Here is a 144,179-nt window from a genome sequence, read left to right on the forward strand (position 1 = left end):
AGCATGAGTTTCTACAGCCTGAGCTAAAAAGCCAGGCTCTGTAGCTGAGACTCACATCCTATGTGAACTGGGAACATGGGTGGTGGTGGTGGGGCAACCTATTAATACCTTCCTCTTAATAGCTCTACACAAATTGGGGTATACTAGAACAGTGCCATGTTCCTCCCTTCAGGAGGCTATTAATTTTCTCAGACCTAATGTCGCCTTGTCCAATGGATAACGACACTGAAACATAAAGTTAATTCCAGGCCATAGTCAGCAGGCTTCCCAGAAGTTCTTGTGAGATTTTTGCCTCCAGTTATTGCAAGCAGCTGTAAACCAAAACACAAATATTTGAGAGGCTAACAAGAGCCATTACAGATAATGAGAAGCCAGTAATTGCTCAATTGAAAGTAATCTGCTTCTAAAATAACCTTTTTTCCTGAAAGTCAGCCAACTGTTATTTGAAGGGGGAAAAAAGATGACTTTGTTGGGGCTCCTGACTAGAAAGGTCCACAGTGTCTTGGTTCAGTCACATTTGGCTATTGGGGTTTGGCATTGGTGTTGTATGTAATGGAACTGGAATGCATGGGTGTACCAGAAGAGCAGTTGACAGTGGCAGTGGTAGTCACAACTCTTGAGTGCTAGTCTCAGCTCTAGCACTGACTCACCTTTTGAGGCCTTGAGCAAGTCACTTAACCTGTCTGTGCCTCAGTTTTTCCACCTGTATAATGGAGATTGTGTACAGACTTGTTTAATGTTTATAAAGTGCTTTGAGATACTCAAGTGAAAGGAGCTTATATAAAAGTACCAAGTATTGTGATTATTAGTGGCATAGTATATATGGACAATGTCAGAATACTAGCATGTGGGAGGCACCATGGTCTAAGGAACAGGGCCCTGGATTGGGATTCTGGAGATCTCTGACCTTGGGCAAGTCACTTCACCTCTGTTTGCCCTTCAATCCATTATCTATCTTGGCTTTTTTAGACTGCAAGCTCTTCAGGACAGAGACTGTATCCCATTATGTGCTTATATAGCACCCCGCACGATGGGCCTTAGCATATATGGGCAAGAGTAGACAGTGGCATCTCGAATGTAAATCCCTACCCAGTAGTGCCTGTTGAATTTGGGTTCATCTGACAGCAAGGAGGTGTCCTATAGCTCCTGCCCAGTGGGAATAGTCAAGCTTCAAGAGCTGCCCCTCTGCCATCAGATTGTTTGTGATGGGAGGGTTGGAGCAAGTGGCGTGGAGAGCAGAGGAACATCAGGCTGTAGGGATAGATGCCAGATTTCCTCCATCACTGTAGGAAGCTTCTGCTGCTGCCACAGTACACGGAAAAGCAGCTGCCAGCTTCTTGGGTGTCCCTGGTTCACCTATCACTCTATTGCTTCCAGCCACAGAATACAGACTGTGTTGGAGCACCAATGTATATCGACAGTAATTGGTAGCATGGGTGCTGGTATACAGGAACGTTTGTCCCAAATGGAAAATGGATTCTTTTGGGCTCCAGTAATATTGTTGCAAGTCCCAGACGTGTCAAATTTCCTGCACACTCATAACACCTGCCAGAGCTAGAAGCTTGGCACACCCTCTTCCTCTCTGCCTGCCCTCCCTCCCCCAGGGCCTGAAGTCTTTCACAGATGCTGGGAAATTTGAAAGACTCTCAATCTCAACAACTGACCAGCTCATAGGAATAAATTATTTGTCCCTGATTGCTTTAAGGCTCTAAATTTAGGGGAATATGCTAAACTTATATTTCAGTATAATTGTCCACACTAGGGATTTGCACCATTTTACCCATATCTATTTCTAAAGCAAGACAAGAACATGTTGGTCTCTCATGTGTAAATTTTTTTTTAAACCAGATCTCCTCCCGTGTGACTTCTGTCTCCATAAGGGAATATCCTCAAAGTGACTCCACCTCTGTTATAATATTTTCCTGTTTGAAAATTTCAGGGCAAGGTAGGGGGTATAATTCTGGTGAATGCCGGAGACTTGCCCCAGTTTCAGCCAGCGGTGTAGTTGCACTGGTTCAAATCTTTAGTACAGGCAGGGTAAGCTGTGATTTGCTTCAGGCTGGAATTGGAGTACGTACCCGGGACAGTTGTTAAAATGAATAGAAGATGTGTGGCTAAGTTTCCTGTGCTTGTTTGAAAACTGGTTTATCCTGAGGTTTCTTAATAGCAAGGATGTTGTGTGTGAGAGAGAAAGAGAGTGTGTGCGATACCTAATCTCATACTGATTGTTGGGACCATTTACACATTTGTACAGAGCAATTTACACTGGTAACATTTGAAGGAGAATGGTTCCCTTATGTGCTATTTTTAGGCTGGCACTTTATAACTACAGCTGCATTTTCTTCATTAAAAAACACCCAATACAGAGATGACAGGCAAATGTACATCATTTATGGCTCTAATATAGAATCAGATCTAAAGGTGCTAGTGTGCTCAGAGAGGTTTGCAAGGCTGAGCAAACACTGCACTGGGAAAGTGAGCTTTGCAACTTACTGTCACCGTATGTCTCCTGGGTGCCGCTGGCAGACGCAGTACTGCAGTGCTACACAGAAGCATCCCCTTGCCTTGCCTTGCGGACGGCAGATGGTCCAATATGACTGCTAGTTGTCGTCGTTGTCCCGTGGGTGCTCCTGGCCGACCTCGGTTAGGTTGGTCGGGGGGCACTTGGGAAGACATGGGTGCTCCTGGCCGGCCTCGGTCTGGACAAAAATGGGAATGATTCTAGGTCATTCTCGTTTTTAAGTTTCGTCTAATGGAGATTTAGTCCTGCCTGGAATATTATGCCAGCTGGAGGCTTCTGCCTCAGGCTGCTCTCCCAGTCGGCAGTACCGTGCGGTCGCACCTACCCCTTGCTCCCAGGGCTCATGAAGCCTGGACGGTAGTAAGGAGCAGTTCAACTATAGGCTGAGCAACTGCATAATGGTGGTAGAATGTGCCTTTGGACGTTTAAAAGCTCGCTGGCGCAGTTTACTGACTCTGTTAGACCTCAGCGAAACCAGTATTCCCATTGTTATTACTGCTTGCTGTGTGCTCCACAATCTCTGTGAGAGTAAGGGGGAGATGTTTATGGTGGGGTGGGAGGTTGAGGCACATCGCCTGGCCGCTGATCACGTGCAGCCAGACACCAGGGTGGTTAGAAGAGCACAACAGGGTGCGCTGTGCATCAGAGAAGCTTTGAAAACCAGTTTCATGACTGGCCAGGCTACGGTGTGAAAGTTCTGTTTGTTTCTCCTTGATGAAAATCCGCCCCCTTGGTTCACTCTACTTCCCTGTAAGCCAACCGCCCCCCCTTTGATCTCCGCTTGCAGAGACAATAAAGTCATTGTTGTTTCAAATTCATGCATTCTTTATTAATTCGTCACACAAATGGGGGGATAACTGCCAAGGTAGCCCGGGAGGGGTGGACGAGGAGGGAAGCACAGATTAGTTACCTGCAACTAACAAGAGAGTGTAAGAATACATGTGTTAGTCAGTTATTCTCTGCTTTACTTTACATCTTCCATCTCCTTGGCATGGAAATTACTCCCTTGTAGTCCTATAGCATTAGGTGAGTGTAACTACATCTGGGAAAGTCTGCATCTAGGAAAATTCAAGTCTATTGCAATAGAATTTACATCACTGTAAGCAACACGACTGAATTTGCCCCATTGTCGTTTCCCCCACCTCCCCACCCCCTTTTCCTTTACAAACAGTTCTAACAGTTTTGCTTGAATTTGGTGTTTGGGCTAGTGAAGGAATTGTAGCCTTGGCTAGAGCATGGTATATGAGAAACCAGGGCTGTGAAGGTTTCCTCTGTGCAGTCCTCCCATGGACATCACTCCTGATTTGAAGTATCCTCTGCTGTTCCTTGGCCCTTCCCTGTAACTCTGCTAACGTATATAATCTGAGCTGGATTCTCTTCTCGTGTATGCCATTTTTACCCCAGTGTGACTCCACTCGCTTAATTGAAGTTGATCCTGGCTTACATACATGTAAGTGAGAGAAGAATTAGAGCCGCCGTCTATGTCTGTGTCCATCATGGGTTTCTAGGCACTAAATAGAAAATTGAGAAGCAAATGAATATTTGCATCACACATTGATCATCTCTTAGTATCCACATCCCACTACTTCTTCCCTGTGTCCTGATATGTAACAACCCCCTGACATTTCAACCCTGTGTGCTCTCAGTGAACCTCAGTCTTGACCTGAAGGGTGGTGGACCACCCTACAACTCTGATAGTATACCTCATTTTTCTTTACCTGTATACCCCCAGCTGTATCCATTCTGGGTCTCTCCTGAGTAGAATCTTACACTCAAATCTGGCATCACTGAATTTTGTTATGTGGACCAGCATCATCAAGGAGGCAACTATCAAATACCTTTTCACTTCACGAATGGTGACTCCTTTAGCCACTTTCCACCCAATGTAGTAGGTGCTGTACAAACACAGAACAAAAAGATGGTCTCGGTCTCAAATTGCTCACACTCTAAGTATTTTATTTTAGTGCTCTCTATAAATGAGCGATGCCCGTGAATCACAGTGGTAAAAAGTTCCTTCAGTGAATATGCCTCACTCTCTGTATTATGCATTCAAGGAATGCAGCAGACATCACCACAGAGCTGGCTTGTAGCTGAGCTACATGTTAACATATGCCCATGCGCATAGCAGGAAAAAAACGTACAGAACAACCATTTAATAGTGTTCTTTCATAAAGTTGCTCCTGTCTGTTTATTTGACATTTAAAAAAAATGGCCCTTCTAACAAATGGAACTTGAATACAAAAATGTAATGACATTTATTCTCACAGCTGCCAGCAAACTCACATGCATCATGAGTCATTCCAGATGTGGATAAAAACGAAGTGTGCCTATGAAAGCAAGTTCGCTGATCCCTGGGAGAGTTGGTTTAAGGGAAGAGCTGCTACATTGACTTCAATAGCACTCAAGAGAACAGACAGGTTCTTCCTTTGGGGTGGGGAGGTAGTCGTCTCTTCCTGAAAAGGAAGCAAGGAAACAAATAGCTAATATACAGATATAGAGAGAGATTTTAAAGTAAAGGATGCACTGGAAGACTTTGCTACTGCTGCTTTTCTATTATAATGCTCACGCCACTGTGAGCCCGAGGTGGAACAGAGGTAAGATTTAAATATTACAAACAAAAACTATTTATAAGACAACTCTGAAATTGCAGAACGGCTTTGACATTATGATTTTTTTTTTCATTTGTCACTCTCAGCTCTTGAATTTTTTCCCATTCACAGCAGGTTAATTAAAAAACAAATCTTCTCACTTTCTTTCTTCTTCCCCCTCCTATTAAAATAAAATTAGAGGCAGCTTTTTCATGACATGAAATCCAGAAGAAAAACCTTGGCAGCCACAAGGGGCATAATTCTATCTTCTCTCCTGGGCAGGTGTTAGGGGTTTAAAAGAAGTAGCTACATAGGGCAAAAATTAAAATACCTGCAGGATACAGGGCACCTAAGCAATAGGAACTCTGAGTCTGGGGGACTAGCAGGTTTCATATACAGAAAGCTGTCAGTATGAAGCTACATGGCATTACCTATGTATATTTACACTTTTTTTTCAGTGACTTACAAAGTAAGTGTGTGTCCAGCCAATTCAGGAATTACCTTATGTGGCCCCATCCAGTATCTTTACTCATGATTTTTTTTTTTTTAACTTTCTCTTTTTCTTTATTCTCTCCACTGGAATTTGGCTGTGGTTCTGTGACTGCTTTGGTAGCACTGTCTGGAATGGGGAAAGGAAACACCTCCTAACAGAATTTTTTGGGACTGAACCTAAACCCACAGACTTTTCAAAGGAACTTTGGCACCAATGAAGTACAAGTTAAATTTATTATTCAGCCCACCCGCCTCCTCCTCCTTCTGTGGGCTTGATTCCTTTCTAACTGAGTCTGTGCTTTATAACAAGAGTTGGATTTTTGAAGGGGCATCAGTGAGTGAAGTTGGATGAGACTTTAACGCTTCTCTAGGAGGCAGTATTGCCTAGTGGCTAGCACACTGGGCTAAGACTCAGAAGACCTGGGCTCTATTCCCAGCTCTGTCACTGGCTGCGGGGCATTGAGCAAGTCTCTTCGGCTTTCTGTCTTAGTTTCCCCATCAGTAAAACAGGGATAGTGATACTGGCATCCTTTGTAAAAAGTGCTTAGAGATCTACCGATGAACAGCACTGAATAAGGCATTACCTCATCTCTGTGTCACTCTGATAAGGGGATAAAAAGGAAATAAGAATTATGCATTGCTTTGAAATAAATCCTACCTCTGGGTGGATCAGGGCATCTTGTCAGGACCAATGTCTTTGAAGTAGAGAGGACAAAAATTACTACTATACGTTTAATGCCCTTCTTTGTTTTTATGGATTCAATTACTTTAATTTATCGAATTCACATAATTACTGAAGTCCAAGGATCATGAACAAAATGTGGAGGGAAAAAGAAGAGGGCCCCATTCTCCCCCTAGTAGCTTTTAGAGAGTGGTAATGCTGAGAGTTTTAATTCCATTTTCTGGCACATTTTTGGGGCGAGCATAAGGGTGGCACTGCCTGGTGAGCCCTACAGAAAAGAGGTAGGAAATCCAACTCCCACCTGCTGGTGTAGGGGTATCAGCTGGAGGCAAGGGGCTTCAATGGGGATAACTCTTCACTGGCACCTGGCCCTCTCAGCTTCATGGCAGCTGCTGGAGCTGTTTCCAGGCGCTCTTGCTACCATAGCTGCCCCAGGAATTCCTGCCCCCCCCCACCCATGAAATACCAACATGGCAGCCCCTCCCTTAGTGGAAACCTGAAAATAGAGTGTTGAGCTTTACATCTTACCCTAAAGGTCAACAGACGTGGGCTCTGTCAGAGCAGTGGGGGAAGCCAGTTTCAGTCAGGGGCCTTCCATTGAAAATAACCTGTCCTCAGTCCTAGATGGTCAAACCTGGAGACTGCTAGCTTGAGCACCATCAGGTCTTAAATTCAACTGCCATGACTGTGAATAAGAGGGGGTGGGATGGAGTGGGAGGGGGAGGAGCTATCTCGGATGGCCAGGACCCGAACCATTCAGCAAAGCCAACAACCTGTATGGCATCTGGAAGTGAACAGAATGATGGAATATGTTCTTTGGGGTTCATACCTCTTCACAGAGAAGCAGGCACCTTCCCGCATCTCCTGTAGCTTTCTAGTAGTCATCCAGGGTGCCCCATGGTGGAGCCCATTACACAATCCAGTCTCAAAGGGACAAAGGCATGAATGACAGTAGCAAGATCATGAAGTGAGAGAAATATTTGCAACCAGATGTAGATAGGGGAGGAAAAAGCCCCCTTGGCCACCAATCTCTGTGAGTCTAGGAGCATCTGGGAGTCCAGATGAAAACATATTTGTATCAATAATGAAGACAGGACACATCATTAATATACACTCAGAATCCTTCCCTCGACCCACAAGCATCCCCTCCGTCTTTTCTGAGCAAAACCTCAGCCAGCTAACTCTCATCCAAGTCCTGATCTAGGCTTGGCACTGGGAATGCAAAGGCAGCACAGCATCTGGATCTGATGAAAACCTAGAGCTGCATATCATCTGCATACTGACCGGTAGCACAAATTGTTTAAAGCAAACACTCCCTCACAAAACAAAAAGTCTCTCGTTAGTTAATAGTTGGCCTTCACAGTAAAGATGAGCATTGGAGGTTTGGGTAAAACGGTACCTGGATCAGAATCCCACTGTCAAGGATTTGGCCTGTCTCTGCTCCGAGATAGCAATGGCCTATGATGAGAGACATTTAGTTAAATCTCTGAACTTTGAGAGCTCTTATAAATGGAACCTAGGGTCTGACTCACACTGTAACAGAGCACTGGGCCTTAGGTGCATGTGTACATCCAAATGAACCTATTACAGCCTCTAAGCTCTTTAAAACAGGGTGCTGTAGTCACAAGCACGTGGCTAGGAGTGAGCACATGACCTGCAGGAACCCAAATCTAAATCTTTCTGCCGCTGCAACAGGAGAGACTTAGGTCTGGTCTATACTACCCGTCTGAATCGGCGAGTAGAAATCGACCTCTCGGGGATCGATTTATCGCGTCCCATTGGGACGCGACAATCGATCCCCGAATCGGCGCTCTAACTCCACCAGCGGAGGTGGTAGTAAGCGCCGCCGACAAAAAGCCGCAGAAGTCGATTTTGCCGCCGTCCTCACAACGGGGTAAGTCGGCTGCGATACGTCGAATTCAGCTACGCTATTCACGTAGCTGAATTTGCGTATCTTAAATCGACTTCCCCCTGTAGTGTAGATGTACCCCTAGAGAAGCCGTAGGGTGGGTCTCTCCATAGTAGACAGGAATGGCTACCAAAGGGAGATAGCATCTCCTCTCCCCTCCCAGCTGTGGTGGAAGCTGGGTAAGCCTTGGGAGGTTAGTACTCAGTAGCTTGAATGTATTTGCTCTTGTTTTTGAGCGCTTGTTTGAAAATAAAGCCAGAACAGAGGAAAGGGTCTTGGACTGAATGGTGGTTGGGAGCTTTATTCTACTTCCCCCTCCTGGTGAGTTAGATCACTGGTTGGTGTGCACTATTCTTAGCCTGGGCTTTGCCAAAATTAAAAAGAAAAAAAGGCAAACATACATCTTTCTTTCTTCTTGCTCAACCCTATTCTACAGTAATGTTTGTAGTGCCATATGGAATATCACACCCACTCTGTCTCATGTACCTGCCCATATCCAAATGTGAGACGTATCAGGAGGTAGCCATGTTAGTCTGTATCCACAAAAACAACATGGAGTCTGGTGGCACCTTAAAGACTAACAGATTTATTTGGGCATAAGCTTTCATGGGTAAAAAACTTCACTTCTTCAGATGCATGGAGTGAAAATTACAGATGCAAGCATTATATAATGACACATGAAGAGAAGGGAGTTACCTCACAAGTGGAGAACCAGTGTTGACAGGGCCAATTCGATCAGGGTGCATGTAGTCCACTCCCAATAATAGATGAGGAGGTGTCAATTCCAGGAGAGGAAAAGCTGCTTTTGTAATGAGCCAGCCACTCCCAGTCCCTATTCAAGCCCAAATTAATGGTGTTAAATTTGCAATTGAATTTTAGTTCTGCTGTTTCTCTTTAAAGTCTGTTTCTGAAGTTATTTTTGTTCAAGAATAGTTACTTTTAAATCTGTTATAGTCTGTCCAGGGAGATTGAAGTGTTCATCTACTGGCTTTTGTATGTTACCATTCCTGATGTCCGATTTGTGTCCATTTATTCTTTTACGTAGGGACTGTCTGGTTTGGCCAATGTACATAGCAGAGGGGCATTGCTGGCACATGATGGCATATATCACATTAGTAGACGTGCAGGTGAATGAGCCCCTGATGGTGTGGCTCGTGTGGTTGGGTCCTCTGATTGTGTCGCCAGAGGAGATATGGGGACAGAGTAGGCAACGAGGTTTGCTACAGGGATTGGTTCCTGGGTTGGTGTTTCTGTGGTGTGGTGTGTAGTTGCTAGTGAGTATTTGCTTCAGGTTGGGGGGTTGTCTGTAAGCGAGGACTGGCCTGCCTCCTAAGGTTTGTGAGAGTGAGGGATCGTTTTCCAGGATAGGTTGTAGATCATTGATAATGCACTGAGAGAGGTTTAACTGGGGGCTTTACGTGATGGCCAGTGGTGTTCTGTTGTTTTCCTTGTTGGGCCTGTCCTGTAGTAGGTGATTTCTGGATACCTGTCTTGCTCTGTCAATCTGTTTCCTCACTTCCCCAAGTGGGTATTGTAGTTTTAAGAATGCTTGATAAAGATCTTGTAGGTGTTTGTTTCTGTCTGAGGGATCGGAGCAAATTTGGTTGTAGACAATGGATCGTGTGATGTGTCCCGGATGGAAGCTGGAGGCATGTAGGTAAGTATAGCGGTCAGTAGGTTTCCAGTATAGGGTGGTGTTTATGTGACCGTCGCTTATTTGCACTGTAGTGTCCAGGAAGTGGATCTCTTGTGTGGACTGGTCCAGGCTGAGGTTGATGGTGGGGTGGAAATTGTTGAAATCCAGGTGGAATTCTTCAAGGGCCTCCTTTCCATGGGTCCATATGATGAAGGGGGAGGGATAGCTCAGTGGTTTGAGCATTGGCCTGCTAAACCCAGGGTTGTGAGTTCAATCCTTGAGGGGGCCACTTAGGGATCTGGGGCAAAATCAGTACTTGGTCCTGCTAGTGAAGGCAGGGGGCTGGACTCGATGACCTTTCAGGGTCCCTTCCAGTTCTAGGAGATAGGTATATCTCCATATATTAAGATGTCATCAATGTAGCGCAAGTAAAGGAGGAGCGCTAGGGGATGATAGCTGAGGAAGCGTTGGTCTAAGTCAGCCATAAAAATGTTGGCATACTGTGGGGCCATGCGGGTACCCATAGCAATGCCACTGACTTGAAGGTATAAGTTGTCCCCAAATCTGAAGAGGACAAAGTGACAAAGTTCAGCCATCAGGCGTGCTGTGGCCTCATCAGAGATACTGTTCCTGACAGCTTGTAGTCCATCCTCATGTGGAATATTGGTGTAAAGTGCTTCTACCATCCATGGTGGACAGCATGGTATTTTCAGGAAGATCACCAATGGATTGTAGTTTCCTCAGGAAGTTGGTGGTATCTCAAAGATAGCTGGGAGTGCTGGTAGCATAGGGTCTGAGGAGAGAGTACAAATAGCCAGATAATCCTGCTGTAAGAGTGCCAATGCCTGAGATGATGGGGCATCCAGTGTTTCCAGGTTTATGGATCTTGGGTAGCAGATAGAATACCCCTGATCGGGGCTCTGGGGGTGTGTTCATGTAGATTTGTTCCCGTGCTATAGCAGGGAGTTTCCTGAGCAGATGGTGTAGTTTCTTTTGGTATTCCTCAGTGGGATCAGAGGATAGTGGCCTGTAGAATGTGGTGTTGGAGAATTGCCTGGCAGCCTCCTGTTCATAATCCGACCTGTTCATTATGACCACAGCACCTCCTTTGTTAGCCCCTTTGATTATAATGTCTGATTTGTTTTTGAGGCTGTGGATGGCATTGTGTTCTGTATGGCTGAGGTTAAACTTATGGGGCAAGTGATGCTGTTTGTTCACAATTTCAGCCTGTGCACGTCTGTGGAAACACTCTATGTAGAGGTCCAGTCTGTCATTTTGAGCATCAGGAGGAGTCCACGCAGAGTTCGTCTTCTTGTAGTGTTGGTAGGAGGGTTTCTGTGGGTCAGTACACTATTCAGTGGTGTGTTGAAAATATTCCTTGAATCGGAGATGACGAAAGTAGGCTTCCAGATCACTGCAGAACTGTATCATGTTCATGGGGATGGTGAGGCAGAAAGAGAGTTCCCAAGATAGGACAGACTCTTCAGCCGGGCTAAGTGTGTGGTTGGATAGATTAACAATATTGTTAGGTGAGCTGAGGGTATCACTGTTGTAGCCCCATATGAAATGGGGACATCTTACAATGCAGGACAAAGATTGACTAGGAGCAACATTCAGAACAGCTCAGTGAGGAGCTTGAATGGAGATGAGGCACATTTCTTTTACACATTTGAAGTTTTCTATAGCCTCAATTCCACTGCTTGGCATTCTGCTTTGACTAATTTACTCTGAGAAACAGCAAGATAATAACAGGTCTTTTGCAGCAAATGTAATTTTGGATCCGTAATGAGTGATTCCCCAGCCTCCCTGTAATAAGGTACAAATAAGAGGTGTGATTATTTCAGATGAGCTTGAACCAAAACTCTAGAGCTGCACAGATGTGCAAAGTGGCCAACTTCCGGTAACTATAGAAACCATGGGCCAAATTCTGTTTTTTTTTTCCATAAACCAGTATAAATCTGGATTAACTCCATTGACTTCAATGTAGCTGAGAGCAAAATTTAGCTCATTATCTGTATTCTTGGAATTGCTTGGTTTTATAGTAGAAACCCTAAAGCCAGGCTTGTTTACACATTTCAATTCACTTAGTTATATATTATTAGCTTTCAGAGCTTCCTGATCAGAATCAAATACCACACAGCCAATGAAGTGTGTTTGTAGTGTGGTTTCTCTGGGTGGTGAAGATGCAATATGATTTCTCAGGGGTGAGCTTCCTTGGACAGTGAGGAAGCAATTGTTTCTGTAATTTCACCCACCATTGAAGGCTGGGGGAAGGAGGAATGGAAAATGTAAGGTTGGAAGAAGGTCAAGGTTTTCTCACTTGGTCCATACACATTGCTATAAATCTCTCCTCCCATTCTCTGCAAAAGTGGATCATCTATAATTTCATAAAGCTATGGATGTATTTATTCCCTGGATACATTTCCTGTGTTTGCCACTGGGGAGAAAGGATGCCCATCTACCTTGATTTCCCCAGGACAGTCCTAATTCTTAGTGTTTCATCTAGTGCAGGGGTAGGCAACTTTTCAGAAGTGGTGTGCCGAGTCTTCATTTATTCACTTTAATTTAAGGTTTCGCGTGCCGGTAATACATGTTAATGTTTTTTAGAAGGTGTCTCTCTTTAAGTCTATATTATATAACTAAACTATTGTTGTATGTAAAGTAAACAAGGTTTTCAAAATGTTTAAGAAGCTTCATTTAAAATTAAATTAAAATTCTGATCTTATGCCGCCAACCTGCTCAGCCCGCTTCTAGCCTGGGGTTCTGTTCACCTAGGCCTGCAGCAGGCTGAGCGGGGCCTGTGGCCAGGACACCGTCGGGTAAGGGGCTGGCAGCTGGGACCCCAGACCTGGGGGGGGGAGGGGTGTTAAGGGGTCAGGGAAGAAAGTGCAGGGCAAAAGGCTGTGTGTGGGGGGGGGGAGGGGGTCAGGGCAAAGGGCAGTGGGGATGTGGGGGGTTCAGGGCAGAAGGCCGGGCATGTTGGGGGATTCAGGGGTCAGGGCAGAGGGGTGTGGGGGAGTTCAGGGGTCAGGGCAGAAGGCTGGTGGGTGTGGGGGTGCAGGGCAGAAGGCTGGGGTGCTCGGCTCATGGGGGTGCTCCCAGCCCCCTGCCCTGAGAGGCTCATGGCAGGGGGTTGGGAGGGATATGCCCTGTTCCACCCCCTTCTCCAAGGCCCATCCCTACCTCTCTCTGCCTGCTCTATGGAGCAGAGAAGCACGCTGCCGCTCGGCTCTGTTCCGCTCCGCTCCCCCTCCCCCTTGCAAGGGCCATCGCCGGCAGGGAGAGGGAGGGGGAGGGAGAGGAGGAGAAGGGGCCGAAATGCACCATGCTGTGGGAAGAAACGGGGGAGGGAGGAAGCTTGGCTGCCGCAGGACCAAGCTTCTGCCTCCTGCCCCCACAGGGGAGAGCAGTGGGCGGGGGGGGCTGAATGGGGAGGGGGGCCGGGACCTCCCCCTCACCACTCTCCCCTGCGGCGGCAGGAGGCAGAAGCTTGGTCCTGCGGCAGCCAAACTTCCCTCCTCCCCCGCTTCTTCCCCCAGTGTGGCACTTTTTGGCCCCTCTGCCCCTCCTCCTCCTCTCACCGGGCAGGCAGCGTGCCACTCAAAATCGGCTCGCGTGCCATCTTTGGCATGCATTCCGTAGGTTGCCGACTCCTGATAGTGTTCTGGCAATATAGGTATTGAACCTGAGTGAACCATTGTTCAAGTCACTACCATTTCTAGTTACATGCTGCTGCCTATAGTGCTGCCACAACTGCAGAAAACTGGTTGCTTTCTGGAGCCAAGTGGGAGAGGGACGTGTGTCCATGCCCAACCAGTGATTTCACACTCGAGGTAGGGTTTAATTCTTCATCTGATCCATGACCAGAGGTCCATGCCAGGTCCATGGTGATCCTGCCACATGCACTGTCTATGTATTCCATCCTGGCAAGGGAACAAGGTGACTCACCAAAACTTTTTATATTACTCTCCTCTTTCCCGCCCTGCTCCATATTGCAAATTAAACCTTGCCCACCTCCTTTCTGCAGCAGCCTCTAGGATTCCCTGCTGACAATAATACTCATCACTTCTGGCTTGGATGGCGCAAGCAAAGGGAATCTGGCTTGAATACCGCATGTAATTACTACACAAATGGACACAAACACCCAGTAGCCCCACGTGTACTGGGTCATGGTTTTGGCTTGTACAGAACACGATGATGATTGTAAAGGTCTGGCCCAAGAAGGAAAACAAATTACACCAGTTCGTCTTGGAACAAGAGCTTTTTAAATGCAGTGTCCTTTTCGCTTGCTCTGATTTCCATAGAGTATTTATTATCTGATTCATTAAAAAGGTATATACAACTATGAAGAATTTGAAATATTATGAAACTTGGCCAATTTTCTATGCTCGTATGTAAAATTTGCTCCTTCTTACACAGTAAAGCAGTGTTTCCCAAACTTGGGACGCCGCTTGTTTAGGGAAAGCCCCTGGCGGGTCGGGCTGATTTGTTTACCTGCCGTATATGCAGGTTCGGCCGATCGCGGCTCCCACTGGCCGCAGTTCACTGCTCCAGGCCAATGGGAGCTGCTGGAAGTGGCGGCCAGTAAGTCCCTCGGCCCGCGCCGCTTCCTGCAGCCCCCATTGGCCTGGAGCAGCGAACAGCGGCCAGTGGGAGCCGCGATCGGCCGAACCTGCAGATGCGGCAGGTAAACAAATGGGCCCAGCCCGCCAGGGGCTTTCCCTGAACAAGCGGCGGCCCTGGTTTGAGAACCACTGGGCTAGTGGCTAGAACATTGGACTGTGATTCAGGAGACCTGGATTCTACTCCCAGCTCTACCACTGGGCTGATGGGTGACTTTGGGCAAGTCACCTCACCTCTCTGTGGCTCAGTTTTCCCATCTGTAAAATGAGAATATTGATTCTTTTTCTCCTTTGAAAAGGGCTTTGAAATGTACTGATGAAAAGTGCTATATAAGAGCAAGTTTTTAAAATTTGATGTCATACAAACAGTGCCTCTACAAATACTTAATAGACTTAAATAATAGACTTGCAGAATCAAATAAAGAATAAATTTTAAAATAAAAAATGACCAAAAGGAGAGAGAGTGAGTATAGAAAAGAAAAATAATGGGGTGGGGAAGGTGGGGAATGTATTTTCAGATGGGCTCTGAAAACGGAGTGAGGGTTGCTGAGGTAAAGATCTACAGGGAGGCTGTCCCACATGGCAGATGGTTCAGAGGAGAAGGCTCTTGCACCAGCAGTGGTGAGAATGTGAGTTTGTAAAGAAAGAAGACTATTGCAGAGGGAGCAGGCAAGGGACTAGAGAGATCCTGAGGTAGGATAGAGCAAGCCCAGACAAGGTTAAAAAGGGGCCAGATCCTGATCCCCATTCAGGCTGCTTTGAATCACCCAAGCAGCAGAAAGTATTGGAAAGCCAGTGGACTTAATCCTTGGAGAGTTTTACCTACACAGGAAATCTCCTAGTGGTGTAGAACTGGCATAGCAGCTCTATACCAAACCCCATCTCAGCATGTTGCTGGCTCTGAAACAGCAGGGCCATGGGCAGCCAGATTTAAGTCAGAGAAGCCTTTGTTCCAGAAAGGTGGTAAAGGCTGCTTAAAAAAGAAAGCGAGTTGAGCATTCAGTGCAAGCTTGTTGCAGATTAATCAGATAATAACCATCAGCCTGGCATACATAGATGGGACACCGCTGCTAGAGACAGGCCAGCACTAAAACCCTGGAGCTACACACACAAACTTTAGGAGTGTTTTGGTCTGGGTCTGAAATTTGTGGATCAGTCTAATTTCTTGTTTAAAGTTCCATTTACTGAGTGCAAACCCAGCCTCACTGAAGTGAATGGGACTTTTGCCATTGATTTCAATGAAGCCAAGATTTAACCCATTATCTGTTACTCCATGTCCCAGAGTAGGCAAGAATGATCAAAGACTTCCAGCACATGCATGAGGAATTGCTGGGAATTTGCTAAAGGTGTCTTGATCAGAAGTGGCTTTAGCACTTTTGAATGCCACATGTGTAGGGTATATGGGTATCAGAAGGTAGTAGGGAAAGGAAGAATTGATTCCATGGAATCACAGAATAAAGGAAGGAATGTTTTCCCACTCAGCACTGAGTATACAGACCAGTGTTACCTGCAGACCTGCTTTGTGGAGAGGGGCACACGCCAAAGTCCAAAATGGTAAACTTCCATACAGGTTTCCGCCTCCCATCAAAAGGAAAGGCAGGAGCATTGGGCACACTTTCCACCCACCTTTCTCCATCCATTTCCCCTTCCCACCACTCTAAGGTAATAATAACTAATCATACTTTGTACTTATATATTGGTATAACAGCTGTTCCTTGGAGAGATCCTCCCCCTGGGTATTCTTGCCTTTCTGGCGGTTGTGTATCTGCTGGATCTGAGACATGGTCCCTTGAACCAGCCTCAGTCTGTTACATAACATGGGCTTATTAACCCATTAAGTGGCTTAACCTTTAAGAAGGAGCAGCTTTTATCCCCTCAGAGGTTCCGATGAGAGTTAGTGCTGTAATGATAGCCCGGTTGCTATTGTCTCATCATCAGTGTGGTGGTGATGGTGGGAGTTCAGTATTGGAATTGGGACCCGGAAGATGAATGTGTGAAAAAGAAAAAAGTAGACTAAAATAAGAACAATTGGTCACTTTCGTTCCCACAGAGGGTTCTTTCTTTCATTAAAGCGTATGCTGGGGCATTTCTCGGCCCAATTTGCTGGCTACAGTTGGCAGCTCAGCAACTCCCTTGAGATCAGCTCTCGTTCCTTTCATTGTTTTGAAATTCCTCACCAGCCACAGTGATTTAGGTCACCAGCCACAGTGACTCAACATTGCACAAGCATCTCCGCTTGGAGGAGTCATGTTGGCTGTTCCCCTCCCCTCCACCCCTCCTCACCCCCCAAAAAAGCTGGGTGAGGAAAAAGAAAGTTCCTGAAGGGACAGGGCATGCTTGCTAGGCTGGAGACTCAGATTGTATTCCCTGGGGAGTTCAAGTGGCAGGAAGATGCATTTCCAGGCCAGATACCCAAAGCTGCACTGTGGTGACACATATATTGCCCACACCCTCATAATACTTGAGGAGTAGAATGCTGGGATTACATGATGACACAAAGTATTTGCATAGCTATGAACTTGTAAAGCTGCACTGACTTTGACCTGGAAATCTGCCTGCATGGGTGAGAAATGGGTTAGAGTGGTGTGGTCTATTTTTGGGGTTTTAGGATAGCATGGACCAGTGCCCTGGTTTCTCCATTGTTTTGGAAACGGATATTGTCTTTCCAAACTGGCAGTGCTTATGTGAGCCAGAGGGGGGGTGGGAAACCACATACCTCTCTATAAAATGGACACGCTGGGCAAGGGGAGTTAGACACACAGAAAGACTAGAGGAGGGGCTGGAGGCAAAAAGAAAATGGAGCAGGTGAGAGGACAGAGGATAATGCATGAAAATAAAAGGGGAGGGAAAAGTAGAAGATGGAAGGAGAAACAAAGAATGTGTTAAGTATGGATGGCGGGAAAGATTAAAGCATACACAACTTTATAGTTATGGCAATTGTAACCCACTGGTCAGTGTGTTAGGTGTTCCCCTTTGACCCTAATCTACAGAGGATGTTGATCTGTTACAGCTGCACCCTGTTCCTTCCCATGGGAGCCTGCTTCTTTAGCTTAAGAGGTCTTAGGCTCTTAGGTCTGGAAGTCCCCCGTTCATCCCCTTGTGTTGGCCATGCGGGTAGATGTTGCACAACATTGTTTATTCCTACCCCTGGAGAGAAGAAAAATAGTTGTTTTCTTGAATTTTTCTTCATGAAATGCAGTTTGTATTCCTGTGGGTATTGTTTGTGTCTGTAACAGGGGTAAGCAACCTATGGCAGTGTGCCAAAGGCGGCATGTGAGCTGATTTTCACTCACACTGCCTGGGTCCTGGCCACCGATCCAGCGGGCTCTGCATTTTAATTTAATTTTAAATGAAGCTTCTTAAACATTTTAAAAACCTTATTTATTTTACATATAACAATAGCTTCGTTATATATTATAGACTTATAGAAAGAGACCTTCTAAAAACATTAAAATGTATTACTGGCACTCAAAACCTTAAATTAGAGTGAATAAATGAAGACTCGGCACACCACTTCTGAAAGGTTGCCGACTCCTGGTCTAACAACCAGCTAAAATAGAAAATTAATGTTAATATATGTAACTGTACTATTTATTGCCATTGTCCATGGTTTGGCACTGGACAAACACCATTTCCAGTTACTCATTACTTTTTAAAATTGCAATATCGATGTTTAGGACATCATGCCATAACTGGAACCGTACATTTCTCATAATTACGGGAACTTCTGCTTCTCCAGACCTGCATGCCAAGTTGCAGAAAGTTCTGGGAGCCAGAAAATGCAGTAATTATTAAAACACAAAGGTTTTTTTTTTCTCCCTACCAAGTTTATAAACAAACAGAACCATGAGTTACAGGGGACTGAGTTAGTATACCCTCTCCTTGGACTGGAAAGTTTAAGGCTCTGTCTGCACAGAAATGAAAGGGGAGAGAAAAGGGCACAAGATTTTTCTTTGCCCATGTCCCCCCGTGGAGAGGTTGGGTACAAATGGTGCTTGTGCTCAGGTAGCAAAAGGACTATGGAAATCCAGAGAGGACAGGAAATGGGTAATAATGTCATGGCCCTGCTTCTATACAGATCAGCAGAGCTAACCCAATGTGAAACAGAGGGCACGCTGCACCCTGTCAAAGGGAGTTTCAGTGGCCATGCCCCTGGTTTAGATGAGTGAACTGCAGAACTGTCAGTTGTCCTCCATCAAACCCACTAAGATCAGTGAACAACAGAGTCCTACTTCCTGGAAGTGTTTGAAGCTCACTTCTGCATGATCTAACTAACACAAAAACTACTCCCCATTCTCTCTCATCTATCTGTCCGCTCTCACTCATGCATTATTCTGTCTCCGCTCCAAACCATCTCAGCTGCACAGGGCCAGGCTGGGTTTTGCAGAACCTGAGCAAAGTATAATGTGTGTGGAATGAGGCGGTCTTCAGTAGCCCACGTAATGTAGTTGGAGGGAGTAGTTGGCCATTGAGGAGAGGATCATGGCATGTGGCACTAGGGGTCTAGAAAGGAAAATGTGTCAGTTGTTAGTAGGGCATGTTGACTAGGCTGCTTGTCTTTGTTAGGCCATAGGGTGTTGCATCTCCCATGCAGGAAGGCGAGACTGTAAGTGGGTGTTGCTAAGAGGTCATTAGTGTGTTGGCAAAAATGGAGTCTGCCACACAAGCAAGTGCCTCTCCACTCAAGTCTTTGCAAATCAATGCAGCTGATTGGACTTTTGCAGCCCTAACAGTGAGTTAGAACATAAGAACGGCCATACTGTGTCAGACCAAAGGTCCATTAAGCCCAGTATCCTGTCCTCTGACAGGTGCCCCAAAGGGAATGAACAGACAGGTTATCATCAAGTGATCCATGCCCTGTCACCCAATCCCAGCTTCTGGCAAACAGAGGCTAGGGACACCATTCCAGCCCATCCTGGCTAATAGCCATTAATGGACCTATCTTCCATGAATCTATCTAGCTCTCTTTTAAACCCCGTTATAGTATTGGCCTTCACAACACCCTCTGGCAAGGAGTTCCAGAGATTGACAGTGCATTGCGTGAAAAAATACTTTCTTGTGTTTGTTTTAAACCTGCTACCTATTAATTTCATTTGGTGGCCCCTTGTTCTTGTATTATGATAAGGAGTAAATAACACTTCCTTATTTACTTTCTCTATACCACTCATGATTTTATAGACCTCTATCATATCCCCCCTTAGTCGCCTCTTTTCCAAGCTGAAAAGTCCCAGTCTTATTAATCTCTCCTCATACAGAAGCCATTCTATACCCCTAATTATTTTTGTTGTCCTTTTCTGAACCTTTTCCAATTCCAATATATCTTTTTTGAGATGGCGAACACATCTGCACGCAATATTCAAGGTGTGGGCGTACCATGGATTTATATAGAGGCAATATGATATTTTCTGTCCTATTATCTATCTCTTTCTTGATGGATTCCCAACATTCTGTTCGCTTTTTTTGGCTGCTGCTGCACATTGAGTGGATGATTTCAGAGAACTATTCACAATGACTCCAAGATCTCTTTCTTGAGTGGTAACAGCTAATTTAGACCCCATCATTGTATATGTATAGTTAGGATTATGTTTTCCAATGTGCATTTCCAATATGCACTTATCAACATTAAATTTCATCTGCCATTTTGTTGTCCAGTCACCCAGTTTTGTGAGATCCTTTTGTAGCTCTTCACACTCTGCCAGGGACTTAACTATATTGAGAAGTTTTGTATCATCTGCAAATTTTGCCACCTCACTGTTTACCCCTTTTTCTAGATCATTTATGAATATATTAAATGGGACTGGACCCAGTACAGATCCTTGGGGGACACCACTATTTACCTCTCTCCATTCTGAAAATTGATAATTTATTCCTACCCTTTGTTTCCTATCTTTTAACCAGTTACTGATCCATGAGAGAACCTTCCCTCTTATCCCATGACTGCTAATTTTGCTTAAGAGCCTTTGGTGAGGGAACTTGTTAAAGACTTTCTGAAAATCTAAATACACTATATCCACTGGATCTCCTTTGTCCGCATGCTTGTTGACCCCCTCGAAGAAATCTAGTAGATTGGTGAGCCATGATTTCCCTTTACAAAAACCATGTTGACTATTTCCCAACAAATTATGTTAATCTATGTGTGACAATTTTGTTCTTTACGATAGTTTCAACCAATTTGCCCGGTACTGAAGTGAGGCTTACTGGCCTGTAGTTGCCAGGGTCACCTCTGGAGCCCTTTTTAAAAATTGGCATCACATTAGCTATCCTCCAGTCATTTGGTACAGAAGCTGATTTAAATGATAGGTTACAGATGACAGTTAGTAGTCCTGGAATTTCACATTTGAGTTCCTTCAGAACTCTTGGGTGAATACCATCAGGTCCTGGAGACTTATTACTGTTGAGTTTATCAATTTGTTCCAAAACTTCCTCTAATGACACCTCAATTTGGGGCAGTTCCTCAGATCTGTCACCCAAAAAAAAATGGCTCAGATTTGGGAATCTCCCTCACATCCGCAACAGTGAAGACAGATGCAAAGAATTCATTTAGTTTCTCCACAATGGCCTTATCGTCTTTTAGTGCTCCTTTAGCATCTCGATCGTCCAGTGGCCCCACTGGTTGTTAGCAGGCTTTCTGCTTCTGATGTATTTAAAATTATTTTTGCTATTTCTTTTGGAGTCTTTGGCTAGCTGTAATTCAAATTCTTTTTTGGTCTTTCTAATTATTTTGGTCTTTTCTAATTAGAAAAGTGTTGTGTTAGCTCTTCTAACCTCATCTTGGTTGGAAAGAGCTGTTTGCATTTTTTTAATCTATTTGCAAAATACAGTGCATTTTGTGTGTGTTTGCGTGTGGTGTTGATGTTAACAATTACTTCAAGGATCATTTTCTAAATACAAATAATAAAAATCATCCAGAAAACTACAAACCACTATCTGAGCAACCTCTCATTGACAAACTGGTATGCACTGCTCACTCTTCTTATATAAACATGCAGTATTAAAGCAGTGTGCATAGTCTGGGGCTCATGAGCAACTCAACAATAACCAATCAGGATCCATTGTTATTTTATTTCTTTATTTGCATTGCGGTAGTGCCTGGAAGCCCCAATCATAGACCAGACCCCCTTGTGCTAAATGCTGTATAAACACAGAACAAAATGATGGTCCCTGCTCCTAAGGGTTTACAATCTAAGTAATAATCCAGTGTTCGTGAGCTGCCCTATGTAAACAATCTAGTGAGCATTTGAGATGGTGGAAAAACAATCCTCTAAGGAAGCACATTTCAGCTGGAAGGATCTAGGCAGTTATCATTAATGAAAGGATAAATAACATTAATCAAAGTCTTTCCCCCCTAAAGAGGAACAATATGTTCTTTTAAATCCAAGCTATTTTATTCAAGGCTTTCTTCAGCCATTGTACAACTTCCCCAGCTCTAATAACCCCTAGAGGGTGGGTGGATATCAGGCTGCACTCAATCCGTAACGCCCCAGAGTCTGCCTCACATGGAAGGAGCAGTCTCCTGAATTTGGTCTTCCTAATTTTATGACATCATGCCATTATCATTTTGGCCTAAATATTTACTTGGGTCATTTTTCTAGAAGCCAAAATCCATTTTACAAGTTCAGATCAACAAACTCCAAGAGAGGAGTGACTGGAGAAAGGGGATGCCTATCGCTGAATCGAATACACATCGACAAAGGCGGCAAAATCCACTCAGGCTGAGAGAATGTGAGATGGCACCTGCAGAGTGAAGTCAGGGACTAGAGGTGTTGAGACCCTACAGTTTTCATTTGTTTCAATGGGAGCAGCAGGTGCTCAGCAGCTTTTAGGATTGGGCCCATAGATGGATAATTGAGAGAAGTTCTGGTTATATTGTTGAGCACAACACTTAGCGAACATAAACCTCAACTCCTCCTCTCTGTGCTACAGAGATGGCCCCTTGGATGCCAGGGCTCTTTGGGTGACCTTGTGTTATTCCAGATATGGCACAACATGATGAGATTTGGAGTGCAGTGTCTTTACATAAACTACACCAATGCTGACTTTAATGAGGCAATGCCAGTTTAGTTCATCTGAGGATCTATCCCAGAATGTCTAGCTGGCTTTAGCAATGCACCTTGTTTGAGCTGGCTTGGCTTTCTGCACTTGAAATCCTAATAGCAAGCCCAGTCTTACTTCAGACTTCAGCTTTCACTCATTGGGATATGAAACCAGAAGTATCTGAATATTCCAACTTCAGAGCAGTGTGAAATTTATTGTGGAGAAAGGACAGCCTTGTGGCTAAGGCACTCCACTGAGACGCAGGAGAGAGGGATTCAGTTCTTGGCTCTCCCACAGTCTTTGTATGTGACCTTAAGCATGTTACTTGGTCCAGTGTTTCCCAAACAGAGTGTCATGGGAAGGGTTCTAGATGGATTGCATGCCTAGTGCAGAGGGGAGGACCTGGGGTCAGGGGGACTGGAAAACCAGCCTGCCCAGCACTCAGCCCGCAATGGCAGGTTCTGTCCTGTGGGGCTGACTCCCAGCTCCAGACATTGTGACCAGGCACACAGGTTCGCAGCACCGCTCAGGTTGGGCCCAGCCACCACTTAGCACTGCAGTGCCATGTGCCAGGTCTCAACATCACTCATTCAAAGCTGACCCTAGCTGGGCCCAGCCCTGTGGGACAGGAACCATTGCTGCAAGTGAGTGGGGGCAGGCTCACTCTTCAAACTCCCCTCTGTACCGGGCGGGGTACTAGGGTTGCAGTGGGAGGGCACTGCTGAGGGTGGGGTCAGTGCCCCTTCAGTGGGATGACGAGCAGGCAGAGGTGGAGAAGGATGCTGGCTGACAATTTTGGGCCAACCCCCATGAATTTGGACATTGGGAGGATTGCAAAAAAGATAAATGCAGTTGTTGGTCACCTAAGGAAAAAGTTTGGGAACCACTGACTTAATCTCACTGTGTTTCAGTTCCCCTTCTGCTTACATATTTTATCACTTCTTCCCCTTTGTCTGTCATGTCTGTTTAGGTTGTAAGATGTTTGGGGTGGGAACTGTCTATTTGCATGCCCAGCATCTGGCACATGGGTTCCTGATCTTGGCTGAGGCTTCTGTATTATAAATAATACATTTCAAATCCAACTTTCAAGCTTTTAGTACATTTTTGGCAAGACCCAAAATGCTGGTGAAATTCCACTGGTGTGCCATAACATGCATACACTTCAAAGTGTGTTTGAGATTTTACATATCTTTGCAGTTATCGTCTGTTATCCCATCAACGTCACTTTCATGCCAGACATTCGCAAAGTTATGATGAAAATTTGATAGAATGAACTCTCTTATTCTGATTTTTATTTTAAATGGGCCACACCTCACACCCCTGACTCTCAGTTAAGGACTTTCAGGTGGTTCTTACTCTTCAGATTTTTCTGAGCAGCAAAATAGCTGTGCAATTCTAGTTCATAAAACACACCTGCATCAGTCTTCTGCTACCACTCTTGGGAAATACATGATGCTTTGGAAAGATTCTGTTTCCAGGGACAATTCATTTCCTCAGGTAAAGGATCCCTGCAACTTGCTCAGTGGACAAGGCTGGTTTCTATACTTTCCCCATCTAGCACATCTTTATGTCATTAAGAAAACTAGCAGCAGATGCACAGACATATGGAGATCAGCTAACATCTGGAAAGGCAGCTGTGCTCTTCCTATTTCTGAAGCACAAGTAAAATCCTAAAGCAGGAGAGAGAAAAGAGGGATTAATGTTTTCTCATTCTACAAATTTATTTGAATAAATTTGCTGTGGGAGGGAGGAGGGAACAACTCTGGTCCTTCCTAATCAGAGGAAAAATCAGCAATGTAAAGGAAATCCCTCACCAGCTTTGACCTGTGTGTATTGATACCTGATATTACTGGAGATCAGCTTACCCAATCTGTGGATCTAGTAATGGGTGAGTACTTCATAACGAACTATTTATTAAATGAATTTTGCCTCTATTTCTGTTCACAAATAGTTTGTGGGTAAATTATTACATTTCTTAATTTATTCATGACAGGAAATTATTTCTAAGAAGCTAATTTCTTTGGCAAATAATTCTTGGAGCCAGGTTCTGCTATTCTTTCTTATGTTAAATAATAGCTTGGTGATCTCAGTGAGACATCTCATAGATTAAGGTACTACTCAGTGTGAGTAATAGCATCTAGCTCTTAGTCTGCAGATAGTCTGTGGTAAATTCATAGATTTAAAGGCCGGAAGGGACTATTAGATCATCTAGTCTGACCTCCTGTATATCACAGCCATAGAATTTCACCCCGCTACCCTTGTACTAAGCCCAATACTTCTGTTTGGCTAACGCTTATCTTCCTGAAAGGCATCCAGTCTTGATCTGAAGCCATCAAGAGATGGAGAATTGGCTACTTCGCTTGGTAGTTTGTTCCAATGGTAAATCATCCTTGTTGTTCAAAAAAATTGTGCTTTATTTCACTGGAAACTTTTGAAGTCAATGTTGTGTTTGTTAGTTACCTAATTCCTGTGGTATTGTTTCTGTCCCCTGATTGGATATCTGATGGAACTAACCAACAATAGTGCAAATTTAAAATGGAATATTCAAATGCAACATTGCAGTTTGTGACTCAAAATCCAAATTGTTGCCTGCCTAGTTATGCAATTCAGAATTGACTTTTGAGCATTTACAATTGAAATGAGCTGGTGTGTGTGTGTGTGTGTGCACACGCTAACACAGCGTGTTTGCTGGAATATTCAAGGGAAATAACAAAAAGGAAGAAACAAAGCAGAAGTAAATTCATTGAAAATTCAAATAACTTTGAATGGAAACGTTTTGCCCAGCAATACAGGGAGCAGAAGGAGCAGGAATAGCTTTCGGTGGCACAACGCACAAGGGAGTCGGTGTGCAGTGCCGGCTCCAGCTTTTTTGCCTCCCCAAGCGGTGAAAAAAAAAGAAAAAAGAACCACCCGATCGAGCTGCCGCCGAAGTGCCGCCGAGGAGCAAGACAGCGAGTGAAGGACCCGCCGCTGAATTGCCGCTGATCCAGATCGGGCCGATTGAGCTGCCGCCGAAGTGCCGCCGCCGCCGATCCGGACATGCCGCCCTGACAACGGATGCACTGCCGCCCCTTTCTATTGGCTGCCCCAGGCACCTGCTTCCTTCACTGGTACCTGGAGCCGGCCCTGCTGTGTGGTAGTGGTTACATCAAAGGGCATGGAACCATGCGGATTCCAGGGTATAACTTTTCCAGGCTGGGCATTCCCCTTCAACCCCATTAGGTGTCCTGGAATGACCATAATATTGCATCACAGCCCTGAGTTTTACCATACCTGCACAGGAAGTCCTTCATCCAGAGCAACTCTGCCAATGCACCAACTGTGTCAGTGAATCAGAGACTGTTGCACAGCTACTGTCTCCCTTACCCACCGGCGGAGTGAGGAAGTCTATGTGAATGACTGTATATAACTAAGCGTGTAAGTTAGATCCTTCCTTACAATCTTATATGTCACCTATGAACAGTCCACCACAGCCCTCAAGTGCTGCAGTTGATATGAACCCAATAGTTGTTGGCATAGGGCTTGAACTAACTGCTCTCTGGCCCAGAGCTCTGCCGCTTGCAATTGCTAAGGTAAAAGGGTGTAGGCTTGAAAAACTTTTTCTAAGGACCTGCCCCTTCCAGTGAGCAAATGGACAGAATGATGCTGCTTTTCAGAGCTGGTAGGGGTCAATGGCTTTATTGGTATGGTTTTCTTGATTTCTATTGTTCCCGTTCCCTTGTTTGTTTGAACGTTCCTCCTCCTTGTTTTGTTTGTGCTGAGCTTCCTACTAAGTCCCGCATGTAACATCCCCAGGAGCACCAACATCCAGCTGCACTATCTCCCTCCCTCTCTGCTCCTTGCTGCAAGAAATGAATATAGATTACATCACTGTACAGTTCCATATGTATTCATCTGTGCAGAGAGATTTCAAGTTCTTTTATTGGATGGCTTCATGGCTGCTACTGGCCAGGACTACCCAATAAGGATGGAGAGGAAAGATGGTCTTGAAGTTAAGGCATAGGACTTGGACATAGAGTGGGAAATTGCACCCACAACTTTCTGTTAGAGATTCATTGTGTGACTAGATCTCTCTGCTAGTTCTCAGACTAGTTCCCTATCTGTGAAATGGGGATAATATTTCCTTTTTCCCTATTTAGACTGTACATTTTTTGTGGCAGAGACTGTCTCTTACTATCGGAGGGGTAGCCATGTTAGTCTGAATCTGTAAAAAGCAACAGAGGGTCCTGTGGCACCTTTAAGACTAACAGAAGTATTGGAGCACAAGCTTTCGTGGGTGAATGCCCACTTCATCAGATGCCTGATGAAGTGGGCATTCACTCACAAAAGCTTATGCTCCAATACTTCTGTTAGTCTTAAAGGTGCCACAGGACCCTCTGTTGCTGCCTCTTACTATGTATTTGCACAGTGCCTAGCAAAGTAAGGTCCCAACTTCTTAGTAATACTACAATAATATATTCCACACTCAAACCTGCACTCCTTTCCTTCACTTTTAGTTTCTTTCTACTGACTTCCTGCTCTTCAATTTTACTAAGGCAACATGACTTCACTACCGTACAAGCCTTCTTTTGACAGCCCTGTCTCATGTATGGGCACATCAGATTTCAGTAGGGTACCCCTCTCTTTATAACTAGGGGAGGAATGAATGACACAGGATATTCTTCCACGTTGGGAGGTGTCTGGGACTCTCTCAGGTGAAAAAGAGTGACTGATATAGTTTCCAGGTGAGTGAACATTTCTCCAGGTGCATTCTAGCTGCCTCACACCAGTGTGCTCTTTCCTGCTCAAAACATTTCACCTGGAACAGATAGAGGTGAATACTTTATTTATATATATAAACAAAATCTCCAGAAATACCTTTCTATTTAAACTACAGATGGAAAAGGCCTTTAAATCTCCCCAAGTGATAGACCCTACCATGTTATCACTAGCACACAGGAAAGGATTTGACTCTCCAACCAGTTCTATACTGAAGTTGCTCTACACTGCACATCTTCTGATCATCTTCTTTGCAGTCGATAACACATCTCAGGGGTTCCATTGCAGAACATGCTTAGTGACCTATGAGGCCTAAGATGATCCAACGGGAAGGAACACCTGGGCTAGGAGACAGCTTTTCGCAAATGGGCTCTTCTTTGATGCATGATACACAAATTAAAGATAATCTGAAACCATAGTAATTACTTAGATAACTAAAGAATTATATAGTTCATTTTAAACAACTTTAAAAATAGACTTTATCTTAAAACAGCATAGAAAGTTGCCTGCTTTTCTCATGCATTCCCATGGCAGATGCATTTCCTGTGTCCTAACCTACAAAATCAGACTTTCAATATGGCAGCTTCATTTTTGGATCTTATTTAAAATAATAATAATAATAATAATTAATAAAAAGAATAACAAACTTCTATGCCTGCCTCTAGCCAACAGAGCAGAAAAAAGATAATTGTGCTTTTAACTCTTGGGAGCTGAGTCTAAGGTGGTGAGCATTGATATAAAAAGCTAGATCAACAGATTCTATTTGCTTTTGGTTTTTTTAAATTACTGATTTAGGTTTTTTATGTTTGTTTTTGCAGTTATTGTTTTCCTTCATAGGGGATGGAGACTTCATACCCCCAAAATGGGGGCTTTACTGCATGAAGTCTAGTTTCTACAGGTTTTTGTGTAGCACTTGTCATTGATGGAGTTACTTGTGTGAGTTAGTGCAGTTCCATGTAAGAGCTGTAGCAACTGGTCTTTAGTAATATGCTGCGTTTTCTTGTCTTTATGGTTCAATCCAAATGATCTTTTCTTTCTTTGCCTTATTTCTATCCCTCTTCCAGCAGTTTCTCTCCCCATTTCTCTCGATGATGGGTTAGTATTAAATCATTTTTAACCTGGGATTTTTGATAGAGAAGGCAAAATGGCAAGAACTAAAAAGAAGCTATGCCTGACCACACTCCATTGCAATGCCGGTCAGGCAAAGTTCAGGTCCTGGCCTGACAGCCAATTGCATGTGTTCTGCATTCACTTTCCAAACACCCTGTGGGACTGTAGAACATGCATCCTTCTGGGGTTAATGGAAGTGCTGGCCAACAAGTAAGGAAGGATGGGAATATTGCAAACAAGTCTGCTCATCTCTTATTAATACAGATCCAGTCACCATCAGCTTGGTGGATTTCATTACTTCCTTCACTGCCTGCTGAACATCCCTCATGGGCCAACACCACTCGACTCAGCAAGAGGCAGCCCTTCTGCGACCAGGTGTGGGGCAAGCTCAGCCACAGATGTACACTAGGTAGTTGCCCAGGGATGCAAAATATCTAGTGACTCCTGATTGAGCAATTGCAGGGCTGTGAGGTGCAGATATTTCACAGTTAACTTGAGGTGGCAATAATCCTGGAGCCAGGTCTAACTGATCAGGTGTTATTCTATTCATGGAATAACTCAACAAAAGGACTACAATGACTATTCCTCTAACAAAAAAATAATACTTCCAAACATCAAATATTATGGGTCTGTCTTAAAAACCCCAAAGGCAGGCATATTCAAAGATGACAGGGAGATAAAAACATTAAGCAGCATGTCCTGGATTTGAGTCTCACAGCAACATTTCTGCTCATCTCTAATGTCAATACTATAGTGTACTAGTGGGGTGGGAATTGTGAGATGAACTACTAGACATACCTCAGAGGAGTGGCTAAAGCAAATTCTCATGTGAACTTTTCCGGTGTCTGCCCAATGGCCTTGCTGAAGAAGCTAGAGAATATCTTCAGTGAACTGCCCTGCCATCGTCTCAAGCAAATAGGTTCTATTATCTCAGGCTCTTTGTGAGCTATTACTGGGTGCATGATGGCTAATGCATTTGCCTGCATAGTCACTGCACTGCCAGTATCCAATTCATTTGCTTTGTCAAGTGCTTGGGATTACCTGAAATTAAAAAGATGCTGATTTACAATGAAACTCTGTTCTAGGAAATAAAATAACCTCTCTCAGCTCAGTCCTCAGGATTGGCTGAGCTGCAGTCAGCACAGAACCCAAGGGGAGGAGGGCAAAGGTGTCTCTAAGCTACTTTTGAGCCCCTTTTCCCCAGATCCTAGGACTGACAGTCCTCATTGCAAGTTACAGCAGCCCTCCAGGCTGCTAGAATATGCACCCAGGAGCAACAGCTCCCAAGGAGCCATTCTGGCTGTTGGTGACCCAGAGCTGCAGCAGCAGTGCTAAGCCTATGCCCTGGCACACCCCCTGCCCTAGGGTTGGTGGAGGGTTGGTGCAGAGACAGCTACACTCTGTGCCACCTGGAGATTCCATGATCCCAGGGAAATTCCCAAATAGCCAGTTCAGTCAGCTTTCCACATGTCTTGCACTACAAGAGCAGTAAGCAGACAGAACAAGGTCCAGGATATGGGCCTCTATTTATGGCCCTGTATACTGTGTGACAGCCAGAAACAGCAAAAAGCCACAACTTCAAGCAAATAATAAAACATGGAAGAACCCATCAGGCACCTGTGACCAGGCATGCCCTTTCCCACTACCAGGGCTGGCCCTAGATTTTGAAGGACTGCAAACTAATGCCTGAGGGACTCCATCCAGCTTCCACCCAAACCCTGACCAGCTCTGCCCACCTCTGTGTACTCTCTTTTGGCCACTGCTGGGCACATCTGTTTGTGAGGTTCTGGCAATCCATGCTACAGGTGCAAGGAGGCCAAGAGGTAGAGCCAAAGTACAACATTTCTAGTGGGGACTACAGGAGGGAAACTAGGGTAGTCCGTTGTTGCCATTGGGATCACATGGGGACATGGATGGACAATCCGAAATAATACTCTAGCTCAGGTGTGTGCATGGAATGTGGGGTATCTTGAGGCTAAGCAGACATATATTTTGCATCAGCCACCCCTGTTCATCAGTGACTTTAGAAGTAGTCCTGATTTATCTTCCGCTGTTACCACTAAGGAAACCTCCTTGAGAAACATGTAGAGAGTTACAGCTTTAGGACAATGGCAGTAGGAAAGCTGCTTTATCTAACCAAACTCTAATGCTAATGCGCTGCCTGGAATTTTATCTCCTTGGATAATCCAACAAGGATTTAGGCAGAACCGTTACCGCTTCACTGAGTTAGAGCGGAAGAACAGAGAGGCATGGAAGGTTGTCAGAACTTTGGGCCAGTTCTATTCAAGTTGATTTATGATGTTGCACACATCCTCCTCCTGTAACAGCAAAAAACACTGTGCTCTAATGGAGAATCACCTCCAAGGAGAGCATGTGGTGTTTCTCCTTCTGGCCTCCTTTGGGTTTATGACTGGGAAAACAGTTCTGTTTCTGTTGGGTACTCCCTACTGTGGCAGTTGCCAAAGTGCTCACTGGCTCACTGTAGCCCCTCTGAGAGAGTGAGCTTGTGGTAACCTCGCATGCCCATAAATTTCCACCCTAGAGACTTTTCTACTCCAGCAGAGGCTATCAGAAATAAGGGCTGATTTTGGCACTTCATGTTTTTTTTCTTATTATTTAATTTTTAGTGAAGTGAACAACTGAGACTATTCAGAGTGTAAAAGATCTTCCTGCATTTCAGTGTGTGTCTTGGGGAAGGACACGACAGCACTGCCAAAAGAGACTTTATAAAATGCATTGGTTTCAAGCACATTATCAAGCTGAGATTAAAAATAACATAACATTTCTCTATATTAGTTGGTATGAGAGGAAACTTCAGAAACCAGTCTGCTCTTGGATAATGTCTGTCTGTTACAGCTATCTATAAAATATTTCCTTCTTGTTTCACCATATCGGAGAGATAGGGTCTGATCCAGAACCCACTGAGGTCAAAAGAATGACTCCCATTGGGTCAATGTTCATGGGGTTTTATAATCCAAAGCCTATTGAAGTGAATGGGAAAAACTACCATGGAGTCTTGATCCCATTTGGATTAGATTCTTATTTTTCAGCCCTGAAGACTGGAAACAGTATTATGTTCTCCCTGCAATAAACATACATTGGCATAGTGCTCACCGCTGTCAGTCATATGGTTTTGTACGATTTCTTGTCTGAAGGAAAGGGAAATAAATGTATAAGATTCACAATGGTAGTAAAAGAATGATTTTTGTATTTGTGTGATTTGCTCAATATTAATTTTGTGTTCAAGTCACTTCTGGGATGCAAACAAGGCAAGCAGCAGTCTGGCCTTGAAAGAGAAACAAAGTATCTGTCAGTTCGGGCCAGTTCTTAAGTGAACCAAAATGGAATTTTGGAAAAGGGAGAAAAATACTTATCACAATACTAATTAAATACAGGACACTCCAGCATGGCCACTTTAGAAATAAGAAAACAGTCTTTAAGAAAACTTTTTGAATATAAAAGTCTATGACTAAAAGAGAAACTATTGCAAGCTTAACTCTCAGTGGTATATTTAAATATCTAAACAACGGTGACCCACCATGAGTTACAAGTTGGCAGTGCGGTTACCAAGTAGGCTAATGCAGAAGCAGCCTTCATCAAAGTTTGTGGGATAGCTCTCAGAGGGAAGTAGTGGCAATTCCATCTCTTGTGTCTTTTTAGAAGTAGATGAGATAAAGCACTAGCAAATGTTCTGTATGAAACAGTCTTGTGCGGGATGGACTGGGTGACCAAATAAAGCACTTCCATCTCTAATATCTAAGACCATGCACGCACACACCCACACCGATACCCTAGGATATGAGAGCCTGCATTTGGTGAGAAGGGGAATGTTGGCCAAGATACACTGTTGGAAAAGTGATCTGGGAATCTCTTATGTTGGTCTGTCATACCCCCTGCCCCTTTGTCTGTCTTGTCTATTTAAATTGTAGGTTTTTCAGGATAGGGACTATCTCTTATTATGTTTTGCATAGGGCCCAGCACAATGGGGCCCAGATCTTGGCTGTAGTCTCTAGGCACTATAATATAAATTGGGGGGAGGGAGGAGTCAATAAGAATGTCTCCATTGACTAAAGGATTCTTGGATCAGGCATTCTATGACAGCATTGATCAGAAATCCCCTTCCTCCAGACTGTCACAATTTTTGTGGATGATGTGAATCAGCTGCATTATCATCATAAAATTACACAGATTACTATGCTATAAATACCTACTAATACTACAGGAAACTCCTTTGGGGCAAAAACTGGAAAAAAGATAAGTCAGACAAATTGTCCTGTGCTATTCTTTGATATTGCACAGGTAATTCATGCCAAAGCTGTAAGTGTAGGAGGAAGTCAAGCCAGCAGAAAAGTTTTTAGATGAGTTTATAATAATTAAATTCAGACTTCCTTGTGACTGGCTGGCTGCAAATCTTTCCCCATCTTGATTTTTGTGCTAAATTTACAAGCTCATAAACACCGAGTAAATAAAATCAGAAATCGCTTTCTGCAAATATATACACAAACCCTGGAGGAAATGTAAATCACTGGGGTTAAGAGAATTTAAAGTGTGTGTGTGTGTGTGTGTGTGTGTGTGTGTGTGTGTGTGTGTGTGTGTGTGTGTTGGAAGATGAGGGTGGTTAGGGATTGAATTAAAATGCTGAGCAAGAAAAAAAATAAAAATGCAAAAAAGGAACACAAAGTTTATGAAGATAGAAAAAAGTTTCTAAGAACTGTAGCAAATGTTGAATATCTGTATTTGGGGCCAGGTGAACAGTTCAGAGGGTTAATGCAAACCTGGCCCATATAGAGGGGTTTGTATTCTCGAAATACATTTGCAAACAAGGGGCTTGTATGTATCATGTTCAGGCCTTGGCCCTGTCAAATCTCACAGCCTACTAAGCAATGTCATCCTGGTCAGTTATTGGATAGGAAAACGTAGACTCATAGACTTTAAGGTCAGAAGGGACCATTATGATCATCTGGTCTGACCCCCTGCATGCTGCAGGTCATAAAACCGTCCCTACCCCTTCCCTGGACTCTGCTGCTGAAGTCCCCAATCCTGTTATTAGTGACTTCAATCGGCAGAGACCTTCCTGCTAGAGATCCCTGCCCCATGCTGCGGAGGAAGGCGAAAAACCTCCAGAGGCTCAGCCAATCTGCCCTGGAGGAAAATTCCTTCCCGACCCCAAATATGGCGATCAGTAAGACCCCGAGCATATAGGCAAGAGTCTCCATCCTGACCCCTTTTAGCCATTATGCTATTTACCTGCCATTGCTTGGTTTTCCTTGACTACTATGTTTTACCATTAAACCATTCCCTCCATAAACTTATCTAACTTAATCTTAAAACCAGACAGGTCCGTCGCCCCCACCGTTTCCCTCGGAAGGCCGTTCCAATATTTCACCCCTCTGACGGTCAGAAACCTTCGTCTAATTTCAAGCCTGAACTTCCCCACGGCCAGTTTATATCCATTAGTTCTTGTATCTACGTTAGTACTAAGCTGGAATAATTCTTCTCCCTCCCTTGTATTAATCCCTCTAATATATTTAAAGATAGCAATCATATCCCCTCTCAGCCTTCGCTTTGTCAGACTAAACAACCCAAGCTCCTCTAGTCTCCTTTCATACGACAGGTTTTCCATTCCTCTGATCATCCTAGTGGCCCTTCTCTGCACCCGTTCCAGTTTGAGTTCATCTTTTTTAAACATGGGAGACCAGAACTGCACACAGTACTCCAAATGAGGTCTCACCAGCGCCTTGTACAACGGAAGCAGGACCTCCTTATCCCTACTAGATATACCTCGCCTAATGCATCCCAAGACAGCATTGGCTTTTTTCACCGCCACGTCACATTGTCGACTCATAGTCATCCTGCGGTCTACAAGGACCCCTAGGTCCTTCTCCTCTTCCGTTACTTCTAACCAATGCGTCCCCATCTTGTAACTAAAATTGTTATTAGTCATCCCCAAATGCATCACCTTACACTTTTCACTATTAAATTTCATCCTATTTCTGATACTCCAATTCACAAGTTCATTCAAGTCTCCCTGCAGGATATCCCTATCCTCTTCCGAATTTACAACGCCTCCCACCTTCGTATCATCCGCAAACTTTATCAGCCCACTCTTGCAATCGGTTCCGAGGTCAGTTATAAATAGATTAAATAAAATGGGTCCCAAAACCGAACCCTGAGGCACTCCACTAGTAACCTCCCTCCAACCCGACAGTTCACCCTTTAATACATCAGGAAGTGCAGCTAGTAATTCAGTAAGAGGCACTTTTCTAAGGGTGTGTCTACACTTCAAACTGGGGGTGAAAATTCCAGCTTGAGGAGATATACCCATGCTAGCTCTGATCAAGCTAGCATGATTAAAGATAGAATGTAGCCACCATGACCACAGGTGGGAGGGGCTAGCCTCAGGGCAGCTAGTCCCTCCTGCTGCCCCCACCCTTGCAGCTACACTTTATTTTTAGTGTGCTCGCTGGATCAGAGCTAGGGTGGGTATGTCTCCCCAAGCTGAGAATTACACCCCCAGTTCAAAGTGTAGACATACCTTAGGTCAGCACTGTGCAATTTCCTAACATCGAGAGGGCCTTGCTCATGGAAGTGATGTCTTCTGGATGAGTTTTAAAATAAAGGTATTGTTCATTCTTAGCTAAATTCCAATGTAATAATCTGCCCACCTAAATTCTCCCTGTGCACTTTCAGCTGCCAATATCATCCTTCACTTCCTTTATCAAAAGCTGTTGTACAGTGTCAATGTTAAATAGCTGTTGCATTTCTTTGGGGGATAAGTGATGTCTATAGATTCATAATTTGTATAGTGCCTGGGAGATAGATATAAGGCACTATTACAGAGACATGGAAGTGATTTTCTAGATCAGTGGTCTCCAAACTTTTTTGATCGCACACTCCATCAGTAAAAATTTTTTGAGCATGCACCCTCTGCTCCCGGCTGAACTGTCGAAGCAAAAAAAAAAAAGCCGCTCGGACTCCCGGCCGAACTGCCCAGGGAGGGGTAAAAAAAATAAAGCGGCGCTGCTCCTGCGACGCTCCTACTGCAGCGCACCCCAGAGGGGATCCTCTTGCGCACCCCACTTTGGAGACCACTGCTATAGATATTGATCTGTCCAGAATTTCAATCTATTTTCTATCCCCCTCTAACTTTGAATTGCAGATAGTGATTCATTTGAAAATATATATGGTTATAACAGACTAGGAGAAGATTTTGTTTTCCCCTGGAAACTTGGAAACTAAAAGATAAAACATCCATCCATTCATTCAAATAAAAATAGCTGTGTTTTTAAGTATTGCAGCAATGTCTTAAGATTCTCCACTCACCTGTTCCACAACATAGGGAAAACTTAAGAATACAAAATTTCACACCTGTATAGATGTTTCTATGCATGGGTCAGTTTCCTTGGAAAGGATGCTTAAAACGTTATAAATGAATCTTCATTATTTTGACTGGATCTCTGCCAGCTGCTTGGACATTAACATTTTAATGGCCCAGTGATTAAAGTTTTAATTACTAAGCAGACTAATCCATGGATAAGTTCATATTAGATATATCTAGGCTTGAAAGAATACAATTTTTATTTTTTTATAATGTTGACAGATAATATCAATGTTTATTTTTAAACATTTATTTTACAAGTAATATATTGATTTAATGTTCACAATTGTGGGAAATTATAGGTTTTAAGCATTTTTAATTATTTTTTCTTGATTTTACATCTTTACATTTGTGGGGCTTTACCACCAGGGAGCGGAGGGGTCAGACAACAGGGGGAATCAGAAAATAATACATGACAGAAATGGAGATTCAAAAAGTTAAAGCTTTGTAACTTTTAAAACACAAATTGTTAAGATCATCTGTCAAAATATACAATGTAAATATCCTGAAATCAAACTGGAATAAGTTCTCAAAGCAGCATTTTTCTAACTTTGTCTGTCTGTACATTTTGATTGCTGTTGATGGAAATATTTTTTGTCAGTTGTGTGTGTACAGTGAAATCAACACTTACCAATATGAGGGGAGGGATAGCTCAGTGGTTTGAGCATTGGCCTGCTAAACCCAGGGTTGTGAGTTCAATCTTTGAGGGGGCCATTTGGCGATTTAGTTGGGGTTGGTCCTGCTTTGAGCAGGGGGCTGGACAAGATGACCTCCTGAGGTCCTTTCCAACCCTGATATTCTAGGAATAGCAATCCAGTCCTTTCAAGCCTGGATATATCAAAGACATGGCTCTCTGGTCTGCAGAGGAGTGAGTGATGACCACACTGTTTATCAGCACCCCAACAGACTCAGCTGTAGCCTGGAAGGAAACTGTGTGACCCATCCTTACAGTTATCGTAGGTAGAGTCTGAGCAATACAACAAGGGTTGAGTGACTTCCTGACTATATGTGGCTCCTAACAGGGTGACATGTCCTTTCCCTGTGACAGTATTAGATTCCCAAATTGAGGCTCCTTTCTGGCCCTGAATCAGAGAGAAAACGTCTAGGTCATATTATTTTTATTTGTATTGTGGTAGTGCTTAGGAGCTCCAGTCATGGACTCTGGACCCCATTGTGGTATGCACCGTACAGACACAGAACAACAAGATGGCCTCTACCCCAACGAGCTTATACTCTAAATAAAAGCTTACAACCCAAGTAGTCAATTTCCTTGCCCAGTACAAGATTGTTCCCTACAATATATTTTCGGCAACAGACTATACATTGGTTAAAGCTGATACTGAAATGTCCTTGGCTCCCTTAGTGCGTGCCACTCATTTAAATCTCCCTTCCTGTTGATTTTTTTCCAGCCATGCTTTTCCCAGATGCTCAGCGGTTTAAGAGATGGTCGTCATCTGCCCCCATGAGCCCGGTGCTGCAGAACTCGCTGGATGATGTGAACATGCTTTTTGAGGTTCAGTATGTTGGGGCAATGGGCACCCTTCAGTCTCTATACCGGAATAGTGTTATTGTTTCCCATTCATCACAGCCTCCCCATTTCACCCTATCTCTGAGCTCTGCCCCAGCCTCAAACCTGAATTGCTGACCACTGTGCGGTCCCTTATGGTTAATAGCCCACTGTTGGTACCAAACAGAGAGGACTTGGAGATGTGTATATACTTTTAAAAGTATAAAATATCTCTATTTCAGATTCTAGGGACATGTACATTCAACAAATTAAAATATACCTAAATTTGAGAAACCCTCAATTCAAAGTGAACTCCTGATTTAAAACAAACAAACAAAACTTTCCAAGAAATTACGTCCCCTCAGCCCATGGGTAAACCTGACATTGGCACCTGGAGTTCAATAGATGTGACTTCTGTCAGACCAACAGGGAAGGCAAGATCCAGAACCAGTGCCCCCACTGAACATACCCCATCCTCTGCCCCCTAACCGGTAACCACATAGTGCCATTTTGATTCCTTGATCCAAAGCATCAGTGCCAAACGAATCAATGCTTAACAGCACCGCACCATGCCTGGAAGTGCCAAGGAATCAAAAGGAAAAACAAACCTTCCAGGACAGCATGACTATTTCATCTGTACAGAGCAGGCGCAAATCCTCTGTTCAGTACACATTTGAAAATGATTCTGGTGCTTTGACCCTAATATAGATTACAAAGTCACTGCATGATCTGCCACAGTTCAGCATGACTAAAAAAGATCCTGAACTATAAAAGGAAAGGTATCATAGGCCAGTATTAATATGTGTTGGTAACGCAGTGTAGTGGGCCCAGAACTGGAAGGGCAGGAATTAAGGTGCAGTGGTGGAATTTTTAGAGGGCAACTTGAACAGTGTCTTTTTACTCTACCCTGGCTTAGTTCTTTGCTTGCATTTTACCAAAGAAAAGAAATAAGAACAAGCTCTAAATTAATGTTTACTCTATATATAGACTCTCAGAGGATAAATAGTTTTCTGTGTTCTGATTTTGTACCAGTTTCTTTTAGCTGAGATTGAAATTGACAGAAATCTGAGGATCTCCATAAAAGATGAGGAGCTGGCTTCGCTGAGGAAGGCCAAAGAATTTGACACTGTCTGCAATGACATTATCCCCAAGAGCATCACAGAGATTCGTCGGCTGAGTGCCAGGCTGTCTGACTACCCGAGGGTCCTAAAGAAAGAAGATTTTGAAAGGACAGTGTTGACCATGGTCTACACAGCCTACAGGGCAGCTCGATCTCGGATGCACCAGAAAGACTCTTGGGCCAAATCCTTCATCAGTCTCTACAAGGCCCTGAAACAGGACTTGATGTTCTCATACAGCAAAAAGCCATTGCATTGAAGGAGTTTATACACCAAGAATGCAACAAGCTCTGCTGAGAAGGGGACACATAGCACGTCCACCACTTTATTCTGTAAACAATTTAAGTCTACGCGTAGATAAGGATTCTTTATTCTCTAGCTCCCCCTAGTGGGATCCTGTCATAGAAACACGTTAAACAGGAAAAACATCTTGTATGCTTCAGTCCCTGGCATCCATTCTCATGTGGGCAAAGAAGAATGTTTTATTACTGAGGTAGAAGGGAATATTTATATTATATATACATATTTAAAGTTATTCCCAAAGGATGAAGGAAGGGCACGTTCATCTGGGAAGTTTGGGAGGAAGTTTTAGAAACCCGTTTCCTGTTTTGGAAAGTAGTAAATATTTTGAAGTTGCATTAAACAAGTCCATCCCTGTTGTAATATCAACAAAGTTGATGGCTTTATGTCTGGGATGATTTGGGCTTGTTCTGTCTTGGGGGTGAAGGGAAGTATGCTCTGGTAACTAGTTTGCAAAGCAAACTCAGAAGGAGAATGTGCTGGGGAATGCTACCTTCCTGGCTAGAAAAAAAGATGATAGTTTTTCTGCCACCTAATGGGGTGTAAAGAGAGAGCGAGAGAGATACAGGCCCACTATAAAATGAAGAAGAGTCATGGCAATTAGAGCTTGGAGGCTATGGCAAGAGTAAAATCATCAATATTCTTATAAATCAAACTGGCTGACTCGCTTCCCAAGTATTGGCAACCTATTTTGATCTCTTGTTCACATACATTGTGTTGAGCCAGTTTTTATTTACAAGAATGTTTGTTTGTGGAAGGACACATAGCTATTTGTGTGTGCATTCTCCCCAGAAGAGCTCTCACAGCCAGTCTATAAAGGTCCTTCCATTATTTGCACATGGCTCTGAGCCTGCAACTATCTGTCCATGTGGAGTCAACTGCAGGATCAGAGCCTAAATTAATTTAACAATTGCACATTTTTCAGCTTGTCCCTATAACTCAAAGTCTCTGAACCAGGCTCCTGGTTCGGAACATCCCTGAACTTTGTGAAGGGTGTAAAAAATCAAGACTTTTATGGATAATTCATGGACAGAGGAAAGGTATTCATCAGATAAATTATTTGCAATGAACAGGTCAACCTGTTCTAGTGACAATGTCCTAAGATTTAAAACAGGTTATACTAATGCTGTTTATCTACCTATGTCCGATATTTTTAGCATGTCCCACTATAGTATCTGAGCACTTCTGAAAAGCTGTTTCCCCTTCAATATTTGAACCTGTGCTCTCTCTCACTGACTCTCACACACTACACTCAGTCTTTCTCTCTCTAATCATCCACTTTACTTCATTGTCTAAAGTGTATAAATAGAGACAGGCCCAAACCAAAACCGGCAAGGGAAATAGTTTGGATTTTAAGGGCCAGACTCTGAGCCCCACGCTTCTCCTTTTGCATCACTCAGGTAGTACAAAAAGAGCAGAAATCGCCTGCAAGTCCCTTATTGTGGGGATATTCCACTAGGTGGGTGATTTCCCAGTAAATGTGGAGCCAGCAAAGCCACCTCCTACACTTCCCTCTCTCCAGCTTGCAGTCAAGGGCAAGCAGGGGGAGTTATCAGAGCCCAGTCCTCAGCTGGTGTTTGACCATTGCCTGCTGGTGCTCTTTAGAGTTTTCCAAAGTTATAAACAACTGAAAATAGGGTTTTATAATGGCAAGTCTGAGGCATCTTTAACAACAGGTGTAGCTAATTGTGTCCGTGTGTGAAAGAGTATTCATACTCAAAAACACCATGTTGTGCATCCTTTAAAACTAGCCTACACTTAACACATCTAACAGAAACGTTCCAAATGAAAAGCAATACATACCTTCCATTCCTGCGCCCGGAGCAACACAACTCATTGCTAGCCAAACTGCCATATGATCTAATCTTTATTAATTAACGCTTCCCCGAAAAGGACGGCAGTCTTCCAGAATGCCCTTTCCCAAACTCCCACCACCACAAGCAGGCCAGCAGATGTCCCACATGTACTGTCTCTTCTGCACTGTTCTGGGAAACCACCCTCAGATATTTCACAATCTTGCAGATTACTCTGTTTTTCCAGAGCAGCATGGAATGGGAGTAGAGGGGAGTGCCCATATATGCCTTTTTTCAGAGTAGCAGCCGTGTTAGTCTGTATCCGCAAAAAGAAGAATATATATGCCTTATTTCTTAAAAGCAAACGCGAACCATCTGTTTTTTTCCTTTTTAAAATTACCCTGTCATTATAATTAATTTACTCACAGAGGGTAATTACCATGAGCGTTCACCCTGCTTTTACTCTGTACTACTATTCCATTCCCTAGAGTGACATCTGCTGGGAGAGACTGGAACTAAAGCATTCAGGAGCTCCCTCCACAGGCCAGTGGTCCTATTTTCTTCCCTACTGTGACAACAACCAGGCCTGAGACAGTAAGTTTGAAGTAGAATTGACTACACAGAGAGGTCTCTCTCACAGTAGGTGGTACTATACTACATACAAGGTTTATCTGCCAGTGAGCATCATAAGCTCCTCAGAAAATGATCAGTACAAACATTGCTCAGAACATCCTACCATTCCCCGTGGATTACTGTACTTTACAAATTATCTTTATTTCTTCACTGTTAAATTAAGTCTTCTCAATTTTGTTATCCCCTCCCTTCTGGCCCAATTTCTGTGAATAATGTAACAAAAGAGAAATACTATTGTGTCACTCACATTGCCCAAGTTTATTTAATACAGAATCATTAATGAAATAATAAAACTATAATCGAGAACTACTTGACTGTTTGGTGTATTTGTTAAAGGAAGTAACTCCACTGAGGATATGTGGTAACTTGCAGGTGTAACATGCCCTTATTTCAAGAGCTGATTTGCTATTTAACTATCCTGCAGCATGCTCTCAGTCCCTGGATATCTTTCAATCTGTAGAGCTCCATCCCCACAAAGCATAACCATTAGAGATGGGCAGGAAATGGGATTTCTGTTCAACGGGAAACTCCAGCACTTAGAAACTCATTTTCATTTTCAATTGTTTCAAAAGATAAACAAATTTCATTTTCATGTTGCAACATTGTAATATAAAATATTAAATATAAATTACAGATGTAAAATATTAAAACATTATCAAAATGAAATGAATCCTCTCTATGTTCTTCCATCAAAAATGTTGTTGAACGTTTCGACCAAAAGTTTTGATTTCAATCAAACTGCATTTTCTGATGGAAAATTCTGATGGAAAATGTTTCCACCATCTTTGATAACCACACTGCCAGGACATTGGGATAATTCTAGTGGCTGGATCTCTTTCCCCTTACAGTAAGAATAGCCAAGTGATTGGCCACACAAGTTTTCAGCAGCCCACAATGTTTCACCAAAAATTGATGTTTGTGGCCTGTTGAAGTAAAAGACCCCATTGTTCACTGCAAGACATTTGGTGCTCAGGAGAACCGTCCCGGCACAGTATCTCTCCTAGACTCGCTCAGACATGTGCACAGATGTCTGATCTTCCGGGGAGAGAAGTAAGCACTATTGTCATCTTTATTCCCGAGCTCTTTCTAGCATAACTTGGTTAAAGCCTGGAATTTTTTGGCTCTCCCTACCTTGGTCTCATACCCACGGACTGTGACTTACACACAAACTCATTGCTTCTCCAGTGTGACAAAGACCCATTGTCCTTAAGAGAGTTCTATGCCATACCCTCAGTCATACACAAACAAACTGTCATGGATTGAAACACTGCTCCCTTGTGGTAGCTTCATGATCCAGTGGAGTTAAAGACACTTAGGGCAACTTCAGATTTGTCTTCCTTAGCATATGGGCCACAGCAGCAAGAAGTGAATATTTCACTGCAGCATCACGTATAATTCTGGATTTATTTCCACTCCCCTCTCCCCCCCGAAGGCTGCTCCTGTAGGCCATATTCTACACTTCCCTGCATTTTGTGTAGTCACTTACCTTCTGCCATGTCAAAATGGTGGCTTTTTACATCCACTTTGCACAGGTGTGGTTGACAACACAGGTGCAAGGCAGTGGAGAACATGACTCTATGTTTTTAATTCTTGACCAGACTGTGCATAGCTCTCAGATTCCCAGTTCTCCAATGTGGGGGCAATAGGGATAATAATGACCTCAAAGAGGGGCAAAGGGAGAGACTTCATTTTTTCTCTTATGCTCAAATATGCTTTCTTTGCCTCCCTTCAGAAGCCCATCTCTCTTCATTGCTGCCACTTTTCCCATCTGTGTCCTTCAGCTCCAATTCCCTTATTCAGACATCAGTGGTAGGGGGCTGCAGCTGTGGGGAACTGCGTAATTCCAAGCCTATGGGTGGTAATGGGAGAGCACGGGAGGAGAAATAATTTGTCTTTGCTATTGGTTGGGCTGAGCCAGCCCTTTGGCCTGCCAGCAGGAGCTCACATCCAGCCAGCCCTGCTGCAGCCATCAGTCGAGGTGCACATGAAGCTGTCTGGGCTCAGCCTGTGCAGCAAAGTTTTTTCCCAGGCTGCCAGTAGGACTGATTGGTGTCCAGGGTGGATGGAGCAGATGTTGCACAATTTGAACCTGTTTTGGAACATGATCCCCAAAAAACTGTATCTACTGTGTGGTTCCCCAGGAAATTCTGGATGCTTGAGATGTATACTCTCATGGATCCCTGCAGCCTATAGATGAGCAAAGCCATTAGAACCCTGTGGTTGGGGAGCATTAGGTTCTGAATTTGCGTCTGATTTCCATGGAGTCTGGCTGATGTTAGTGTGTACATAGGCACAGATTGCAGCACATCCCTTCTAAATTAATAACCCCCATGAATGAAGCAACAGTGATCATGAAAGAGAAAGTATGTTTGTTTATTTATCAGCAGCTCCGAGGCCTTGAAATAATCACACTGTTCAGCAACTAAAAACGGCCTTTCTTTGTGAGAGGAGGTTGTTTGTCTTCTCAAGCGTCCTGATTGGCTTTTGGATGGTGGGCGGAGATTCTACCATTTTCCATCCTCCTTACTGGAGAACAATAGTTGGACGAGACTTTTTAACACGTTTTTTTATCTTAAGACTGAGGATAATCTTTGCAAGAACTGCCACCCTGCGAATTCCAGGATGAAGAAAAAATAGGGGAAAGGTAAACTCAAAGTCGAAAAGAAAATTATAAGGAAGAAATCTGAACAAAGCACATCATCAAAAGCAGGAAGACTTTAAAAAAGAATACTACATCTTTCCTTCAGTGCTTTAAACTGTAAACTGTTGCTACTAACAATTTCCCAGGAAGAAAAGAAATCCAGTATTGGAAAACTCAGGCTATAGTATTAGTGAAGAGAGACTTTAGAGCATACTGTGGGTGGTTATGCAGGTATTAGATTTCGTTTACCAAAAGCAAGACTTACATCACTGAAAACCAGATGATGGAAGGAACAGAAGCTTTATAAAACAGGGATGAGAAGGCAATGCAGCAACTTCCCTGATTCTGAATAAAAACACCAATACCAAAAAGACCACTATGCTCCAGCTTGCAAACCTCTGTAGATTCTGGTGTGACAATCATAAGGATATGCTAGTAAGCCCTACATAAACCTGATAAAAAGGTTAGCAAATTTGATAGTGTTTCTTTAAAATATAACAGAAAAAGAATAAATCTATTAACAAAGAAATTTCAGGGGCGGAAAGGTGGGGAAAGGAGTTGACACAGTGCAGTCAGAACCCGTTCGGAGACATCAGGGCAAAGCTGAAGAAGGACCTGGAGCTGAAGTAGAAGCATCTGAGGAAAACAAGGACAAATCCAAGGAGGAGAGCAACCAGGAAGTGAAGCATTATGGCACTGGTAAAGGAGCTCCTCAGAGCCAGAAACCTGCTGCTGGTTGTGCTCATTCCACTTCTGCTGCTTCCTCTGCCACTTTTATACCCCAGTAGTGTAAGTACATTATTGTTTCCTTTTTATTAAAGCTTGTGGAGCAGACGGGCAAAGAGAGTGATAGTGAGTTGCAGGGTAACCATCCTGGACAGGTGTGTTGCAGAAAATGGGGGGGCGGGGAGGAACTTACAGAGTTATTATTCTTACAGGGCAATGATGCCCCTTTGTAGAACTTAGAAATACGATTTATTTAGAAGCAAGAGTAGTAGTTGTCATAGCAACCAAATATGATGTCACAAGCAGAGGTGGGGAATCAGCACTGAAGCTGAAAAAGCTCCTGTTTTCAGGCAAATGCATCAAATACGTTTTTTTTTAAGTGTGACAAAAATACAGACTATGTATGGCAGATACACGGCATTATCTTTAACAAGGATTCTTTTAAAAATTATACCAGGTGTCATGAGGCTCGTAATGACAACAGGTTGTCCGGGGACTTTCAAATTAGACTGAGTTTTTATAAGACAGCTGTAAAGAATGGAGCCAGGATTCAGTGATAGAAATGTAGGAACATCCACAGCATTTGCTAGTGCATATCAGACCTTGTTTTCTCTATCCCAGTATTACACTTCTGGCAGTAGCTAAGTGTTGAAGTCTCAGAGAAAGGCACAACAGCACAAAATGGAGGAATTGTGGTTGGGGGTTGAGGAATCTGGTTTTTATTCCTGACACTGCCATGGACTTCCTGTCCTTGGCGTAGTCATTTTATCTCTCTGTGCCTGCATTTCCCCATTTGTAAAATGGAGGATAATAACGCTTCTCTACCTCATAAGGATGTTGAGGCTTAATTTGTTAATGTTTGTGAGGTATTCAAAAATCTATGGTGATGATCCCCATAGAGATGCCTATAAATAAATATACATCTGGCCAGTGGGACGGTTCCTTACCTTGGGAGCAAAATTCCTTCCTGATTCCTGCTAATGACCATTCGAACTCTCCTGCTTCTGTGAGAATATATATTACCATAGGCATAAATAGAAATATTATTAATGGCCATAAAATTATCCATCCCTTTTTGGAATATAGCCATAGGGTTTGATAGGGAAGAAGATCAAGATTCACAGAATAGGACTGTTCCAACACCAGAGAGCTTTGTGTTGGACTTTGCTGTAACTTTTATTGCTCCAGATTTCATGGCAGAATACTAATAAACTTAGCTGACAGAATACTATTCAAGTATTTTAATGTAGTTTTTATTTCTTGGTCTCCACTGATTGTAAATCCTGCTCAAAGCTCGAAGATTAAATTAGTCCTTAACTGATTTTGTCCTGTTCCATTAATCAATTATACTATTTTTCTGTCTTTTTCATGGAAATTAAAGTTAACACAGGATTTATGTTCCTACCAGCTGCCAGCTCCATTGACAGTATCAGTCCAACACTGGGAATAACATTTGGTTATATGAATTACACCCCCTCACCTCATGCTGCCAGACCCACTGCCCCACTGAATCCATTCACTCGTACGTAGCCCTTCCTCTCCAAGAAGAGCAGGAGGTGCTGGGTGCAGTAAACAGACAACACAGTATGCCAGGGGGACAGACTAGGATTCAAAGAACATGGCCAAAGATTGTGTACTTTGGTTTATATTAGTCTTATTTGAATTAAAGAGAGGAAACATATAGGGTGATGGGAAAAGCACAGGAATGAGGATTGAGATTTGGTTTTCATTCCTGCCACTGAACCACTGTATGATTTTGGGTAAGTCCAAGATTTTTCAAGATTCTCTTGAGTTTGGGTACCCAACTTGAAAGGGACCTGGCTTTCAGTAAGTGCTGAGCCCCCACCCTCTGACAATCAGGCCTTTTCAAGCTCTTTCAAGTTGGGCACTCAAAAAACCCGCCCTCCCAATTTACCTGTCACTTTTAAAAATCTTGCCTCATTTTCCCCATCTACATAACCAGTAAATGCCTTCCTGCCTCATAGGGCTGGTGGGAGGCGACTTCATTCATGCTTTGAAATCCTAAAATGGAAGATTCTACAATGATGAAAAATTTAGTCAGGGATTGTAACATGGCTGCCTACAGTCCCGCCTTTCTTCTGCCACAGGGGCTAATTGAGATGGCGTTGGTGGAAGCAGAGTCATTTCACCAAAGCCTTTCTATATAGATCCCACTCCACTGCATTCTGCTTCCCTGCTCCCTGTTCCAGGCCCCTCTGTCGGCTGTGGATTTTGCACCCCCTTTGGGCTGTGTGAGGAGAAGGGATGGGGTGGAACAGTCAACACTTCACTAGACACAACCCCACTTCAGTACTTAGTCACTCTGGTTACCAATGAATAAATAAATAAATAAAAGTTAAATAGAAGAGATTAACATGGTTTCTCATAGAAACAAGCCCTCTTAAAGCACTTGCAGCATAAATAGCCCAAGCTGCTACAGAAGCTGATTAAGTCTTTAGAAGAGATTATCATACAGCAGTTATTGTGAACCCTTTTCTCCCCAAGCATTTACTGCTCAGTTTTCTGCCTTTTCAAAATGGACTTTATTTTGTTTTTGTTTGGAAATTGAGGACACACTTGTTCTTAGGAAGAAAAAAGCAACAGTGCCCATCCTCCCTCTCTCTCTCTCTCGTAACAGATTCAACTTTTCCTCCAGCCCACATAAACTGTGTGTTGCCCCATTTTTACTATTGTACATTATTTACCTCACAAAAAAAGGGTTAGAGAAATATGCAATGTAGTTGTAGCTGTCTCGATCCCAGGAAAGTAGAGAGACAAGGTGGGTGAGGTAATATCTTTTATTGGACCAACTTTGGTTGGTGAGAGAGGCAACCTTTCAAGCCACACAGAGCTCTTCTTCATTTATGTGTTTAAAAAGTATATCACGTACTTTTGAAAGGGGAAGTAGTTTAGGATCAACATATTATCTGATTAAAATTATTTTTGGCAAAGAATATCTTTAAGATTTTACATATTTACTGTAAGCAAAGTAAAACACTCTTAGTTCCACCAAGATTTATTTTTAAATGGTCACTGTTTCTCATGTAGGACCTACACAAACTCAGTGGTTTTGTTCTGCAGCAGAAGTTAACTAATAAACATTCCAGAAATATGTGAAATGGCTCCCGGGGGCTCTGAGTGTAGGTTCATACACTGTATCATATATAAGTCTATATTGCTCTTGTTGTCAATGATGGGGGTGCACTAACTAGGGAGTAAACAAATAGAGTTGTGTTAATTTCATGTCCTATGACAAACATATGGAAAGAGCCAATATATGTTAAATGGGAAGGGAGAAAGTTGCCAGCAGAATTTTTTTTCAGGCTTCTAAATGGAATGATAAGCAACAGAGAGAAAAATAAATAAACCTATAAAAATGTTCTTAGTGTTTAATGTAAGTATCTTGTACTACTTTTTTCTTGCTATCATCCTTTTGTATCTTTGCCCAACATTTGGACTCCTGTCACTGCCATGTCACAGATGGGAATCAATATCAACATGCAGAACAGCTGGACACTTGATTTATGACTTGACTTGATTTATGACAGTTTTTCCAAGGCTGCAATTCTGCCCCCACTAAATCTATAGGCCTGATCCAAAGCACATTGAAGTCACTGAAAGTCTTTTCATGTGGGTTTTTGTGAGCTTTTCAATGAGACTGTGTCAAAGGGTGACTGGTCTTTTAAGGGATGCTGGGTCTATACTCAACTATGACACACTTAGCTCACTTCCCTAGGTGGAGAAAATCAGTCCAATGACAGGCAGGTTGTGTGACTAAAATCATGCCTTGTGGGGTAGTGATAAAAACAGAAGCCTCTGAAGAGCCAGAAGAATTGAGGTGATGAGCAGCAATGCTAGAACCTGCCTGCTGGTGGGCTGGTGAAGATGACTTGAACCATTGCAGGAGGGCTATGAAGTCCCTTACCACAGCCCCCACAAAGGAGGGCTGTGGAATCCTTTAACTAGAGAGAAGAATTTGAACCTGAGAGACCAAAGGAAACTCTATATTTATAAAGATCAATAAACTGGACAGGGGAATATGACTTCAGGATGTGAACAAGTTAGTTGGGAGAAGCAAGAGGGAGCTGAGGGTGACATTAGGGTTGCTAGTTCTGAGGTAAAAACAACAACGGGACATCTAGGATGAGCCTGAGCCCATGAAACTGGACAGCTGGCAGTGTGTACTGGGCACCATACAGCTTTCCCAGGACAGCTAACTCAAGAAAAGGATGATCCTGGGAAAACCTGCACAGGGGGCAACCGGGGTGCTGGAACAATTTGTATAGCGGGGATGCTGAGAGCCATTGAACCAAACTGTAAACCCTATATATGATGGAAACCACTTCAATCCAGGAGGTGTAGCAGCACCCCCAGAACCACTAGTTCCAGCACCTATGGTGGCAACCCTAGGTGGCATGCCTGCAGCACCATGTTGTGCCAGGAGGGGGCATGCTGCAGGGATGGAGCCAAGCCACACGCAGACTGTGAATGTGACCCTACTCCTCCGTCTCTCTTGAAAATTGCCTATGAAGTCTAAAAGTATTTGGTGATGTGGTTGACAGGCCATTGACTCCTAGGTTAATGTCATTAACTTGATTAACCATGTGACTCTGACCTAGACTACATTTAGCTTGTCTCCATAGATTACAGAAAGTGGATTAATTCTCTGCACCACACAACCTGTGTTCTATTAGTTTACTCTTCATTTTGTGTAGGATTAAGAGGTTACACAGCTTTTTAAATATAAGATTTTGAAGCCAATCCAGAATTTATTTTTATTGTGTGAGCACTTCAAATTCATAAACATGTACATCAAATAATTCAAATGTATGTTTCCATGTGGTTTGTAGATTTGGACCTCATTATTCATGTTTTAGTTTTGAAAAGAGAAACAAGCAAGATGATTGCCATGTGAATAAGTATACCTTCCATCTGTCTAAATAGCTAATAATTGCAGTGAGCCATATCCCATGTGCATACTTCATTAAATTCAATGGAATTTTGTCTGACTTTGGCACAGTCTAAAAAAGAAAATTTCAGGCTAGCTCCAATCTCTAGACATTTCACTATATTATTTTAAAGAATCTGTTACGAATGTCAAACTGTATGTTACCCTTCCTTCACTCCCAGATATCCCCACTCCCTCCTCGGCATCTTCATTCTTTTTTCTAAAGTTAATCCTAGGTTTCCTGCTGCTATCCTGCCCTTCAGAATTTGAAGAAACAAAAGTAGCAAATGGTTCCGTGCAAACCTACAACCACCAGGAAACATAGAGTTAAGGATGCCCCTTTCTATAATTTACTTTGTGGCCTTGTTCCAAGAGTTTGAGATCCATGTGTGGGGAAGCAGAGAGAGAGAGAGCGCTTCTGAGGTCACTCTCTGTTTTTCTGAAATTCCAATGTGTGTGTGTGTGTGTGTGTGTGTGTGTGTGTGTGTGTGTGTGTGTGTGTGTGTGTGTCAGATTTTGAGATCAGTGAGTATGTGGCAAGAGGGGGTGGTCAAATCAGTGTTTGGGGACCTTTATGATGGCTAGCTCTAGCCGAAACGATCACTCTCATGAGCTACAAACTCACACTCAAAAATTAAAACAGAAATTTGTGATGTGTAGAGATATAAAGGAAAAGGAAAAACCACACCATTCCTTAATCTTACAGAAGTCATTGCTATCCAAAGTTCTGGTATAGACAGAATTGGCAACAATTTGATAAGTGTACATTTCTAGCAATGGAGATAGCTGGTGTAACACCATGCAAGTACCTTTTCTAGGCAACCTGGATAATTTACTGTAGTCTTCCAGCTTATTTTTCAAACAGACGTATGTCTCTTCACTCTCTATCACTGAGTCTCTATCGTCTGAGTCTCAGTGAGTTATGCTTAGAGTTCTGGGAATATTTACTGCTAACAACTAAACAAATTTAGCCTCTTTTTCTGTTCATGAATTATCTTCAAGCAGATGTCAATTTTCACCTTAGCTGGTATAAATTGACAGCTCTATGGAAGTTAAAGGAGCTATGAACATTTACACCAGCTAAGAATCTTACCATTGTTCATTATTGAAAATTATCCATTGGATGGTTTGTATGAAAATATGTCACCCTATGGATTTCTTATTAAATAATCACAGACTGTTGCTTTGAGTGTTCACTACTCATAATTTCCTGTTTGAGCTGTGTGATTTGTTCCTACTCCTGGACTAGATGATTCCCAAAACAACAGAGTTTTCAGGAAGCCACGTGAACTCTTCTTGTGCCAATTGACGGGTATTTCTAACACTTACCTTTTCCACCAGTGAAGTATTGTGTACAAAAATTACTGCAGAAAAAGAAACAGAGAGCAAATCATAGGGGACTCGAATACCCTTTAAATTAATTAGTTTTTATTCAAATCAATGTTTGTGAATATCTGTTGACAGTACTCCCTGGGCTCTAGGATCCACACTCAACTGTTTCTTTTCTGTAGTTCAGCATATAATACCATCCAGAACTCAACCCAAAGAAAATGTTTACACAAATTAGTATCTGTCATAGCTTCTATTTGTTTAAAAACTTCAGCCAGCTCTTATTCAGCGGCCTAGGTTTAAATTAGTTGTCATTGACCTGACTTTAATCCTTATTTCTGAAAATGACATTAAACATTCACAATTCAAATAACAAAGAGCATTAAAGTAACTGAAATATAAATAGTAAAAACAAGAATTTAATTAAATAATATAAACTAGGAGTATCCAAGCTGCCGTTAGACAAATACAGATCCAGATTCCTGTGCTCCAGCTATATAATTTCATTGGAAATTCTGGACCACACAGGAACTATTACAATTGCATAACACACATGTATATTTTGTTTGGTTCTTAACCTTAATACAACACTGGTTCGTATGCTAAACTTTCCATCATAAGGTTTCACTATTCTATAGTCTGGAATCTGGTTGAATTAGGAAAGACATTTTCTCTCATTCTTGTACAAGAATTTATCACAGTTACAATGTCACTACAGGCAAGAAAAAGCAATTGGAGTGTCTAGACTAGATTGGGTTAGAGTGGATGAGATCAAAGACTAATTTTAATATTTGTGGATTATGAAGCATGCATTTGGGAAATGGGAAGTCTTGAGACTCAGAGGATTGTGGTTTAATTGGTAGCAATTTGAAGTGACCATTCAATAAAAATAAATTCTTGATTTGGCTTCAGAATTGTATATTTTAAATTGAAGTAACTTAAGAAACCTGTGTAACCTCTTTAATTGTCACTCTTTATGCTCTTCTTTTTACCCCAATTGTTTTCCTAATCCATTTCTAACTTGTCACCGGTATAGTCCTTAAACTCTTAGTAGCATCCTGCTCTCTTTTAGAATTTCTTCAGTCCTCTAGTGGTAGCCCACAATTTAGTCCCAGCTAACTGGCTCTTTGGGAAGTCCCCATAATATGGTCCCCATGGACTATGGTGTAATCTAATCACCTGTGACTGGGCCCTCTCTGTGGACACATTTGCAAAGGCTGATGCAGCAGAGGTGATTTCAGCGATGTCTAACCTCAGTGATTCCTCCCCACAGGAAGCCTCATGTGCCTATGTGCTGATAGTGACAGCTGTGTACTGGGTCTCAGAAGCGGTACCACTCGGAGCTGCAGCCCTAGTTCCTGCTTTCCTCTATCCTCTCTTCGGAGTCATGAAGTCCAGTGAGGTAGCTCAAAGTGTACTTTTGAATCACTTCTTCTTACTCTTTTAATCGTTTGCAACAAACAATTCAGGAGGGCAACAGGGATAACAGGGTGCTAAGTGTCCTAAACATGTAAAAAGTAGGCCAACCATCAGCTTATAGAAGGAACATAGTATGACATTCTGGGGTGCAATCTACACTGATGTGGAGCTATGTCACCCCTGGCCTGCAACCTTGGGTGTCTCACAGTGCTGCTGTAGCTTCCAACTTGCATCACTCACAATTAGCTTGCCAGCATTCAGGTCACACACACAGTGTCTTTGTATAGCCACAGACCTGGTCCATCAGCTCTGACCCCGGCAGCTTGTCAGCAGAGACCAGCCACACCCTGGCTTCCACGAGCCTGGGTTACTATTTGCAGGGTGACCCCAATATACTCCCAGTCCTGAATTTCCCCAAAAAACATGTGTTCTGCACTGTCCAGCCCTCTCCTGGACAGTCCAGATATATTAGGTCTGTTGCCCTGCAAAGGAGATCCACACACAACAGTTTGTTACCTTAAATGAAGTTACCCAAATAATTCACAACACTGGATTAGTTTTAATTAAAGAATAAAACAAGTTTATTTAACTATAAAAATAGATTTTAAGTGAGTACAAGAAGTAATAAGGCATTAAAGTTAGAAATGATTACAAGAAAAATAAAGATAAAATGCTTTCTAAACTTAAGAAAATAGACTTGGTTCAAGGTGAAGTTCTTACATGTTTTCAGTGCTTTGCTGACTAAACTCTTAGGCCAGGATCTGTTCCCAAACTCCATAAGTCCATTTGTTGTCTTAGGTGGCAAAGAGAGATGAATAGGGAGAGAGAACTTGGCGTGCTTTCCCCCCCTCACTTTTATAGTTCAATCACCCTTTGAAATGCATCTTCCTGAGAGGGACCCCTAGATAAAGTTCTTTCTAGCTGAGAGCAAGGAGACACGGAGTCTGGTAGGGAGGGGGATTATTTTGCTGCTGTTTGCTAAGATGCAGACCTATTTGTTCCTGCCCCTTTTCCTTGCCAAAGAATGGCCACTTGATACGTTATGGCCCATCAGCTTTGATGACACCTGGCTGTGGGTTCAGTTTTTCCTTTGTCTTTGAGAAACAGGTTTACCCACTTCCCAGACTTGTCTGATAAACATACTTCAGTCATGATTTCAGCTTATGTTCATAACTGTGAATATAATGTTGTTACATACATTTGATCATGAAATTATTGACCAGCAAGTTAGTTTTCAAATGATACCTGACAAGGCATATTTTACACAAATATTATTACAATAGCGTATAGCAGGGGTGGCCAATCTGCAGCTTATGAGCCACATGCGACTCTTTTACAGTTAAAGTGTGATTCACGGAGTCCCTCCCCCCATTCTCTGACAACCAGACTGTCTGAGGGAACTCGGGGCTTCTGCCCCGTGGGAGGGTGTGGGAGGCTAGAAGCCCTTAGCCCGCCACCCCACCACAGGGTTAAAGAATTGAGCCCCAGCAGGCATGCCCCAGCTCTTGAACTTCTGAAGATTGTTCTATGCAGCTCGGAGAGTCAATAAGTTTGTCCATCCCTGGTGTATAGGATGTGAATACAGGGGTGCATTCCATCACATAGAAATATAGGAATGGCCACACTGAATCAGATGATTGGTCCATCTAGTCCAGTGTTCTATCACCAACAATTCTCAGTATCAGCTGCTTCAGAGGAAGGTGGCAGAAACCTTGCAATAGGTAACTATGGAATAACTCTTTCCCAAGGAAAATTTCCTCCTGAACCCCAATACTTAGAGGCTGTCTGATCTCTGAAGCAGGAGGATATGCATGACTGATATTAATATTTATTATTATAACTAGCGACAAAGAGTCCTGTGGCACCTGTGGCACCTTATAGACTAACAGGTCTATAGACTTCTGTTACTCTATAAGGTGCCACAGGACTCTTTGTCGCTTTTTACAGATCCAGACTAACACGGCTACCCCTCTGATATTATAACTAGCTATTCTTATCTATATAAATGTCTGATCTGTTTCACAAATCCAGCTAAGCTCGACCTCAGTGATTGATATCTTGTGCCAATGAGTTCCACAAGCTGTGTGTGTTGTGAGAAAAAAAGTATTCCCTTGGATCAATTTTGAATTTTCTTCCTTTAATTTTCATTAGTTATCTTGAATTATGGGACTAGGGACTTCCATTCATGCTATCTACATTCTTTATAGAGTTTTTCTTTTGTTATTGTTCTCAGTATGAAGGTCATAGTCAGCTTATTAGAGCAGGAAGCACACGGCTTATCTACAATGTGTATAGAAGCCAGGAAGTCATACTCCTCACTCGGAGCGTAGATTTAATCTAAATGTAATACAAGGCCTGAATGTAAACTGGTACAGTGAAGTGTACAGACAGCCTGAAACTGCTCTGCAAGGTGTGAAGTGCCCTGGCGATCAGCAGTGTGCCCTGGTGATCAGCAGTGAAATGGCTAACCGTGTTGACATGGAAAATTACATAATTAGATTACAAGGTTATATTTTGCACTTGTTACACAAGCTCAGCCTGCCTCTTACTTGTTCCCAAGTGCCAAAACTCCAGCTGTGCCCTATTCAACTGCAAGGCCCTTCATTTTCCCCTAACTTCTAAACAGCTACATGTTTTCAGTACAAAATTCTGCAGCATGCTGCAGATTGAAAATGTATGGGCAGCATGCTACAAATTGAATTTAATATGTAATTTAAATAACTACAGGAATACTCGACAGACTGCTTTATTCATTTATCAAAAATAAAATGAAAACTTAAATTAAAAATAAACAAAAACATAAGCTGAAACTGTTGCAAAATTTCCAGTCGCTGCACTGGAGTGACACAGAACAGAGGTTCTTGCCACACAGTTTACAACAAATATTGCTCACAGGGCCATGTGCGTGTGTGTGTTATATTCATTTGTTTCTCAAAAATACTGTAAAAGGGATAAAGGGAAACAATTGAGTCTTTGTGCTGCTAGTTCGATAGATTCCTTTCATTCAGTCTAAGAACTTCTTTATTAAAAAAAATGCTGGGCAGGGTGCTAGGGGGAAAAAAAAAGTTAATGAGGCAGAAAGTAGTGAAAGAAAGCCAAAGAGGTGATATTTAACAGTTTCTGGCAAACACTTAACCATGATGGCCAAATCCTTTTTCGTCACCATGGGAATTTCTTAAATAAAAATAAATAATTTTTAATAACGTATGATAGAAATCTTGACCCCATTGAAGTCAATGGCCAGGCTCCCATTGATTTCAATGGGGCCAGCATTTAACCCAGTGTTTTCAAACCCTAACCCTACATTTAGTTAAATACATAGTTGGGTGTCGGGTTAAATGTGTGCCTACTTTTTTAAATATTACTTCTTTGGGATCATCTCCACAAGGAAAATAAGAGTGATTTTAAAGTGTGGTAGCTGATAGGTGATTGCTAAAGCATTTAAAATCCCAGTGTAGACAGGGAAAGTTGTAGTATTAACTGTTAGCTGGTCCTTGTAAACCCTTTCCTGTGAATCCTTCACCTCAACTAGCTAACATGTTAAAACTACAACTTGCTCTGTCTGTATTAGTGATCACATTTTAAAAATGCGCCCTTTGTTCAAGTGTGGAAGAGTCCTTTGACTTTCTTGAACTAGCAGCAGGCACAGTTGCCAACTCCATGAGTTCTGCGGGGCTGGAGCACCACTGGGAAAATTTGCGGGTGCTCCGCACCCACCGGCAGCCAAGTTCCCCCCACCCCCTCCTCATCTCCTCCTCTCCTGAGCATGCCGGGTCCCCGCTCCTCCCTCTCCCAGCGCTTCCCACCTGCTGCCTAACAGCTGTTTGGCGGCGCTTAGGACTTTCCGGGAGAGAGGGGGAAGAGTGGAGACGCGGCGCACTTGGCGGAGGAGGCAGTAAAGAGGTGGGGCAGGGGTGGGGACTTGGGGGAAGGGGAAGGAATTGGTACAGGGGCGGGGCCAGGGGTGGTGGTCGGGGGTCAAGCACCCATGGGGCAGAAGGGAAGTCGGCGCTTATGGCAGCAGGAGCTGCAGTTGCACAGCACATCTGAAAACCAGACCCACCTATTTACATGCTGAAATATGAATTTAGATGCCTAACTTCAGGCAACTAATTTTGAAAATTTAGACTTTAGGGACTTAACCCAGCAAATCTGTGGCTGTCAGGAATAGCGCCTAGGCATCCTTACTTTCTTTTTTTTAACTATGGAGAGGCAGGATGGTCCAGTGGTTAGGGTACTAGTTTAGCACTCTGGAGACCTAGGTTCAGTTTCCTGCCACAGGCTTCCTTTGTGACTTTTCAGGGAGAAATGAGGCCACAATTTGGCTCTAAATATCTTACCCAGGGTCACTGAGAGAGTCTGTGTCAGAGCAGCGGGTTGATGTTTATTATACAGGCATTGGTAAGTGACTCCATAGTTAAATTTGCATGGAGATTTGCTATGAAATCATGATTAAATCCTGTTCTGTTTTACACTTTGGTGATGGAAATTTGTCCCAAAATTTCCAGAAAATTCTTCAAAAAGCAATGGCATTTTCAGTGTAATTTTTTTTTTAGTAAAATAGCTGCTGATTTTTGTGCGCTCTCTCTCTCTCTCTCTCACACACACAAACACACACGTGCATGATCAGTGGCCATTACACACCGACATTTCAATCTTTACCTGGTTGGGTAGAGTCAACATGTCTCTGGGGGCTTTTCTGTGGTTGCATTTTAGCCCTGGCTTTCCTTATGATTAAACAGAATTAAGTGGGTAGACAGTAAAATCCCCAGGTTGAGTGAGCACTTCAGAAACTGCCACGTTTATACCTATGGTGGGAATCAGTAGGAGATGTTTTAGTTTGGGTCTAATCAGAACATTTAACACATTACAAAGCAAACCCTATTCACAGAAGTAAGAGAGAATCACGACTTCTCTCAACTTCTCTCAGTCTCTCCAAAATTGAGAAACCTAGTGACAGGTGGCATGAGACATATTTTAATTTATAAACACCACAAGAAAGAAAATTAAGATATGGTATTTTGACTCATAGGTTCTCCAGTTCTTCCACCTTGCCAGCATGTTCCCTGCTTGGAAACAAGTAATATAAGCGTCTTCACCTTCCCAGCATGCTCTCTGCAAGTAACTTTCACTCTGTGATTGCTTATCTCCCGCTTGCCTTTCCTGCAGGTGGCTGCAGAGTATTTCAAGAACACAACTTTGCTCCTCATGGGGGTGATTTGTGTGGCTGCTTCTGTTGAAAAGTGGAACCTACATAAGCGGATTGCCTTGCGTATGGTCATGATGGCTGGTGCGAAGCCAGGCATGTGAGTGAATCCTCTGCCTTAGAGCATTAAAGGATAAAGACATCAAGTTTAAAAATAAATGACCAAATATTAATTAAATCTAACCCTGTATGCTTTTCAAAAGCAAATGATGTCATTACCCATAATGTACTGTACTTTTCCAATCAAGTGCCCTAAGTCAATCTATGATGATCTTTTCATGGGCTGAAAATTTATGAATTTTCCTGTCCTCTCTCTCTCTGCCTCTTCTTTTTGCCTTTTATGCCTTCACCAGTACGCTCTGTTCATTGTGCTCTCACACTTCTTTGGTTCTTGCCTCCTCTGTTTGTTCTCTCCTTGCCTGTTGTTTGATGTGTACAAAATACTCATGATGAAATGCAGAATTTCCTGTTTTCATGTTTTAATGAATTCGTAGTCAGGACATAGGTGGGACTTAAATGATGCATTATATTGCACTGGGGTGAATTTCAACTTGATGCAATCTAATATATTTGTAAGCAAAAAGAATAAATAATAAATAAATAAAATATTAGAAAAGGGGATCACATGAAAAGTTGTAAAAGTGTCCCAAGAGGGCTGTTCTCTCCTGCGTTCTAGGTTACTTCTCTGCTTTATGTGCTGCACAACCATTTTATCCATGTGGCTTTCCAATACCTCCACCACAGCGATGGTGATGCCAATTGTGGAGGCAGTGCTACAAGAATTAGTGAATGCTGAGGAGGAGCATGAGGTCATCGGTACTGCAGGCAACACCATTTCTGAAGAGAGGGAGCCAAAAGGTAGAGGATGATATGAGTAATTTTCCTTTTACTTTTAGATATTTAAGACTGAATCCAGCTCCTGTAAATGGGCATAGATCCATGGAAGTCAGTGGAGCTATGTGATTTACACCAGCTGAGGATTTGGCCCGTGTTATCTATTTTCATTTATTTTATATGCGATGCTTATTTTATAGCCTTAGGGGTGCTTGGCAGGAGAAGTGGAGTTAGGATCCTGAGTAGGCTAAAGGAAGCTGAGGTGAGGGCATCGCTACAGGACAGATTTAAGTTGTAGCTTATTCACAAGATTTCAGTGAGTTCTAACTATATGGAAAGTTTGACGAGTCTGTGACAGGACGGAGGTAAGGTTGTTTTGGTGCCCTAACTCACAGGTTTGGAATTATTTTACGTTTAAATGGTGAATTTCCAGGGTTGATAATGCTTAGTTTTCAGACATTTATAACATCCCTATAGTGCAGTTTACCCTAAATTACTGATATGTACTCTCAACATAGTTTTTGTCTAGGAATTTCCTTGGTTTTTGTTGTTGTTGTTTCTTTTAAATGAAAATGTTCATAGAGAATGTTCCCATGTGATATCTCTATTGATTTAAATATGTGAAGTATCCACCTTAACTAGTTTATTTAGTTCTAACTTTTGGGGAGGAGGGTGATATTTTCTGCTACACTCTGGCTGCTTTACCCAACTTGAAAACAGCACAAAACAGCCAGTTTACAGCTGCTTTGTTTAATTGGAGCTGTACAAAACACCTTCAGTTTCCCCCCTCCCTCTTATCCTCCAAATTCTTACTGCCTTTTCCACCTCCCTACACACACATCAGTTGCCTGCACTCCTCTACATTCCCTGCATGAACACACACACACACACACACATATATATATATATATATATACACACAACTTAGTTTCGCCACCCTCCTAGTCTACCTATTGAGTAGATCTGGTGCAATGGATACAATGGATACTTTTGAATATTTAGGCTTAATGGTCATTTTGTGCCATTAGTTTTCATAACTGAAAGTTTTTGTGTTACAAAGAAATCCCCCGTTTCCAAAATGGCCATCATCTCTCATTGCTGTCAATGGAACTTAAGCCACAACTTCTCTCAGAGAAGACAGTGGCCATGTATGCTTCACAGAGGCAGAGGCACTCAGTACCACTGAGAACAATGAAAGTTCTGGACCATCTGCATCAGAAGGAAAATAGCTGATTATGCCTTGTCTAGTATTCCCATGGATGAAACAAGTGTGAGATAGAGCTCTCTGTCACAACAGGGCATAGTTAAGGTTCTTTGGGTCTCTTAACTGTATTTCCAAACCTTAACATGTTTGGATTTCTTTAAGTGTAACTCTAACTCTGAAGAACATCTGTTCCTGAGCTAATTTACAACATCACTGCAGTGTTTTATACCCTTTGTTGCTGAAACATACTCTCAACCTTACCTCCATTTTGATGTAATGTTTTGTCTGGGAATTAATAATGGAATGTCTTCATTCATCATTGAAAAGCTTCCAGGACACAGAGGCACAGCCCAGAGGCATGGAAGCAAAGGTGTATTTAAGCTGGTCAGGGTCTGAAACAACCCTTCTTCCCCCACACCACCACCACTGCCATAAAAGTTGACAGCTGAGGGAGCTGATCTAAGGTACAGCAACCCAGTCCTTGTGGCCTATGGGCAGCTACACAGAACCTCCATCATGCTATGTTATAGCCCCAACCCAACCCCGGCATGACCCTTATGCTGGGGGCTGTGAGAAGGCCTGCACAGGGCATCCTATAGCTGTCCAGTTCAGTACTTGTGCTAGAAGAATTCTCCACCTGTCAGCTAAGGGGCTTTTTTGCCCCATATGCCACTGCAGGGGCTGTATTGGGAGGGAAAATCCCTCCTTTAAAAAAAAATGGAGGTCTTCCATCTTAGTACTGACCAGATTCAACCTTGCTTAGTCTCTCAGATCTAAGACTGAGGCTATACAGCTATAGTCACATAGAGTGTGTTGCTGTTAGGTCTTTATTGGCAAAAGTTAAATAAACAAGAAAATATGGAGTAATAAGATACTGCATTAGGTCCCCGAATAGAAGGAAGTGTTTATCGAAGATTCTTTCTGGATTCATTTTACATTAGCTCCTGCATATTCATGGACACAATTCTGAATTGAAGCCAAGGAAATCAGCTCATCTCCCATCTCTGACAGTCTCTCTCTCTCTCTCTCTCTTTCCCCTCCATCCCTCTACCCATTACTTTAGGTCTCAGCGAAAAACATGGCCAAGCCTCAATGGAGGTCATTTTCATCAATGAGGAGTAAGAACGAATCCTGTGCATCACTACTGGAGATATGAACCTACACAGGTTGCAATGAGATGAACATAAGAATGGCAAAAGGAAGGGCAAACAGAAGCTTGCAAATGAACATTTTAGATGTGCTTGAAGGGAAAAGATTATGCAAGGAGTGGGGTTAGGGTAACAGATGTCCCTATTTTATAGGGACAGTCCCCATATTTGGGGCTTTCTCTTATATAGGTGCCTATTAACACCACGCCCAGGCCTGATTTTTAACACTTGTTAGGGTTGCCCTCCAGGATTGTCCTGGAGTCTCCAGGAATTAAAGATTAATCTTTAATTACATATTATGTCAGGAATACGTCCAACCAAAATTGCTATCTGGTCACCTTAAGTGGGGTTAATGTAATGATCTGGATCTCACTATGCTATGATCCACAAGCCACACAAGATAGATGTTAGTCATGTTGCTTTAATGTTAGTCACGTTACTACTGGAAGGTGCTCAGATGTTATGGCAATGAGGGAGGTATAAGGATCTACACAGAATAGAATAGATTAATAGTGTTGGGTTTTCCAGTGATTCCCTCCACTGTGATAGTGATATTAAAGGTTTGGCCATAAACACTGTTGGTTTCATGGAGGTGGAACCCCATCATCATAGAGCTAGAGATAGACCCTTGGAACAAAGTATCAGAAGGGTAGCCGTGTTAGTCTGAATCTGTAAAAAGCAACAGAGGGTCCTGTGGCACCTTTGAGACTAACAGAAGTACTGGGAGCATAAGCTTTCGTGGGTAAGAACCTCACTTCTTCAGATGCAAGTAATGGAAATCTCCAGAGGCAGGTATATATCAGTGTGGAGATAACGAGGTTAGTTCAATCAGGGAGGGTGAGGTGCTCTGCTAGCAGTTGAGGTGTGAACACCAAGGGAGGAGAAACTGTTTCTGTAGTTGGATAGCCATTCACAGTCTTTGTTTAATCCTGATCTGACACCATCTGATGGATTAAACAAAGACTGTGAATGGCTATCCAACTACAGAAACAGTTTCTCCTCCCTTGGTGTTCACACCTCAACTGCTAGCAGAGCACCTCACCCTCCCTGATTGAACTAACCTCGTTATCTCCACACTGATATATACCTGCCTCTGGAGATTTCCATTACTTGCATCTGAAGAAGTGAGGTTCTTACCCACGAAAGCTTATGCTCCCAGTACTTCTGTTAGTCTCAAAGGTGCCACAGGGCCCTCTGTTGCCTTGGAACAAAGTAATTCTTCCCATGTATCTAGCTGAGATGTCATTGAGATGTCATAATAAATGGAACTTTTCACAACTTCAGCAGACTTTAGTTCTTGTTCAGGTGCTCCACTACCCACCCTGAACATGTGCCTTTTGGGATAGCTGGGAAACATGCATTTAAAAATATATTTTCTTTTCTTTGTTTTTAGTGCTACGACCACTGACTTCAGCTCCCTGGTACATACTAAGGTATTGTGATAGGTAGTACCTACACCATGTGACCAACACTCAGCTCTGCATTATAAAGCAGTACAGCAGGAATGATCAAAAGCACACTCCTCTATCTTTAATGGGAGGTAGTTCTGGTAGAGTCCATATATTACAGCATGCCATGCTTTAGCTGGATTCTATCAGCCTAGCTCATGAGATTAAGATGGAACACTGGTTCTGTAGTTTCTGTGGTCCGTATCTCCATCTTACATGAGAGGCTGTGATTAGCTCAATTGATTAGTGCGTATATGTAGTCCATGGGCTCCTAGCAAGTAGCAAATGTGGCCTTTCGTTCTGCAAGATTTGGGCACTGCTGCAGTCAGGGATGTTCAGTCAACTAGAGCACTCTAGTGGCTAACCGTTCTACACCTTATAAAATCAAGACTCGGGTGCTTCTTGCAAGGTTTATGTTGGATTCTACCATCACAAAGCTGCCATGGTGACAGAAGGAGATGAGCTAAACTGACCATTTAATTTTTAAGATTTTTTTAAAGATAAAAAGACCACCACCCCACCACAGGGTTAAAGAATCGAGCCCCAGCAGGCATGCCCCAGCTCTTGAACTTCTGAAGATTGTTCTATGAGCTCGGAGGGTCAATAAGTTTCAAAGGTTTCAGACAAATTGTAGTCAATTTATTGGAAGATTATCTGCCTGAAATATTCACAAAGCACCCTTGAATTTAATTCTAAGTGCCTTCTGGAATTAGGTAGAGAGTATTGTCTAATCAAAGGACATTTACCTTCTTATAGAATATGAATGGTGTGCACATGATAGCCAACCCAATTGGAACTGTGACTCCCCCAAACAAGGGGCAGAATCTACCTCAGGTAAGAGGTGGTAATCTTCTGGGGGAGACAAGTATCACACATTCTTTCTGGGTTCAGGTTCTTACCTTGTAAGTAGCTTTCCATGAAATCTTTGCCTCTGCAGTCTCAGAACATTTGACGATTAGGCCTGTGCTGGTTCCTCAGATGGTTTCCACTTTTTTAGTTCCCCCCTTCACAGCCCTGTTACATCTTTTTGGGTTTCTTTGATGAGGTGCTCCTCACAGGCTATTCCCAAATGCATTCAGTATCATATATTCCATGCTATGGCTAAACAGTTTCCATTTCTGTTTTGCTGTTCCACTTTGTTTCCCCAAATGTCCCTCTGGAGGTAGCTCTACCTAAATATCAATTTTTGGCACAGGCTAAAACCAAACATAAGGTAGACAGAAACTGTTCAAGCACCTTATGGACAGCTCTATCAGCCCTCACTTCCAATATTCCGGCACTTCCTGTCCTCTGACAACCCATCACACATGCAGCACATACTCACAGAGACACTTCTGCCAATATACCTCAATCCTGATCTGCATTTCCTTCTTCCAATCCTGGGCATGCCTGAGGCAGGACTTCAGTTACATGTATGCACTGTTTTTATGCACAAACAGATGCCCAGCAGACGTGAAACTCCAATCAACACATTTATTTACATATATGGCTCAAAGGGGGTTTATACCCAGATCCTCAGAAAAGCAACTGCACTACCAATGCCATAGAGCATTCTCCCATCTCATACCAACATTCAATGGTTATTTTATAACCACTAAACTCATTTCAGTTTTGACCTAATACAGATTTGAACCAGGATTTTCATGAGACAGACTGCAGGAGGATTGATAAACTCATAGCAGCACCATAATCCTCATAGAAAATAAGCCCATTACAAAGCAATAGAATTATATTATGGCAAATGAATCCAGCTTCTGTGCTGCTGAGGCCTTTTTCCTGAGCCTACAGTACAGCCTTTTCTTTCTCCCTTCCCTGTGCTACAAGTGATAGGTCTCTAGGAGTGGCACCTTATTATTTTCAATATAACACTTTAATTTCCCAGAACCATGCACTGACAGCCACCACTATGGAACCTTCTTTTTGTCACGCTGTCTTTTGCAGCCATGTTTTCATTTACCACTTCTCTCTGGGACATATCCTAATAGCTAAGCATTAGGTATCACAGCTAACTATCTTGCACGTTCCCCCTCCTAATATTAGATTGCTAATTAGAGGTTATGACTCATGAGTCAGTGTGAGGGTGGAAAGTCTGCCAAACATTGCCTGGAAGCTTCTAACATGCCTCAAGGATTATATGTTCTTAAAACTGAAATAATAGAATCTCCTCCTCCCAGCTCATAAAGGTTTCCTGGTATCCAGTTGAGATCCCATTGAGGACTGGAACAGGGCCAGACTCTGATCAGAAGTCTGATTACTGTTTATCCTGCATTTTGGTTGCAAATCAAGCAGTTTGGGGTCACTGGACAGGTCACTAGTTCTGATCCCAGTTAATTCCCATGGAGAATAAGCTGCCTGCTCTTTCACAGGCAGGTTATTTCTTTGTAACCTGTAGACATCTTGGCACTCAAAGTTTCCCTCTGGCCCAGGCCAGGCTGTTGGTAGTGTCTAATACTCCTTATGGCATGTCTTTCTTCTTACAGACTCAGATACTTGTCCTGCCTCCTAACCCCAGAGATCTGGACCTGAGCACTAAATACCAGTACCAGTCCAGACATGATCACATGATCTGCAAGTGCCTGTCCTTGAGCATCTCATATGCTGCAACCATTGGGGGATTGACCACCATCATAGGGACCTCCACTAGCCTCATCTTCTTAGAGTACTTCAACAAGTAAGTGATATTGCACAGTCTCTGTCATTACATGAGGGACCTGTGCTGGAGTAACTACTGTCACCATGATGACTCTATCAAAGGGAAGATATTCTCTTTATAGATCATTTTGCTTCTATCTTGTATACTTTCTCTTTGTATATACTTTGTCTCCTAGGGCTTTATTACTAAGGGTATTTGACTGAAAGCAGGATCTTTGTTTCTTATGTGCCCATGCCCAAATGGGAGTTGACCTCTTTTCAAAAGATCTGGCCCTCTATTATAGTGGACACATGCATGTACACAGACGGAATGTTTGTTTGCTTCTTTTATTAGAAAAAAATGCAAAACTACTTTGAGGGTCAGAGATAATTTCCCAGACTAACTTTTGAAATGACATACATGGTTCTTGTAAAACTGATTCTGGTGGTGAACTCTTGATGGAAGATTTGGGTTTTCAAGCACCCTCAAAGAAGACATATTAGTGTGCCTTGCTATTATGACACTTCCAGCACTTTTGGGTTGTCATGAGATGCACTGCTAAACAGCTTTGCCAGAGTCCAGTCTGCTGCATTAATTATTTTATATTTTGTGGCCCAAGACCACAAGTACACAGAGATCATGAGTGAAGACCTGGTGCTATTGAAGTCAATAGAGTTTCAGTAGGGCCAGGATTTCATCCCTTGTGCTTGCCTGTACCTCTGAAATTATCAGTACCTATGCTATCATTTTTTTAAAGAACAATTCACTGTATTGAAGCAGTTTGTGATACAACTAGGATGAAAGACACGATGCAAAAACAGTTGTATTGCATTATAACGTCCATTCACTGGTAAATTTAAATTCCATCCTCAAACTAACCTGTTATTTCCATTTATATGGTTGTTTTTACATGTCATCCAGACTGCCCCAAATATGAATCAATTTGTTTCCATCACAAACTCCTTGGAGCAAAGAGATATTTTATGCAGATGTTAATTTCTGTTGAGATGGGCATCAGGATGTATTGATCTGTGAGCTTCTCGACTGAGGTTACTACATATATTCGTGACATGTTTTGAATCTATATTACACTGGGCCAAATTAATCCCTCCTGTAGTAGCAATAAAAATATGTACCATTAAAACATTTCTAAAATGTCTGGGGTAAACGGAACACATGCTGGTATTTGGTGTGGTGTTGATATAAAGGCTAATTTGGCAATCATTTGGGAGTGGCTTTGCTATGCATGTGTAATACAGTTATCACAAACTCATGCTAATACAACCCTTATGCCATGCCACATGGCCATATATGTATGCATAGATGCATGTTGTGGGAGTCTGACCATGCATCCTGTGGGCCTTCTTATCTCTTATACGGTCTTTTTCTTTACAGCCACTATCCACATGCTGAGGTGGTGAATTTTGGAACTTGGTTCTTGTTCAGCTTCCCCATATGCCTCATCATGCTGGTCTTGACTTGGTTCTGGATGCACTGGCTGTTCTTGGGATGCAAGTGAGTGCAGGCTGCTAGAACTGTGTGGGAATCCCAGGGCTAAAACAGCAGGGAGTGCCACAGCTTCCTCCCAGTGCTGATGCTAGCCCACTGGGGGTCCTAAGCAGGAATATTTTGGGGCTCCCCACACAACACATACTAATAATTAATAGGGGGCCCCCCTTGAGCTGCTCAGGGCCCTAAGTAATTGCTTAGTCTGGTTATGCCTAGCGCCGGCTCTGCTGGGAACCACCATTTTAGAGTTCACAAAGGCCCTAACAATCACAAGGGGCAAATGCTGAGTCACTGTTGCTTCCCCTTACCAGGGCAGTGGGTCCAGTCCACTCCCTAGAGAAAGTGTCCTTTCCTAGTAGCACTGGATGTGCAACAATGGACTTTATTGATGCTTGAGTCCAGTGGCTGAATAAGGCTGATGAAAATCTGCTATACACCATGTTTATTTTTGACGGGAACAGCTTTAACACTGCACTGCCTTGATGAGGGCCATTAAGCAACCTTCTGATCAGAAGGTGCAACTGAAAAAAACAAAAGAAAAAGAAAAAGCCAGTTAGTAAAAACATGATCACGTCCCTCGATCTGCTGGCAATGCCCCTACTTATACAGCCCCAAATGCCGTTAACCTTCTTGGCAACAAGGGCAGACACTGTTGACTCATATCCAGCTTCTCATCCACTGTAATCCCTAGGTCCTTTTCTGCAGAACTGCTGCCTAGCCATTCGGTCCCTAGTCTGTAGCAGTGCATGGGATTCTTCCGTCCTAAGTGCAGGACTCTGCACTTGTCCTTGTTGAACCTCATCAGATTTCTTTTGGTCCAATCCTCTAATTTGTCTAGGTCCATCTGTATCCTATCCCTACCCTCCAGCATATCTACCACTCCTCCCAGTTTAGCGTCATCTGCAAGCTTGCTGAGGGTGCAGTCCACACCATCCTCCAGATCATTAATGACCTGGTCAGTGGACTTACTTTGGTGTCAAACCAATATCAATGACAGGGGAATAAGGCTCAATATATCTGTACTTATACTGGTATAAAGGGCCATAATCATGGTGCTAGAGACAAAAATCCTATATTTATCAACAGAATAGGTGAGCAGTGAGAGTTAAAGCTTTCCCTCACTCCCAGGCTGAAGGCAGGAGAGGGAATTCCATCTCTATGATTACTTTAGACTAGGGATGGCCAAACTTACTGACCCTCCGAGCCGCATACAACAATCTTCAGAAGTTCCTGAAGGGAACATGCCTGCTGCAGCTCGGGGTTTCAGCCCTGCAGTGGGGTGGTAGTCTCCACCTACCAGACTGTTTGGGGGAACTCGGAGCTTCTTCCCTGTGGCGGGGTGGTGGGGCTAAGGGCTTCTGCCCAGCAGGGCCGGCAGGGTCTTGGAACTTCAGCCCGCCGGGGCACACCTACCAGGGCTCGGGGCCTCAGCTCCACTCCAGCTGAAGCCCTGAGCTCCAGCAGGCACCTCCCATTGAGCTGAAGCCTCGAGACCACCCTCCCTGCTGGGCAGAAGCTCTTAGTCCCACCACCCTGCCACAGGGAAGAAGCTCTGAGTTCCCCCAAACAGTCTGGTAGGCGGAGAATGGGGGGGAAGTGTGGGGGTTCCACAAGCCACTCTTTAACTGTGATAAAGCTGCATGAGGCTCACAAGTCACGGTTTGGCTTTAGACCGTGGCCTCTCCGAGGGAAAAATAAAGCCAATTGTGAGGGCAAGAGGGAGTTTGGCTGACATCATTAACCTATTTCACATAGGAAAATGAAATAGCTGTTAAATGATAATGACTTCTGGTTGCTACTGATCTTGAAGTGCATTTGAAGAGGTAAATAGCTCTGTGCCCTTTTCTCAATCTTCTAGTTTCAATGTAAAAGGCTATAATAAATTATTTATTTTTTAATCCTGAGAGGAAACAGGCCCTAACATGACTCTCAGTTCCTTTATTTTTTTAATAAACAGCATTGAAATTCCACATTCCATCCAAGAATTCACCCTGATTAATGTTATTCTAAAGAACACCAATGAACTGAAGCATTATTGACCTTTTGTGAAGTGTTGGTTGGTTCCAAGCCTCTTTAATCTCCAACTCCTATTCTCTGTGGTTCATTAGAGAATATGTTAAGTTAGGAGTCTGGTTATAATGCTCTGCCTGCAAATCCTTCTAAGACTTGGCAAGTGATATTGGTAACATGTTGAAGCAATGTTTAGTCTAGTGCTTGCTGATGGACATCTATGGAATTCCTGGTAATGTTCACGCCACGTATCCTTTTTAATAGGGCATCCACTGTCAATCTCTTCTCCCTAGCTAGTGCAATGACTGGAACAGCTTTACAGATTTTCTTTCTAGCCTAGAAACTCAAGTTCTTGGATCAGAATGCAGAGTCTAGCCTTTTTGTAGGTCAAAGAGGGAGGGAAACAGGCCTATAAAGTTCTTCCTACCTGAAAATCAGGGGGGAAAATATTGTGACCCCTCCTTGGGACAGGGGAAAGGGTAGTTCACAGAGACACAGCTTTTCACTTCAGCTAGTGCTGCACAAAGTAAGTATTGCTGCAAATATCTAAGCATCAGTTTTACAAAGGTATTTTGGTGCCTAAAATTGCAGGTAGACACCAATGCAATTTACAAAAGCATCTAAGCAGGTTAGGTGTCAATCTCCCATTGGAACAGAAAAGCAAAATGTTGCTACAGTACTTGAGAAGAGGGTAAAAAAAGCTTACAAGCATCTCAGTTTAAATAAATGAGTCCAGACTTTGTGACACGCAAATGCAATTTTCCATGAGCCTGAGGGCTGCACCTAATTTGCATATAAATTTGTAGGCAGTTTAAATGCACTCAGCCATAAAATGTGCTTGTATTTGTATCTCCTTGATAGAAATATAGAAATTGTTCACTGGCAGAACAGTAGGATCATCGGCTTTGACTTTACCCTTCAGTTACAGAAAGAGTGGAACCTTGCAAGAGTAATCCTGGTTTAAACAAATATCAAAGGCAGTTATGTCAATCTCATGGACAGCAAACACTGTAGTTGTGGGGATTCCCAGCGTACAATGGGTCATTCAGTCCTTTGTTCAGAGCTTCAGTTTGTAGCAAAGTTCCTCCAGAGGTAAGAAGCAGCAGATTGAAGACAAAATGGAGAAGATGCAGCTGCCTTTTATAGTCTTTTGCCATATGGCCTGTGCTTCCTTTGTTTCAAACACAAGCTGCCCAGCACATGGCTTGAAAGGCTTAGAATTCTCTCCATAGGCATGTCCCTGCATGCCTTGCTGAGTCACAAGGTGTATCTGCCTTCTCTCAATGGGTCAACTCTATAGCTGATGGTCCTTAATGGGCCATCAAGCAGGCTAGACAGTGCTGTCTGGGGGTGTCACCCAGAAGCATAACACAAGTTTTGAAATACAGACATACATACCTATAATCCATAATACAAAGGTGACACAAACATATAAACAAGATTATCATATCTGGCAAATTATTTTTGCAGATACCTTACATGGCATATCTGGCCTAACTCATTACAATTTTACAATATTGATATTCATAATATCCTCAAGTGTCCCCCAGATTCCATGCAGCATCACACCTTTACCAGACTACTTAAAGCAGAAAAGGTTGCACCCTGAGCTTTCAAGAATCATACTTTCTTCACCAAGTCAAATGGGATTAGGCAGACAGAATCCCTTTTGTGTGCGCTATTCAGAATGCTATTCCTGGAAGGGGACAACACATAGATCCACTATATAGAAAAACTAGTCCCATTTTAGAACAAAATTTCTATATGTTTTGGGCCCACAACCTACCCATGATGTGGTATAAAGTGGTTGTAACCTGCCCTAAACAGGCACTGTAAGAACACAGGATACTGTGCTCAATGGACCATTGGTCTGACTGAGTATGGCCATTCTTATGTTTCTAAGGATTGCCTGGCATAGGGACCACCTGGATGTTGCAGGTCTGGTAAAAATTGCCTAGTGAGGGGAATGTGATGGGGCATGGTGGAGAGGAGGTAGCATGGCTGGAACACTAATGTGCTCCAGTGATTATGATCTGGCATATTGACCCCTTGTGTGTTATTACCAGCTGGGATTATTTAGAACAGCCCGAAGACTGCTCATGCTGGGGGTTGAACTGGATCTCAGCACCCCTGGGAATTGGATGAGTGCAAAAATGGTATACAGCAACCTTCCCCATTTTAGCGCTCATGTCCTGCACCAAGCATAGCTCAGCCAGCCACAGGGATTAGGTCCTCAGCTATCTCATCTGCTGCATAATTTGCATACTATGGTATCTTCATTCTGAAATGTGACTCCCTTCTCTCATATTCCTGTGCTAAATTATCCTTCTCAGTTTTAAAGAAACATGTTCTGTGAGCAAGAAGAAGAAGACCAAACGAGAAGAGATGTCAGAGAGGAGAATTCAAGAGGAATATGAGAAACTGGGGAATACTAGGTAAAAAGAGCATATATTCCTGTGGAATTTGCCTTTCATGTGTTGAAACCCATCTTTTGTTTTGTCCTCCAAGTTGAATTTGTCTTATATATGTTGGACTTGATCTCTCAATTCTTTCTCCCTATTGAATCAGTCCTACATTTTGGGACTTATTTCTCTTTCTTTTCAGGGTAAGTGAGTGGTCCACTATAAAGATACATCAAAACCAGAGACTTGAATAAAAACACCTATGATTTTTTTTTAGGGGAGGTGGGAAGAGGGCATTGGCTTCAGACTCAAACCCATAGATCTTGATTTGCCCCTACAGTTAAGGTTCCAAAGCAGAAAGGGGCCTATTTTCCAACTGCATATCAGATGTGGCAAAGAAAAGCTAAATTTTGCAAGATGCCCACCTTTCAGGATGGGAGCTATCTCATGAGATCAGCTCTTCTTCAAAGATTTCTCAGTGTTCAGTGAAAGTTCATGAGATCAACTTGCAAGATTTTAGCATGATCAAATTTAAATCTAAATCTTAGCCCTTATTCAGCCTCTAAACCGTGAATCTGAACCCTGAATAAAATCTAGATCAGAATAGCAACTCCTCAGCCCATCTCTAGTCTAGTATTTGTTTGTGTTTAAAGTAGTGATGTTTGTTTATTTTAGTATCTGTAATTATATTTTCATATGCTTTTAAAAATCACATAGAAAACCATTTACAATGCAGAAATAAGGGAAAATTTATTTTGTTGCCATATTTCAGTTCCTGGATCATAGAAATACCATAAAAATACAAGATTTTGTATTTGTTTGGGCTCATAAATATCTCATGACAAATGAAAGTATAACAGTATAAATACAGATAATGAGATACTCAGCTTTATTTTTTTCTGACTTTATTTAGGTAACAGCTAGGACTCAAATGTAAAACCCTAGTTCAAACTGATCTCCTATTTTATTCTCCCTGTAGATTTTTTCATTGTGTGTTGAAACCAATCTCTAATTCTTTTCTCTCTGTGGAATTTGCTCCTGGATTTTGGCATTAATCTCAGGTTGTATTCTTGCTTTTTCTCCTCACCTCTTCTCCCAAGCTATCCTGAGATGGTGACTGGGTTTTTCTTCATCTTGATGACCTTGCTTTGGTTTACACGGGAGCCTGGCTTTGTTCCAGGCTGGTCATCTTTATTTGAGAAGTAAGTGAGTACGGTTGCCTCCTAATCATCTGCAGAGGAATGAAGTTCTGATTTTCCTGGGTTTCTAAAACAATTTGGTTGATTGGTTTTTGGCCATAGACTCTCAGGATGCCAGTAGCCATTTTGATCAAGACTGAGGATGCTCACTATTTTAACTATACCTGTTCACACAACCAAAACAGTGTCCCTGTTTCTCCAGGTAGCAGGGTGACTCCATTAGACTATGAGAAACAACATGAGAAACTTGTTCCTAGTAGAAAAAATGGAAGAGCCCAAATTCTGAAGTCCGAAGCAAACAACTCTTTTAAAAAAACAATTTTACTACAAAGAAATCCCCAAAAGCATGTTTGCTGCTAGGTTTGATTGTTGTTATAGTTCAGAGTTCTGGTGTTTGGGGCTTGGTTTTGGATATTAGCACAGGGAGCATCAGATAACCTGCAGACTGTTTTTAAAGTCAGCATCATTCTCTAGTTCATCCATGCAGAGAAACAGTTGGCTGTGCTCCCAAAATTTGTTTACTGACACTTGGTTCTAGTAAACATAGCTCTTTCTGTCACCCTCAGTTTTACCAGGAATACTACAGAGGGTTCAGCATTTAAATCCTGAACAGATCTATTGAGTAGATTCAGAGACTTTAAGACCTGAAGGGACCATTATTAGTCATTAGAATATTAATAATTCTTGAATAATGACTACATCTAGCTGGCACACAGAGGCTCAAATCAAGGGAAAACACCAATTTATTCCCTTCACATTTTGGGGTAAATTTTCTAAAGGCCATCTACTAAGTTTTCAGCATTGCAAAATTGCATGTGTAGAGCCCTGCGTGGATACAAAGTTTGTATCCGCATCCAATCTGCAAAAATGATCCAAGGATATCTGCATCAGTGGATCCGAATATCTGTGGATATAAAGCGGATATCAATGGATTTTCAGGGCTCTATGCATGTCCACTGATATGTTTCCACACATGAAAAGTGCAAGCACATGGGCTTGTGACTAAATCTCTAACAACTCCCACAGACTTGCATCTAAATTCACTTCAGTGAGCTACATTGATTTACATCAGCTGAGGTTCCCACCCAGTGTAGCCTTTATGTTACTGACAAAATGTTAAAGCGGTTGCCAGTTAAGCAAAGTTTGGATGGCACTGTTATAGAGCAATACAAGTACATCACATTCTTGAATTTGTGTTGGTGCTGGAAGGAGCTGAAATGATTTTATGCTTAAAGTATTTCCCTCTATAATATATAGAATAAATGTATGGCATGTTGTGTGGAGGAAAGGTACACCAAACCCAATAACAAAAAGAAAAGTAAAGAAAAGAAAAAGCTTGAGTAGCGTGTTCAGCATGCTGTTGAGAACATGGGGTGTTGCACACACACTTCACTACAGCCCACTTTTAGTATAGCATTGCTATAATCACAATGTTTCTTTCCTAGAAAAGGCTACCGGACTGATGCTACTGTCTCTGTCTTCCTTGGTTTTCTCATGTTCCTGATTCCAGCAAAGAAACCATGCTTTGGAAAGAGGGATAAAGGTAAGAAGAAGTCATCTAGAATGAGACTTGACACACTTTTTGACGGGAGGTTGTGATTCCCATCCTCTTATTTTATGGCTACATTAAGGTCCCAAAACGTATAACATAGGATCATGGTGAGGCAAAGGTTGAGAACGACAGTCTTTAATATTGCAGTTGAGTGTTGCAATAGTGCATGGAAATTAGAACTTGTAAAAAACTCAGTCCTTGCCATATTTCAGGTTTAGAAGAATTGGGGAACTGCTCGGCACCAAAAAAAAAAAAAATTCTCCAATGTACTACCACTGCTATCTGATAACGTAGATAGAGACTGATCCATTTTATGTTAATATTACTGTTAACATAGTCTTCTTGATTGCGATTATTATTATTTAACATTTACATTTTAGTAACACCCAGAGGCCTCAGTCAGGATGAGGCCTCCTTTGTGCTAAGCATTGTACAAACATATGAAGATATGGTCCCTTGACATTTGCTTCCATATATTTATTAGAAATTGTATGTATGTGTATATTTTTACATGGTAGATCACCCTACAGATATATACCGCATTTAGAAAAAAAATGAATTAATAGTAAATCCAATTCAACAAAAGACTCAGACCTCTAAAAGCTAATATTACCCTGAGGAAAAGACTGAGCAAACAGATGGACTTTGTATATTGTCCTGATATTAAACATACTTGGGCTCTGTTGGACAAGGAGAAATTAATTCTACAAGTGAAGACCCTCTTTTGAGAATGCACAACCACCAAACCTCAGACATTCAAGTCTAGGACTACACAGACACATCTGAAATACATACATGCACACACTTCTCAAATAGCCATAGGGCTATATAACCATCAATGTCAACCCCAGAAGCCAATAGGAAGCCAGTTCAGCCTTTAGAAAATTTAGGTATTATGCTTCCTGAGGCTGAAACCAAGGAGGTTGGCAGCTGCATTCTGCACTAGCTTTATCCTACAGATAGTCTTCAAAGGTAGTCCTATAGAGCGTGCATTACAGTGATCCAAGCTAGAAGTCACAAAGTCAGAGCTCAGTGCAGAATGCTCAATATCTTAGGGAAATGGCCAGTTTAGCATTAGCCATGTACCTTTATTTTGCTTTGACATAGGAGATAGTGAAAATTCTACAGATATTAACTCAATGGAGCCAATAATTACATGGAAGGACTTCCAGAAGACCATGCCCTGGGAGATTGTAGTGCTGGTTGGAGGAGGTTATGCTCTAGCGGCTGGATGCAAGGTATTGAGTTAGATTTTCCATTCTTCTCTCTGAGAACTTGAATATCTAAAATACTTACAAGCCTGCACCTTTATTTTAACCTGTGGTGTTCTGACAATTCTGGTAACAAAATTACTATGACACTTTCAAAAGGCTATGTCACCTAAACCTTCGATATGCTCTTGTGAAAGTTGGTCATCTAGCATAATTCAGGAGCTTGGTGTGCAATCTCTTTCATGATGACTGGAAAGTAGCAAACAAAAGTCACAAAAACAAGTCAGCTACTTTGTTACAGTGTTACCATGGAAAACACTGCTTCAGCCTTCATACTCAAATATGAGTATGGATTGGTTTTGGTGATGGCAGGGATTAAAATGAAATGAGTATGAGTGAATCAAATTAGATTAGCAACCCTAGGAAGTGAGGGCTTTGATTTGCAGAACTACAGCACATGAAATGGCATTACCATTACTTTCGTAGTAGCACCCACAGGCCCCAATCTGGGTTGGGGTCCCATTGTACTAAGTACTCTAAAGACCTATATTTAGACAGTCTTCCCCCACCCATTCAGTGAGCCTCAGTTCTGACCTGGAAGGACAATCTTTACAAGTGAGGGGGAAGTACAGTCTTTCTGCCCATTCAATTTTGGTCTCTCTGCTAAACAACTAGTAGTGCCATTTAGTGCCAAATGAGGTAGTTTTATGTTATGGACCCCTAGCTTCAGTAGAACCTTAGGGTTATGAACACTAGAGTTACGAACTGACCAGTCAACCACACACCTCATGTGAAACTGGAAGTACACAATCAGGCAGCAGCAGAGACACAGACACACACAAAAAAATAAAAAATAAAAAAAGGGGGGGGAGAACAGTAGAGTACTGTGTTAAATGTAAACTACTAAAAAATGAAGGGAAAGTTTACGAAAAGATTTGACAAGGTAAGGAAACTGTTTCTGTGCTAGTTTCACTTAAATTAAGATGACTAAAAGCAGCATTTTTCTTCTCCATAGTAAAGTTTCAAAGCTATATTACATCAATGTTCAGTTGTAAAATTTTGGAAGAGCAACCATGACCTTTTGTTCAGAGTTATGAATATTTCAGAGTTACCAACAGCCTCCATTCCCAAGGTGTTCGTAACTATGAGGGACTACTCTACTAAGAACTGGACTGAAAGCACTAATTTATTGAACATTAAGCTACTAAATCGGGGGCTGCCCAATTTACTGAGCTAAAGTTCTTTGCCAGTGGGTCCTGTGGCACCTTTGAGACTAACAGAAGTATTGGGAGCATAAGCTTTCGTGGGTAAGAACCTCACTTCTTCAGATGCATCTTGCATCTTGCATCTTGCATCTGAAGAAGTGAGGTTCTTACCCATGAAAGCTTATGCTCCCAATACTTCTGTTAGTCTCAAAGGTGCCACAGGACCCTCTGTTGCTTTTTACAGATTCAGACTAACACGGCTACCCCTCTGATACTTGCCAGTGGGATACTCCATTGCAAACTCTCTCACATACAAGGATTTGGTTTGGAAACATAACTTGTATCCTGCCATTCTCTCATTATTGTATGTGTTTCTGCTAGACCTCTGGCCTTTCGACATGGATTGGACGCCAGATGTTGTCCTTGAGCAGCCTTCCCTACTGGGCTGTCACTCTGCTGGCTTGCATCTTGGTGTCCATGGTAACAGAGTTCGTTAGTAACCCAGCAACCATAACAATCTTTCTGCCTATTTTATGCAGTATGGTGAGTAAAAACAATGGGATTTTATGCTGGTTTTTTCCCTGTTAACTTCATGGAATATCTTGAGATTTTAGGCGATGAGTGCTGTGAGCCAGGGTAGAACTCTGCTTCATTTTGAGTGTCATTGCTTTGCTCTTTCTTTTATAGAAAAATTAATAAGCATGGTCAGCCAACAGGCCTGAGTGCAATACATTTCTGAACACCCAAAAATGTGCTCAGCACTTCTCAAAACAAGTAAAAACATAGTCCCTGCCCTGAGGGGCATACAGTTTAATTGTAACAGAAAAGGGGGAAGGGAGATGAGAAAGGGAAAGACAAGATTGACAATAATAAGGTCACATGATTACTCAGCAAACCATGTACACGTCTTGAGGCTTTTTTATTCTATTTTGTATTTATAATCCATTAGTTAACAGTCTACCTCTTTGGTTTTTGTAGCAGAAACATCAGAATTATTTCATAGGGAATTTAACTGAGGGGTGGGAGGCAGCTTGGTGAACAGGTTGGCAGGCCAAGCATAAGAACAGCATGGAAAAATGAACAAAGACAATTGTGAGAGAGGAAGACATTGTGGGCATGGAGGCTTGTGTCACTGGCGGGGGAGGGGGAGAGCAGATACTAATTATATCCTATATTAGTATATATATAAAAACTATTATTTTCACAGCAATTATAGAAACCTTCCTTGGTTTTTGCCTTTTATGTAATGAGAAGCTCTTTTCACAAGGGATATAATCTGTGAAATGTGTCTGAAAAGTGAATGCTAGATATTTTCACGACTTTCTCCATAAAAACCATTTTAAGGATTTGTCCTCGTGATCTACACAGTGAAATGCTATGGGGGTAATGTGTATGTTGAGCAGACATCCCAATTTTATAGGGACAGTCCTGCTATTCAGGGCTTTGTCTTACAGAGGTGCCTATTACTCCCCACCCCCTGTCCTGATTTTTACACTAGCTATCTGGTCACCCTAATTATGTGAATTCAGACCAAAAGCCCAGTACCTTGTTCCCCAGCCCAAGATTGCGAAGGGTTTTATGGAAGCAACATGCTTGACTGCTGGGGAAAGGGAGCTCATCCTGTCAGGATATAGTGGCCTCCTCTGGAAGGAGCAACATGGAGTACAGCCCTCCTGCAGTACCCAAGGGTAATGGAGGGGGGAAGTAAGTTAGACCTTAGAATTTAGGGAATGGAGGGTATGCTAATAATTCTAGATCTTGGGATGGGGGGAAGCAGACAGGCGTCTTTTATCTGTAATTATAGCTAACAATGTGGAACTTCTCTTTCTCACCCAACCTCTCTCTTTATAGTCGGAAACCTTGCATATCAACCCTTTATACACTCTGATTCCTGTAACAATGTGTATTTCCTTTGCGGTGATGCTGCCAGTGGGCAACCCCCCAAATGCCATTGTATTCAATTACGGGCACTGCCAGATCAAAGACATGGTAAGTCTTGAGAATAGTCACATTGTTCCAAGCTTAATGCAAACTGAACTCATCATCATATATGGGATCTGAAAATAATCACAGGATCCAAGTTAATTTAAAGTCACGTTGGTCAGCACTGCAACAATTTCACAGTAACTCTCATTTTAAGAACATCAGTGGCAGGAGGTGTGCGTGTGTGTGCTCTCTGTTTTTTAAAATGAATATAATGCTTGTGAAATGTATCAAAGAGTGACAGTACAAGATCCCCCCAATTATCCTGTAATACAACTACAATAGCAGTCCTGGAGAAGGGAGATTAAGATATGTCTACAATTGGAGATGGAGTGCAGGGGACTGGACTAGATGACCTCTTGAGTTCCCTTCCAGTCCTATGATTCTATGTACATTCCAGGTCAAGGAGTCGTACCTGAGCTAGCGCTGATTGAGCTAATACACTAAATATAGGATATAACTTCAATGGCACAAGCAGAGGGAGGGGCTAGCTGCCTCGAGTTTGTACCTGTCTGAAACCTTAGGTATGTATTCGAGGCAGTTAGTCCCTTCTGCCACTTGTGCTGTCATGGCCACACTCTATCTTCAGCATGCTAATATGTATTCTTGAGCTGGAATTTACACCATTCAGGTCTAGTGTAGACATAACCTTCGTGAGCAGAGTGCAAGTGCAGAAGTTAGAGAGGTATGACAAATGAGATTTATCATATACCTACAATTAGTCTATAGCTATCACCTGGCATATGTGGTATAAATATAGGGAGGAGATGTCCATGTGACAAATTGTAGCCATGTGATGAATTGCATTTATCATGCACCTTTGACGACGTCTCCTGTATTTTCTGCACTAATATGCACACTCTCACACACAACTATTCATTAGGCTTTTTCTGCCAGAGTAGTCAGCAAATTTACTTTATTCTTTATGCAACAGGGAGAGTTAGGGAATTGACTGTTCTCCACCATGCATCCTACCACCTTCTGTGTTTATTAATTAATGCTTTCTAATCTGTTTGACATTGACTGTACTCTGGTTTGTTTGTTTTTTCCATAGGTGAAAGCTGGCTTGGGTGTAAATCTGATTGGTCTAGTGGTTGTCATGGTGGCGATCAACACTTGGGGAATTAGCCTCTTCCAACTGGATACATTTCCAGAATGGGCAATGGTCAGCAATGTAACTGGTCAGTCATAACCATCAATGACAAAACTTGCAGAACCAAAGCTGATTGGGGCAAAATATTTAGTTTAAATTGCACAAATAAAAGGAAGGAAGAAACTTGAGTGTATATAGATTCAGTAGCCTCCACAAAACCATGAAGCAAGTCCAGAGAAAGGTCTCCCATGAAAGACACCTTGCCCTTTATTTCCTAAAGTGAACATTTACATTGCCTTTGTCAATGTTCAAAATCAACATGAGAATAAAAAGTCAGATTTGCTATGATTTATTGCTGCTTACCCTGAGATACCATAATTCCAAAAGAGAAGCCTGCTTATAGTTTTCCTCTTGCTATAGAATAATTACATAGAACTGTCCCCATTGAAATACAGGATACATGATTCCAAGGAGAGAACTCAAGAATATAATGGATACCATTCAGATTTCCACAGGTGACGTTATTCCTAACTTGAAGGTTTTATAAGCCTAATTCTTTTCAATGCAAATTTTTTTTCTGAGGTGAGTCATTGCTGCTTCAGAAGGACCAATTAGTCAGAGACAGAAGGTAGAGAGAAATCTGAATAGCAAATGTGTAGCACCCACAGGAATGGGAGGGAAGAAACAACTACACAGATAGGGACAAGGGGCCTGGGCATGGCTATAGGGGAGGGGACTGAGGGTTTCTCCACAGTTCTAGCATGAAAATTCATGTACTGCAGTACTTGTGGTCTCTCTTTTGGAAAAGGGAACTTCAGAACCTCCTCTAGATCTCAGTTGGAAAGTATTTGTCAGGGTTTGCATTCCTTTTTATTTCACTGATGTGGTGAGAGCTTTCTCTAGCAGCTCTAAAGTGAAAGCAGTTCCCAGTAAACCCTTATGTGGCCGGGCCACATGTTCTCTAAATGGAGAAGGGACAGTCTCATCCAAGATCACAATCAATGCTGCACCATGAGTAAGAAGGGAGAGGGCTGAAGAGGTGTGGCACTGGCATAATCTCAACATCACCACATTCACTCCAAGACTCCACTCACCTGCTTTCTAGCAGCTCAAAGACCAGGAGCTCCAAACTAAGCTAGCTTCGAGATACAGCAACTAAGAGGCATACCAAGAATATGTCTGCACTGTAATATAAGCCCAGGGTTTGGACTCAGGCTCAAGCCTAACCCCTCCTTCTGTCTACACACAAATTGCACTGATCCAGGGTCCTAGGACCCCACAGGGGTGTAGGTTGCAAGTCTGAGTCAAGCCAGGACCCAGGGTTCAAGCCCTACTTCTTTGCAGAGTAGTCACAGCCCCACGGGACTTGTGCACTGGGAGTCAGCCAAAGGTATTCCACAATCTTATGGGTTGACTTTCTTTGTCCTCTGGACAGGCAAGTTTGGTGGAGGGTCACGTTTTCCAACCCTAGAGCAGCCACATTTTGAGAGAGTGCTAGGAAGTCTGGGATATGGGTGGTTGGACTCAGGGCCACATAATGCAGTGTAGACTCTGGAGCCCCAGGTTGAGACCCAGGGTTCAATAATTCATAGACTCATAGACTCTAAGGTCAGAAGGGACCATTATGATCATCTAGTCTGACCTCCCGCATGATGCGGGCCACAAAAGCTGACCCACCCACTCCTGGAAGAATTCTCTCCCTTGACTCAGCTGTTGAAGTCCCCAAATCATGATTGAAATACTTCAAATCGCTAAGAATCCTCCAGCAAGCGACCCCTGCCCCATGCTGCAGAGGAAGGCGAAAAACCTCCAGGGCCTCTGCCAATCTACCCTGGAGGAAAATTCCTTCCTGACCCCAAATATGGCGATCAGCTGAACCCCGAGCATGCGGGCAAGATTCTCTAGCCAGACCCTCTGGAAATGAGTCTATGAGTCTATAAGATTGGCTTATATTACTAGTCACTGGGGTTACAAATGAGTGTAGACGTGGAAGGTAACTAGAGTTCTATATCCCTGGGCTTACATTGCAGTGTAACTATACTCCAAGGGGCCAGTCTCTCTCACCTTTCTAAAGGCGGATGATCTGCATTACTGACTGGATCCCAATGATCCCCAGTAGGCTTCCCTCATGCAATGTATTTTTAATTACTGATTTACTGTCAATTTTTGATCTGTGTATTAGGAAAATTGGCTCTCACATAATCACTATCTATGTACTTTAATCAGTTTTTATAGAGCTCATTCAATAGGCTACCCACTTTGAAATGAGCATCTCTCACAGTTAGTGTGAATTGTCTACAGTGCATCAATAAGATGTCAATAAAATAAATTATTCACTGTGTCATGTTCTAATGCTCTGTAAGACTATAAATGAGACTCATGGCTACTTTTCTCTCAGTGACCCAAGTGCTGCTCACGGTGGCACATTTCCAAGTAGATGTTAACATTGGTGTAGTGCTTACATTTTAACAAGCGGTTTCCTGTAATATAATCGATATAATAAATAAGGCCCTACCAAATTCATGGTCTGTTTTGGTCAATTTCACGGTCATAGGATTTTAACAATCATACATTTTATTATTTCAGATATTTAAATCTGAAATTTCACAGTGTTGTAATGGTAGAGGTCCTGGCCCAACAGGAGGTAATGGGGGCATCACAAGGTTATTGTAGGAGGGGTCACGGTATTGCCACTCTTACTTCTGTGCTGCCTTCAGAGCTGGCCGGCCAGAGAGCAGCAGCTGCTAGCCAGGAGCCCAGCTCTGAAGGCAGCGTCACTGCCAGCAGCAGCACAGAAGTAAGGATGGCCTGGTATGGTATTGCCACCCTTTCTTCTGTGCTGCTGCCTTTAGAGCTGGGCCCTCAGCCAGCAGCAGCCACCACTCTCCGGCCACCCATTGCCACACTCACTTTGGCACTGCTGCTGGTGGTGCTCCCATCAGAGCTGGGTGCCTGGCCAGCAGATGCGACTTTCTGGCCACCCAGCTCTGAAGGCAGCGCAGAAGGATGGTAATACCATAGCCCCCTACAATAACCTTGCAACCCCCCACAAACTCCTTTTGGGTCAGGACCCCAAGTTTGAGAAACTCTGGTCTCCCCTGTGAAATCTGTATAGTATAGGGTAAAAGTACACAAAAGACCAGATTGCAGGGTCCGTGGTGCATTTTTCATGGCTGTGAATTTGGTAGGGCCCTAATAAGAAGGGGAGTATGTATTTGCAAAGAAGGGTGTTGAAGGAGGGGGAAATCTCTCCATTTGCCTTCCTATTTAACAAAAACACTCCTTTATAATCATAACAAAAGAAAGAGGCAACACCACTTGGCAAAACAATTTATATTGAATGTACTTGGTGGAAATTTGTTCCTGAAAAATATAGTGAGTCCTATATAGCAATAGTATAGTGTAACCCACTGTTTAGTATGTGCTATACATCCTCTCTCTTTAGCTGTTACATAGAGGGTAGCTGCCAGCTTCTTTCCCCAATGATGGTCTTAGTCCTTTAGCTCAAGTGGTGAAGGTTTGTGCTCGAGATCTTGAGTTCAAATCCAGCTGCTGATCCATGCAGGGGGCTACAGTAGCACAATGGCCGACCTGCATTCATTTAAATGTAGGTGGATGGGAGCTCAGACATTTTAACGGGGGCCAGGTCCTCAGGATATTATTGCCTCCTAGCCGGTTGTTACTGTTAGGAGGAGTGGTTGATGATTATGTCTAGTCTTTGGTGAAATATTGTTTAATTACAAAGGCAGTGCAAAGCCTTGTTTCCCCGAACGCAGTGGAAACACACAACAGAAGACAGTTTCCTTGCTCAGAAGTCCAAATCTGCCTTCCAGACAGTACTATGCCCAAAAGTAGCTCTCTCTCTCGGCTTCCTCCCAGGGCTATGCTCACACTGTTTCTCTCACTGTCTGTTCACTTTCTTGTTCCTTTCCTTCACATTCAGACAGTCAGCTGTAACCATATCAATCCCATCATTTGCAATCAGTCTCCAAGGAAACTCCTTGGGCTGCATGGTTTGACTTCTATTTAGGCCTTGCCATGCTGGGCCATGCCTTGGCCATTGGCTTCTATTATTTCAGCTATCACTAAACCAAGTGGCATTTAATTGCCCCCACATTTAGCCTGAATGAAATGTTGCTAGCATGCCCATCAGCTTCAATGAGATCTGTGATTGCCTATAGACCAGACACCTTTGTTAGCAGCCACCAATACCCTCTAGCAGGATAACGTATGTTTGGAAAGTATTTGATGTAATCTGATGAGCAAGTTTTAGGACCCTGTGAGATGAGAGGGTCCCAGAGCTCAGGCTCCAGCCTGAGCTTGAACGTCTACACCGCAATTAAACAGCCTCTTAGCCTGAGCCCCACAAGCCCGAGTCAGCTGGCACGGACCAGCGCAAGTGTCTAAATGCAGTGTAGACAGACCCTAAAAGTGAGACTAAAACTGACAAATGAACAAAGCGGGGAAAAAAACCTTTAAAAACAGTTATTTATCTTTATAACATACTGTCATTTAACTTCAGATTTCTCTTTTCCAATAAGCAAAAATTAAGCCTTTTCTTCAGAAAGGAAATAAAGTCATTTCCATATGCTTTGAACATTTCACCCATAAATATAGTCAACCCTACTAAAAGTTCTATATCAGTCTGACATGTAACAAGAAAATGCCAGGCTTTCTATCCAAAAATCACTTTGCCATATTAACTGATAGTTATACTATACTGTCTATGAAACCATTTTATAATCCTATATGCAAGTAAAAGGTTAAGTAGAATCTCCTTTAAGGACAAATATATAATTTATTACATTGATGTAAATCCTGAATAATGCCACTGAGCTCAACTGAGTTACTCTGGATTTACACTGAGAGCAAATTTTCATTCTATAATGGATAGATAGAGTGATATTTTCTTTCTCAGTGCAGAAATCCCTTTGTGCAATTGTAATTGTGCTAACACTTGTGCAACAGCCGTTTGTTTCTCTCTGGCTTGGAAACTATAAATCATCAAATTTAGGAGTGGATTTCAAAGGGTCAGTTTTTCCATCCTGCTGCACACTGGACCTTACTCCGCAAGAAGCTCCATAGATCTTAACGTTGTGTTTTTCAGAGTAAGGCATGACTCAGTGGGAGTAAGCCTGGCAGAATTTGACACTCAGACCCTAGATCCTCAAAGGTATGTAGATTCCTAGCTTCTAACTGAAATCAGTTGAAGTTTGGAGCCTAAATACCTCTGAAGATCTGGGCCTCAATCCTATTCCTAGCAGACTGCTGAACATTACCTACAGATAACCATCACCGTGTTCAGTGTTAGTTGGTAGCTTTAGGGGTAATGTTAGTAGAAAGACCAATGGTTGGAAAACTCCCCTCAGCTCTAGGGGTAGTCTGCACAGGTGCTTTGAAACATGCTTGTGAGGATATGATTGGACATGCAGCTCTGTGCATTAATAGCTGAAGTTGACCTCAGACTTCAAGACTGTTATTTCTGACACCTGAAATCTTAAAATACAGTAAAAGTAAAGATAAGGCTGTAACAAGATGGAATATGAATGTGTGTGTGTGTGTGGGGTGGGGGGGGCTTCAACCAGTGATATACCGTCACTTCTTTTTCTGGCCCCAAATACTCTGCAACGGGGCGTGAGGGGGTGGCGGGGACAAACCACAGCTCTGTTTTCATGGAACATCTGTTCTGAGGATAAATTCTGCAACTTTCTCTAATCTTCAAAGAAGCAAACAAGACAGTTCGTGATCATTTAAATTTTAATGCATATTTCAAGAGAAGTAATGAATAACATCTGTTATCTTATATTGCTATGTATTCAATAAATAGAACCCACCTCTTGGGAATCCATAAAGGTTAGCATACACCACTGACAAACTTAACAAAATAGCTATTTTTTTCAGTCCCCCAGAGAAAGACGTAAAAAGAGCAGTATAGGGGAATTTGTCTCTCCACTGTTTAACTGCCTACCTCATTGCATGAGGCACCGGTTTCTAAGACACAAAAATAACGCCATCACACAGCAGTAATATTTACTCTATGCAGAAATGGCAAGGCCTAAACATATTTCTACAAAATGTAATTTATGTTAATGAAATTAATCCCACATCACTTGAACATATGGCACTGATTTGTGTCTTTGTCCTGTGTGTGCGCCATGGCCGATTGAACGGTATAGGCCCAGTAGCACAAAGAGAGGTAGGGGCCTAAGTATCTTTATGAATCTTGGCTATAGTGATCCAAAGCTGGTACAACCTATGCCCCCAAGCCAGCACAGAATATATCACAGTGCTCCCTAAAAAAAGCAGATGTGAGATCAACATGAACCTGTTGGGAGGCGTGACTGACAATGCGGTAGGAGAGGGAAGTCTAAGGCCCCATAGAAAGCAATTAGAATGTTACCATTGACTTCCTTTGGGCCAGGATTTGACATGATGTCATTTAATACACAGAGAAAAGGTCCTTTGCTACTAGGCCAGCAGGGATTGCCTCCCATCAAAATTCATCAGTCCTCAAAGTTGTGCTAAGATGGCCCCCAGAAAACCATGTTCAGCCTTCTTTAACTAGAATGAAGACCTCCATCATTAAGATCTGTTGGGGGCAGGGCAGAAAAGGGTTAGCGAAGAGAAGTGAAAGGGGAGAGGGAATGAGAGACTCTAAGCAGAAGAATATCGAAACAACCAGAATATTGAGTTCTTGCCTTCATTTGTATAAATGAGGATTCTGCAGGAGTCTCAGTTTGGCGCTGCCTGATCTGAATGAGGCGCATGAAGTAACACAGGAGCACCTGTGTATTGGGTGCAGCAGGCTGCCTCAGCAGTTTTCCATAGCAAGGTATTCTGGGATAGCTATAACAGCCAACAGACAACCATCCCAGTGACTTTAGCAGCATGTGGTTGGGTGAGAAGTTGGTCAGAGGAAATGCTAAACTTGAGGTACATTGATAGCTTTTTGGTTTGAAGCATTCTGTGATTTTGTTGGTCAAGGGCTCTATTTTTGTTATTTAAACATCTGTAATGCAGCCTTTCTGTGGTAGCATTCCATATCTTCCTTCCCCAGACTTTGAAACAGGCCGTGCTCTGTTCTCTCCCATTGCTGTGCCCCCATGAAAGATTCAGCCCTAAAACATGGAGCTAGTAGTTACACCCCACTTCATCCTAGGTGCTTTTGCAAGGGAAGGGTGATTTTAGAGTCTGGTTGGTGATTCAGCTATTTACTACAGTATCATTCATGTGCTCATTGCCCTGGTTCCTGAGTGCAATGGGAAACCTGCTGCCAGATGATGCCTCAAAGATGCTCTCAATTAGTCTAAGCTGTGTCTGACCTGCTATAACACCTCTGCGGCCTGTAGTTGCAGGTACTATGCATCATACACTCTTTATGTCAAATAGAATTTCTGCCAGTTGGATGTGTAACTGTGGGTTGTACATCAGTATAATCTAGTGTAGTCCATGGCTAACTATTCTGTTTAATGCAATTTATTGTAGAGGGTTTGTGAAATTTTCAAGCATTATTGCCTTCTAAAATGTAATTGAGCTCTCCAGTTTTCCAGGTGGAAGAAAAATAATTCAGGGCTAACATGCAAGATGTTGCAAACTTTGTGGAACACTTAAACTTAAACCCTTATTATTAATACTTTTGTATTGTTTCTATAGCACCACAGATGTGCCTAGTTCTCTCTATTTGAAAAACTTTATAGGTGGATCGAAAATTTCCTGACATCTGCTGTGAATTGTCAGATGAACATTTGAGATATAAATTGCACCATTCATGCTAAAGCAGCTTCTATGGTCAAAAATTATAGAGAAACCTTAAATACCCATTCCCTCCTCATCTCTGTGTGATGTGCAGGAAGAGCATAATATACTCCTTGGGAAAAAACTAAATTCACAATAAGTGTTCAAATAATTATAGGTGGTACCTGAAGAAATCTGAGTGGTTTTAAGTACAGTATGTCAAAATTTTGGCTCTAAAGTTCTGGAGAAAGGAAGAAAAATAACTTCCCTCAGATTGTTTATTACCAAATTCATCACATTTGCAAAAGGGGCTTTTAAAAAAATTAGGCAGCATGGGTCCAGTTCTATACTCATTACTCAGGAGAAAAGTGCATGAGTACAGAGTGCAAGATTGACTTGAATAGATTTTGGATTACCCAGTGTGAGTCTCTCTCAAAGAATGGTCTGTGCTCAATAGTGGTTTGGCATAGCTGTGTTTTCCTAGGGAATTCCCATCAACATTGATGCGATTTCTCCTTCTCAAGACCCACTACTACCATGATGCATACTGGTAATCACCAGCAAACAGTGTTATCATTTTAAATGGCTGGTAGGAATGTCTAATATAAACTTTGTTTATTCTTATAGTTGGGAATGGTGCCATCTGTTACTAGGGTTGCACGATAAGATCCTGTTTTCAGTCATTTATAACCTTGCCAAACTTTAATTCTTCAATCTGAAATTTTCCATGCCAGGTGTTTGACTCAGAGTCAACTTTTCTGGAAAAATTCAGCTAAAATGGCCTGGCCATTTCCAAGAATGAGATTAGAAGGAAATAAATTTTGCCCACGTTTAAAAAAAATAAAAAATATGCACAACTATTTCGTTGAGAAACTGTAGAACCCCTGTTTTTTGGAGCCTGGATTTGAAATTGGTCAGGGAGGTGGCCTTTGGTTCAGGGATGTGCCTTTTGCCATTCCTGTAAAAATGTGCACAAATTTGATTAAGTTATAAGCCTCTGTAAAGTCTCAGATGAATAAGTTTGGCAGTTAAATGCTCGTAAGTTTCTGACTGCTCTGAGCATGCTTCAGCCCCAGGATTCAAGGCTGAGCAGGAATTTCCCTGCAATTGTTCCTCCTGTTCTCTGTGCTCCTCCTGCTGGCACCGTGGAACAGGAGAAAAGCACCCTGATTTGAATGCGGGGGTGTGGGAGAAAGTGGGCCAGGTGGAGAAAAGGCAGTTGCAGAACCTGAAGGATGGTGGGGAAAGGTTGAGGGGTACAGGAGCTGTTGAGGTGGATAGCAGTGGGAGGGGACTGGAGGGTATAGAGGTGCTAAGGAACAAGGGCTCTGTAGTGAAGGTGGCTATTCACAGAAACCCTCTCTCATTTGTTGCAATAGTTGGAAGATGCGTAGTGACTGAGACAGGGAATTGCAGGAAAATAAAGGATGGTTTTAGGTGAATGCTGCCCTAGAAAACTGGATGCTATCCTTGCCTATGCCCTGGGGTTCCTGTGTGATGCTGAGCAAGTTACTTGAATCAAACTTTTAATTATAGGTCACTGATTGTGTGTTCCACATATACTGGGTGCCCAACCTGAAACACTGGGGCCCAGTTTGCAGAAGTATTGATCACTCCAACTACAACTAGAGTCAAATGGAGTTGTGTTTTGAACATATACAGTGCTATAAAATGCTAAATACTCTGAAAAATCCAGCCGTGTGTGTCTCAAGTTGGCTGCCCAAACTTAGGGGAACCTCTGACAATTTTAGCTTTACTCTCTCTCTCTGCCTCAGTTTGCCACCTGTAAAATGGGGATAATTCCACCCCCTCATCTTACACAGGTGTTGTGAAGTTAATTAATTCTTGTTATAGTTGTTGCTGCAGGGTTACTGACCAGGGGTACCTGATGGGTCTGTTTATTTATACATGTACTTCTAAAAACCATGCATGCAAAGGGAAATGCAAAGGATGGGTGCTTTTTTTAATGGAGAACAGTAAAGTAATTAGTTAACTAATAAACTTACATCTCTTTTTGCCTGACAGGATGTGTCTCATTTACAGTTCAGGCCAAAGGGTGTAGTACTTGTAACATCATGGATCAATGCCTCATACTAAAGGGTTTGCATTTCCATTTAATATATTGTGGTTGAGGGAGGTAAAGGGGAATACGCTAGGCTAAGTAGTGCCAGAGCATGCTCAGTGAGGTGGTAAGATGAACCTGTATACATACTAAAATTACTGTCCAATTGCAAAAGAAAAGGTCTGAAGGCAATGCAGGGGGTTGAGGGACTGGTAGGGTGTGTCAAATAGTACATTCAATGTGCTAATACTTCATCTGGGGAAGAGCCCTGTTCAGGGCAGTAAGGAGAGGATGCAAAAGGGCTGTACGTTTAACCATCTTTAGAAGATGGCTAAGTGAATTTGAGTCAATTGCTGATTCATCATCCCCAGCCTAAGGTATGTCTCTCAAAATGACCAAGGGGAGGGGATAGGAGTGAAAATGAAATGGGGTGAAGCAATGGAACAGAGCAGAGAAAGAAAAACCAGTGAAGGTAAAATGTAGGTTGAAGCTGGTAGTCTTTTGAGTCAATCATGTTTTCGCTCACTTTGTGCAAAGAAAAACACAGCCAAAAACAAGATAATATACAACAGTGGAAACAGACAACTAATCATGTAAATTCACGGGACACTCAGAAAGCTCTCATTCCATCTCCAGCACAGGGACTGAAATTATCCATGATTCAGTCTCATACAGGAGGATTAAAGAAAGGACAATGACGTAATATAACTCAGAATAAAAAGTCTTCAGAAGTGACTTCCGGATACATTTGTTTTAATTTCTTTTGAGGCATCTCAAGAATTAATATTAGAAAGCATCAGGTAGGGATAATTGTAGGATTTGCAGTGATCTCCAGCTGAGCCATATAAAAATTGATTATAAAATATTATGTAACAGCAAGAAAATCCAAACTTTCTTTTCCAATCACATCAGCTCAGAATCAGGTTTCCTGAAACTCCTGATGTTAGGTCTCACCGCACATTCATGATTGCACTTCAGCTCAAGGACAGCCAGGTTCTGGGAGACTGGAAGTGGAGGAAATCCCCAAAAGCCCCACTTCTACTTGGAACTGGTAGCTTGAACGGGAATTACATCCTTGAAATTTGTGTGGAGATGATCCGGTCAACATCAGTGACTTAGGATTTGTCACTGGGAGGTTTCTTCTTAGCTTCCACATCTCTTTTAATATCTTCCAGTTTCTTTGCAAGGTCAGGAATCTTTAATAAAAAAAAAAAAAGTTAGACATCATCAGCTGTTTAGTTGACTACTTAGGGAATGCGAGAAAAACTTTATATAAAATTTAACGCTAACAACAAAGAGCTTGCTCCTATGACCCACTCCACAGGACTATCCTGGACAGATGTGCCCCAGATGGAGTCTCATCCAGATCTTTTTGTATGGAAGGAGAGTTAGAGCTAATTTGGGGGTAATCTTTGTTGTTGCTGGGAATGGGAAAGGAGGATGGACATATAAAGGAGTAAATAGGACATTTAGAGGACCAGCCTGCCTACCTCGCTGGAAGAAAATGAACTGCCACAGAGTAGGCCGCAGAAAACACCAACTCAATATTATTAACACATTCTTCTGAAAATACCAACAAAGTGTAATGAGAATTTCTGTGGTCTGAGTAATGTAGGAAGTCAGAGTAAATAAACACATTGGCTCCTTTTAGTCTTAATTAAAACCTAGAAGGAGAGCTGTGCAAAAGGAGGAAAATATTTTTTTGCAAGATGTCAAAAGTATTTATTCTGCTCTATTTTTTTAGCCCTAGACAGGTCTGTCAATTTTTGCACTGAAATCTGCAACCTTTTGAAATATCACATTTTAAAGAAAAAAATGAAGATTTTGTTCTAAAGATCAAGTTGAATTGCGAAACTCCAGCAGTCTCCCCTTAAAAATAGAAGCATTTTTGGCAATCATGGAAAATTTGTTTTATTTTTCCCTCAAAGCCACAGCGCCTCAAGTTAATGGATTAAATGAGAATCTCAGCGTTTGTACGAAGATTCTAGCTCTCGTGGTTGTGGAGAACTGCTTGATGAGGAGACCCAACTGGGACGTAAACCATCAAACACCAAAGGCAAATAAAACATAACCCAAAAGGTGTATTTTTAGTCATGATTTTTGGGGGCTCAACTCATGACTTGAGTGGTCAGGTTAGCCATATGGGAAATGTCAGAAGTATTTTTGCAGGGGGGGTAGGGTGGGAGGAAATTGGACCAATTTTGTGAAACTGAAACTAAGACCCCAAAACTACATATATTTATACATATTTAGGGTGACCAGATGTCCTGATTTTATAGGGACAATCCCGGTATTTGAGGCTTTGCCTGATATAGGCACCTATTACCCCACGCCCCCTGTCCCAATTTTTCACACTTGCTGTCTTGTCACCCTATACATATACTTCAGTTTAAGCAAGTATGTAGTCTCACTGATGTCAATAGGGCTACTCACATGCAAAAGCATTTATAGGATTGAGGACAACATGTGAAAGAGCAGAATGTTGAAGCTTTTGAATTTCGTTATGAAAAGTTACACACTGAATTAACCTTACATTCCCTAGCAGCATCTGCAGGGATGATAGTACTTAAAAAAAAAAAATCCTTGTTTAATTTACTCTTGGGCCTATTCCTAAAAGAGCTCCCTGTCTAAAGAAGTTTTATACACATGCCAAACACACTCTTGCAGAGAAAAAACACTAACTTTTAATTTAATCACTCTGTTTGTATAATTGGGGCTTTTATGATTAACCATGTGGAAAATCATCTTAGATACTGTAACAATCAAATACTTGGTTCATGCTGGCAAATTAGTTTTACATCACCAGGGGAGAACTTCCTCTGAATTAAAAGCAGAAGTAGCCCTCTTGTGGTGACACTTCAGTTGTACTGTACAAAAATGAGTATACTTCATGCTTTCATTAATTATATATGCAACATACACTCAGGTGAATTTAGGTCTAAACTATGGTATAGGTTTTGTAAAAACAAGCTTTAACAAAACCTAGCTTAAGAAAATTAATGGGGGGAGAGAGAGCTCAGTGGTTCAAGCATTGGCCTGCTAAACCCAGGGTTGTGAGCTCGATCCTTGAGGGGGCCATTTAGGGATATGGGGCAAAAATCAGTACTTGGTCCTGCTAGTGAAGGAGGGAGCTGGACTCAATGACCTTTTGGGGTCCCTTCCAGTTCTATGAGATAGGGAAATTTAACATATGTAGATATACCTGATTTAAAAACAAACAATAGAAACAGCACACCAGGTAGGGAGTCACCTAAGCCAGCCAATGGGAGATGCTCACAAGGAGTGGGGGCATGTGCTAATCCCGACCCTTCTCAGAGATAAGCACCTAAGACCAGGCTGCAGGGAGGCAATTTCTACTTAGCAATCCAGGAATGGAAACCCACTGCCTGAAGTCAGTTGTCTTAGATGCCTAACCTGTTTCTTGAGGGAATGAGTTGTGTGGAGTAAGGCAGGCACCTAAAATGGTCAGAGGAAGTGTTTGTGGTGGATAAAGAATAATAATAAAAAATGACTGCTTATGTAATTAGCCAGAGTGGAACAGGAGAGATGGAGGTAGCCCCACATCAGAAGATCCCATAAACCAGTGATTAGGGCACTCTCCTGAGAGGTGAGAGACCTCTGTTAAAATCCTTTCCCCCCTTTGGCAGATGGGGAAAACAAACCTGGGTCTCCCACATCCCAACTGAGAGCTCTAATCACTCCTCCTTCAACTGAATTTTGAATGGGACACAATCTGGTAGGCAGCCTCTGAGCACTGCTACCAGATCTGGCCCCTCAGGTGAGTTAGATGTCCTCTGGTTTGTGAATCACTCTGGGGCTTAGGCAAGAGATAGGTGCCTGTACACCTAGGACTCGCCAGCGAACATGTTCAGAGGCAGAAATGCAAGCTCCTAAGATTTTGCAGTAAAACATTCCTTAGGCACAATGAGAGTTTAGGTGTCTACAGAGTTCAGAGGGAGTTTTGTGCATCGTAATGGAGCCAATACTGGGACTTAGGTGCCTAAGTCTGGGGATTAGGAACCTAAATATCTTTGTGGAGCTCACTCTTCAATTCTTTTAATTTTGAGGTAGCATTAGTAGCACAGGTAAGGAATGTTTTAAATATATGATTTCTAATTGGATAGTAGGTTTTTAATTTTAAATCTACTAAATCCTCAAACCTGCACTGATACTACCGAAGTTTGGAGGCTCAGCCCCAAGGCTTCTGCTCCAAATTCTTGGAAGACAAAATCTCCCCTTAATTCATATTCAGAAAACCTCAATCCAAGGAGATAAGGAAGAGTTCAGGGCTACATAAAATTCCAAGCAGAACTCAATAGGTTGAGCCCTCCCAAACACTCCTGACAATTCCACTTTCATCATCCATAGGAGAGAGAAATACAAATCGCTATAAAACTTTCATACGTAAACAAATAGAACTGGGTGGCAGCTAGTGTATCCTACAGGACAGGGCACTAAACTAGGAATTAGGAGAGCTGATTCTAATCCTTGCTCTACCACTGACCAGCTGTGTGATCTTGGGCAGGTCTTTTCACTTTTCTGGGCCCCCGTTTTCCCCTGCTTTGTCTGTTTAGACTATAAGCTCCTCTTCGGGACAGAGACTGTATCTTAATATGTGTTTGTGCAACACTTGCATAATGGGGCCCTGATCTCAGCTGGGACCTCCAAGCATTACTGTAATACAAATAAATTAGGGCCAGTTCTAGGTGTGGGCAAGCTGGTTGCCCACTTCCATGGGGTGACATACCATTGTGCCACGTGGATGTGGTTTTGTTTTTTGCTTTATTCTGATTGGCTGGTCATTTTTGCTCTGCTTATTGGCCAGCTTTTTTTCTTCTCCTCTCCTCTGATTGGCCAGCTTTTTTTGTTTGTTTATTTGTTTGAGCTCAGCTGCTTGGGGAAGGGGCAGTCAAAGTATTTTCCATCCTGGCCAGTAAAACAGGTAGGGCCACTCCTGCAAAATACTACTACTACTTTAATAAATAATAATACTTACATCATAATTCTGAGCCAGATACATCCCAACCACATTGCCGAGAGCAAAACCAAGCTTAAGAGGAAAAGAAAGAAAAGACAGATAATAAATGAAAAGGAGTTTAACATTTCCCCCTCACTTGCACAGAATGTATGAACACTTGGCAGTAGAGGAGGTTGAAAAAATGGTGGTGGTGGGGAAATCATAAACATTTTTTAAATGGTTTCCATTTCACAGGCTTCAAAATGGAGTTTTTTTCCCAAATCATTTTCTGAAATCTTGTTTTCATTAAGAGAATGCAGGTGGTTTGGGTGGCGGAAAAAAATCTAATTATTTCAAAAAGAGATTTTGGTAAAAACATTGGTTAAAAACCCAGAAAAATTTGCAACACCCCTCCCCCCCCCCCCCCCACAGGAAATTTAAAATAATATTTCAGTAAAGTTTTTTCATGCAAAAAATTTAAACCAGCTCTACTCAGTTGTTTTTTACTACTCTCCCCGAAGCTTTCTCTTCCTTCAACAATGTACCTATTTATACCCCAACTCCCATAAAAACACCACCACCAGAATGAGACTTCTCTTGATCATTGTTCGCTTACAATTCCAAGAAATCTTTGGTGCAGAGATTGGTCTTTTGTTCTGTAAAGTTCCTTGCATACTATGATTTATATGGTAATGGGTAAGTCCATTAAATATAATGGCACAGGAAAAGTCTTTTTGTTCAATACTTGTACATCTCTTAGCACAAGGAGGGTCCTGCTCTATGACTGAGGCTCACAGGAGCTACCACAATACAAATACTAAGACTAATAGGTGCGGGGGGAGGGAAATGGGGGTGGGGTGGGGAAATCACATGACACAGGCAAATGAAGTGGGTATAAAATATATGGGCTATGGAGATTGTAAGGAAACAGTGCATCAGTAGATTCCTGGGCTGGCCTAGTTATGCTACTTTGTACAGAATGTAAATTTAGGTCCCAGGCTTGGGATGAGAGTTGCTGGGTTCTAAAGAAATGGTCACTTCAGTCCATGAGTTTTAAAGGAAGACTAAGAGGGAAATGGAGTGCATAGCTCCTTTCACTCGCAGGCTGAGGAGAAACTCAGGTCTCAATCACACCGGAGAGGAAAAAAAAAAAATACCCTTTGTTTCCTCAGAAATATACATCCAGATTTTCCAAAGCGCTTAGCATCCAGCAACTCCAAGTAAAACTCTGGCCCTTATCATTAAATTTCAGATGAAGCTTGCTTGATGTACAAATGCTAATAAGATTTTTCTGACTATCAATACTGCAAATTTGGCCTCATCTCTGAAAATCTGTGTGCTATTTTTTTTTAATCATCATCAACAGTAATGATTTTGAACTCAAAACCTAGCTAGAAATTGTATTCACTGCACAAAGTAGAACAGACTATAACTCACTCTTCCAATAGCAGAAACACAGCACCAGTCACTGGTAAAAAAAAAAAAAACCCAAAACATGTTCTTGTCAGAAAGCTATGGCCATTAATAGAACTGGTTGCACATTTTCACATGCTGATGCCATCATTAACGAAATGTCTGAACTGTAAGAGAAACGGAACATTTATTTAAATTATTTGTTTACTCCATTTTTAGAGCTTAGGGCTTCTTGGCTTTTGTATAAAAATGTAGTGTTTTTTGTGTGTGTTTGGTATAAAAGCTGTATTTTATTATCGCAAACGTAACTGTAAATTAATGATGTTTTTTGCATGGGATATTATTAATGCATGCTGCACTGAGATAAGCAGGATTTAAGATTCCTTTTAATGCTGAAAGTCAATCCAGCAGAAGGGCCTTTCCTATATCTTGGCAGTGTCCATGAATTCACCCAAAAGGCAAGCAGACTCTCAGCTGAGAATTTCAGGACTCTTTGCAAAGATTGGCTTATATTACTAGTCACTGGCACGAACCTTTCAGTCTATCCCTTATAAAATAGTTTTACTAAGAAAGGTCTCTTGATTTTTTTTCTTCTAGAAAGGACAAAAACACCTTCATTCTCCTGCTCTTAGCCTAAAATATGTCCAAAGCTGGGACCAATACTATACCATGCAATGTCTTATTTTGTATTGCAAATATCTTAACACCTATGTCAAACCCAAGAACATAAACAACTTGTATCCCATTAGTTGAAGTCAGAGCTCCACACACTCCATGCAAGACCAGTCGAGACTGATGTGCTATTTCATCAGTTAGACAGGGTTTAAGAGATGCCACTTCATGAAGAGGGGGAGTCTCACTGTTTAATCTTCATCACTTTTGACAACTAAAAATGCTGCCAATTAAAGGGTACATGCCAATTAAGGACAGTAAGGACTAATGAGGGGCTTCCAACAGTCACCCAACACGCTAAGATACACGTTAAATGTAAAACAAGCAATTACTTAACTCTGAAAGGCAAAAGATATAAAGTTTGTAAGATTATCCCTTTATCTCCCTGCTGCAGCTCCAGCTAGGGTGAAGGAGAGACAGACACCCTTTCCATGCACAGGAAAGGAGAGGAGGGAACCCAGAATTAATATGCCCTTCCTCTTTTCCCTTTACCAGCTTTCAGGCACTAATCAGAAAGTCTTAATTAAAACTGATTTTTAATCAGACATTTGCAACACAAGGACTTCAAGTAGCAGTTGAGTTCAGAAACATTATGACTCCAAAATCTGCTGAGAGTATTAGTCCTATTACCCACTGTTTTCACTGGAACAAACAGATACAAATGAGTCCATTCTGAAGAAATGCATATGCATTTACAGTTTTTTATAAATCTTGTGTTGGACTAGGGGTAGGATAGGGAGGCTTATTTTTTAATAAACACCCAAGAGCTAAAGTGATTTAGAAGAGGCTCTCTGCTGGCATTATCAACAGAGACTGGAATTTGAAATAGCCAGCTAACTTAAAAAAAAAAAAAAATTAAAGAGACCCCAAAGTCCTGATTTTCTAATAAATATGCAATGTATTACTGGGACTTATTGGCACCAAGGCTGAACATACCAGTAGCTAAAAATCCACAATATCTCCAAATTAGGTCAGCAGCACCTATAATGAGAAATGAGAAATGCTGCTGTGCTTTGTTACTGACATGCACCCTGTTGTTTTCTCTGTGTTATTTACTTTTAATAAGTGCCAGGTATTAAAGGCATTAGCATCAATTAAGGATTTAATTAGAATTGTAAATAAATCATATAGTTGGGCATCTGGCTTTAGCATCTGCCAGAGTTTTCAGACACATGTAGGAAAAGAAAAAAGACTAAAAGTTTAAAGAATGTTCAGCTAGTCAATGAGGCAAACACACAAATACCTTAGGACTGGGAATGAGGGGGAAAAGTATCATTTGACTGTGGGCAAAGAGTTTAACTCTGACCTCAGGAACAGCTTATCATATTTGCAGAAGGTCAGAGCAGGGCTGGGCTCAGGGAAAAATAAGCCAGAAGCTTTAAATGAACTGCAGCCAATGCAACAGAACAGGCAGTGCATTGTCAAATCAAAGTGGGAGACTTACCAAGATGAAAACTTGAATGGAGAGTGTGGGTGTGGGGGGGAAACAAAAGACAGAACACAACAACAATACCCATACCAGACCGGAGGGGCAATATGATTAAAATATGCTTAAAACAGCTTTGAGACAGCTGAATTTTTTTGGAACAAAATTTGTATTTGATCACACAATTTAACATATATCACTCTGATACAAGAGTTGTATTTGTTTTACTGTAGCGGTGAGCCAATGAATGCACTGGAGGTGTCAGCCCCATGTGCAACTCTTTTTAAGACGCATTGGCACTATACAAAAGCAGCAGCAGTCCAAAAAGAACATTATTTCACTTGCATGGGCTGTGTCTTATGAAAGTATTGGTAACCTGTGTTTTGTTATTAGCATAAAAGCGAGTGCAATATATGAAAAGATATTAGAACTGAGTCTTCCTATAGGGAGCAAAAGTACCTGTTTTTCAAAAAGGACAATGAATTAAAGCAGTGGTTTTCAATGGGAGACCACAGAGTATGTTTAAGATTTCCAAAGGGATCTGCACCTCCATTCGAACATTTTTAAGAGTCCACAATGAAAAAAAGGTTGAAAACCGCTGAATTAAAATACACATCAACCATGCATACATTTTCTTAGAGCAGTGTTTCCCAAACTTGGGACGCCGCTTGTTTAGGGAAAGCCCCTGGCGGGCCAGGCCAGTTTGTTTACCTGCCATGTCCGCAGGTCCGGCTGATCGCGGCTCCCACTGGCCGCCGTTCGCTGCTCCAAGCCAATGGGAGCTGCGGGAAGTGGCGGCCAGTACGTCCCTTGGCCCGTGCCGCTTCCAGCAGCTCTCATTGGCCTGGAGCAGCGAACCGCAGCCAGTGGGAGTCGCGATCGGCCAGACCTGCAGACACGACAGGAACACAAACCGGCCCAGCTCGCCAGAAGCTTTCCCTGCACAAGCGGCGTCCCAAGTTTGGGAAACACTGTCTTAGAGAAAGCGTTAAAGCATTGGGCGCTTTCACCTGTACAGTCACCTGACTGGCATCCAACAGAATACATCTGGAGTGATTTGAAGAAAAAAGTGGCTAAGAATAAAGGAAGCTGTATATTGGAGCTATATAGATGGTGAACCAAAAGAGAATGTAACCAAAATTAGTAAGGCCACAGTATATTCAATGTATGATGGGGGTGTAGACAACTTTTTTTTATTTGAGGGGGCTAGAGTTAAATAATAGTTGCTGAATATCACTTTGAGTCATTTTGTACCTTGTCTAAATTTGTCCACTTTTAATAAAGTGAGATAAATGAGCTTCTGTTCCAAACTCATTCTTTCCTGCTTTTTTGGGGGAAGAAACATGGGGGTGGCTAATTCCCCCAGTTATTTACACACATGGTATGCTACATATTCAGAGTACATTTGCAGGGTCTTAACAGGCATGGCCTAAAAATTTATATATTTCTTTGGAATGCAAATATTTTAGATGGGACATCAACTGATAAACCATCACTGTCATATTATAGCTACAACTGTAGGAGAAGAATTGAAACCTTTTTCCATTACTTTAATTGAGTTTACTCTTTCACAAAAGGCTTAAATGCAGCTTCTGCTTTGTCTAATCATATCCCTCGACTGCAAAGTCCACAGTTGTGTTACACAGAAGATGTAACTTGTCCAAGGTCACACAGTGAGTCACTCTTAAAACGTAGGGCCCTTTTTGTTTTTATGTTTTACTCTATGAACGCAATACTGGAGGGAGAGGGGGGAAATCCAGGGGTCTGTTTAAAACTCACTTAGCTGGTTCATTTCATTCACGATAGCATTTATGTTATTCCACTAATAAATGGATGGGAAAAGCTTTTATATTCTGTCTAGTGTGTGAACTTAAAGTCCCTCATTACTTTGTGATACACAACGAGCACAGCCTGATCTTGCAAGAGGGAAAACTAGACAAGAGTAAATTTTTTTTTAAAAGTGCCGAAAAGTATGTCTACACATAAGCCTCTATGCTAATGGGAGGGGTTCTCCTGTTGGTGCAGGTCCCCCACCTCCCCAAGAGGTAGATGGTGGATGGGAGAATTCTCCCATCCACCTAGTGCTATCTATACCGGGGGTTACATCAGTTTAACTGGTCAGGTGTATGGATTTTTCATACCCCTGGCCTACTGAGACACTGGGGATGGGCGGGGATGGCTGAGGCACTGGGGATGGGCAGGGATGGGCCCACCCATTGCTATAGGCCTCCCACCCATAAGGGAAGGAGCCATCGATTCATACCCAAGTGACAGTTATACCAACCTAATTTCCTAGTGTAGACTTAGTTTGATAGATTTTCAATGAGACTTAGGCTATGTCTACACTTAAAATGCTATAGCAGGGCAGTTGCACTCCTGCAGCAGCGTTGATGTAGCACTTCAGTGTGGACACTTACTACAGCAATTGGAGGGGTTCTTCCATCACTGTAGGTAATCCACCTCCCCGGGAGGTGGTAGCTAGGTCAATGGAAGAATTCTTTTGTAGCCCTAGTGCTGTCTACACCAGGGTTAAGTCGGCTTACCTACATATCTCAGGGGTGTGGATTTTTCACACCTTTGAGAAATGTAGTTATGCCAATGTAACTTTTCAGTGTAGACTAGCCCTTAGGTTCCAAAGTAGACTGACCTAGTTAAGGGGTTCTCAAACTGGGGGTCGGGACCCCTCAGGGGGCCACGAGGTTATTACATGGGGGGGTCGCAAGCTGTCAACCTTCACCGCAAATCCCGCTTTGCCTCCAGCATTTATAATGGTGTTAAATATATAAAAAGTGTTTTTAATTTATAAGGGGGGGTCGCACGCAGAGACTTGCTATGTGAAAGGGGTCACCAGTACAAAAGTTTGAGAGCCACTGACCTACTTGCAGGGCTGTGAAAAATTCCACACCTTGTGTAATGTAGGTAGATTGACCTAACCCCTCACTGTATACGCAGATACGTTGATAGAAAAATTCTTCCATAGACCTAGCTATGGGAGAGGCAGATTAACACTATATCAATGGACAAATACGAAGCATCCACATTATGGCATTACAGCACTGTAGCTGTGCCTCTGTACTGCAGTTAGACATGCAGCAAGTCACTTTTGCAAATGGGACTTTCAGGCTAAGTCACTTGTGTGTGTTATAAAGTGTTAGCCATATAATTAATTGCTAGATTGTGATATACTATTCAGTGTGAATAAAGGTCTTAGATCTACTGATTTCAAAGGAACTACTTGGGGTGAAAGGGCATCACAATCTGGCCCTAAAATAATTCTTCTTTTTGCATGTGTGCATAACTTTTAATGAGGAAAAACCCCTCTTGGTACAGTGTGGTATATGTAAGGGATGTCAAGGAATGGAGCTAGGGTCCCTGAAAGTACTGGCATATCCAGCTCTAAGGCAGTCCACCTGACAAGCTGCTGAGAGTCAGATGGATGAATTGGCAGGAAACTAGACAGGCTCAACTCAGCTTAATGCAGAGTTAAGTACCCTGGGATGTACAACCAGACAGGTTAGCACCACAGACAAATGAGTGCAGCACTGGTGTGGACACAGCAACTTAAGGGTTATACTGCCATTTGGCTACTCTCGCTCAGGAGGCATAACTTGAGTGCAGATAACTTGAATTTACTATCCAGTGTGGACATATCCAAAATCATAACCCTAAGGCTCAAGTTCTTGAGCAATTCAATCTCCATGGCTTGAAAGCTGGTGCATCATGAAGGGCATATCTAGACTATGGTAAAGGTGTTTAAAAAAAAAAAAAAAAAACACCCACCACACAGTTAACGTTTTAATGAACAACTTTAGAAAATACAACCACCACCCTAGAGCATGTCAGGGCTAGTTGTATTTTACCACGTTAGCAGGCCCTGGTGTAGCCTCGGCTTCATCTTGCCCAGCTAGCACGTTAACAAAATACAACCGGCACTCAAGTTGCTTAAAACGTGTTAGTTCACCCTTAAGCGCCTTTCATCCTCGTCCAGACGACCCTTAAATGGGCAGCAGTTGCAAAACAAGATCCCAGGTTCATCAGTGCCCCAGATCTGGGATCCCTTCAGAAAACCACAGTATCAAGTCGGGAGGGGGCTTTCCAGTCTCTCTCTCTCTCTCACACGCAGAGGTGCTGAAAGCATGTAACTAGCTCCAGGGCCCAATGTATCCGTCGCTGGATGAACAGAGCTGGGAAGGGGGATGGGGGGGATGTAGCGGCAGCTTCTCTCTCCAGGGTCAGAGACGCCTTTCTCCTGCGTGGGGGCGGGGGGGAGAGAAGGGGAGCGGGTCCCCCAGCAGCAATCCCTTCCTCCCTCCCAACGCAAAGCCGGGACAGGCTCCACGTGGAGGGGCTTTGCAGACACTTACCAGAAACTGAAACATGGTGTAACCGGGCTGCCTCTCTCCTCCCAGGGGCGGACGGGGAAGTAACTCACCCCAGCGGCAACTTCTCTTCCGGGTCCCATCCTCCCTGCTGCTGTCTCACTAGTTTAGGGATTTGATGGATGCCTGAGCAATCCTATCCTTTCTGGTCTTGCACGCCCGGCCCTCTTTCCCCTCCCTCTAGCCCCGCCTCTGGAGAGGTGACCCTGGGCTCAGAGTGGGACTCCCCTATGGTGGAGTAGTGAGGATTGCTTTCCGAAAATACACAGTGCAGAAGCCCCTTGTGGTAGATATGGTGTTTCTCCACCGAGCAAACACCTCCACTCCCAAGCACACAGTCTGATATTCCTACTGACGAGACCCATAGTGTCATAAACATCCCCAACCCTGCACTGAATAAGGCTGAAAGTTCGGAGTTCTGCAAAATCTAAAACAGAGATTATGCTTTGAAGCGGGGTGTGTGTGTGTGTGTGTGTGTGTGTGTGTGTGTGTGTGTGTGTGTGTGTGTGTGTAAAACATAGCACCACACACCAATCAATTTATATCTGAAGGTTATGGATGTGAAGAATGCATGTCTCTATGCTAGGGCAAGGTAAATTACAGTCAAAGACTTGTAGGTAATGTCTGTACCTTGAGAATGGAGGTTGTCTGTAACTCTGAAATATTCCTAACGCAATGTTATGGTTGTTCTTTAAAAAGTTTACAACTGAACTCTGACTTAAAATGGCTTTGAAGCTACTATGCAGAAGAAAAATGCTGCTTTTAACTATCTTAATTTAAATGAAACAAGCACAGAAGTAGTTTCCTTACCTTGTCAATTTTTTAAACTTGACTTTTTTTAGTCAAGTACCTAGTACTGTACTGTATTTGGTGTAGGGTTTTTTTTTTTTTTTTTTTTTTTTTGGTGTGGTCTCTGCTGCTGCCTGATTGCATAGGTTCCAAATCAGCTGTGTGGTTGAGGTTCTACTGTCCAGTGCTATGACTATGTAATGTGCAATATAAATGCTAAGTATTATTAATATTCGAAGCCCTCTGGTAGGGAGGGTGAATGAACTAATGGAATGAAGTAATTCCAGATGTTTTACCATTCTGGCTGTTTCCTCTTCCTAGCAGTCCTTTTGTTGTTGGTTCCCTTAACTTTGCACAGACCCAAAGGGAGACAAGCTTACTAGCTGAGATGAAAGGGAAGAAGTTATATGGAAAAAGAGAATTAATTAAATAAAGAAATAACAGAGCAGAAGCAAACTATCAAAAATAGGAGTCTGAATGCAAAATCTATTCCTGGGGGAATTCTGTGCACAATATTTTAAAATTTTGCAAAATTCTGCATATTTTATTTGTCAAAATAACCCAAGAAAATCATGTATCAGAAGGGTAGCCGTGTTAGTTCCAGACTGATTCTTGCCTGCATATTTATACCTGCCTCTGGAAATTTCCATTACATGCGTCTGACGAAGTGGATATTCACCACGAAAGCTTATGCTCCAATACATCTGTTAGTCTTAAAGGTGCCACAGGACAAGAAAATCATGCCAGTTTCAATTATTTTGGTAATTTATTTAAAAATGCCTGTCATCAAGTATGCCTATAACAATACAGACAAAAAAGATTCAGGAAATGTTGTTTTGACAAACATTTCTTACTAGGCATATTAATACAGAACTTTGAGTAATAATTAATTTAAACTATAATACAGAAGCGTATTTCCCGCACCCCTCAGAAGCAGTGCAAAGGCTTGGGGGAATCAGGGGTAACAGAGGAGCTGCAGGAGAGGGAAGTAATTGCTGGAAGCAGCCTGGGAGTGATCCTGGAAGCTTGTTGGGTGTGGGTAGGAGAAGTATGGAACAGAGATTTTGGGGGGCAGGGGATTGTTAGGGAGTTGGGGAGCCTCCCCCATGCAGACCCTGGCTGACCCCTAGCCTTTCCCATTCAGTCAGGCACATCTTCCCCCAGCCCCATGTGGCCCTGCACCCCCATTCCCATTCAGCTCCTGCCCAAGTCTTTCCCCCCCACTAGCCCTTCTGAACCCCAGTCTATGTGACCTCCCAGCAGCCCTATGTACCCTGGTCTGTCTGTTCCCTCCCACCCATATCCCGTGCCTCCTAACCTGGCCCTGCAGGCATGCCTCTCTGTGGAACACTGCTGGCTGCTTCTGCCAGTGAGCTGGCTACTCTCTGTTCTGGTGCCACAGTAGCCCCTGGTGGGAAAAAGGTGTAACTGCAGCACCTCTCCAACAGAATGTATTTTCTGTGGAGAAAAAAAAATCTGCAGGGGACATGAATTCTGCACATGCACATTGGTGCAGAATTCCCCCAGGAGTAAAAATCAGGCAGCTGGAAAGCACTCTCAGATACCTAATGGCACATTTGTGAAGTTGTCACATTTGTCAAATGAATTAAGTGCAAATAAACATATTTTTCTGTGATGTGATGGTTTGCGACAGAGACATAAGCCAACAGTGCTGCCACCTTCAGCATTGAATTTCCTGGCTTTTGTCTGATGGTGTCACAGTTCCATTAAATGTTGTTACTGTATTTTCTTTGGTGGAGGAACTTAGCAGTAACATAAGAGATTACTAGCTCTGGCTAACGCCACCCATAATGTGGCAAATATTGCATAAGCTTGCTCCACACCGCTCTGCTAAGAATGGACCGTGGAGAAGGTTAATGAGAGCCTGTGGATCCAATTGGCCCCAGATGTCAGGTGTGGAAGTAGTTAAAAGGAGGAGACCTAGCTTAGTTTAGAGATGACTAGAGCTTTGCTTTTCCTGATGCTAGAGAAGCGTGGTTATAGCTGAGTGAGTGTGGCAGCTTGCTAGCTGGTTTTTCCTGATTTTTGAGACTCTACCACCCTGGAAGAAATGGGGCAGACCTGTGTCTTGAATGGAGGACTAAAGCACTTCTGTGTTAAACTCTGTGAAAAATAGCAGCTATCCACTGGAGACCATGTGAATCGGTGAGTTGCACACAGTAAGCTGTGAAGGGGAAAACCTGGTCATATGTCTCTTATTCTAGCTCCACAGCACTCTATACTATTCCACTTCCCAGCCCTCCCAAAGTTCCTGCAATCTACTCCACACCAGTCTCTCCTGCATATACTATTCCAGTTTTGGCCTCCGTCTCATGGTCACACAAAGTGGGGTCATTTGATGAAATTCAGTGGCAGACACTTTAAAACAAAAAAGAAATGTTATTTCACGCAGCACGTTAGTCTGTGGCATTCACAGGAAGTCTAATGTCAAGTACTCTAGGTGGATTTTTAAAAGGGGTGAATAACTTGTGTAATTATACTCTACAACAGAAACAATAAAATCTTATGATTTGGCATTACAAGGATCAGGAAGGATTACTTCCCCAGCCTGCTCCATCTGTAGATTCCCACCATGAAAAATAAAACAGTTTCAAAATGGCAAGGAAGCTAGTTAATTCTTTTTATTTAAAAAAAAGGGGGCATTAGTGTAAAATAAAGACCTGTGTGAAGTTTAAATGTGTGGCTTTGGGGATTTTTTGCCATAAGGACCCATAAAACTGAGAACTTTTATGAAAATTTCAAAAAAGGAAAAACTTCAGGTTGGAGTTTTCAAGAATCTGAAAGTTATGCACCCAAATATCACTGATGTTCAGTGGGACTTGGCCACCTTACTCTGCTTTTAAAAGTCCAGCCTTAAATTTTACAGAATTCAGAAAAGAAGGCTCAGAAAAGTGTGAAAACTAGCTAGAAAAGAGAGCTGGGTGAAGTTTAAGTTTTTAATTTCAGTGTAAACTGTCATCAAAATTGTGTATTTTGATCCCAAATGGGAAAATCTTCTAAGAAACTTTAGGTGTTTTTTTTTTTTTTTACTACCTTTACTAGGAAATTAAAGGTTGTCCTCTTTGCAGTAGTCCATATTTAAGATTAATTTCTGTGAATGAACATGCTTAGTTAAGGGATTTAGGGGGACATTTTCAAAGGCACAACTGGTAACTAGATGCAAAGCTGCCATTAAAAGTCCATGGGAGTTAGGTGCCTAACTGCCATGCCTCAGAAAACCTCCCATTTACACCCTACTTTAAGTGGAAAACTAAATGCAACCTTGTTATAGAGCTGCTGATGCACTTCCATAAGACAATCTATTCCAACTTCATAGCTCCAATTTCCAGAGACCGCTGCCTCCGAACACTGCATGGTGTCATTGACCTCTGCCTCCCTCTACCAACATCTATCCTGTGAGATAAGGAATCATTATCCCCATTTTTCAGTGTGTGGCAGAGCAGGGAACTAAACCGGGCTTTCCTAAGTCCCATGCTAGCACTCTGATCACTGGCCCATCCTCTCTCTGTGGTTGGGATCAGGACCTGGCAAGCAGTCGGTCCTGTTAGGAGTGGAGGAGAGTGTCATCCCTCACTCTTCCCACTTCTCAATAACAAACACGTTCTGCCTACTTTCTGGCACAGCATTCCCAGGGGCTGTCAAAAATCCTGGAAAAGCCACGGGTCTCAGGGACAGCTACCTGGAAATAGACAGATATTCTCAATGGTCAATCCTTTTAGGTATGGAATCAGGGCACTGAGGGAAGAAACTCAGTTCTGAGAACATAGATTAGGTGCTCAGATACTTTGGTATAAGAACCTATATAGCATAGAAATAAATTCCAGCTTGAAAAAACAATGGAAATTCCTGGGAACTTTCATTAAACAAAAATGCCACTACATTATTACCACTGGATGATGGGATTTCCATGTGTTTCCTGTCCATTCAAATCCTTGTTCTAAAGCTTAGGATAGGATGATGAATGTAATGTCAGAAATTCTTTGCTCTCCAATGCTGCGCACTGTTTTCCGACATGTACTGCATTTCCTCAAGTTGTTGTGACATTTAATGGTAAACCAAAAATCACTTTTCCCCCTTATATACATTCACTCCATTTACCAACACTGAATCCTTTTAGCTATTGCTCAGTTTCCTTTAAGCTGTGCAGCCACGCAGCAGCCTATTAAGCACTGCGCAGGCCCTCGGGGCTGCAGCGGGGAGAGATGCCTCTCCCCTAGCCCCGGCAGGGAGAGGTGCCTCTCCCCGCTGGCACCAGCCCAACCCCATACCTGCTGCAGCTGGGGGAGAGAGGCGCCTCTCCCCCCCAGCCCAGGTGCTACTGTGGGGAGTCCTCTCTCCCTGCCATAGCCCCAGGGCAGCCTGCACCCCAAACCCCTCATCCCTGGCCCCACCCCAGAGCCCCTACCCCCAGCCGGAGTCCTCACCCCCTGCACCCCAACCTTCTGCCCCAGCCCTGAGCCCCTCATCCTTGGCACCACCCCAGAACCCGCCCCCCAGCCGGACTCCTCACCCCCCTGCACCCCAATCCTCTGCCCCAGCCCTGAGCCCCCTCCCACACATCAAACCCCTCTGCCTCATCCCCGCCACATGAATTTTGTTACCAATATGGAGGTGATGTATCACACATAACAAAATTCATTCTGCACATGTGTGGGAAAAATTAGAGGGAACACTCGAGTGGGCGTAATGGGTGGCAATATATTATTGGAGGCCACAGTGTGCGCAGGAGCGGCGCCAGGGTTTTTGCCGCCCTCGGCGGCAGCGCTCCTCCACAGTAATCGGCGGCAGCTCTCCTCTGAATCTGCTTTCTCGGCAGCGGGGGTCCTTCTGCTCCAGGTCTTCGGGGCACTTCGGTGGCAGGTCCCAGAGTGAGTGAAGGACCCACCACCGAATTTCTGCTGACGACCCAGAGCGGAAGAAGCCCTTCTCCGCTGAAATTCTGCAGAGGGCGGCGATATGCCGCCCCCCACATCCTGCCGCCCTAGGCGACCACCTAGGGTCGCCTAGTGGAAGCGCCAGCCCTGAGTGTGCGCTCTCTTTGGCAGCTATAAATCCTGCCACAAAGCTTTATGTTCAGTACAAAATTGCAGTGATCCAGGCTCTTTAAGACCTTCCCACAACATGACTGCTTAAAGCTGGAGAATTCCACAGGGCAGGTTACATGGATGCTGCATGGGGCATTGGCTGTAAAGTAGTCTCTGCTCACTTATTCTAACACTACAACTGCCTAGGAATCAGAAGGTGAAGCTTCAACCTCACCTCCAACTCAACAACCGCTATTCTAGGCCACATTCAGGGGAGGAAGGAGACCATTATGCCAGGTGGCAACAGCTCAGGCCCCCCTTAAGCTGGGTAGGCTACATGGCCTGATTTACACCTACTGCCCAGTTTCCCTTCTCTGGTTATGTGGGAGGGGTGTGACATAAGTAGTAATTCCTCTCACTGCCAGACATACTACTTTCTCTACCTTCCTGTAAGGCAGCTGGTTCCCTTATTGCAGCTGCCAGCTGTTACCACAGAGACTGGGTTCAGTGCTAGGGTTGAGTAGCAGCTATCTGAGAAGAAGTTCAATGAGCTTTGCACAGGAGTGACCACTCCTTAAAATGTGTAAGAGTCCCTGCTTTCAGCTGACCACACTAGGGAAAGGGGGGGCTCTTAAATTAAAAACTGAGTTTGCATTACCTTTACTCACTCTCCTTTTGTCTTTCCCCTTACACAGTATTCCAGTGAACAAGTTTAGTGTCAGGAATGTTCACTGAAACAGCAACATTTGTTGAAAGTGAATTCTGAGTCCATAAAGGTGAATACCTGCAACGTAAACCTCCATTCTAAGAGTTAGGGAACAAACAAATATGTAACCTACTATATGTATTCAGTCAAAACTCCATCTAAGTTAAATATTGAATATCAAATACACTAAATTACTCTAATCTACAAACCAATAAATGGCTGCAGAAACTGACTAATTTTGAATAACAAATATGGACGCAAATCACAGCGGTCAGATTCTGATGCTCTTGCTCACCGTGAGTAGTACTTTACTGTGTGAATCGTACCGTTGATTTTGGGAATACCTGAGAAGTAAAGGACTACCTAGTGTGAGTAGGGTTGGCAAAAGCTGGCTCTAAATTACTTGTGGATAAATTGTGACCAGAAGAAGTGGCTGATTATTTTTTAAATACTTTAACTGCAAAATATTTACCGAGCTCTAGCTACTTTACCCAGTTTTCAAAATGTTGTGAATGAAGGGGGGGGGCGGGTTTTTTGCAGGAAGCTTGTTGGTCACATGATGCTGACTTCTCCTCCTTGCCTCCAGCTGTTAAATCACATTAGAGGAAGCCAAAAATTCAATACTTGCCTAATATTACTTGTACACGTAAGCAATTGCTGCAGTTGCCACTGAGATATTATGTGACTATAAAGAGAGAGAAGATGGTCTGAGAATCTTTCTATTAAGAGTCTCCATCACTAAGTTTTTAAATCATTATTGCATTATTTTCCCCCCTCAAAGGTATGCTCCAGTTCAACCACATGGTTGAGCTTAATGCAGAAACTGCTGTCACACCCCAAGGGCCCCCTCCCTCAGGGAGTCCCCAGGGAAGGTAGATCAGCATTGTATGTGGGTATGTCTACACTACGAAATTAGGTCGAATTTATAGAAGCCGGTTTTATAGAAATCGGTTGTATACAGCCGATTGTGTGTGTCCCCACATAAAATGCTCTAAGTGCATTAAGTCGGCGGACCGCGTCCACAGTACTGAGGCTAGCGTCGACTTCCGGAGCATTGCACTGTGGGTAGCTATCCCACAGTTCCCACAATCTCCACCGCCCATTGGAATTCTATGTTGTGATCCCAATGCCTGAATAATGCAAAACAGTGTCGCGGGGGGTTCTGGGTACATGTCATCAGGCACCTCCCCCTCCGTCAGAGCTACGGCAGACAATCGATTCGCGCCTTTTTACCTGGGTTACCTGTGCAGACAACATACCACGCCAAGCATGGAGCCCGCTCAGTTCAGCTCAGCTCACCGTCACCATATGTCATCTGGGTGCCGGCAGACGTGGTACTGCATTGCTACACAGCAGCAGCTAATTGCCTTTTGGCAGTAGATGGTGCAGTATGACTGGTAGCCTTCATCGGCGATCTGGGTGCTGGCAGACGTTAGGCTGGCAGACGTGGGGCTGTATTGCACACAACAGGAGCCCCTTGCCTTTTGGTAGAAGTTGGTATATTACGACTGGTATCCGTCGTCATCGTACTGCAGTGGCTGTCAATCATGGGCACCTGGGCAGACATGCTCAGTCCTATCGAACTGTCTTGACGATGATGGCTATCAGTCGTAGTATGCTATTTTCTGCCAAGCGCCCAGTATTTTCTGCCAAGCACCCAGAAGATGCCGAGGGCTATCAGTCATGCTGCACCATCGTCTGCCAGCTTAAGATGTAAAAAATAGATTTGTTCTGTATTCATTTGCTTCCCCCTCCCTCCGTGAAATCAACCGCCTGCTAAACCCAGGGTTTTGAGTTCAGTCTTTGGGGCAGGGGCCATTCTGTGTGACAGTTGTTTGTGTTTCTCCCTGATGCACAGCCACCTTTGTTGATTTTAATTCCCTGTACCTGTACGCCATGTCGTCACTTGCCCCTCCCTCCCTCTGTCCGTCAGATACTAGTTTCGTGCCTTTTTTCAGACCAGACACCATAGCACTGGGATCATGGAGCCTGCTCAGATCTCCGCGGCAATTATGAGCACTATGAACACCACGCGCATTGTCCTGGAATGTAAGCAGAGCCAGGACATGCCAAAGCAAAACCAGGACCAGCCGAGGAGGCGATTGCAGCCCGGCGACAATAGTGATGAGGAAATTGACATGGACATAGACCTCTCACAAGGCACAGGCCCCAGCAATGTGGAAATCATGGTGTTACTGGGGCAGGTTCATGCCATGGAATGCCAATTCTGGGCCCGGGAAACAAGCACAGACTGGTGGGACCGCATCATGCTGCAGGTGTGGGATGATTCCCAGTGGCTGCGAAACTTTCGCATGCGTAAGGGCACTTTCATGGAACTTTGTGATTTGCTTTCCTCTGCCCTGAAGCGTCAGAATACCAGGATGAGAGCAGCCCTCACAGTTGAGAAGTGAGTGGCGATAGCCCTGTGGAAGTTTGCAACGCCAGACAGCTACCGGTCAGTCGGGAATCAATTTGGAGTGGGCAAATCTACTGTGGGGGCTGCTGTGATCCAAGTTGCCAGGTCAATGAAAGACCTGGTGATATCAAGGGTAGTGACTCTGGGAAATGTGCAGGCCATAGTGGATGGCTTTGCTGCAATGGGATTCCCAAACTGTGGTGGGGTGATAGATGGAACCCATATCCCTATCTTGGCACCGGAGCACCAAGCCACCGAGTACATAAACCGCAAGGAGTACTTTTCAATGCTGCTGCAAGCCCTGGTGGATCACAAGGGACGTTTCACCAACATCAACGTGGGATGGCCGGGAAAGGTACATGATGCTCGCATCTTCAGGCACTCTGGTCCGTTTCGAAAGCTGGAGGAAGGGAGTTTCTTCCCGGACCAGAAAATAACCGTTGGGGATGTTGAAATGCCTATAGTTATCCTTGGGGACCCAGCCTACCCCTTAATGCCATGGCTCATGAAGCCGTACACAGGCAGCCTGGACAGTAGTCAGGACCTGTTCAACTACAGGCTGAGCAAGTGCCGAATGGTGGTGGAATGTGCATTTCGACGTTTAAAAGCACGCTAGCGCAGCTTACTGACTCGCTCAGACCTCAGCGAAAAGAATATCCCCATTATTATTGCTGCTTGCTGTGCGCTCCACAATATTTGTGAGAGTAAGGGTGAGACATTTATGGCAGGGTGGGAGGTTGAGGCACATCGCCTGGCCGCTGATTACACGCAGCCAGACACCAGGACGGTTAGAAGAGCACAGCAGGGCGCGGTGCGCATCAGAGAAGCTTTGAAAACGAGTTTTGTGACTGGCCAGGCTACGGTGTGAAACTTCTGTTTATTTCTCCTTGATGAACCCTCCGCCCCACCCCCCCACCCGGTTCACTGTACTTCCCTGTAAACCAAACACCCCACCCTCCCCTCCCCCTTTGAGCACCGATTGCAGAGGAAATAAAGTCATTGTTACTTCACATTCATGCATTCTTTATTAATTCATCACACAACTAGGGGGATAATTGCCAAGGTAGCCCGGGATGGGTGGGGGAGGAGGGAAGGAAAAGGACACACTGCAGTTTAAAACTTTAACTCTTATTGAAGGCCAGCCTTCTGATGCTCGGGCAATCATCTGGGGTGGAGTGACTGGGTGGCCAGAGGCCCCCCACCGTGTTCTTGGGTGTCTGGGTGAGGAGGCTATGGAACTTGGGGAGGAGGGGCTGTAGTAGCGGTCTCTGCTCCTGCTGCCTTTCCTGCAGCTCAATCATACGCTGGAGCATATCAGTTTGATGCTCCAGCAGCCGGAGCATCGACTCTTGCCTTCTGTCTGCAAGCTGACTCCACCTGTCATCTTCAGCCCGCCACTTGCTCTGTTCATCCCGTGATTCAGCCCGCCACCTCTCCTCTCGTTCATACTGTGCTTTTCTGTAGTCTGACATTGACTGCCTCCACGCATTCTGCTGTGCTCTTTCAGCGTGGGAGGACATCTGGAGCTCCATGAACATGTCATCCCGAGTCTGCCGTTTTCTCCTTCTAATCTTCACTAGCCCCTGTGAAGGAGAAACATTTGCAGCTGGTGGAGGAGAAGGGTGAGGTGGTTAAAAAAGACACATTTTAGAGAACAATGGGTACACTCTTTCACGTTACATTTTGCTGTTCACATTACACAGCACATGTGCTTTCATTACAAGGTCGCATTTTTCCTCTTATATTGAGGGCCTGCCGGTTTGGTGTGAGAGATCACTCACGCAGTGCCAGGCAACAGATTTCGGCTTGCAGGCAGCCATGGTAAACCACAGTCTTTTGGCTTTCCTAACCTTCTTAACATGTGGGAATGGTTTCAAACAGTAGCACCCTCATTTCCCATACCAAGCACCCGTTGGGTTGGCCATTTAAAATGGGTTTGCAATGTAAAAGGAGGGGTTGCGGTTCCCGGGTTAACATGCAGCACAAACCCAACTAACCCCCCTCCTTCCCCACACCCAATTCTCTGGGATGATCACTTCACCCCTCCGCCCCACCGCGTGGCTAACAGCGGGGAACATTTCTGTTCAGCCGAGCAGGAATGGGCACCTCTGAATGTCCCCTTAATAAAATCGCCCTATTTCAACCTGGTGACCGTGAATGATATCACTCTCCCGAGGATAACAAAGAGCGATAAGGAATGGATGTTGTCTGCATGCCAGCAAACCCCGGGACCATACGCTGCCATGCTTTGTTATGCAATGATTCCAGACTACGTGCTACTGGCCTGGCGTGGTAAAGTGTCCTACCATGGTGGACGGGATAAGGCAGCCCTCCCCAGAAACCTTTTGCAAAGGCTTTGGGAGTACATGAAGGAGAGCTTTCTGGAGATGTCCCTGGAGGATTTCCGCTCCATCCCCATACACGTTAACAGACTTTTCCAGTAGCTGTACTGGCTGCGATTGCCAGGGCAAATTAATCATTAATCATTAAACACGCTTGCTTTTAAACCATGTGTAATATTTACAAAGGTACACTCACCAGAGGTCCCCTGTGTGCCCTCAGGATCTGGGAGCACGCCTTGGTTGAGTTCGGGGGTTACTGGCTCCAGGTCCAGGGTGATAAACATATCCTGGCTGTTGGGGAAACCGGTTTCTCCGCTTCCTTGCTGCTGTGAACTATCTACATTATCTTTACCCTCCTCTTCCTCGTACCTTGAACCCTCTTCCCTGTGTGTTTCTCCAGTGATGGAGTCATAGCACACGGTTGGGGTAGTGGTGGCTGCACCCCCTAGCCTGGCATGCAGCTCCGCGTAGAAGCGGCATGTTTGCGGCTCTGCCCCGGACCTTCCGTTTGCCTCTCTGGCTTTGTGGTAGGCTTGCCTTAGCTCCTTAATTTTCACGCGGCACTGCCGTGCGTCCCTGTTATGGCCTCTGTCCTTCATGGCCTTGGAGACCTTTTCTAATATTTTGCCATTTTGTTTACTGCTACGGAGTTCAGCTAGCATTGATTCATCTCCCCATATGGCGAGCAGATCCCGTACCTCCCGTTCTGTCCATGCTGAAGCTCTTTCGCGATCCTGGGACTCCATCACGGTTACCTGTGCTGATGAGCTCTGCGTGGTCACCTGTGCTTTCCACACTGGGCAAACAGGAAATGAAAATCAAACGTTCACGGGGCTTTTCCTGTCTACCTGGTCAGTGCATCTGAGTTGAGAGTGCTGTCCAGAGTGGTCACAATGAAGCACAGTGGGATAGCTCCCGGAGGCCAATAACGTCTAATTCCGTCCACACCACCCCAATTCCGACCCGCTAAGGCCGATTTTATCGCTAATCCCCTCGTTGGAGGTGGAGTAAAGAAACCGGTTTAAAGGGCCCCTTAAGTCGAAAGAAAGGGCTTCGTTGTGTGAACGTGTCCAGGCTTAATTCGATTTAACGCTGCTAAAGTCGACCTAAACTCGTAGTGTAGGCCAGGCCTGTGGCTAACACTGTTGCAAGCATTGCAAAGCATTTTGGGGAGGTGTGTGAGTGGGGAGTGGAAGTTTTCTTAGCAGGTACGAGAGGCCGAGAGGGGAGGGAGAAAGAAGAGAGCAGAGAACGAATCAATTCAACACTCCAGCTAGCTGAATCCGAAGATAAGAACCGGCCCCAGCCAGCCCAAGGACACAGTTAACAGCCAAGGCTTGGCTGCAAGCCAAGAAAGATGGGGGCTTGAACACTTTCCGAGCAGCTGAAAGAAAGAAGAATCCTATTGCCCAGACCTGCAAATCGGCAAGGCCAACTAAAGAAGATAACCAGCAAAGTATGAAAACACAGACGAGACGACAAGAGACGGGTGCTGAGCCGGGCGTCCCTGGAGCCGGGGTGTTTTGGGAAAGTTGAAGAGACCACTGAAAGCCGGTTTGGACTGGCACAAAGAGTACCAGGAACAGAGGTTACGGAATGGAACACCCCCGAAGGAGCCCTGGACTTAAAACCCTCCTGAGAGCTGGAGCAATTCGGAGAACACAGCAGATTCTTGGACAACCTGGGCCCAGGACAGCACTCCCTATCCCCCCCTGCCTTCTTCTGATGTTACACATAGACTTGGCTATTCTGGGTCGTGCATGGTGTGAGTATGAAAGTGGGCTAGGACTTGGAGCTCTAATGCTTTCTTTCTTCCCCTGAGCGATGTGGGAACGGTTCCAACAATCTCTGCTATATTTTATTATTTTATCAATAAAGCTTTAAAATTTAGACACTTGGTGTATTTAGTCATCTTCCCCCAACGATCCTGCGGTGTCAGCCTGATGACCTGACAGGAGGGATAGATTGGTAACAGAAATCTGTCACACTGCTACGTGAAATTCTATGACCTGTGTTACACTGGAGGTCCCTTCTGGCCTTAAAAAAAAAAAATCTATGAAGATGTAGACTACACTATGGAACAAGTTTGTGAACCTCTGCTTATTAAACAAAAGCAATAATTCATTTGGGTTTTGTTTTAATTATCGTGGCAATATAAAATGAACAATGCCAGGTATTTTGGTCTGTTATATGTTGTCCCAGGTAGACTAACAATAAACAATTTACACACAAGGTGGCTTTTGCCCCTAAATTCTGCTGCTATGTTCCCCGGAAAGTTTGGACCCAGTATGAACTTGTATTTCTAGATTCTCCATGATTTGTGGTCTCACAGCTCCTCCTTCCATCCTTTCGTTGTATAGGGTGGATTACCTGTTTTAATCACTGGAAGAAAAAAAACCCTCATTTTGATCCGAACTGAAACTTTTATTAAAAATGATTGGCTGTGATGCTCAGCAATATCTTTGTTGCAAGCACATCAAGGGTTAATCTGAATAAAGTCATAGCGTATAAATACAGGTAAAACAGAACTTTTGCTATACCTTCAGTTGAGCTGTATAGCTGCAACTACAAAAATATGGTAGAAGTACTTAAATCTGGATGTCCTTTTAATAACCATTCCTTGTTTCCATTGTAAAGCTGGAAAATGCAGCTCAAAATAACGTATTGCACTAGAAATTCTATGGAATAAACACCAGATGGTGCTAGAAAACCACCTGAAGCAGTTTAAATTTCTCATGTGCAATTTTTAGATTTTCCTCTTTAATGTTCAGTGTTCTCTCTTACTTTCTTGGGGAAATATAATTATACAATATTCATCATGACATGCTTGACCTATTTTTAAGGCACCCTGCTCACTGTGGGGTCCCCTCCCTGTGCCTGAGCATACCTCACATTATTGCCAGTAGAGGATGACCAACAAACCTAAATAAAGAAGGACTTTAGGGAAAACTTGCAAACACACCAGGCAGGGGTGCCAACGGGATTGAGCAGAGGGCTAGGAGCCAAAAATTCTATTGCTGATTGACATTAACTCAGGCCTTGGCTACACATGCAAGTTACAGCACTGTAAAGCCTCCCCCAGCGCTGTAACTCACTCCCCATCCACACTGGTAGGGCACTTGCAGCACTGTGTCTCCCTGGGTACACTGCTGCAGGTACTCCACATCTCCGAGAGGAATAACAGCTGCAGCAGAGTGGCTAGGACTCAGGGGTGTGAGTGTAAACGCTTGCTGCGCTGTACTAATCACCTTGTCAAGTGGCCAATCCTCTCCATTGTTGTGACCGGCTGCAGGAATGCGGAAGTGTTGGTTTCAAAGCTCGTACCACAGAGAAAAGCAAACAGTTTGCAGTTTGCTTTGAGTGAGTGAATGAATGAATGAGCAGGGGGCCGGGAGTTTGGAACTTGCAAAATAGAGAGCTGCCATGCTCCAAAAAGCACTCTCTCTCCCTCCACACTCCCTGTCACAATCCACCCCACCCCACCCCCGTTTTGAAAAGCACGTTGCAGCCACATGAATGCTAGGATAGCTGCCCATAATGCACCGCTCCCAACACAGCTGCAAATCTTGCAAGTGTGGCCACACCACTGCGCTGGCAGCTGTCAGTGTGGACAGACTGCAGCGCTTTTCCCTACTCAGCTGTACGAAGACAGGTTTACCTCAGAGCGCTGTACAGCTGCAAGTGTAGCCAAGGCCTCACTGTGTGATGTTGAGAAAGTCACTTAAAGCCAAGTCTTGAAAAGTGGCCTCTAACTGAGTGCCTCAGGTTCTGGGTGGCCTGTGTTGAACCACCTAAGTTCACTTCCTCTCCCTCCCGGCCTCCCCCCGAGTAAATGCTGGCAGCTAGGAGCTGCAGGTGTAGTTATTATTAGTCCCACAAAACACAACCAATTTTATTCTGCCCTGTCACAAAACACAGTCCAAAGGACCAAAAAGTAGGGTGGAAAAAGGCTTTTTTCAACCAAATAGAAATTTTCATGCAGTAGGTCATTTTTTGTCAAGGATATTGAGCTTTTCACCAAAAGCCTGGAACACCTCAATGAGCTTTTTAGACAAAAGTGGGGGAGGGGGAGAATAATTTATCTAAAATTTTCAAAGGGGGGAAACAATTTCCCAGCTAGCTATACAATTGATTTTTGCCTCCCATTGCCAATTAATCCTGTCCCACCCATATAGAGCCCCCATACCTCACTCTTGAGTCTGGCCCCACTGTAACACTACCCAACAATAAATTCCTGGTGATTCTAGACCCTGTCACCAATCTATGCACTATTGATCCAGTTTTCCCCCATGCACAGTTGACTTTAGCCCCTATCCCCACACCCACCAGTTAACCCTGGGACCCTCTAATTTTGAGCTGATTCTGCCAGATTGCTTATCCTGCTGTTTTCTGGGGCTAGGGTTGCCATCTTTCTAATTGCTGAAAGCCAGACACCCCTGCCCAGCCCCTTGCCCCACCTCTTCCCCTGAGGCCCCACCCCCTACTTGCTCCTCCCTCCATTGCTCGCTCTCCTTCCCACTCCCAACACTCACTCTCCCATCTCCGGGGACTCACGTGCTGCCTGCAGAGTCAGGCTGGGAGCAGCTGACATGGAGCCTGCCTGCCTGCTCAATCCAGGCACAGTGGTTGGGCTCTGGCTCAGAAAAGGAGCGAGGGGCTGGGGGCAATCAGGGTATGGTGGGGTGGAGTGGGGGGTGGGTCCCCAGAGCAAGGGGCTGGGGGCAATCTGGGCACACTAGAGAATGGGGGAGTTGGTCCCTAGAGCAAGAGGCCAGGGGCAAATCAGGGCACAGCAGGGAGGTGGGGGGTGTTGGTCTCGGGAGAGAGGGGCTGAAGCAGGGGCAAATTGGGGCACGGGCTGAGGTGGGGGGGGTAGACAGGATGCCCCCCAGGTGGCAGCAGTGCTGGTACTACCTACCTCTCCGCTGAAGGCTGGAGCTGCATGTCAGGGAGCCAGTTCTCTCAATCAACAGCTGAGCAGCTCCTCCAGGCCACAGCTGCTGCTCTTCCTGCCCTCTCAGCAGGGAGATGGATTGTGGTTACTCTGGTAACCTGACTTTTAGTGTCCGGTCAGAAGTACTGACTGGACGCTGTCAGGCCCTTGGTTTTCCACCAGACTTTGTAGTCAAAAACCTGGCACCTGACAATCCTATCTGGGGATCTGCTCCTCACTATCCCACTCCTTTGCTGAAGAAATCAGCAGCTTTTAGTTTTGCCAACTCCAAGCATTCAAAAATCATGAATCAGGCCTCCCAAAATCATGAGATGGGGGGTTTTCAGGATACTTTTTATTTGCCTTGAGTCTTTAGGGTGCACTTGGGTCACATTGTCAAGATTTGTTCTACAATTATAAGGGATAGCATTAAAAATGGAAGCTGAGATTCTCATGTATTCACATATTTCCAAGACCTGGGACTTTAAGAAAAACAGTAAATATTTTGAGACTTGTGATAAAAATCACAACAGTAGGCCACCCAGTTTTGGCTGCTGGGCTATGGGGTAAGCAGATCTTCAAACATACACCCCCCGCCTGGTAGTCTCAGCAAAACTGGAAGCTCTGTGAACAACAGTAGGCCACCCATTCACACACAGCCCAGCAGTGAGGCCCTGGCTGAATCGGCACATATATCAGCCTGTGGTAAGGAGAAGGAGGTATCTCTTCCCAAGCCTACAGATCAGGTGGTGGGAGGGGAAGGAAAGTGCTGCAGGAATATTCACTTCCAGTTCAGGAAATGCTGCAGAGGTGAAAGGAAGCAGCTGTTCCTTGGCCCATTTTGAGTACACCAGGCTAGAGGACAGCAGAAACCTTCAAGACCTGCCTTTTCAGGAAGTACAGGGGGAGAAGGAGACCTCAACCTCCCACTGCTACACATGCTAAGGGACCAGGTTCTCTCTCAGCACATGCATCAGTTGTAATTAATTGACCTGCATCAGGAGGCAGTTGAAAAGGGAAGGGAAGCCCCGTGGGTAGGTTTTTACCCCATTGCCCCAGCCTTATGATAAAGTCTGAAAAGCTGTAGAGTTGTCAAGCTTGTGAAGGCTCAGACATTTGAGAGGTCCATGGCTTAACATCTCTAATTTTCTGGGTTGATGTCAATTCTTGGGTCTGAGAGTTCACTAGCTAGGCAGGTTTAACATGTTATGCTGAAGTAAAAACTTTGGTGTTTTTTTGCGACTGCTACAATAACACCTTTAGTTTGCAAGCTTATATAGTAGAGGCTACATCTTAACAAAACTGGCTTAGTATCTCTTATGGTGTGGGAGATGATCTCAGAGCTCATTTGATGGACAGCAGTGGCCAACAGACATCAATTAATAGTTTATTTATTACCTCTATTATGGTAGAGACACCAACTGGAATTGGTGATCTGTTGTGCTGGGACGTTGATAATTCCTGTAGTTCTGCTGTTTCTCCACCAGAAGCCTTCTGAGATGTAGGGTAATGCTGCTCGTCCTTCCTGTTGACAACCAAAAATTGAGACACTAGTCCCTTTTAAAATCTTGGCTATAGTAACTTAAATTTGGCCAAAATAATTGCATCATGGGTATAAAATGTTCCCATTCTGATTTGATAGACTCATACACTTCTGTTGCATTCAGGAGCAAATGACTGCACAAGGTGTAAGGTAGGGAAGAATTGGCCACACAATACAGAACCCCACCTTGCAATTTTTACCGAGACACTTTTCAGAGCAGAATCAATCTGTTCCAAAATGCTAAGAGCTATGAAATGAAAAGCAAACCAACCAGAGAAACAAGAAGCTTGATGTGTAGCTAAATTCACTGGCTAACTTATTCAAATTAACCAGAACAAAATTGTTTTTCATCAGAGAGAAAGAGGGGAAAGAAAAAAAAGTGTATCGCCCGAGTAACATTCAGGAAGGAAAAGTCAATGAATTCAGAGTGGCTATAAAAAGAAGGCTCACAGGGCAGTAATTAAGAGAATATAATTAGAAAACAGCTAGCAGAACACCTGAATAATGACTTGTGATTTAAATGCTGCTACTACATCTTGCAGGTGTTGAAGAATGTTTATGGCATCAGGTTAATGTGACATCACTATCACACCTGGATATTTTTTATTGAGATCTCTTCTTAAAGGTTGACTTTCTATCAGGGAAAAAATGCTTAAAGAATGAGACTTTATTTGGAGTTGAACTTGTATATTCTCCTTAGTACACTAGAGTTATAATGTACTGTCCTTCAGGGCATGTTGCAAGGCTCACTGACGCGGACACAGCAGCAAAATGAGGACAGATGCATGGAATTAAGTGGCAGGCTGTAACTTTTATTAAACTTTAACACAGGGAAGAGGCACTACCCATCCATCACCCATACTCTCCTATACCAGGCATTTAATTGGTTCCAGTGCAGGCGTTTCAGGTCTCCTTGCCATATAACCCATAACTTGGAGTGGCTGTCCTCAGCCTACCACCCCAGAACTCAGCTCTAAGTTCTAGCAGCTCACCCCGCCCATGAGGGGGACAGAGGGTGCAGCAGGGCAGGGACCTCTACCTCTGAGGGCCATAAGATCTGACCTCAACTTCTGAAGGCCACACGGTCTCTATCACATAAGCCCAAGGCCCATCACGAAAATCCCAGGTCTTTTCCCTCTGGGAACCGTTCATTTTATTCTCTTAACAACACTGGATATTGTCTGCAAGTTGCGCCAAATAAACAAAACCACCCCAGTAGCTCAGGTACCATGTGCATTCCTATTTAACCCACTATGGTTTGAGGGTGCTGAGAGGAAAGCAAAAACCATCTAGTCCTCTGCCAGTTGGCCCATGGAGAAAAATTTTCCTTCCTGACCATAAACGGGTAATTGGCTAGACCTGCAACATCTGTCAGGCCGGATTTCCATTCCTAGTTTGTGTGGGATGCTGGAATGGAACTGAAAGAGAGTCCATGGGGCCCCGGCTCTGGGCTAAATCCTGGTAGCTAGGGTATGCTGGCCAGCACTCCTCCCCCACAGCTGGCCAATGGGTGCTAGAGACTCCCAGGGGGAGGAGCTACCTATTCTCCCTTGGCAAATGCCTCCCTCCCTTGGTACTGGGAATGTCCACCTTTCACCAGCGGACCCATCAATTTCGCTTACCCGTTGATGCAGGAGAGTGGCACTTTGATTTCTCTAGCTGTAAGGGAATAGGAAGGCTCAGTTGGAAGACAGCCTAAAGATCTTAAATATGTTTTGAGTTTTTTTTACTACCCCTGGGATGCTGTTAGATCTCATGGAAATTTTGGTCTGTTTTATAACACTATTCAAGATCTGTCAGGAGCAACTAGCTCCTTCTTAATGGATATGTTTATAAATTTAAATGAATAAAAATCATTGGGATTTTTGGGTGATGATCACTAGATGGTGCTGTTTTCCTTAGCAAGAAGTTAAAGAAATATTTTCAAAATAGTAAAAGTACATCAACTTCTTTTAACCTAAACTTTAAGAATAAGACCGGGTTTATTAAGCATATTCTAATTTCCAGACTTTTCCCCCCAAAAACTCATTCAGATTTTCATTTTATTTCTTACCAGTCAAGGAGACACTGTTCAGACTTCCTTAACTTCATTGAACTTAGTGGAATAAAAACATTATTTTGATCACATATTAAAAAAAAAAAACTTTTCAAATGCTATTAGATTGTGTCCAGCCTTTAATTAACTCTCCTCTTTTTAAGAAAGTTGTGCATTCTGGTTTCAATTATCTAATAATCATTTTATTTTTCCCATTTAGCAAGATAGCTTTAATTAAATAAGGAGTGCAACTTCAGGATTAATATTTTTAGCACCTGGTCCTGCTGCATTAAGAGTAGCATAGAAAGGGTTTGTAGAAAGTGTTCTCTAGCTTTAAATCAACAGATTGACTCAGTTCACTCCTTAAGCCCTGATCCTGCAAAGACTTAATTATATTGCAGTGTGAGTTATCCTGTTGACTTCAATAGGGCTACTCACTGTGATAAGCTGTGCATAGGTCTTTGTAGGATTGTGGCCCTAAGATTCTTAATGCACCATAATGTAGGAAAATTCTCAATATTTTTTTTCTGAGCTTGCTTATAAGTCTCCTTGGTCTTGGGTTCCTTCGTGGAAAGACAGAAACCTGTACCTGTCGCACAACGTTAAGAACCCCAACTTACTTGATCATGCTTATCAGGGGTAACTCTCTTTGAAAACTATAATATAGAGAGGAGTATGGTCAGAGTCCCAATACTCACCACTGACAAGCATAAACCTGCTGGTGCCGTCTAAGTTTCCTCCAAGTAATCAGGTAACCCAGCCTACTTAAACTTAGAATTACTAGCTATAACGTGGATAATGATAGCCCAGAATCCCTAAGGTGAGTTTGTGTGTTCCAGCCCAGACCCCTGCCCGCTCTCTTTCTCCTCTTAAAGCAAGGACTGCATCCCCCTCTTAGCCTCTTTCTTCTGTGAGGACTCCACCTGTTTGCTCTTCCTCCCCAAGGGCTAGAGTCTCTTTAATTCTCAAGGATTTGGGCTAGGAACTTAAAAAAAAAATAGAGGGAGAGAGACTAAGGGGATTAGACACCCCACTTCACTGAATTTCATTTGAATTTGGGTGCTTAATTCCCATAGGCTCTTTTTTTCATGATCCCAGGTGTAAATAAAATAGCTGTATGTTTTTATAATGATCAGTTCATCCCATTCTCTTCACCATACTATCTCAGCAAGATTCCTTTCCTGCAAATCATTCCATGTAGTAAAGCCCCACCTTCATGGCAACAGAGAAAACCTTTGGCAGCATGGAACCAGAGAGTTGCAACCTCTGAGCCAAAATGTTAGAGATTAGGCTGAAACCTAATGCATGAGACAAATTACCTCACATCTGTCTACTGTGCATTTCTTGCACCTTCTTCTGAAGCATCTGGTGCTGGCTACCATTGGAGACTGGATACTGGACTAGGTGGACCAGTGGCTGGCTCCAATATGGCCATTCCTATGTTCCTAGGTACTGGTTCATTGTAAATAAGCTAGGTAACATGGGCCAAATTTTCTGTTGGTGACAGGTGTACCTATGCAGGCCATTCATCCAGTTTTAAGACTGACAGTCCTGTTTTTCCTAAGGTTTGTCCCCTGTCCATTACTGAGACAAAAGCAGATGTGGTTTTGCCTGGTATCATGGACAGGAGATGCTATTTTGAAGAGGGCACAGCTCCACCTCCGCCTCCGCCGACATGACGTGGTCCATATGAGGTCAAAATGGAGTTTTTTGTGCAACAACCTCACAGGGTGCATGTGGGTCACGCTGGAGTGTGCAGGGTCACACCATTCCTGAAAGTACCAGAATGTCTGGTATTCTGGGGATGTCTGAGCAGCCATCTCACATGTGATGCTTCCTGGGATATGCAGGGTTGATACCACTTGTTCTTACTGTGAGGGAACTTTGTCTGTGCATCAGCTTGCCAATTCCACCAGTCAGAGGCAATACAAGCACTCCCCTCTCAGCCTACACACGCCTTGCTGTCACTCTGCAGGTTAGCAATAGACACAACCCTTGAGCCCTCCACGCATCTCCTTGGAGTGTCCAGCCCCTGGTCCACTGTACGCTTCCGGTATTCACAGATTCACTGTTTCCAAAGAAACAGCACATGGCAGCTTACCCATTCCACCTCAGACTGCTGTTCCACTTAACACACAGCACTTATACATGATTTCACTAAACAGATTTAAGTTTATTTAACAAAGCATGGAGATGCAAGTAGAAGTACTGGAAACAAATGATTATATATAAAATCATTACACCCACTCTAGAGCCTAGACTTAATTAACAATATACTCAAGTCTCATAGACTAATGCTTGCCCGAAATCCTTGCTGTGCTTTACACTCTGGTTGGCAGTGACCCTACTTTTATGAGTCAAGCATTCTAACAGTTGCCTCCTATGTGAAGGATATTCCATGTTTCCTTGCACTCCAAGATATACTGGACCAATCCTTTGTCTTTATTTGTAAACTGGAAACCCCCTTGCTATCTCTTTCAATCCGTAAATTTCCCCTCTTCTAGATTTTGCAGTCTTCCATTCCACCCCGGCTCAGTACGCAAATAGGCCTACATAGCGAGGCATTCTGTACACAAATGACCAAGCAGGGAGAAAGGTGTCCATTATTTCCTGCCTGCAAGGAACATTTCTGAGGCATGTCACCTCCTGGTGACCTGCCTTAACTTCAAGACTTTAAGAACACCATTTTCAGTATAGATACTCCTTAAATATTATTGGTACATACATTTTGCAGTGATTATCATGACCAGTAGGCTACTGGCTCTCAATAGAGACCTCACATGCCACCCTTCAGTAAACTGTTATAGATATATCTGACCCATGGGATCCCTGTAAAATCCAATGCGCCCTCTGTGACCTCTGCCAATGGGCACCAAGGGGTCACGGGGTCACACAAGGTAATTTATGTCAATGAAGTTAAACCAGTAGAGAGTTTGGCACTATCACTACTAGTTCTGCTGTTTTCAGTGCAGATTTCCATCCAGAATGTTGCTTACATTTTTTCAAAGTTATTACATTAAAGCAAAAGTCATTCTGTGGAGATGAGAGATGGAGTTTCTGATTGATAAGGAGCAGCTTGACAGGCAGCAAGTGACTGTAGCATTCTCTAAATGAAACCATGTTTTATCTTTTAGGCCAAGGAAAACAGGTGCCTTCAAAATCCATTTTAGAGTGAATATTAATCAACAATATTATAGTTAATGAGGACTTTTGAATAGCAGGTATAGAAAGCACGTTCCTGTTGTCTTAGTAACCATTCGTTCCCTGCTGTGGATCTAATTGAACACAAAGTACAATGTAAATTTAACCCTCAACAATTCTGATATTTTGTTCTTTTAGAAAATGGAAACATTCCTTTGAGCCTGAAAAACTGCAGGGGAAAAATTTAGTCTAATTTGTAACACTGTCTTAGGTCTTTGCTCAGTTCACTAGTAATGCCTTAGGGACCAGGTACTTTACACTATCCTTTTTAAGGTACCTGCACATAAGATACAAACAGACTCAGAAAAAGTCAGGTTACATCTGAAGATGAGTTTCTGTGGATGTTCAAGGGAAGAATAAATATTTTACCAAAAGCACCGAGGAGCATAGCTAGCAAAGTGCCTAGAGAAAGCAACTAAGGGCCATATTCTGCCTCTCTCACTCAGGGTGTTGAGTAGCAACTTGCACCTTGTGTCATCCAATTCGCTTACTCATCGTGAGTAAGGGTTGCTGAATCTAGTCCATTTACTTTTCCCAATGTAACCTATAGCATATATCAGAAATCCCTGGAAATACAGAAACCCACAGGTAACAATGTATTATTATTCAAGTCTTTTAAAAGAAATATTAAGTACATTCCTGCTCAGCAAAACATTAAATCTGGAGCATGTGCAAGCTGAAGCCAATGGGACTTAAGCATGTGCTTAAATACTTGGTTGAACAGGGATGGACCTATAGCTCTAACTAAAAGACAGATATAAGCTATTATACTACATCGTTACATGTAGTTCTTCTATACTTCCAGGGATTTCCACAGCATACTGCAGATCATATTTTAAATGGACCAGTGGGAGGAGGTACTGAGGAAAGCTATTGTCCCCTTACATGCTTAAGTGCTTTGCAGAATCAGGGTCTAAAAGAGTGGCTGTCAGATACATAAGATAAGGGAATACAGCAGAGCTGAGGCAGTATGAATTATATGAAGTATGTATACTGTGTAGTTAAAATCATACCAATGAATTTTTGAAATTCTGTTTTGGAGTTCTAGGGGGTTAATTTTCCCTGTTCCTATGGCCCGGATTTTTAAAGGTACTTAGGTGTTGCTGAACTCAGCATTGCAATGCATAACTGATTTAGGCACTAGAGAGCCTAAATCTCATTGACAGCTAATGAGATTCAAGCCCCTGAAGTGCCTAACTCCCTTTGAAAGTGAGATTTAGGCTCTTAAATCAGTTAGGAGCCTTAAGTCTGGGCACTTAAATAAAAAAAATCTAGACACAGAAGAGCTAGTGTGTTACAGGCCAGTTCAGACTGGCAATGTGAAGCATAACACAAAACAAGCTTATTTTGAATGATTTACTGAGCTGATGGACTGGATTCCTAAAGAGAACAATTAAGATTAGTCTTCAGAGATAGCCATGAGAATTTTTTAAAAGACAGGGGTCCTGTGGGGAAAAAGAATATTATGTAAACATGGAAGACTTAAAGACTGTAAGATAATGCAAACAAACAAGGGGTAGAACTAAGGCTGTTAAAGGGCATCCTTAATTCTGGTATTAGCTTGTGAGAGTGTGACATTGCAACCTTAATTATTCTCTTTTTACTATAACTATTTTGTTATCTACGTTATGGAAGCACCCACAATGTGCTAGGTGCTTTCTAAACATATAGGGAGAGCCCATCCCCATCCCAAAGAATTAAAATATACATAGACCAGACCTTCAAATATTTCACTTGTCTAAGTTTTGGGTTTAATTTTTTGTCTTCAATTCTTTCTCCTTCCCCCTCTACCAAACACTCCTCTCCTCTAGACAAAAACGCCAACCACCCTGCTCTGCCTTTTCTGCTCCAATGTACTTTCTTTTCACCTTGATCTCTCCATGGCAGAGATTAAAGCCCAGTACAAAAGCCTGAAAAATGGGCACAGAAATCTTTTGTGACTTTGCTGTGAAGCACAGAGGTCTTGCAGACTGTACAGAACAACCAAATATGCCAAAACCTGTTTCCACTGCCAAACTTGTAAGTATCATGATCCCCTCTAAGTCTTAGCTGATATTTGAACAAGTATTGTCAAGGCAGGAAGGTGAAAAAGATACAAAGACCAAGTCAGAGGTGCTTCCCACTGCATTCCACCTATGGATGGTAGTAAAGATTTTCTTTTTGCTATGGAGTCCCTTTGATTCCTTCAGGCAGCCTGTTATCCACTAGTTCTTGAAATTCCTATCGGAAAAATCAAAACAGTCAGGGTGATCCTGCAAGGTGCTGATCAGTCTGGCCTCAGTCTAGTATAGCACTTAATCAGGGGTTTAAACACAAGAATTTAAGTGCATTGCTCTATATGAGTCAAAGTGCTCAGTACCTTGTATGAGCTAGCCCTACGAGTTTAAGAAAAAAACTCACATTTGAATAGTTTCTTTAAAAACAGGAGTGGATTTATGTATTATAAAAATGTTGTTTCTGTGGTTTAGTATAACAAAGGAGTCTAAGCCTAATTCTCTACTGCCTTCTACTTCACCGTCATTTATATCTGGGCTAAGTGGGTATAAAATCCCACCTTTCACAGCTGTAAGTGACACAAGGTGCAAGATACTGGAGAATCAGGCTCTTCATTTCCTGGAAACTTTGATTATTGAAAAGAAGATCCATTATGTGGGTGTGTGTTCTTGTTCTGTTGCCATTTCCACCTTGCAGCAGGGAAAGTTTGTGCTGCTGTTAGCACACTGACATTGACATTGGGTACAGCTTCAAAATGGCTTTGTGCCTACAAACTCTGCATTTGTTGGCTTTGCCAAGGTGGGAGCTTTTACTGTTCTTTGTTGTTGTTTTTTTAATTCTGACACACACATCCCTCAACAGCTATACAATGTTAAGAGCTTGTGATGGGGTGTGGGTACCCCTCACTGAGATGGGCAGGAAAATGGTGATCCAGGCACTTAGAGATAGGATGAAAAGAGGAGGCAGTGAAAAGGCCTCTTAAGGGAAAAGGAAATATTTTCCCTTGATCTCCCTCCCCTCTTCTTGGAGCCCACAGAGGAATAATGATAAAATCATGAGCGCTAGCAACACGGTAAATGTCACATAGCAAGCAAATGCCAAAGGGTGCAAACACAGCTGACATGTATGTATTTAAATATTCAAACATAGAGGGTAAGTTCTTTGAGGGCAGAGATTTTTCACTGTGTGTCTACAGAGTCTAGCTAATGGAACCCGGATTGGGTTTTCTATCTGTTTTGTGGTAGCACCTAATCAGAAAATAAGAGCTATTAAAAGCAGTATGCTAATAAGTGTATAAAAATGCCATTTATAGAAACTTACTTTGAAACAAAGATTGTACACATACTTGCAACTCTAATGATGTATAGTTGTAGGCCATTTTCTGCTAGTAATAAATAAAATAAGAATAAGAATATCTACTTTGTACACAGTGTTTTTCATCCACAGATCTCAAACCACTTTACAAAGGAGGTCAGTATCATTATCACCATTTTACAGATAGGGAAACTGAGGCACAGAGGGGGATGTGACTAACCTAAGGTCATCTGGCAGGCCAGTAGCTGATCTGGAAATAAAACTCAGTCATAGTCTAGTACTCTATCCACTAAGCACCACTGCCTTAAATATGAATTCTGAGGAAACCAATTTGAATGACTATTTAAGAGATATGTGCATGCACATCTGTGCATGTGTGTGCGCACGCGCACACATACCTCTTAAATAGTCATGCAAATTAGTTTATATAGCTAAATAAATAAATTGGGAATACTGACTCAGCTCTAGTGATGTTGCCTGGCTGACCTTCTCAGGAAGGCAAGGTATAACACCACATAACAAAGGGAGTTCAGAATGATCTGCTCCCTAATCACTCACTCTTGTGATCCATTAGAAGATGCAGAGATGCATTTCCTATCTCTGTTTTCAGGACACCCTACTAATCTGACATTCATTGATCTGAGCTTGTCTTCTGGATTGTTAATTTGTTTGTGTTCCTAAGTGGCTGTAACTGGTTTTCTGTCAGGATTCTTCTAGGATCTGATACAGCCTCCCTTGATAAATGAATATTCTTGCTGTATAACTTTTATAATAATATTTGATTATAGCTAGCCATGTCTTTACAAAATACTGTAATATAGCAAAGGACAACACGAGCCTGAGGATATTCTGGCTACCTTAGGAAATGTCATAGCTTATCTTTTGAGTGAATCCATTTAGATATATTGCAGTTAGCTTGCCTAAAATTGCCCCAAAAGGGCAATGCAGTCTATTTTTTTCAAAAGGTACATTTCCATTACTGCAAAACCCGAAATTATAGTGACATTAGCCATCGTATTGAAATAATGGGTTAAGTATTAAATGCAAAGCACTGACAATTTTTTCTTAAGACCGCTGCATCTATTCCAAGCACAGCAGTGAATGTGGGTATGAAACAATCAAATCCCAATAGTATCCAGAGTTGTGTGTTATACTCACATATTAACTTGAATCAGAGCAAACCAGATTTGCTTGTGCCATTCAGTTATAATTCTTGGACACTTTTCTCTGTTTCAAATGGCAGAGTTGATATGTAATTTAATAGCAGTATTTCCACCTGAAATCCCTTTTTGTTTGCGTGCGACAGCTCTTCATGGTTTCATTGTAAATGGCAGTACAATGACTCCATATCGGCATTTAAAATAGTGTCCAGTGTGTATATGCACAGATATTTGTTTCTACCTGGGGGAGGACCAATACTTAGTTCCAAGGCACTTTACCAAATGAAATAATTAATGACCAGATGCACTGAAAGAAAGTGCTCAATGGACAAATTGGATCCTATTGCCTACTGGAAATAGCAGGCAGTCAAAGCAATATGGAACCTCATTTTTAACACCATAATTAGTGGCAAACAGGATCTTCAGCCAAGTAAAATCAACAGGCTGCTGGCAGTGATGCTTGTGATGTCATGGGTGGCATTCTTCCCTTTGAGTCAACACTGATTTAATGAGTCCACATGGTGTTAGGGGAACTGTGCTGCTGGAGTTGCTGTGCTTTGGAAAGAATCCAGGACCATTTGCTGACATTAACATCAGCACTCTTTTATAAAGGTGTTGCCCTTAGTGTTCTGGCTAAATTCCAAGTCAGATCATTGCAATTTGCCCATCTACATTGTTCCCGTGGTGTCAGAAGGAAAATATGTTTTTCATTTCCACTCCTAAGCCATAGTGTTTCTGTGGCTACTGCACAGGTGCTATATTTCACTCATTTTAGTGGTGTATGGGTGAAGTAATGTATCTGGAGGTGGGGGTGATATTGCCCTCTAATGGCCAGTCCAAAGAGGCTATGGGCACCTGCTGCTGCTGCTGTTACTACTACCAACTGAGGGAGATCTCCTTTCACTTAGGTGGTGGAGCAGTTTTGCTATTGACTTCAGTGGGGCCAGGATTCCACCCTAGGGCTTTGATCCCAGTTCCATGTGATTTATTAATTGTATCTATTTGCTGCATGTTGATGTGTGTTCATGTGATGGATGCTTCAAAGATAAGAATAAAATAGATAATAAAGCTATAGTAAGCAGTATGGTAAAATCCTCCCCCTTCAGAGGGTCACTACAAGGACTACATATCAGTCCAGTAACTAGTTAAGGAAACAGGGTCTCTGTCTCTCACACATGCAGATTAACAAATCCATTCCTAAGGATTTAAGTGGTGTGTAAGGCCCAGATCCACAAGGGGATGTAGGCTTCTTAGATGCCCAAGTCCCATAACTTCCTAGCCATTTTGTGTGGAGTTAGCCTCTGAGCATATCTACTGGATTGGGCCGTCCAGATGGGACAGGCATTTCCTCACCTCTCTTCATCTGGCTTGAGGATTGTGCAGGGCCTTAGGTGGGAGATAGGAGTTTGAGCACCTGCCTGACGCATCGGTACTCATGCCTAGAGGCAGAAACTTATGCACCTAGGAACTTTTACAGCAAACATTTAAGTGCCAAGTGAGTTTAGATGCCTACAGGGTGAGGAGGCAGCTGAGTGGAGGTTTTGTGAATTGCAGTGGTGCCTAAATCTGAACTTTAGGCACCTAAATCCATTCGGGGATCTGGGATAAGCCTCTGTGCTAGTCCTCAGCCCAGCATGGGAGTAAATGTTTGTAGGACTGGGCCCTATATCCTTATAGCATTGTCCTTACATGTGAAATAAGCTGATATAACAATCTGTTACATGTAAAATGACACTATGCAAGTAAATGAAAAAAAGTTGCAGCCCCCGCTTTCTTCTCAGATATCTTGAAGTTGATTCAGAGCTAGGAAATAAGCTATTTAAGTTCTAACCATGAACAGAAATGGAGAAATGTGTCATCTGCATGAACCTGGGCTTATTTCTATTTCAAGTATTGCAGCAATTGTCTGAAACTAAGAACATCTCAGGCTGAGAGAAACAGAATATATAAATGTACCATCTTCTGAATACAGCTACATTCATTTTGTTTAAAGATCTGGATAGGTGGGATTGTAGCTTTCCTAGTGGTGGCTCATGGTCAAAATTGTAATAGGACACAGCAGTGTACCTCACTAGCACATTTTTTCAAGCATGCCACTCAGTCATCTGCTAGGGCTGCTGGCTATTCTTTGGAATTCGGACATGCTGTTGGAAGTCATGCTGCTAGGGGTTTATCTATTAAGAAGGCTTAAGTGACATGGTGGCACAAACAGCACAAGTCAACAGAGCCTTCTCTACACTAGGGATCCCACCAGCACAGCTGACCAGTGGTAGCACCACACTGGACCATTTCAGCCAAAAAAAAGTCCTAGTGCAGACAAGCCTTGTATGACTCTTGTTTTGTTCACTATGTGTCCAGAGAGGGCTGTGGACCAGCTGCCTCCATGGATTCTTCATATGGAAGTTATATATTCTTCTTAGATGATTGATTATAGATTGTAGGACATAGATTGTTAAAAGGAACATCCCAGTTGGCTTGTCTGGTGGTGTTGGACCTATACACTAACTTCCAGTGGTGCACAGCTAGGGTCTCATCTCTGAAAAACAAATTCCTGCTCCCATTATGTTAATCAAGTGTATTTGTTGAAGGTGGGGATGGATTAATGGAGGAAGAAAGGTTTGTTTGGTTGGCTGATTTTTTTTAGTTAGTGTTAGATAAATACACGTCAAAGAAGAGCTATCTTGGGCTCTAGGGGCCTTGTCATTGATAAAAGCATACATTACAGAACATCATTACAAAAACCAGACAGCAACATATTCCCCCTCATATTTCTAACCATGAGGCAGAAAATACATACTAAAAACAAATTAATCTTTCCACTCACCAAATTGCTAAAAGAAGGTCCACCCAGACACTTAAAGCCCTTTTCAATTCCTAATCAAAAAATGGTGTCACGGGGTGCACTCACACTGGTGGCGCCTCCTCCTGGTTGATCTGGGGATTAGCTCTGGCCAAGCATTGTGCCCTCCTCTGGTGGTCTCTCTCCCATCGTCCTCTCACCCTGCAGACCTTTCTCACTACAGGAACTGCAGCCTCTTCTTTATGACTCAGCCCTCCAGCCAGGTCACCATATGTGTTACCCTTCTTGGGTGGTATAATGAAGTCTTTCCAGGACAAATCATCTCAGGAAGTCTGCTGTCCTCTGCCTGGTTTGTGCCACATCCCTAGTGGCTGGTAGGGGAACCCAGGCCCGCCCTCTACTTTGGGTTCCAGCTCAGGGGCCCTCTGGTCAGCAGCCAAGGCCTGCACTGTCCTCCCTTGCTATCTCCCTGAGCCTTTTCCTACCTCCCTAGCTTCCACCCTGTTTGCATTTGCCAGCCTCTCAACTCCCTCCTTTCAGGGAGTAACTGTGGACTACCCTAACACACCTCACTTCTCCCAGGCCTCCTTCTATCACATTCAGGCCCCCTTCCTCTTTGCAAAATGTTACTGCTGGAAATACCACTGCCCGAGACTCGTGTCTTACAAATGTGATGCAACTATTTTCACAAGCTTCCATGGAAATGTTTTCCTAACTTTGTTCTCAGTCATTTTCATAACAAGGTACATTTTCAATGTGAAATGTTTGCATTTTTTACTACAAAATGATTTTAATCTAAAAGCACACTCACACGTTGCAGTTCTGAATTTAGATAATGATATGGGGGTTGAGGTATTTTGCACAAAGTGGGTCCATTTTTAAGGAAAACTGAGCCTACTTTCACTCTAAATTATGAAGGCTTTTCAGAAAATTGGTTCATTTTCACAATAATATGAAACATTCAAGTCTCAATGTCTTGTCAACTTTAAAAAAAACAATTTTTGATAAACATCTAATTACAAAAAAGCCCCAAAGCCAATGTAATGGTTTGCTCATGACATAGTAGCATCTTCAAACCAAAAGCATATTGATTTCATTTACAGAGTAGATTGTAATAATATAGTTAATGAAAGAGGAAAAAAGGAAAGGAAGGTTCACACACAGTTCCAATTGAAATGCATATAGCTGTGTGGTGGGATGGATAAACCATACACCGGGGAGTTAAGGGTGCAGGAACAACTCTGGGCCTGGGAAGCCCTGCCTCCACAGGCCTGCTGGGCATGCTCCCATTGGAAGAGGGACTTAAAATGGAATCTCTTCAGCACAGCAGGGTAGTGAGTAGAGGCAGACTTGCACTTCCTGCTACCAGGAAGGCATTCCCAGGGGGAGGTCTGCTGCATGGAGCTGAGACTCCCTACCCTGATGAGACCCATGGACCAGGTTGCCAGGGACAACTGCCAGCCATGAAATGCCCCAAAGGGAAGGGGGAGAGAGTGGTAGGAAGAGGCCAAGAGGAGAGCATTAACAGGATCTCCAATAGTAGACTGCTGCATTCTGGTGCTCACAAGGGCCCCTGGGTCAGAACCCAATGGAGTAGGAGGGCCCTCTACCCTGTAACTGCTAGGTGGGGCTGTCGCCAGAGACTGTAACCAGTAGGTAAGGAGGCTCAACCTGCTCACAACTGGTGGAGAATATGGTAGGGTTGTCAGGTGTCCAGTTTTTTACCAGAATGTCCAGTCGAAAAGGGACCCTGCTGGCTCCGGTCAGCACTGCTGACCGGGCCATTAAAAGTCTGGTTGGCTGCCCACAGTACGGCAGGCACAGTGGCCATCTTGGACTGCTTTAATATGTCTCTGGGGAGATACCACCACACTTCTGGAGAGAAAAATACCTGCTGGGGGCCCGTCCTTCGGTAATGGCCCAGCACCTGAAGGATTATTGCAGGTTGTAGAGGAAATTGTCCTTGAGCAATTTATCCAGACTCTCCTGGTTAGGGATGGGAGTGGGTGAAGACACATTGACCCAGCACACTGTCAGAGGTTGTGGGGCTCATGGAAAAATTACCTAGATGCTGAAAGGCCAATCTTCCGACCTCCAAAGGTGGAAGCCCTGAAATTAGGCTGTTGCCAAATGTGCAGGTCTGAGCATAGCAGAGAGAATGGGGCACAGGAGACGGAAGCTGAGGCGGGATCCAAGTCCCTTTAGAGGCAGAGACTATAAGGTTGAATGAGAGTGGCCCAGAACACCAAGAACTAGGGAGCCAGGGAGCATGGAAGCTAAGAATCCTCTGACTGGGGCAACCCTAATGGAGGGTGGAGGTTACCCCAGCAGTGGGCAGCTGCGTTGAGGATGGGAAACATGGCCACTTTCAATATTACCGCCTCTTTAAGGACTGTAGCTACAGGCAGACCTGGATGGCGGCCTCTAGAGCCTGCAAACAGGGGCTGGCCAAGATAATAGTCCCAGTGAGGATCTATGCAGCTGAGTTGATAGCCCTAATAGATTCCAGGCGCAGCCAGACCCTCTTGTGGGGAAAAAGCTGGTTGAGGCCCAGGAATGTGTCCAACATGATCTTCCTACAGAGTATACATAGGGATATGCATCTGTAGCCTACAAAGGAGATACAAGTGCCAGTGGGGAACCATAGTGAGACAGTACAGAGGTGGTGGCCTCTCTTGCCTACTGGGAGGTCCCGACATAAGACTGGAAGTACTTTGGTGAAGTCTTGGCGATACCATGACCCCGAGACTGTGGAAGGAGCGGGCTGATGCAGGAGTATGAGAAGATCTGGCGGAAATGACCTCACAACAAACACAGGAGCTCACAACAGCAGGACCAGCAAACTCAAAGTTCCATGGTTATGGAATGGCTGACCTAGAACAAGAACTTCATCAGGGAACAGAAAAGAGATACCACCTTGAGCCGGGCATATGAACAGCTAACAGCTGTCAAAGGAGAGGTAACTGACCCACAGAATGCAGTACAATGACTATGCTTTGAGTTGAGAGGCAAACTCCTCTACTGGGCAATACAGGGTGACCCCCAGACTAATGAAGTCTGGGCCCAACTCCTAGTACCCCAGCTCTTTTGGAGGGAGTTACTCTGGCTTGTGGGGAGAAAACAATGGAAAGAATGATCAGCCAGTTCTATTGGCCAAGCATCCATAAAGAGGTAAGAGACTGCTGCATGCCCTGCCAGGAGTCCCAGCTGACAGGACCCAAAAACACTCCAAGGGCCCACCTGATACCAATGGTAGTAGACACTCCTTTTGAGCAAAACGGTATGGACTTGATCAGGCTGCCAGAGAGAAACATGAATGGATACCAGCGCATACTGGAGATCGTAAATGATGCAATGCAGTACCCCAAGGCTATTTTGCTTCACACAACCAACATTATGACCATAGCAGCAGAACTCATGAACGTCTTTGGGGATCCCCAACCTCGCAAGGAAATAACAGACCAAGGGGATGAATGTCATGTCATGACAGAAGAACTTGTGGGAGCTGCTGAAAATCCAATCTCTCAGAACTTCTGTCTATCACTCCCAAACAGATGGGCTAGTCAAATACTTCAGTGGGACCGCAAAGGCAATGCTGTGAAAGTGTATGGCTGAAGATCCCTGCCTACGATTGCTTGTTACCACCCCTTCTATTGGCAGGGCATGAGGTCCCCCAGGGACCTTCAAATTGGTGAACAGGAGGCAACCTTGGAGGATTTTAGACCTTGCTCTGGAAACCTGGGAGGAACAAGAGCCCAGAGACACCGGGGAAGTACAGTACGTTCTACAGCTGTGAGAGAAGCTGAAAACCTTAGGGACCTTTGCAAAGGAAAATTTCTTAAGGTCCCAAGGGTGTCAAAAGCAGCCCTATGACAAGAGCACCTGCCCACGTGAATTCCAGCCCAGAGACAGAATACTGTTGCTACTTCCCAACTCAGAATCAAAATTAATGACTTGATGGCAAGGGCCCTTCAAGGTGTTACATTGAGTGGCAGCAGTGGCTTATGAGATTTGACAACCTGAGAAGAGGAAAAAGACTTAGATTTATCATATACACCTTTTAAAGGCTTGGCAGGAACATGACAGCTTATTCATAACATTCATATTCATTCATTCATTCATTCATTCATATTCCTGCCCCCGACCTAGAACTGGCCTCCCCAGGTCAGTTATACCAGGACTCAGACACAATTACCCTGGGGGAAGGAGACTACCCATTCCAACAGGCTCAGATGTTGCAGGTTGTCTGATCTTTCCCTTCCATATTCTCAGCACAGCCAGAGTGAACCCAGCTGATTTGTCACCATATCACAACAGATCCTGGGTGGAAGATCTGTGGAAACACACCATCCCCTTACCAAGAAGATGTGGGACACCTTACATTGGGAGCTACAGGCAATGTTGGATTTCAGGGTGGTAGAGGAATCTCACAGTGGATGGTGGAGCTCCATTGTCCTGGTGCCCAACATTGATGGAACTATGTGGTTTTGTATCTACTTTAGGAAGGTAAATGCAGTATCTGCATTTGACACACATGCCATGCCCCGAGTCGATGAGTTGATGGAACTACTGGGGGCTGTGAAATACATTTCAACCCTAGAGCTACTGGCAGATTCCATCCAACAAGGGAGTCTCAAGAGAAAACAGCTTTTTCAACCCCTTTCAGCATGTACCACTTCAAGACTGAAGACTTTGTGGGGTTGCAGACACCTTCCAAAAGTTGATGGACACAGTCCTATGACTGCATGGTCTGTATGCAGTGGCCTACATCAATGATAGTCATTTACAGTTGAGGTTGGGAGAAACACCTCAAGCATACATTGGCAGTACTATAGGTCTTTGTGTAAGTCAGCTCGTGGCTAATCCAGCCAAGTGACAGTTGGGGTTTCATGAGGTGGTGTACCTGGGATACACTTTTGGAAGGGAAAACCTTAGGCCATTAGTCGGGAAAGTCCAGGCCTTCATGGAATGCTTTATCTGCTCAACAAAAATGCAAGTTAGACAATTTCTGGGTGTGGCCAGCTACTATAGATGGTTCATACGCAGCTTCAGCACGATAGCCACACTCCTCATAGGCCTGGGGATGAACTCTAGTCCCAAGAAGGTTGCCTGGCCCAAGGGCTGTGACCAACTCTTCAGACCTTAAAAGACCTCAGCAGCGAACCAGTCCTCTTCCACCCAGACTTCACATGACGGTTCATACTCTACACCCATGCTTCAGATGTAGGGCTAGGGATCATACTGTCCCACGACTTTGACGGGGAAGAACATCTGATACTCTACATCAGCTGCAAACTATTTCTCTGGGAGAAGGCTTACTTGACTATAGAAAAAAGACACCTTGGTGGTGAAATGGACCATAGAAGTATTATGATATTAACTACTGGAAAACCCCTTCCTCTTGATAACTGATCATGCACTCCTCCGCTGGTTCATTTCTGTGAAGGATGCTAACCCTTGGATTATGAGGTGGTGTTTGGCCTTACAGCCTTATGCCTTCTGGGTAGGCCACGGGTCAGGAAACAAACACCAGAATGCAGATTTATTTTCCCAGGGCAGGGGACTGCAGTGCTTGGATGTAGATGCCCCAGCACCTGACTTAAGGGTGTGTGTGTGTGATGGGGCGGATAACCCCCACATTGGAGAGTTAAGGGTGTAGGAATAACTCTGGGCCCAGGAAACCCTGCCCCTATAGGCCTGCTGGGCATGCTCATTTGAAGGAGAGACTTCAAAGGGTGTCTCTTTAGCACAACAGTTTGGTGGGCAGAGAGAGGCAGACCTGCACTTGCTGCTGCAGAGGGACTAGGCCAGGAAGGCATTTCTAGGGGGAGGTCTTCTGCAGAGAGCCAAGACTCTCTATGCTACTGAGACCCATGAATCAGGTCGCCAGGGACAACTGACAGCCATGACATGCCCCCTCAAGTGGTGTGGGGGCAGAGAGGTAGGAAGAGGCATAGAGGAGAGCATTAGCTGGATCTCTGGTAGCGGACTCCTGCCTTATAGTGCTCAAGAGTGCTCATGGGTCAGAACCTGGTGGAGTGGGAGGGCTCAGGTTCCACTACCCCATAAGCGTTAGGTGGGGCTGCCACCACAGGTGATAACTGCTAGGTGGGAAAGCCCACCCCACTCACAAGCTATTTCAAGTAAAGACTTTGGTCCCACAATCAGAAATGCACAGGGACCCTGTGCCTGTGTGGTCACCCATTGACCTCAGTAGGCTGTGGTTGGTCAAAAGTCTAGATTCAGTTGAAGAATTGGGGTCATAATATTTTACATCTTGCAAGAAAAATATACCTAAGTCTGCTACATTATGTAAAAGTCTAATCACAAATGCAGTTGGGTGATGACATAATTAGCAGGCTTGATTCTAAATTGCATGTAGCAGCAACCACTGCCAGCTGGCTTGCTTGGGACCCACAAGAGAGACAAGAGCTGAGCCCCCCCTTTGAGTTACAATTTTTGATTGCACCCTCTGACCCAGACAAAAAGAGGTGAATCAGGATATGGGGGTGGTGCTTCTTCCCCGAGCCCCGCTGTGCTCCATCACTGCTCACCCCCTTGAATGTTCCTCTGTGCCCCCCTAGGGAGGTGTGCCCCACCTCTGGACTAGAGAGATGGTGAAAAGTGTCTGTTCTTTCACCCAATCACAGAGATCCTATTGACTTCATTGGGGCAGGATCATACTCAAAGAAAGCGTACTTCCTGGTGCAACACAAATGCAAAGTCCCTTGCAGGCATAGTCTGATTAAAAGCTGTCTCAGAATGGGGAATAGGGAAAGCATATGTAGGGTATCCAGGCAAGTCGTGGTACATCTATAGCCTCATTGTAAGGGCGTTGTTCTGCTCTCTTTACTCAAACAAAATTCTCATGTTATCAAGAGTATTCAAATGGTAAGATGTCTGGTGCTAGGATTGTAGGACCAGATTTTTGATAGCCCAGAGCCCAGTAACATGCTTAGACCACTGCCAGTAGCTGGGATACCAATTGTTATGCTTATTGCTGAAAGCAGCTAAAAGAAGGCCTTTCTGAAATCTTAGCATGACTAACAGACCAGGAGGGGAGGGTTCAGTGACCATAGGGTTACCATACGTCCTCTTTTTCCCGGACATGTCCGGCTTTTCGGCAGTCAAACCCCCGTCCGGGGGGAATTGCCAAAAAGCCGAACATGTCCGGGAAAATGGCGGCTCTGCTCCTCCCCGACTCTTCGGCTCTGTTTAAGAGCCGGGCTGCCCGAGCACTACCGGCTTCGGGCAGCCCCCGTGCCTCCAGACCCTGCGCCCCCAGCCGGGCACTTCCCCGCCCGGGCTCCGGCGGCGCAGGGTCCGGAGGCACGGGGGCTGCCCGAAGCCGGTAGCGCTGGGGCAGCCCGGCTCTTAAACTTACACAGTGTAAGTTACGCAGAGCCGCCGTGGCTGGAGGCTCTGCTCCTCTTCGGCTCTGTTTAAGAGCCAGGCTGCCCGAGCGCTACCGGCTTCGGGCAGCCCCCGTGCCTCCGGACCCTGCGCCGCCGGAGCCCGGGCGGGGAAGTGCCCGGCTGGGGGGCGCAGGGTCCGGAGGCATAGGGGCTGCCCGAAGCCCGAGCGCTACCGGCTTCACGGTTTGCCGGGCAGCCTCCAGACCCTGCACCCCCGGCTGGGCGCTTCCCCTCCCGGGGCTCCAGCTGCGCTGGGGAAGCACCGGCCGGGGGCGCAGGGTCTGGGGGCTGCCCGGCAAACCCTGAAGCCGGTAGCACTGGGGCAGCCCTTTCCCCCTGGCTGGGAGTGGGAGGGAGGAGGGGGTGGAGTTAGGGTGGGGAAGGGGCGGAGTTGGGGCAGGGCTAGGGGTGGGGAAATGGGCAGGGCCAGGGCCCGTGGAGGGTCCTCTTTTTTTATTTATGAGATATGGTAACCCTAGTGACCACAAGGAGTAAACATGAGCCTCTGCCCTCCCAACTTGAGTTGTTTTTCTGAAGCATGTGGTTTTGCAAGATGGAAAGTCTGGCAATAGTTAACTATCGCTATACAGCTGGTTAATTGATGGAAAGTTTCCCCGCCTAACTAATGAAAACTACAGGCTGGAAATCTCCACACTTAGCTTCTGCTCAGCAGGGTTGTTTTTTTTTGATGAACAAGCTATGTGTAATACTAACAAATTGGGTATAAAAAGAGGAAGAAATCTGAGCTCATTGGACACTTGAACGCTTGGACTCCTCTCAAGTTCCCTTGCAGATGGAAGGCCAGCCACTGGGTGTTTGCAGTTATCCACTAGAGACCTCCTCAAGACTCTGAGTAAATATGAATCTGGGATTGTTTGGGATGTTTTACTAACCTGTTGTGGACACGTGTAAGTGCTGGAGACAAAATAAAGTAAATCTTTAAGTGAAAGCACTCTTGTATGGTGCTGCTTGTGCCAGCCACCTATCAGTCAGACAGCCATGTCTTGGTTGATTTATTTCCTGCCATCGCCTCACCAACAGTAAAAGTTACCAAGAGCTTTGGGTTCAGAAACCCTGGGACCATCTTTTTGTTTGTACAACACTTAGCACAATGGCGTCCTGGTCCATGACTGGGACCTGTAGCTGCTATCACAATACAAATAATAAATAGGAGCAGCATGTTGGGGTGGGACGGGGTACAGCTCCCCCATCTTCTGCTGATGTTCCCTCTCCTCTCGATGACTTGGAAGAACAGTGTGTCCTCACAGCTCCTCAGTCCCTCTTGGCTGTTGCTGGGAGGCCTCACTCTCCTATTTCTATCTACTCTAGATCACAGCACATAAGCCAGTGGGAGTTTCCTGCGAATAAGGACTGAACAGTAGAGCTCCGAAAATTCCTGTTAAATTTCCCCTTTTCCCACCTCCCGAATAGTTCATGCACTGTAGGAAGGTAGGAGACATTGGATTGGGAGAAAAACTCTTCCAAATTAATTAAGCAAGTGACTTGCTCATATGATATTTCCCCCCCTTTCCTGAGTCCATGTTATATAAGAAAATGGGCCAGATATTTTTTAAATACTTCAGTCTGAGTGGTGGGGATGGGGAGGAACATTAAACAAGAATTATGTGCATTGCATTGCCATCCATTCTGACATGTCAGTTCAGAACAGTTGGTAACAGTGACAGGCTGCAGCACTTCATTATCATAATCTGCAACCTTTAATATAGTATTTGACATTTCAGTCAGACACAGCTTTGTTCCTAAGCTGGCAACTGCTTTATGCTTTCCACCCATCGATATTGCCATATTGGACATGTATACCGTACTGGGCATAGAGAAGCTGTGTTTATATACTGATGTCAAACTACTGATAGTAAGATGCAAAGCAAAAAAGCAAACAACTCTATATTTAAAAAAGTAATGATGAAGAACTGAGCAATCCCATAAATTCTGGCCAACTCACCCTCCATCTTTGTTACAATGAACAACATTCCCTGATTTGCCATTTCCAATGAGGGACTGTAGTGGTGCAGGTGGCCCACTCCAGTAGGGGGTGGGGCAGAAGCAGCCTGGAAGGCTGTGGAAAGCTGCAGCGAATTAACTTGTTAGGAGGCAGCTGCTGGGGCAGCCCAGCTGGGCAGTCTCTCCCTGACTAGCAAGGGCGAAGGACTGACTCTTGAGGTAAGGAGGTGACATCTTGGACAGAGCAGTTCTGGGCAGGCTCAGGGGAGCAGAGAGAGGGCTCCTGCCTGTGACCTGCCAGGCTGCGGCCCCTGACTGGAAGGGCTGAGAAGGTACAAGGGGCCAAAGGGGAAGTGGCCCAGGCAAGATAGTTGGACAAGGGGAGAGGAGGACAGAGAGAGGCTGCTGCTAGAGGGTCCCTGGATCGGGACACAGAGTAGTGGTTGGGCCTGGGTCCCCCCTTCCCCTTCCCTCTTGCACTGCATCTGGCCATGGAGGAGTGTGGCCAATACAGACTGCAACTTGCCCTGAGGTCAGGGACTAGACTTTGGGTTGTGTTTGGCCCCTGTGGCAGGTGCAAGCCAAAGGACTGCTGTAATCCCCAGAAGGGGAGTAAGAAAGAAGTAGTGGGCACTGCAGGAGGGCAGTGTCCTGAAGAGGACACCGCCGAGTGGGGGAGCAACACAGGTTCGAAACAGTGGAGTAGAGCAGACAACGGGCAAGACGCTACCCGCAGAGGCTGCTCCGGAGCTGGACTGAGCTAATTCCCAGAGCAACCAGCAGGAGGTGCTGTGGTGGTGAGTCCTGACCCCATTACAGGGACTATGCAAAATATCTGACTATGAAAAATATTCTTCACCCTTAGCTATGTTGGGCAGCACCTTGTTGTGACATTACACCCCATATTCTTAATATAAATATTGTTATGATACGAATATGGCAATACTATGATTTTTTATGCAAGATGGGTCATGTGAGGTATCATTGAAAAGGTTATGATCTACTGAATGTGTTTATCCAATTTGTATGCATGTATCATGTCTGTATTTGAAGTTAGGAATATTGACTATGTAACAATTACAACTGTGTGTATACTTGGGGAAACGCCCACCAGACAGTAGGCCATCAGCCTGAGTGGGCCATTAGGAAGAACAAGACTTGGACGATACTAATCTCCTGCCTTCCTGAGAAACTTCCTGGGTTTCTGCTTTGACACTGCAAGGTCATGTGATGATGTCACCTGGTACGGAGTACTACCTTAGACACTGCTGGTATTTTTCCACTGGAAACAAAGGATTCCCACCTTATGTAAATTCTATTTAAGGCTGGGAAATGAGTCAATCAGGACTCTTCTCCATTGCCTCCCCGTCCAAGAAGGAAGACTGCTAGGAACACCTGAAGGAACAAAGGGTTTATCTACACTGGCAATTAACAGCGCTGCAACTTTCTCGCTCAGGGGTGTGAAAAAACACCCCCCTGAGTGCAGCAAGTTGGAGCACTGTAAAGCGCCAGTGTAACCAGTGCCCCGCTCAGAGCTACGTTGAGGTGGTTTCATGAGAAGTCCCATTAAAATCAGTGGAATTACTTAGGCCTTGGCTACACTGGCGCTGTACAGTGTAATCAGCACCTGCAGCGCTGCACGCTCGCTCGCAGTGCTGCAAGCTATTCCCCTCGGAGAGGTGGAGTACTTGCAGCGCTGCGAGAGAGCTCTCGCAGCACTGGCAGCGCAACTACACTCGTGCTTCACAGCGCTGCCGCGGCAGCGCTGTGAATCCCCAAGTGTAGCCAAGGCCATAGTGTGAGTCTATGTGGCAGAATCTGGCTATAAGTGACTTGCACAATTTTTAGACCAAAGAGGTCTAAATACTTTGGGCCTGATTGTCCTCTCGTTTACAATGCTGCAAGACAGAAGTAACTCCATGAGAGGTGATTGATTTGCCTCTGTGTGAAACTGATGTTCTCGGTAGTGTTAAACTGTTGTGGTATATTTCCACCCCATAAGTAGTTTAGCTGTGGTGCGTGAAATTAGTCGTACATGTAGTTTGTATAATGTCTTTTTTGAAACCCTATAAAGTAAGATTTTTATCAATATCCATGTTTTAGCAAAAATATCTAATATAAGAAAATCTAAGATTAAAGCCTAAAGTCACCTCATTTGATCTAAACTGATTTCACTATAGTAGTAGAATAAATAGATTATTTCCGAAAGTGCTTTGATTTATCGTGGTTAGAACATATTCTCTCAATAATTCATGTGCTATAGTACCAGCAGTCTTTCTTTTATTAAGGGTAAACTATTTTTTCTACTGCTAGGTTTAAAATATCACATAGGGTACCTTTACAGGATCTGTGAATCGAACTGTTTACAGCTTTTTCCCTCTTATAGACCTCTTAATTGGAGGTTGATTGTGAGGAATAAAAGCTTGAAGCCAGTGGGCATATTGGCATATGAAGCCCACTGCCTGGAAGGAATCAAAAGTTAAAACTTCTTTGTCAGAGAATCAAACAAGCCAAAAATATCCTGATGTTTTGTGTAAATTTCTGAAGACCTGAACTTAGAGAACTTCAATAGATTATTTTTATCCAATCACTGTCAGAGCCAGCCTTAGTAATTTGAGGAAAAGCATGCAAAATGGTTTTCATGCTCATTCAATGTGTAAAAAACTTCATGGTTTATTTATAATATTTACAGTCTGAGGAGTTTTAGAGAAGATCAGTGTGATGATCCTTTCATACACATCCAAAATTAACTGACTTATGTTATATGAAAAGAGTGTGGAAGGAAATTTCAGTTCACAGTTTAGTCCTGCTTCAGGAGAATTAGAGTCCAGATGCTTGGGCTGGGCTCTGTGTATTGTTGTCAATATTAATGGCTAATTTTCCTAACAAGCTTGAGAGAAGTTGATGTCCTGACCATGTATACACCCCGGTGAATACATAGTGCTTTACAAACACTAACTAATTCATCATCATAGCACACCTCTATGAAGGGTGCGATAGTTTTAAGTATAATTATCCCCGGTTTAAAGCTGAGAAAACAAACAAAGTTTAAATGATTTCAAAATGCCACAGAGAGTCAGGGCTTGGCTACACTTGCAGA

General features: G+C 43.5%; 3 protein-coding genes across 3 annotated transcripts; 2 read left to right on the forward strand and 1 right to left on the reverse strand.

The window, feature by feature from the left end:
* The first annotated feature begins 4,883 nt into the window (after positions 1–4,883).
* FAM180A (family with sequence similarity 180 member A) lies at positions 4,884–41,390 on the forward strand. The gene is made up of 3 exons (XM_005296348.4): positions 4,884–5,115; positions 37,140–37,243; positions 38,270–41,390. Exons 1-3 carry the CDS (start codon positions 5,040–5,042, stop codon positions 38,612–38,614), a joined length of 525 nt encoding a protein of 174 aa, XP_005296405.1. The 5' UTR covers positions 4,884–5,039; the 3' UTR covers positions 38,615–41,390.
* Positions 41,391–43,591: 2,201 nt separating this feature from the next.
* Positions 43,592–81,121, forward strand: SLC13A4 (solute carrier family 13 member 4). The gene is made up of 16 exons (XM_024107754.3): positions 43,592–44,511; positions 51,999–52,127; positions 57,314–57,450; positions 58,027–58,208; positions 60,452–60,506; positions 61,930–61,969; positions 62,741–62,818; positions 64,465–64,655; positions 66,012–66,131; positions 70,469–70,570; positions 71,638–71,739; positions 73,182–73,279; positions 74,396–74,526; positions 76,086–76,247; positions 77,556–77,693; positions 78,742–81,121. Exons 1-16 carry the CDS (start codon positions 44,413–44,415, stop codon positions 78,877–78,879), a joined length of 1,902 nt encoding a protein of 633 aa, XP_023963522.1. The 5' UTR covers positions 43,592–44,412; the 3' UTR covers positions 78,880–81,121.
* A 3,398-nt stretch (positions 81,122–84,519) lies between these two features.
* STMP1 (short transmembrane mitochondrial protein 1) lies at positions 84,520–101,688 on the reverse strand. The gene is made up of 3 exons (XM_005296347.4): positions 101,409–101,688; positions 93,573–93,626; positions 84,520–89,772 (listed from the first exon to the last, which is right to left on the reverse strand). Exons 1-3 carry the CDS (start codon positions 101,421–101,423, stop codon positions 89,692–89,694), a joined length of 150 nt encoding a protein of 49 aa, XP_005296404.1. The 5' UTR covers positions 101,424–101,688; the 3' UTR covers positions 84,520–89,691.
* Positions 101,689–144,179: the final 42,491 nt, after the last annotated feature.

This window comes from Chrysemys picta, chromosome 1 (genome assembly GCF_011386835.1).
Source record: "Chrysemys picta bellii isolate R12L10 chromosome 1, ASM1138683v2, whole genome shotgun sequence".
Lineage (NCBI taxonomy): Eukaryota > Metazoa > Chordata > Testudines > Emydidae > Chrysemys > Chrysemys picta.

Excerpts from the sequence above, each read along its gene's own strand:
- SLC13A4 (XM_024107754.3), top strand. The coding sequence starts at position 44,413 with ATGGCACTGGTAAAGGAGCTCCTCAGAGCCAGAAACCTGCTGCTGGTT. Across the intron at positions 60,507-61,929 it reads GTCATTTTCATCAATGAGGA|TGCTACGACCACTGACTTCA; the intron begins GTAAGAACGAAT and ends CTTTGTTTTTAG. Across the intron at positions 61,970-62,740 it reads GCTCCCTGGTACATACTAAG|AATATGAATGGTGTGCACAT; the intron begins GTATTGTGATAG and ends ACCTTCTTATAG.
- STMP1 (XM_005296347.4), bottom strand. Across the intron at positions 89,773-93,572 it reads ATCTGGCTCAGAATTATGAT|ATTCCTGACCTTGCAAAGAA; the intron begins GTAAGTATTATT and ends TTTTTATTAAAG.
- FAM180A (XM_005296348.4), top strand. The coding sequence starts at position 5,040 with ATGCACTGGAAGACTTTGCTACTGCTGCTTTTCTATTATAATGCTCAC. Across the intron at positions 5,116-37,139 it reads GAGCCCGAGGTGGAACAGAG|CCATGCTTTTCCCAGATGCT; the intron begins GTAAGATTTAAA and ends ATTTTTTTCCAG. Across the intron at positions 37,244-38,269 it reads ATGTGAACATGCTTTTTGAG|TTTCTTTTAGCTGAGATTGA; the intron begins GTTCAGTATGTT and ends ATTTTGTACCAG.